General features: G+C 42.7%; 5 protein-coding genes, 4 non-coding genes and 1 pseudogene across 15 annotated transcripts; 1 reads left to right on the top strand and 9 right to left on the bottom strand.

Moving 5' to 3' along the window:
- Window positions 1-21,226: 21,226 nt before the first annotated feature.
- Window positions 21,227-38,490, top strand: RFC4 (replication factor C subunit 4). 2 transcript variants are annotated; one of them, XM_030329284.2, is made up of 11 exons: window positions 21,227-21,283; window positions 23,345-23,481; window positions 25,049-25,127; window positions 30,161-30,240; window positions 32,494-32,613; window positions 35,274-35,417; window positions 35,609-35,729; window positions 36,415-36,540; window positions 37,768-37,848; window positions 37,929-38,045; window positions 38,126-38,490. In XM_030329284.2, exons 2-11 carry the CDS (start codon window positions 23,357-23,359, stop codon window positions 38,219-38,221), a joined length of 1,089 nt encoding a protein of 362 aa, XP_030185144.1. In that variant the 5' UTR covers window positions 21,227-21,283; window positions 23,345-23,356; the 3' UTR covers window positions 38,222-38,490. The 2 variants fall into 2 exon arrangements, with proteins under 2 accessions (XP_030185144.1, XP_030185143.1); XM_030329283.2 differs by lacking the exon at window positions 21,227-21,283 and adding an exon at window positions 21,688-21,760.
- On the bottom strand, window positions 38,399-44,510 carry EIF4A2 (eukaryotic translation initiation factor 4A2). Of its 3 annotated transcripts, none has more exons than XR_003971710.2 (12): window positions 44,405-44,510; window positions 43,557-43,602; window positions 43,337-43,469; window positions 42,917-43,056; window positions 41,952-42,120; window positions 41,732-41,841; window positions 41,387-41,530; window positions 40,952-41,089; window positions 40,616-40,705; window positions 40,315-40,394; window positions 39,772-39,878; window positions 38,399-39,065 (listed from the first exon to the last, which is right to left on the bottom strand). XR_003971710.2 is itself a non-coding variant. In XM_030329282.1 (11 exons), exons 1-11 carry the CDS (start codon window positions 44,431-44,433, stop codon window positions 38,921-38,923), a joined length of 1,224 nt encoding a protein of 407 aa, XP_030185142.1. In that variant the 5' UTR covers window positions 44,434-44,509; the 3' UTR covers window positions 38,399-38,920. The 3 variants fall into 3 exon arrangements, 1 of the variants encoding a protein (XP_030185142.1); XR_003971709.1 differs by having other exon boundaries at window positions 38,978-39,065; window positions 39,768-39,878; XM_030329282.1 differs by lacking the exon at window positions 39,772-39,878 and having other exon boundaries at window positions 44,405-44,509.
- On the bottom strand, window positions 40,450-40,589 carry LOC115524366. The gene has a single exon (XR_003972068.1). It is a non-coding gene; the product is annotated as a small nucleolar RNA SNORA4 (small nucleolar RNA).
- Window positions 40,768-40,899, bottom strand: LOC115524357. Its single transcript, XR_003972060.1, has one exon. It is a non-coding gene; the product is annotated as a small nucleolar RNA SNORA63 (small nucleolar RNA).
- LOC115524386 lies at window positions 41,165-41,340 on the bottom strand. Its single transcript, XR_003972088.1, has one exon. It is a non-coding gene; the product is annotated as a small nucleolar RNA SNORA81 (small nucleolar RNA).
- On the bottom strand, window positions 43,158-43,226 carry LOC115524393. Its single transcript, XR_003972095.1, has one exon. It is a non-coding gene; the product is annotated as a small nucleolar RNA SNORD2 (small nucleolar RNA).
- A 5,118-nt stretch (window positions 44,511-49,628) lies between the features above and the next one.
- On the bottom strand, window positions 49,629-50,227 carry LOC115522869 (annotated as a pseudogene).
- Window positions 50,228-82,697: 32,470 nt separating this feature from the next.
- On the bottom strand, window positions 82,698-111,362 carry KNG1 (kininogen 1). 4 transcript variants are annotated; one of them, XM_030329643.1, is made up of 11 exons: window positions 110,952-111,356; window positions 106,032-106,142; window positions 104,714-104,798; window positions 100,881-101,053; window positions 99,890-99,997; window positions 92,670-92,754; window positions 91,633-91,805; window positions 86,733-86,840; window positions 86,529-86,615; window positions 85,016-85,093; window positions 82,698-82,935 (listed from the first exon to the last, which is right to left on the bottom strand). In XM_030329643.1, exons 1-11 carry the CDS (start codon window positions 111,144-111,146, stop codon window positions 82,855-82,857), a joined length of 1,284 nt encoding a protein of 427 aa, XP_030185503.1. In that variant the 5' UTR covers window positions 111,147-111,356; the 3' UTR covers window positions 82,698-82,854. The 4 variants fall into 4 exon arrangements, with proteins under 4 accessions (XP_030185503.1, XP_030185504.1, XP_030185502.1 ...); XM_030329642.1 differs by lacking the exon at window positions 82,698-82,935 and adding an exon at window positions 83,387-84,753 and having other exon boundaries at window positions 84,784-85,093; window positions 110,952-111,362; XM_030329644.1 differs by lacking the exon at window positions 85,016-85,093.
- Window positions 111,363-114,279: 2,917 nt separating this feature from the next.
- HRG (histidine rich glycoprotein) lies at window positions 114,280-124,516 on the bottom strand. The gene is made up of 7 exons (XM_030329978.1): window positions 124,177-124,516; window positions 122,159-122,275; window positions 121,223-121,310; window positions 120,177-120,343; window positions 118,943-119,026; window positions 116,836-116,937; window positions 114,280-115,264 (listed from the first exon to the last, which is right to left on the bottom strand). Exons 1-7 carry the CDS (start codon window positions 124,450-124,452, stop codon window positions 114,326-114,328), a joined length of 1,773 nt encoding a protein of 590 aa, XP_030185838.1. The 5' UTR covers window positions 124,453-124,516; the 3' UTR covers window positions 114,280-114,325.
- Window positions 124,517-127,746: 3,230 nt separating this feature from the next.
- On the bottom strand, window positions 127,747-139,194 carry FETUB (fetuin B). Its single transcript, XM_030329980.1, has 7 exons — window positions 138,917-139,194; window positions 138,467-138,580; window positions 136,599-136,686; window positions 134,264-134,427; window positions 133,411-133,512; window positions 129,345-129,428; window positions 127,747-128,226 (listed from the first exon to the last, which is right to left on the bottom strand). Exons 1-7 carry the CDS (start codon window positions 139,136-139,138, stop codon window positions 127,846-127,848), a joined length of 1,155 nt encoding a protein of 384 aa, XP_030185840.1. The 5' UTR covers window positions 139,139-139,194; the 3' UTR covers window positions 127,747-127,845.
- Between the last annotated feature and the right edge of the window lie 3,205 nt (window positions 139,195-142,399).

Genomic DNA, 142,399 nt, shown 5'->3' with positions numbered 1-142,399 from the left:
GCCTGTGACCCAGTTTCGACCATACAGACAAAAATGAAGTTGTAGGGGATGACGGGAAACTCACACGGAAGAAGCCTGGGAACCCTGAGGTACTGTGGAGCAGAACAGGCTTCCTACCTGTCCTGGACTATTCCATGAGACAGAAATTAACTCATCGTTTGCCTCACTGTATTGGTGGAGCTCTTTTGCAGCCGCTTACTAACCCACGTGGCATGTGGTATTCCATAAAGACAATAGTACCGCAGTCAAATAGTTTGGGAAATGAAGGGGAATAAAAGTATGCAGGTTCCCTTCCTATAGGGAGTGTCTGAACCTGGCTACATGCTTTCTTTGCTCCTCTATTGCAACTTGAAGGAGAAAATGGCTGACGTCTTGCATTCTCTTACTGGTTCTGAAAAAACACATCTGAAAGATGCTGATTTCGATGATTTCTATTTGCCCTAAATATTGCATAACGCACAGCAAAGTGTTTAGTGTGCATTCAGAACACCACCAAATTTCACAGAATCAAGGCTGCCTTTAGTCCACCCACTTCAGTCAGAGCATGTTATCTCTAGGGGACAACAGGCAATATTACAAAACCATCCAGAATAATTCTTCCAAAAGGTTCAGGAGGGTTTTTGTTTGTTTGTTTGTTTGTTTGTTTGTTTGTTTGTTTCCTTGCTCGTTTTTATCTCATTGTGCTGTATTCTTTCTCATCTAAACAAATGGAAAGGTGACACAAATGTTACCCAGAGAAGAGTCATCCTTTTTTGTGTCTTTTAAAAGGTCTTAAAAATGTACTTCAATCACAAGTCATTCAGCAGCTATTTCCTGAGTGACTACTGGGTGCACCACCACAGAGAAGAAAATGTGATGTCCAGATTGGAAGGCCAGGCCCTCCAGAAGCATCAGCAATGATGTCCAGTGCTGAAATGGCTCCTCTGTCACCCACCCGTGATGCAGGATTTGTGGAGAGGTTCCTCACGTGAGGCCTGGGAGGTCTGGGCATTTTGACCTCTGCCAGCACCAGCGAGGGTGGCTGATTTTGTAGATACAGAAAACGATTGGGGCCCAAAAGATTAGGAGAGCTTCAGGCTGTCTCTGCAGTGGGCTCGTCAACGGTCAAAGTGTTTAAGAGGATCCAGGTGATGCGTTTTCTGACTATTCTAATAGTCAGAATCCAGAAGATTCTTCCGTCCAGCCCCAGTACTTACATGTTCTCACGGAGAAACGGATATGGTGATGGGTAAGACAACCGGAGAGAGCGAAGCAGAGAAGTATGCTGAGAAACATATTCAAGACTGACTGAATGTGTTCTATAAAAAGTGTGAAAATACGCCATCATAGATCGCGAAGGACTATACTTTCTTTTGACCTGGTAGACATGTCCAGTGCTGTTAATGCAGCAAAGGGCTCTGTGTGCTTAAAAGCTCTCTATTATTCACAAGCTTGGGCTGGATCTGAAGCAGTTCCCCATTTGGGGAAGGCATCCCCACAAACTTTCAAGGGGTGCTGAATGCAGTTACAGGCTACGATTGGTTCGACAAGAGCTCAGTTCCCACGGTGCTGGTCTGCAGAACTCCCCTAAGAGACCCCGCGGGGGCTCTGCTCTGCTCTGCCTCCTCTGCAGGTGGAGTCACCTGCGCTTCACAGCTGGCTGGTCTCAACCCTCCTCCCTCCCCACGGATGTTTAAGAAGCAGGAATCAAACGATAGAAGAGGGAGGCACTCACCTCCAAGAGTGAGTGGGAAGGAGTGAATGGACCAAGGATAAAGCCAGGAATGAGATGAAGAATCCCAGGAATGACAAGTCAGAGGATCTTGTAAGCTGTGGTTGGAACCCTGAGATCAGGAAGAGCACTGACTCCTGATGTCGCTCCCTACTCTCTTGCAGACTGGCTGTGAGGACCAAATGAGGTCCTACCTGTCAAGCACCAGGGACTTTCTGAACCCTGTGGCCCAGTGGCCTCTGTCAATGCATTCTCTCTGCCATGCATCCCTCCTCCGTGCCTCCGTGCCTATGCATGACCAGGATATCCTTCTCCTTCTCCACTTGGAGAAAACGCTTGCTCCAGGAGACCAGCTCAGATGTCAGCCCATCCCTGACTACATCAGGAAGTCAGTGGCAGGGTTCCGTGACCCATAGTATTTGTCACACTGTGTTGCGATGATCTGTTTCCACATCTGTCTCCCTCAACTGCACTGAGAGTTTCTCACTCACCTTCACGCCTCCGTGGTCTCTTCTGATGCCAACACCTTCTTGAGGACAGGGGTGCTCAGGAAATAGGTGTTGATTGAAATGAACAAATACATACATAAATAAAGAAATGTTCTTATGGTCCATATGGAACAACGGGGGTTGGAAGACAATGCAGGGAGAAGGAAATAAGACTCCCTGTGGATTTGGAAAGATCTTTATTTTGTTGTGCAGATAAAAATCATTGTAGTCTACCAATTTGAAACATACTCTGTCTCCCAAGAAAGAGATTTTGTCATTTGGACAGGGAATGGACAAGGATAAGGTAGCCCCACAACATAGCTTAACCTTAACAGAGAGAGAGTCTGGCTCCATTTTTAATGTTTGACTACTGACAACTTTCAAACTCCACCTTTCTCTTTCCCTTTTGTTCCACATCTGAACAAGCTGATAAAGTGTGTACATCCCCTCCCTTGGTACCAGAAGGGACGTTCAAACCACACAAAACCCAGCCTGTGCCTGGTAACCTTTCTCTTGGCCCCACCCCACCCCAACCACAGTAAAAATCAAAGCTGTGGGACACCTGGCTGGCTCAGTCAGTTGAACATCCAACTCTTGATTTTGGCTCAGGTCATGATCCCATCATGGGATCAAGCCCCATGTCAGGCTCCACACTGAGAGTGGAGCCTGCTTGAGATTCTTTCTCTCCCTCTGCCCCTCTCCCCTGCTCACACACTGTCTAAAAATAAAGTTAAATAAGTAAATAAAACTAAAGCCACTCACTTCTCCCTTCACTCAAGTCATTTCAGACTAGCTTGGATATTTGCCTCTGCTCTGCCCACGAAGGCTTATCATTTGAGTAACAAACCTTTTCATGTGTGGCATCATCACCAGCCTGGACATCAGAGCCATTTTTTTTTTTTTTTTTTTTGCAGGGGGTGGGGGGAAAACCTCGATCCTGCTCTCCACAGGGCAACCACAGACAGTAACTTTCTGAAAATTTTTGAAATATACTCTGTATCTAAGAATAGAGCTATGTTGTCATTAGGGAAGGGGCTAGGAGAATGTGGCCCCATAACACAGTATAAATCTCTGAAACAGTTTGCTGGACAATTGTGCCAAAGGACCCCTTCCTGTCTGTTTTCTTAATTTCTGCCCCATTTTGGCCATGCAGTCAAAGGGCTTCTTTATGAACAAAGTGAGACATTCATTTTTGTTTTCTTGATTCTAAAGCGATTTTCTTTAGTTTTACGGGAGACACTCCTCAGGTGTTTGTTGACCCATTCCATTCCAGAAACAAATCAGAGGACTGAAGATTCAGCCAGATTCATCAGGTAAAAAGTTAAAACCAAGGAGCCCTAACAATTCCAAAATTAAATTCAGAACTAAAACTAAGTAACTCCAGAGCTCAATGTGCTGATTATTAGCCATGATTTCTCAGCTTTCAGCCCACCCTTCTAATCTCTGCTTTGTGGCCCCGGGGCCACTCACCTCCTTTGCCAGCTGCTCCCTATGAGGCTTGGCCAATAGGGCAGACTGATGGGAGGAGGGGAGAGGGACCCCCGTGTGCCTGACTTCCTCCCAGCCTCCCCGGCAACTGCTCTTCACACTGAGAGCAACAGCTCGTTCCAGTAGCTGCCCTTTGCCATTTTCCCAACACTTCCACAACCATCCTCATCACGCCCCCCCCCCCCCCCCCCCCCCGCCTTTCAGAGTTTCGCATCCAGCTCTCAACCAACTTCCCCCTCCTGGGACACCTGTCTCATGGGCCACCTCCAACCTCTCCCCTTTGCTCCCTCAGCCAGTGGGCTGGTAGCTGCTCCTTGTGGTTAACATCTCCATGATCTCATATTATCACATTTTTTTTTTCTATTTTAGTTCTCTGCTAGCTGAGTAACAATTCTTTATGTTGAATTCTTTCCATTATAATCTGTATGGTGTCTCCATCAGTGATTGGCCCCTGACAGAGATCTAAGACTAAGCAATTTTGTAAAGTTTATTTATTTTGAGAGAGAAGGAGAGAGAGAGAGAGAGTGAGCACATGGACACACGCAAGCAGGGGAGGGACAGAGAGAGGAGAGAATCCCAAGCAGACTCCACACTGTCAGTGCAGAACCCAAAGCCAGCTGAATCCCACAAACCCTGACATCATGACCTAAGTCTAAATCAGGAGTCAGCTGCTTACCAGACTGAACCACCCAGGAGCCCCTCCAAAACTAAGCAATATTTATTTATTTATTTATTTATTTATTTATACGTTTATTTATTTCTGAGACAGAGAGAGAGACAGAGCATGAGCAGGGGAGGGGCAGAGAGAGAGAGAGAGAGAGAGAGAGAGAGACACACAGAATCTGAAACAGGCTCCAGGCTCTGAGCTGTCTGCACAGAGCCCGACGCAGGGCTCAAACTCACAGACCGCAAGATCATGACCTGAGCTGAAGTCAGACACCTAACCGACTGAGCCACCCAGGTGCCCCAAGCAATTTTTAAAATAAATAAACTTTAAACAAGTAAAAATAAGGAACAGAAAAGCTTTTTTATTAAAAAAGGAAAGAAAACAACTGGCAATAGATAGCTCCGAAGATAATTCAAAACTACATAAGGTGAAAATTTATGACAAAAATTTCAGGAAAAAAAAAACCTAAAAATTAAATAGGTCTGAAAATAATTCAAAAAAAGTAACTAAAAACTAATTCAAAAACTAAATAAATGTAAAAATATAGAGCTAAAAACTACAAAAAAAGTTACACTGAAAAAACTAAAAAAGCTCACAATTACAATAACTGAAAAGAGAAACTATGAAGAACTAAACACTGAGTCTAAAACTAAATATTAAGTAAATAATTCTAAAAGCTAATTCAAAAATACCTGAAGATAAGTAACTGGAAGCAAGCTTCGAAAACAAACTGAAAACTACAAAATTAAATAACTGGAAAACTAGCTCAACATAAATGAAAATTACAGTAACTGCTAAAACGAAGAAGCAAATAACTCTAAAATTAATTCTAAAACTAAAAAGTCTACACGTAAATCTCCGTCTACACGGAAGTCAACATGGACCAAACCCTCCCTGAAAGTAAACGGCCTCGGCGATCAGGGACCAGCGCAGCACCAGACACTGGCACGGACTCCAGTAGAGACCCCGCGCACACGCGGGTGCACGAAGTTGGCTCGGATTCCTGCCGGGCCCCGCGGGCGTCAGTATCGAGTCCGGCGCTCGCGCAGGCGCGCGTGTGGAGCAGCCCCGAGATTCGCGGGCGTCTGCAGCGAGTCCCGGCGCCCGCGCAGGCGCGTGTGAATCAGCACCGAGGTTCGCGGGTGTCTGCACGGAGTCCCGCAGCTCGCGCAGGCGCCTGAACAGCCCGAAGGCTACTGCACCGAGTCCCGGCGCTCGCGCAGGCGCGTGTGGGGCAGCCCCGAGGTTCGCGGGCGTCTAAGCCGAGTCCCCAGGGCTAACGCTGAAGCGTGTGGAGCAGCTCCCAGGTTCTTAGCGGCCCTCGCCGGGAGGGTGGCCTCCGCGGGCAGGCCGTGGGCCCTTCCTCAGGCTTCTGGAAGGCGGTCTATCTCACCCCACCCCCAACCCGCAGCGACAGATCCGCAGGGTCCGAGGCGGCCCCTTGGCTGCTTTCCCGCTGAAGGGTGGGCCGGGCCCTCGGCGTCCGCAGCAGGCCGGGCCCGGAATGGAGGCGGCGTGGGGCGGCCCGGCCGAGCGGGGTAGCCGCGGTGTTCTAGAACCGGTGTCAGTTCTCGGGGGAGGGGGTGCGCAGGCATCCTTCCCTCGCCCGCTCTGCTTTCGCCCGGAAACTAGTCGCGTCCCCCGCAGGGCCGAGCAAGGCAGCGGGCACCGCAGCGCTCTCCTTAGTTGTGTTTGTTGGCCTAAAATTCCAAGAAGAAAGTCAGAGGAGCAACGGCTGACAGATTCGCTGTTCTCTTTCACACCCAAACGTTGTCACTGCCGCCTGTGAACGAAAGGGCTGCGTCTCCAGGGGCCGTGGCCTCAGTGCCCCAGACAAAGCCGGACTGGCGGTGATGGGAGGTTGGGGGAGTTGGTTAGGGGTAGTGGCCGGGGACCCCAGAGCCACCCTCTGGGAGGTCGGGGGTGAGGCCGGGCTCTGAGGCCTCCGGCAGCCATGGAGCACCCAGGGCCTGGGGCTGGCAGGGCTGGGGGACAACGCAGGAACTGGGAGACCAGCCAGTTCCAGCCGCTCCACAGGTAAGTGGCACCTGGGGTAAAATGATGACCAGGCACTGGTGCCTGCTTTCCTCTCCCTTCTGGGGGCCCTGGGCCGGGGGGAAAGGGACGCTCAGACTGGCACGGAAGATCTCTCACACACTTGGCCACATGTTGACTGCATTATTTCAGGGCCACCTGGGCCATTCCCTGCCTCCAGGAAGGATCTGCCGGAGCCTGGAAGGAGAAAGGATCTTCCCAGCGCTTCAGGACCCAGGTAGCACCTCCCTGCTGGGGACTGTCCATGTGGCCTTCTTGCTGGCAATTCCACAGGTAAGGGATGGGGTCCCCACTCTAGGGCAGTGTTTTCCTAATGTCTTAAGATACAAAGTTTACATCTTGACAGTGTATTCACAAACACAGATACACCTATTAAAACAAGTTTTACATCAGACATTACCTTCAGATTAGGAGTATGCTTGTCTTGATGAGCACTGAATAATGTATGGAACTGTTGGATCACTATATTGTACACCTTAAACTAATAAAGCACTGTATGTCGACTACACTGGCATTAAAATTAAAAAAATGAATAATTAAATTTAAATGAAAAAACACATTACCCTCAGCATGAGTGATGCCCTTTAATAGTTTGAATTGTGTAATTTCATTTTTTTTAAGGCTGGTCTACGCCCACTGAACGGATATTTTTACCTACTAATGGATTAAAACCCACAGTTAGAAAAGCACCATTATAGGGCATGGCAGAGGAAGAAAGAAAAGAATAAGCAGAAGGAGAACGGTAGGGGCATGGGAAAGGTAGAACAGAGAAAGAAGGCAAGGACAGAGTGCAAAAAGGTGTTTTGTGGGAGGTCACACAGATGTGCCTGCCATCATGTCCCTTCCAGGGCATCTGTTCTAAGATACACTACCACCCCACCCTGTGCGTGCCCTTAGGCATCCTTTTCCATGAGACCCCGGCCTACCTGGTGGCAAGGACAAAATCTTTTTCGCTTTGGAAGCCCCACACCTCCCAGCAGAGGGAGGCACAGTCTTAGAAAACAGGCCATAGTCAAAGCTTTCCATTTTCCGGGGGAGGAAAATGCCTTGGAGGGTCAGCCAGTCAGTGATTATATAGCACAGTCAAGATTTGCCCAGTGGGTCACAAGTATCAGTTTGTCATCTAAACTGAAGATAATACCCATTTTGGAGAGTTAGAGGATTAGCATTATGTGCATCAGGAACATATACGTGTCTGGTACATCATGGAAGCTCAAATAGCACCTGCTATTATTATTTTTTATATGTTCATTTTGAGAGAGAGAGAGAGAGAAAAAGAGCGAGTGGGGGAGGGGCAGAGAGAGAGGAAGACAGAGAATCCCAAGCAGGCTCTGCAGCTGTCAGTGCAGAGCATGACTCAGGGCGCAAACTCACAACCATGAGTAGGGCGCTTAACTGACTGAGCCACCCAGGCGCCCCAGCACCTGCTGTTATTATCGTTAGTGGTGACAAGAGTAAAGAAACGCCACCTCAGGTATGCTCTGTCACTATCGTTTTGGGGCAGGTTGGCTGCCAATGTCTTCATCCTAGATAAAAATGGAAATCCTCATAGACACATAAGGAAATGACCTTAGAAATAAAACCAGAGGAAATATGTGCATGCATAAATTAGCAAAAGACTAATTTAAGCATGTAGACTTTAACAGATGTTCAGCTTGGCTATATCAGCATTTTAAGTTGCTGTACATTCTTGAAAAATTAATGGAATGACTTATTTCCCCACTGATTTCAGTCAGTATTGGGGGGAAGACAACCCTCACAGGCTCTAGCTACTCCTAGTCTGTGTGACAAAATAAATGCAAAGAGTACTGTATAGAAATGGATAATATAAATGGGAAAGATGGACCAGAAAAAAATCATGGTGGTAGGAACTCAAGATCATTCTCCCAGTCTTCACAACTTAGTTTGTAAATAAAAATGCTTTAGCGAACTTAGTTTTAGTGTTTAATGTTTAAAATACTGAGTTGTTTTACTTTTAAAAAAGTTAAGTTCATCTATTAATAAGCAAATTCAGTACAGAGTTTATACTAATTAGAAAACACTTTTTTGGTTAAGTACAGACATTGACAAAATCCTCGGTTCAATTATTTTGCTCTAAATTTCTCCTTTCCCTTCTTGTCCACTAGATGGCGGATCGGAACCACTCTGGATCCTGCCAATGCCCTGGCAGCTCTTTTCTGCACCGATTTTAAGTGGCCAAACTCTATTTTTGTTTTGTTCCTTCCAGATTTTGCTCTCATCCCAATCGAAAGAAACACAAACTTTGTGAACATTTTAGGACAGTCTGTGGCATACAAACAGAGTTATTTTAACTGGGGAGCTGGAGCTGCCTTAAAAAAGCTTCTTGTTCCTTGCCTGAAGGCCTGAGCCAAGGGGATTTGTCCTGTTCCTTTGGAGGAACATTGGATAGTACCGTTGTGGTAACATGAGTGAAAGTATCCAAGCCAGGCACTGGGCTAGGAGTTCCATCTCATTCATTCTTCACAGAGAGACTGTAAGGTGTCACCTCTGTGTTATAAAAGACAACATTAAGAACTTAAGCCACGTTGAGGGTAAGTAACTTTGTCCAGAGCTGAGTTTGAGTCTGGAACTCTGGGACGTCAAATATTTTCGCTTAACCACAGTGCTATGCCACCTTCCTGGTGCTGTTACCTGGTGGGTGTTTAACCACGGGCTGATTTCTGCCTCATCTGCCCCACTAGCCACCTAGGTCTCAAAAGAGTCATCTCAGGATTAGTCTAGGTTGTCAGGCTGAATCAGGACCTTTTGCAGAGTTTTTCTCTGTGAACTAGAGTTTAAACTTGCACACTTAGACTAGTATATCTCTGAAGTGTGTATTTCCTTCCCAAACCAATCTAAGACCAAGAGGAATCAGAGTTACTAATAAGCACCAAGAGAGAACTGGTATCTTTCTTATAAAAACTAAAAAGCTAAGAAAAACAATAATCAGTGCGAAGTCTCAAAATGGTTAATATTTCTTTCAAAGAAAAAATAATATTTACCCGAGCATGCAATTTTTGCATGTTTCGTGACAAAGCTTGTTTCACGCTGAAAGAAAAAAAAATCACTCAGAATGAAGCCAATTTTAATTTACACGCACACAAATTTAAGTAAGCAAGTATTAAAGGAATAAGGCCACCACACACATAAAGCACTGTATTTATGTGTATATAAATGTTTGTTGTGATCTTTTTTTTCCTCTCATATATCCAGAAAATGTTTCTGTAGTTCTGACTCATTTGGCCCTGGCATCCTCTCCCACTTATCCACCTACCATGCTATGTTCCCTGTGTGCCTTGATTCTGGGTCCACCCAGCTAGCTCTGTTCCTACGGAAGTAAGGAATGGCAGTGAGCCCACCATTCTCCATTCTTCCCCGTGTGCACCAAAAGAGAATGGAAATGAGCCCAGACTATAGAAGCTGGTGGGGAAACACACGTCTTGTTCAGGTGTTGTCCCAGCTACGAGACCAACACCAGGTCTCGGCCTCCAGTGGCTCCCCACTGCCTGCACCTGCAGAAAAGCCCAACTCCTCAGCCTAATTTTTTTTTCAATGTATGAAGTTTATTGTCACATTGGTTTCCATACAACACCCAGTGCTCATCCCAAAAGGTGCCCTCCTCAATACCCATCACCCACCCTCCCCTCCCTCCCACCCCCCATCAATCCTCAGTTCTCAGTTTTTAAGAGTCTCTTATGCTTTGTCCTCAGCCTAATATTTGAGGATACCTCCCTCCTCCTTCTCGTGTCCTTCCACTCCATCCATGAATCTTTCAAGCAGGGCTCCAAATCACCACTGAACTTGCTCATTTAGAGGAAGCTCAATGATTTTCAGAGGTTCCTGGGTCCACTCTTCATTCCCCATGCAGCTGGCACAGCTTACTCAGCTGCTGCAGTGGGCCTGTGGCCTTCACTTTCTGGCCTCATGCTCAGACTGTGTCAGAACTGGCTCCCTGCCTCCTATCCTGCACACCGTGCTGCCCCTACTAAGCTGTCTGCCGCCATAGCCCTTCCTTGGTGGGCCTAAGCTTTCCCCCAGTTTCTTGAGACCTCCCAAGTCGTAGGTGGTCAGGCCACAAGTGAAGAGTTATCCCAAACCACAGTGCCTGCCTCCTTCCTTGATTTGTCATGCTGCCGTGTCCCACCCATCAAGCTACACTGCGCTTCCCCACCCAAGCCCCATCTGCGTCCATAACTCCCTCTGGGCCCAAGGCGCCTTCCTCCTGGCTGTCTCCAGAGGCCCTGTCTCCACATCCCTCAGCGGCTGCCAGTGTCCTTGTCACTGGGTGTCCCTGTGTGCCTTGCCCAGAGTGTACAAAGTTACGCCCAGCAATCCCGGGGGTTAACAGTGGTATAGGAATGAACTGGGGTGATAATGTCGCATGTGTCAGAGCTTTCTAAAGTGCTAGGCAGACATAAGATCCTGGTATTCCTGATCCTGGAACCTCCCTCTCCCTCCCCCATTGCCTGATGCCCCTGAGTCTGCGTTCTGTCCAGGAGTCTGCTGTCCTCTCAAGGACCAGCCCACAGCCCAGCTCCCACTCCTGCACACAGTGCACCGAAGCCCCTCTGAGTTCCTAGAGCCCTCACTGTTGGCGTCATTCTCAGTGGCATTTCATCAGACCCTGTTTGATGAGCCACACTCAGGACATCTGGCTCTGCTGCGAAAGAGTTGGGTGAAACTGACCCCTTGTTTGCCAGACTGTAAAAGAAGGGGCCAGACAATACCTCTGGACCTGTCTTTCGGTTCTGATGTTTTATGTGTGTAGACTTTTTCCTTCTCTAAACTTTATGCTTTTAATCCCCATCACAACCTAGAGCACAGTGCCAGGCTCACAGACACCCTATAAATGTATTTCTGGGTTGGTAACTGAATAACGGGTTTGACCTACTGATGAGTTTATTGTCAAATTTTCACTTTGTGCTTTTTCACTTTGTGCTTTTTTTTAATTAAAAAAATTTTAATTTCTTTATTGTTTTCATCATGATAACTGTAGTCGTTAATCCCTATCAACTATTTCACCCATCCCCCCACCAGCCTCCCCTCTGGTAAACCATAGGTTTGTTAAAGAATCTGTTTCTTGGTTGTCTCTCTCTCTCTCTCTCTCTCTCTTTTCTTTAATTTCTTAAATTCCACATATGAATGAGATCATATGGTATTTGTCTTTTTCTGACTTGCCTCACTTAGCATTATACTCTGTAGCTCTATCCATGTTGTCGTAAATGGCAAGATTTCATTCTTTTTTTAAAAAATGTTTATTTATTTTTGAGAGAGAGAGACAGAGCATGAGTGGGGGAGGGCAGAGAGAGAGGGAGACACAGAATCTGAAGCAGGCTCCAGGCTCCAAGCCGTCAGCACAGAGCCTGATGTGGGGCTCAAACTCATGAACCTTGATCGTGACCTGAGCCAAAGTTGGATGCTTAACTGACTGAGCCACCCAGATGCCCCTAGATTTCATTCTTTTTTATAGCTGAATAATATTCCACTGTATACACATAAACCACCTCTTCTTTATCCATTCATCTATTGATGGACACTTGGACTGCTTCCATAGTTTGGCTATTTGTAAATAATGCTGCAAGAAACGTAGGGATGCACGTATCCCTTTGAATTAGCGATTTTGCATTTGGGGGGCAAATACCCAGCAGTGCAATTACTGGATTGTGGGGTCCTTCTATTTTTAATTTTTTGAGGAACTTCCATCCTGTTTTATATAGTGGCCACACCAGTTTGCATTCCCACCAACAGTGCACAAGGGTTCCTTTCTCTCCACGTCCTTGCCAACACTTGTTTCTTGTGTTTCTGATTTGAGCCATTCTGACAGATGTGAAGTGATCTCTCATTGTAGTTTTGATTTACTTTTCCCTAATGATGAGTGATGTTGGGCATCCTTTCCTATGTCCATTGGCCATCTGTATGTCTTCTGTGGAGAAACGTCTGTTAATGTCTTCTGCCCAGTTTTTTTATTGGATTATTTGTGTTTTGGGTGCTGAGTTGTATCAGTTCCATATATGTTTCACTTTGGACACCCCTAAGTTTATATTTTCTTTCCCCTTCCCGTAACTGGAAGAAATGTAGTTAGAATATTGAAGTGTAGTCAAAGGCCAGTTAGAATATTGAAGTGTAGTCAAAGGCCATATTCTACAAATACAGATTCTTGGGCACCAAATTAGAGATTCTGACTCACTAGGTTGGGTGGAAATCTGCGCTTGCGACAAGCCCCTCAAGTGATTCTGAAGCTATAGCCTCTGAGAAATATTACTCTAAGAAGTAAGGATTTTTAGGACAATGCGAAGAGTAGAAATTTCTTCTTTTTGGTGGCAGCAAGTGATGTTTTCTTTCTTTGTGGGAAGAAGGTTGGGAAGTCGTCTTGAAAGATGGAGCCTCGAAGGGAGAGGAGTGCCCACCACTGGCCTGTCTGTGGCAGTTTGAACTTTCAGCAGTGTAGTAGCTAGAACAGCCCCTGTGGCCGCCATCTCTGCCACCATGGCTACTCGTTTCATGACTTTATTGTGCCAACACTAGACGAGCTGAGGGAAGAGGGTGGCTGAGGACAACTGGAAGAGTCATTCTGTTTGGTTGATTCGTGCCTGTCCTATGGGAGATGCTTTCTGCTGGGCATTAACGTAGGTTATGAAGATGTTCACACTCCATGCCCACTCCATGCTCTTGGTCCACTAACCACATGCCTCTTTCCCATGCACCTTCATCCCCAATCTTCCAATGTTTTCTCTTTTCAAGTCCCTGACCAACTGGCCAAGCTATTCACCGCTACCCACAAGCCTCTGTGCATCCTTGCCTCAGGCCATTTCTCTCTCTTCACAAAGCAGATGCCTTGATGCACTGCCTGATACCAGCGTGAGGAGGGGATTTTCACTGCAGTCCCTGAGGTTCTTCTAAGTGAGGATGCATTACAGTAGCTGCCCATTTTTCTCTTGCACCCACATACCAACTGACCTGTCCATGAACCAAGCTTAGCCTTTTCCCTCCTCTGTCAGCTAGAAATAGGAGCCTTCCAGGTAGTCTGTAGAGGGCTGATGCTAAGATGGCCTCCAGGGGTTCACTGTCTTGGGTAATCCCCTTCCCTTCAGTGTAGGCAAGTCCAGCGACTTGCTTCTAATCAATGGGAATATGGCAAAGATGATGGGAAGTACATGAGCATGTGTACTTAATACACTGTAGAAGGTTGTAACACCCATCTTGCAAGGACACTCCCTGTGCCTTGTTTGCTGTGAAGAAGCAAGTGGTCATGTTATGAGCTGCCACATGGGAAGGAACATGTGACAGGGCGCTGAAGGGGGCCTCTGGGTAACAGCCAATTAGAAGCTAAACCCCTGAGTGTGGCAGTCTGCAAGGACTCTGACAATAACCATACGGGGTTGGAAGCGAATCTCTCCTCAGTTGGTGCTCAGGTAATGATCACAGCCCCAGATAATGCCTTGATTGCAGCTTTGTGAAAACCTGAAGAATAGGACCCAGGTAAGTCATGCCCCAAATGCTGAGCCACAAAAACTGAAATAATAAATATGTATTGTCTTAAGCTGCTAAGTTTGTGGTAATACTGTTAACGCAGCAATAGAAAACTAATACACAGCCGGCAATGTGAGCTGAGAGGCACTGGTACAGAATGGTAGGTGACATGGGAGCCTGGGTCACTTGCTCATGCAGGCTTCCTGTATTGTCTGGTGCCGCACATGGCTGTTCCCAGACTTAACCACTTCCAGCTTGTGATGGAACGCTGCTGGTTCCTCCCAACCTCAGTGAATTTGACAGAATGCAGCTCCTGATAGATAAATCTGGATACTTGGTCATTTCATGTCCCATGGTTAGGTGCTTAATCTATACCAGGGCTCACTAGCACATGGGAATCTCTTTTCCAAACGATTGTCTGCTGCAGATGGCGCAGGCTTGTATCAGGACCCTGGGCTTTATGTTGTCATTCTGCTCTTCTCCACATGACCTGTTTTCTCACCACAGATAATTCGGACACCACGGGGTCTATGTGGCTTATAGCCCACTGATTGTACTGCCCCGGCGGCAGGGATGCTTGCACCTCAGCCTGGATCTGCTGCAAAACCCTTTCCTGCTGGCAAGTTCCCTTGTCACTGAGTAAATGAGAGCAGTTATTTCTAAATATGGAATATGCTGCCTCCAGAAACCAAGAGGACTGCCAGGCATTGTGCTTTCTTTTTAGTTGCATGAGATGTGAGGTACTAATTTGTCCTAATTTGATGGGGATGGGAGAATATGGCCCAGCTTGCACCAAACCACTGGATCCCTAAGAACTTCGCCGATGGGGTGATCCCCTGAATCTTCATTTAGCTTTTTTTTCTGTCCTCTGGCTTGCATAGGTCTTACCCCGTCCTCCAGTATATTGGCCACTTCTTGCTCATCTGATCATTAATATAATAGATGAATGTGGTCTTTGCAGAATGTCCAGGTGGTCCAGGTCCTTAAGGCTATATTATGCGAGAGGGCAGACTTAACATACATCAAAGGCAACACTGTGAATTTATACCATGTCCTGTGCCATGTGAATGTGAACTGCTCTGATCATCCTTCTTAATGAGGATTGAAAAGAATACATGTATGAGATTGATGGCTGTTTACTATGTATCCAAGGCCATTTGAATCTGATCTAGCAAAGATACCCTATCTGGCTCAAAGCTGCAATGGGAGGCTACTACTTGGTTGAGTTTATGGTAACCCACCGTTATCCTCCAGGATACATTTAGTGTTTGTGGGGGACATACTCATGAATGGAAAAGGCCTATGATAAGGACCATTCCTGCCTACTTCATGTATTTAAGGGTAGCACTAGTATTTGCTGTATCCCTTCATATGGTATGGGTTTTGATTTACTGTCTTGGCTGGGAAGGGTGCACTTGTCTCCTGGGGTTCTACTTGGCATTCTTCACTATGATAGCCCTTACATCACAGTCCAAGGAGCCAGTGTGGGTTCTGCCAATTCCTAAGCATGGCCATTCCATTGTTTGGGGAACCAGGGAAATTACCAGCAGATGAGTGTGTGGAGTGGGTGGACCTACCATGAACCAGACCTGGGTAAGAACTCCATTTATTACGCTACCCCTTATGCACCCTACTCCAACAGGGGAATTACAAGGATGGTTTGGGTTCCTGGATCTCTCAACTCAGACCGTGCATCCAGTAGACCTGAAAGGTTTTGTATTCCTATGTCTTTCAGGGTAGTTATATGAGTAAATGGGTTTGGAGAAGGGCTAAGGAAATAATTATATTTTTGCCATGGTGTTTGCAGGGTCCTCTTTTGTGAGCTTCTGTCAGTTAGTGGGATTTAGGTTGGAAAACTGGTCAGGTCTGGAAACAGAGAAAGTGACCAAGACTTTTGATGGTCATGACTGTGGTTCGCCTCCTGATCATACGTTGGATTTATTTTGGTTCTATAGGTTGAGCAATACTCTCATTTGCTATTCATCTATCACGTCTCTCAGGATGCTATGCTGTGTTAACCACCTCCCCAGCTCTCTGTGACTCAGACCTCTCTGACTGCCTCTGACATTGTCACTCATGATAACTTGCTTTTGAGAGTTAAGTATTGCCATCTGGCTTCTATTTTGGAATTCTGTTGTCCCCATTGCTATCAGAAAACCCTGTTCTGTCCCCACATTTCCTACCAGTGGTCTTGGCCTACAGGGGACAGTCCACCATCAAGCTTCTTAACAACACTGAAGCCCCCTCAATCAGCACATCCCTTGTCACTTTGAAGAACACTTTATCCTAAGAACAGAGGAGGCTAATCGCTTTTTGGCCTTACATAGTATATCCCAATCAAGTGTCTTGACTTCTTTCCCCACTGCTTGCCACTGCAGGCCAGCATTCCTACTTAGTGTGAGTGATTGCTTTTTCCAAGTTTCCAAGGGACAACCAAATGCTGTCACCTGGATTCTTTGCCTAGCTATTAAATACTATGCCACAGGTTTTTCTCCCTTTTCCATCCAGTGCAGCCCCATATATTCTCTCCTGCTTGCTCAGCTGGATTGTGTCACCCATCCAGCCAGCTTTTTCAGTAGGTAGTCCTTTTCTACCATTAGCTGACCCAGCATTCTTCATCCTGGCTATAGCTCTGGTGGTCAGGAGTGGAGAGTGGGGTAGACCATTGAGGGGTAAGGGAAGATATGTGTTGTGTTACAAGGCAGAAACCTCTATGTCATCAAGCTTCAGCCTTTAACTGAAGAATGCGCTACCTCTGTTATCAACAGCATTCAAGGGAATATGGAAATTTAAGACTTTCAAATGCATCAACCCAGATGACCCCATTTCAAGTCTCAGCATCCCATTTTTTCCCAATCAGGACCTTGACCTTGATGTGGGAGACTAGATGGAGTTGAAAACTTAAACTCCTCTGGAACTCCTATTCCTATAATTTAGTTTTGGGGTCTGGCCCACAGAACTTTTGTGTGTGTGTGTGAGAGAGCCCAAGTGAGTGGGGGAGGGGCAGAGAGAGAGAATCCCCAGCAGGCTCTGCGTTGTAAGTATAGAGCCCATCTCAGGGTTCCACCTCACAAATCATGAGATCATGGCCTGAGCTGAAATCAAGATTCAGACACTTAACCCCTTAACCACCTGAGCCACCCAGATACCCCGCCACAGATTTTTAATTTTATTTTTTGCCCTCTGGCTGTAGGATATGTGATCGCTTTATGTTGCGGATTAGACCCTCTGGCTTTCACACCTGGTCTGGTACTAGCAATGAATCACCCTCAGCCTTTGTCTTGTTTTAATTAATAAGCCCTCCCTTCCCCAAATGGCCATCCAATTCCAAAATTCATATAATTACTATTTCCTAAAATCCCTAAGATATTGCATCTGTCGGTGTACTCGTTTCCAAAGGCATCCCATTCCAGTTTGCCACCGGTGAAAGTTTTAACAATTGCCATAGCATTCCAGGGGCTATCGGTGCTCCATTATCACCAAGGATGGGTTCTCATTACCAGCAGGCTGGCAGGTGACCCAACTACAAAATTACATCTTAAGAGTTTTTTGTAGGACTACTTCTTATACGCGCCATCATGAGTTGAATTTATAGGAAACAGATTCTGAGATCTGAATGGAGGTTTTTTATTGGTTGGTACTCTTGGGACAATACCTGAGAGGGCTCAGGGAAGCAGGACTGGGCAAAAATACTGTGGTGCAAGTGCAATAGAGATCTGGAGCTGGGACAGCCCGTGAGCTGTGCCATCCCAAGGCAAAGAGGTTAAGTTTCTCTCCTCCTCCTAGACTAGTCCCTGAAGGTGGGCTACCCCCAAGGAAATGTGATTTTGGCCGCAGTGGCTCTGGTGGCTGAGCACAATTTCTAGAAAGGACTCAGCTGAGAGCTGTCAGCTCTCGACAGTCCCAACAGCTGGGGAAGTGAGTGTCTCAGCCCTAAAAGGTAGCACACCAGAGCACCCACTACACCTACATTTCCTGTTTTCAAAATTGACACTGTCACTCACTATTTAATCCTTCCCACTCTTAACAGCAATCTTCTTTTATTTTCCACCCCAGTCATCTTTTTCTAGAGGGCCCATAAAACATAATCCTTGTCTGTTTCAAAAGGCAACACACTAAGTAGAGTTGTACTCAACTTTTAAAAGCCCTCTTTTGGGGAGCCTGAGTGGCTCAGACGGTTGAGCCTCCGACTTTGGCTCAAGTCATGATCTCATGGCTCATTAGTTCAAGCCCCACGTTGGGCTCTGTGCTGACAGCTCAGAACCCGGAGCCCGCTTTGGATTCTGTGTCTCTCTCTTTCTCTCTGCCCTCCCCCGTTTGCACTGTCTATCTCAAACATAACTAAACATTTTTTAAAAAGCCCTCCTTTAACATTAAAAACTTCACAAATCTCCACATAATACCATAATGGTAAATGAATGGCTATTTTTAAAAAAGCAAAAGCTATTATAAATTTATTAACTGGTTTAATCACATGAACACCCATGTATACTACAAAGTAGTATGTAATTATATAAAGACTTTTCTTGTTCTGGTGACAGAGACTGTGCATCGCGGCCACATAAAATTATGAAATGCTAGGGACACCTGGGTGGCTCAGTCAGTTAAGCGTCTGACTCGGTTTTGGCTCAGGTCATGATTTCACAGTTGGTGGGTTCAAGCCCCATGTTGGACTCTGCACTGACAGTGTAGAGCCTGCTTGGGATTCTCTTTCTCCCCCTCCCTCTCTGCCCCTCCTGAACATACTCTCTCTAAATATAAATAAATAAATAAACTTGAAAAAATCCGTCTATTCTTAAAAGAAAAAAAAAAGATTATGAAATACCTAGGTTAGGATGCTACCTATAGCTGTGTTCAGGAATGAAATGGTTGCTTAAGAAGGCAAGTGAGGTTGAAATCTGGCCCAGCCTCTAATCACCAAGTTTTTCACTCCATTAAGGGCTGAATATACCAGAGGAATGTGGCACAGTTTTTAAAACCAGCTGCCCAAGCATGCTATCATTCAGGTCTTTTTTCTACTTATGATAATGGCATCTCTGTGCCAGCCCTGACCCTGCCCAGTAACTAATTATAAGTCTTAACTCTGGAGTCAGTCCTAGATGTGGATTCTGGCTTTCTTGCTTATTTGCTGTTAACCTTATCCGTCTAAGCCTTGGTTTTCTTATCTATAAAATGGGGGTATATCTCCCTCTGTGTGGTTGTGGTGTTTGTTCAGGTAGCAACTGAATACCACCTACCTTTAGAGATCTTTAGCAACTTTATTATAGAGGCATAATTTACATACAGTAAAATGCACATACATTAAGTATACATTTTCATGGGTCCTGACATTGTAAACCAGTGACCAGAGAGGTAACCTGTGTGTTTTTTATACTCTCCAGGAAGTGTACCAGGCCCTGTGAGAGTTAGAAAGTAGTATAAAGGATAGTTAATCTGGTTAGCCCCTTGATTAGGTTAGGCTTGGGATATATGTACTCAGAGCCCCATACTTCCTCTTCCTAACACACATCATACTGTCACCCTCCTAGGCTGTAAAGCTACTTGAAGGCAAAGACCTTCTACCTTGTTTCCTGATGCACCCCCACCACCTAGAAGTGTCTAGGCACTTTGTAAGCACTAGTTAAAATACAAATGAATAAACGCGTAAAATTAACAATGAATATCATGTTGAGCTTGTATCAAACAAAATTTATACTCATTTATTTAGAGAAGACCCAGATCAACCTTATGAGTTAGGGGAAAGCCCTGCAGCAAAGGTTGCATTTAAAAGGGGTCAGAATGGGGCGCCTGGGTGGCGCAGTCGGTTAAGCGTCCGACTTCAGCCAGGTCACGATCTCGCGGTCCACGAGTTCGAGCCCCGCGTCAGGCTCTGGGCTGATGGCTCAGAGCCTGGAGCCTGTTTCCGATTCTGTGTCTCCCTCTCTCTCTGCCCCTCCCCCGTTCATGCTCTGTCTCTCTCTGTCCCAAAAATAAATAAATGTTGAAAAAAAAAATTTAAAAAAAAAAATAAATAAAAGGGGTCAGATTTCAGTAAGATGTAGGAAAAATTCAGAGCTAAGAAATGAGTAAAGATAAAGACTTGCCTAGGGCCCATAGGGCATGTGTCATGGTAGGGTTAAACATTATTATCAATCTTCTGATTTTCATTGAGCATCTGCACCACCAGATTTCTGGGCAGGGCTCTGGGATTAGAAGATGACCACAGCAGCTGCATGGAAAAGCGCTCCCTCTCACCAACAGCCAGTTACTAATAGAGGTATAAGCCACATGCATTCAAAAGGGCAAAGACCTCGACTTCAGACTACTTATGTATCTCCCTTTAATTTTTTTTTTCTTTTTAATGTTTATTTTTGAGAGAGAGAGAGAGACAGAGTGCAAGCTGGGAAGGGGCAGAGAGAGAGGGACACACGGAAACTGAAGCAGGCTCCAGGCTCTGAGCTGTCAGCATAGAGACCCACTCTGGGTCCGAACCCACGAATGGTGAGATCATGACCTGAATCTAAGTACATGCTTAACCGACTGAGCCACCCAGGCGCCCCTCTCCCTTTTTTTTTTTTTTAAAGTTTATTTATTTTGAGAGAGAGAGCGCTCAAATAGGGGAGGAGCAGAGAGGGGAGAGAGAAAATCCCAAGCAGGCTACACACTCAGCTTGCAGCCCACTGTGGGGCTCGACAGTTCTCACGAACTGAGATCATGATTTGAGCTGAAACCAAGAGTCCCGGAGGCTTAACGGACTGAGCCGCCCAGGCGTCCCGCTGTCTCCCTTTTAAGCACAAAGTTTGCCAGGCAACCACCAAGGTGGAATTACAGGGCAGGATAATCAGGGTGCCCTCTTCTGGCCAGGGACCGACTCCACCCTCAACAACCCCCCTCTTTCCTTGGGGTGAAGTAGGTTGCAGGCCAAATTGTGTCCAGGCAGAAACGTCAGTGAGACGCCCCAGGACTACCGATCAAGTCCACGGTGCGGTAGAGGAAAACGGGACTCCCGAGGCCCTCCGCGGACCGCAGGCTCCGGACAGACCCACGCCCCGTCCGGCCCCTCGTGGGAGCCGTCGCAGACCCCTCCCCGCCCACGTTCGCAGAGCATGCCGGGGCCGCAGTGCCCGCGGCTCCTCCCCCTGGGTCGCTGTGAGTGTCCCTTGCCCTGCAGCCTCCAGTCCGAGGAATGCACGGGGACGGCGTGGAACTTTACCTACACCTCTTTGTCACTCTTGCCCCAGTCTGTGCGACCCCCAAAGCTTGTCACCTGTGCAAATAAAACGGGGTAGAAGTTAAGGGGCCCGTGGGCGCGGAGCGCGCGCGGCGAGCCGGAAGTGACGCGCTCCGTGCCCGCGTATTCCCGCCCTGCCCTTCGCCGGCTGTTCCGTGGCGGGAACCCGGGCGACCGTGCTGACGGCGGCTACTGTAAGTGTCACCCGGTCTGGCGGCTCCGGGCCTCTGAGGCCTGATGGTCTCACATTGGGGAACGGAGCTAGAATTTCGCGGCCACCTCGCCCCTTCCCTATCCCCGGGAGCCCCGGGGATGACCCTGCGGCATCCTCGCTCCGGAGACGAGCGGCTGAGAGGCCCAGGCAGTGCCCAGGAGCAGGCGAGCCAGGGATAACGGGCGACCGGCCGGAGAAATTGCAAGGGTGGCCTTCGCTCCCCTCACCTCCTGCGCCCTTGATGCCCCTGTGATGTCTTCCCCCTTCGCTCCCGTTCGCAGAATGGTAGCTCAGTACAGCATCTTTCAGAGCCCTGCTTTGGCTTGTAGTACAGTTTAGTAATTGCTGCAACCTGTGGCAGGGATGGAGGGAATAATCCAGTAACGCTAAAAAGCTAGGCTGTTTACAGGTTTCAACCATTTTTTACCGAGTATTTACTCATATGCCAAGCATAGAGGTATGTGTACACAGAAGTAAGCTTTTTCTGTGTATTTCTTTAAAAAAAAAAAAAGATTAAATTGACATACGATATTAGTTTCAGGTGTACCACAGTGCTTAAACGTTTGTATACATTGCGAAACTATTGACTACATTCCCTGTGCTGTAGGTTACATCCCGTGGTTCAATTTATTTTATAACTGGAAGTTTGTGCTTCTTAATCCCCTTCATTCATTCTGCCCTCTCCCTTCTGACAAGCACCAGTCTGTTCGCTGAGTCTGGGTTTTGTTTTGTTTTGTTTTGTTTAGATTCCTCATGTAAGTGAAATCATGCAGTATTTGGCTTTCTTTTGTCTTTGGTTAGTAGAACATCCGCAAGGTCTGTCCGTGTTGCCACAAATGGCAAGATTTTTTTTCTTGTTTATGGCTGAGTAACATCATGTGTGTGTATCACATCATCTTTATCCATTTATCCACTGATGAACACTTGAATTGTTTCCATATCTTGGCTGTTAGAAATAATGCTGCATTGAACATAGGGGCGCATAGATCTTTTTGAATACCCAATAGTGGAATTGCTGGATCATATGATACCTCTGTTTTCTAATACTTTGAGGAAACCCCATACTGGTTTTCATAGTGTCTGCACCAATTTAATTCCCACCAACAGGGCATGAGGGCTGGCACAATTCTTTTATTTACCTTTTATTCTATTATTAACTGCCTTATGGAGTCGGCCTTAGCTCCTTTTACAGAAGGGGAAGCTGAGTCACATAAATGGTAATTCAGTCACCAAATACTATGGAGCATCTATCATGTACTAGTTACTGCTCTAGGCCCTGAGCGAGAGCAGTGAAAAAACCAGAATTTTCGGGCAAGCTAACAATGCTCTCTTATCCCTAAAACAGCCTTCTGCTGCCTGTAAGAAAGTATATCTGAATGTTAATAGTGGTTATCTTCTGGGTGAGATTTTTGCATGACTTTTTAGAACAATTCATGCTTTCCCACTTTGTTTTGATTTCTTCAGATGAGCATGTTACTAAGCAAAAGAACTGTTTCCATTTTAACAACAAATTCCCAGACCCGACCCTCCCCACAAAACAGCCTGTTCAGAGTCAGCGGTAGTCGTTGGCTCTGCCACTAGAACAGATCTTTGAGTAGAGCTCTAGGCGCAAGAAAAGAAATGAAAGTTCTCATTTGTGGTCCCAACTCCTCATTGCTAAGTCCGTCCCTGGGTCTGAGCTAAAGCTAGGCCCCTGACTGAAATGGAAGAGACTGTAGAGGCCCATGCATAGTTTGGCCATTAATGACATCATATTTGTCAAAAAGTGTGGAATTCAGAATTTTTCATTCATAAATTTATCTTTGTTCTGTAACTCTCTCAGTATAAATAAATTCTAAGTGTCCTAAGCACTTCGGCCAGTTTTATGGTCCCTTTAGTTCTCAGCACAGTACATTTAGAGGATGCTAGGTCATGAGGTGATGTCCTTTATTTGGTAAGTAATTATTGGAATATTTTGCACAAGGTTAAGCGTGCTTTCACGCCGTATGTCCTCCTAATGATTTCAAAAGAGCTTTTCCTTTTCTGTCTTGCACCTGGTCAGGGTGAAGTAACCATGCAGGCTTTTCTAAAAGGCACATCTGTCAGTACTAAACCACCACTGAAGGATCGAGTAGCTGCCACAGCTGGAAGCAGTGGAGAGAACAAGAAAGCCAAACCTGTTCCGTGGGTGGAAAAATAGTAAGAATGCTTGTGGTTTTGTTGAAATAGTTAATATATTACGTCTCTAACCAGTTTTGATCACTTTTTTTTTTTTTTTTTTTAACTTACGGGGAGAGGGATGATTTGCTTTGTTTAGATGTCCTTAAGAATCACCCAATTAGGTAAGTCATAGAGCCTTGCAGCTGAAACTACTGTAGAATGATCTAGTTTAATTACTTTATAGATGAACTAAGGTCTTGTGTATAACTCAGGTCTGTGGTTTAGGGATTGAGATACAGCAGAAGAAAACAGTTTCTAGAAGGTGACCATAAGGTCTTGTCAGGAGTTCCATTTAAATCCAAATAATCTGTTCCCCCTTTCATTGCTGATAGGTGGACATTGTTGAGTTTTTGCTTATGCATTTTGGCAAAAACGCTTGAGGTGGCGCTTAAATTTAAATCAGCTAAGCGATATTATGACAAGTTGTTATAACCCTTGGTGTTATAATAATATAGCCTCAATTATTACCAAAAGTTTGTGGATTACTTATAGGTCAAATAAGATCCTCCCGTGTTTTATTTGCTACCAACGATGGTTTTTAAAATGGGAGATTTCACATTCGAATCTAGATTTTTAATTTAAAAAATATACCGGAGGGGGGGAAACCTAGGTTTTCAGCTTCTCAGGGGATTAGACAGCACTAGATGCAGATTCTCACTTGACACCATGAGACCTGAGTACTGCTTCTCGTTCTGGCAAGGTCATATGTTCTTCAATTCGCCATCGTTCTTCTGTTTTCTCTTGCCTTACACTCTGCCTTCTTTACTCTTGCTTTCTCCCTGGCCCCTGCAGGTATTTGCATATGAAACCCTGGTGTATAACATACACTGGTTTCCCTAGAAAGCATTATCTGACATAAAATTCCCACCCAGCATTGACCTGATTAATTAGAAATGTATAAATCAAGGAAGAGCTTTTAGCCAACTAAGTACAGTACCTAATCTTAGGGTTAGGAGTATAACTTTGTTCCAGTTTCTCTTAAAATCACTACTGATGTAAGATGAAAATTATATGTTGTTATACTTCATTTTGGTTAAACTTGTTATTTTGTTAGCCCTCAGTCAATTGAATAGGTATGTATTTTCTGCACAGTTAGGTGATGGATGAAATTGGTATTAACCAATTAACTATGTTAACTGTGTATTAACTATATTAACCAAAATAGTTGCTTATTCTGGGTTGCTGAGTAGGTCTTTCTTTTCAGCTTAAGTGCATGATCTTATCAAAATACATTATGTTCTAGGCCATTGTTTACTTTAAATTTTTAACCAGTGGACATTTGTGGTGTAATAAAGCAAAATATTTTTACTTAATTGTTGTAAGTACTCTAGATGAAAGCAATGCATGTAAAAGGAAAAGTGATTTCACTCCTTCAGTATATATTAGCTTAAGGTAAATACAAATGGGGCTTCCACCTACTTCCAATTATGAAAGTTTCCCATTTTATCACCAATATATAAGAATTATCATTGGTATTTTAGCAAAAGGAACACTTAAGACATTACTGTGGCTATTATACTAAATAATCTCTGGGGTTTTTTTCCAGTCGCCCAAAATGTGTGGATGAAGTCGCTTTCCAGGAAGAAGTGGTTGCAGTACTGAAAAAGTCTTTAGAAGGAGCTGATGTGAGTAGCAAATGATGTGTCACGTCATTGGGAGATTGAAGATTTAATTTACTTACCCTCTTCCTTCCTTTTATAATTGCCTGCTCCCCTAAAATACTAGCTGTACATACAGTATGCCCTTGATAACTATTTGTACAGTGGATGATTGGTTCAAATATTGATTGAGCATCTCCCATTCTGTCCTGTGGCATTGTTATGTAATACTCAAGTGGAGACCATTGAACGAGGCACGCTAGGTTCTTTGGCTCATGAGCTTTTATTTTGGTGGAGAGTGACAGAGAATAAATCTGCAAGCCAAATAAATAAGAGAATTATAGATAATTGTGCTCTGAAGAAGAGTTAGAGATTCTTTGAAACTCTAATTGCTCACCTAATGTTAGGATTTGGTTTGAACTACAACATAAAAAACATGAGTATTTCTGCTTATAGCATTGTGTCTCCTGCTGTGATATGTGAGATTTAAAAAAACTCTTTATGGATGTGAGGGTGATCTGGCTGTAACATCTGTCACCCCATTGATGGCCAGGGTTGATTCGGCTGATCTGGCTGGCTAGGCGGGTGTCCCCTTCCTCCCTTACCGCTCCATGTGTGTCCCTCCCGAAGCTGCACACTCGGTTGAAGAGGACAACCTTCCCCGATAGAGGAGGACCGTTCTTTGGTCAAGGGTGTACGAGTAGCTGCGCTCCCCTGCCGAAACCTCCAAACAAGCTCTCAAGGTCCATTTGTAGGAGAATATAGGGTAGTCAAGTTTCCAAGACTCCAGACACATCCAAATGAGGTGCTGCATGTGGCAGTCTGCCTTTCTTAAAAAACAAAAAAACCCAAAAAACCTTTGAATGACTTGCATCTTAGGTTATTCAGGGGCAAGATAACTCCATAAGAAGAATTAGCAGTTTAAAGTTGTATTATGAAGTGCTTTAAGAACTCAGTAAAAGAAGGGGAAAAGTTGCAGATGAAAGTGGGATGTGGTTTTTACTTTTTTTCCCGAGGAAGAGTTGCTTCCTTCCTCTCTGCCTGACTACTTTGGATTAGAGGTTCTTTTGGCTTTTGCTGCCATTATTCTCTTCCTGGAATTATACTAGAGTAGTACATATTTTGAAAGAAGTTCTATTTCTCAAACTATTTAAAATCTTTGCCAGTTTTTGTTTTGATTTGATCTTGACACAAATGTCTTTACCTTTTAATTTTGGTGTATACAGTTTCTTTTTAATTAAAAAAATTTTTTTAATGTTTATTCATTTTTGAGAGACAGAGCGTGAGTGGGGGAGGGGCAGAGAGAGAGGGAGACACAGAATCCAAAGCAGGTCCCAGGCTCTGGGCTTGAACCTGCACACTGTGAGATCATGGCCTGAGCTGAAGTCGGATGCTGAACTGACTAAGCCACTCAGATGCCCCTGGTGTATACAATTTTAATTGTATAGTAATAACTACACAGACTGCAGGACAAGATATATTTTAATTGGTAGTATTCTCAACTCTTTAGGCATATGTAGTGGGATTATGATCCAGTTCTTGACTTTATACCATCTATCTTATAAGGCTGAATTAAGAAGTTTCTTTTTTAAACCCTTGTTTAATATTTTATGTTTGTTTTCAGACCAAGTTTTAGAAAATTTAAAGATGAAATATTTTTTTAATAAATGCTTTTATGTTTATTTATTTTTGAGAGAGAGTGCAAGTGGGAAGGGAAAGAGAGGGAGATACAGAATTCGAAGCAGTCTCCAGACTGAGCTATCAGCACAAGCCCAATGTGGGGCTCGAACTCACGGACCATGAGATTATGACCTGAACTCAAGCCAGACACTTAACACTGAACCACCCAGGTGTCCCAAGATGAAATAATTTTTAAATTCTATAGAGTAAAGAAAAACAATCCATACCTTCATTTACTTTAGTGTATGTGCTGCTGAAGTGAGTACTCGTTCCTTCATTTAGATTAAAAGTTATTAAAGTAGAATTATAATAGATGTTTTTCAGACTTTTTTTTTTCAGTTTATGTATTTATTTTGAGAAAGAGTACGCAGGAGAGGAGCAGAGAGATAGAGGGAGAGAGATAATCACAAGCAGGATCCACACCGTTAGCACAGAGCCCCATGTAAAGCTCAGACTCAGAAACTGTGAGATCGTGACCTGAGCCGAAATCAAGAGTCAGTTGCTTAACCGACTATGCCGCCCAGGCACCTCCAGAAATCAATTTTAAGCCCTAATATTCCACATACAGTTCTTGAACGCACCATATATATCACTGTTATGTAATGTAAGGCTTAATAACTTTGCCATGTTTCAAAGAATTTAAGTTATTGTATGTGATAGTTACATGGATGAATTACTATAAATATTGAAGCATGCATGAATCAAAATAATAGTAATGACCTTAAAGGGGCACCTGGGTGGCTCAGTTGGTTGAGCATCCAACTCTTGATTTCTGCTCAGGTCATGATCTCATGGTTCATAGGATTGAGTCTTGTGTCAGGCTCTGCACTGACAGCACGGAGTCTGCTTGAGATTCTCTTGCATGAGCGCATGCACTCTCTCTCAAAAATAAATAAACATTTAAAAAAATAGTTATAATCTTAAAGACGAAGCCCAGGAATATTTTTTTAATAAAATTGACCTATCCAAGTTGACTAGCCCAGAGCTACTAGAAGGAATGCAATAATAAGGATTAGAGTGGAAATAAGTAAAATAGAGACTAAAACAAACAAAAACAGTAGAAAAGATCAGTGAAACCAAGAGCTGGTTCTTTGAAAAGATAAACAAAATTGATAGACCTTTAGCCAGACTCCTCAAGAAAAAGACAAGACTCAAAATCAGAAATGAAAGAATAGAGATACCAAATGACACCACAGAAATACAAAGAATTATAAGAGAACATGATGGAAAAGTATATACCAACAGATTGGACAACCTAGAAGAAATAGATAAATTCTAAAAACATATAATCTTCCAAAACTGAATCAGGAAGAAATAGAAAATCTGAATAAACCAGTTACTAGTAATGAAGTTGAATTGGTAATTCCAAAACTCCCAGCAGACAAAAGTCCAGGACCAGATGACTTCATAGGTGAATTCAACTAAACATTTAAAGAAGAGGTAATACCTATTCTTCTCAAACTAATCAAAAAAGTAGAAGAGGAAGGAAAACTACCAAATTTGTTCTATGAGGCTAGTATTTTCCTGATTCCAAAACCGGTTAAAATGCTTAGAAGGTTTTTGGTGTTTGCGGGGCGCCTGGGTGGCGCAGTCGGTCCGACTTCAGCCAGGTCACGATCTCGCGGTCCGTGAGTTCGAGCCCCGCGTCAGGCTCTGGGCTGATGGCTCAGAGCCTGGAGCCTGTTTCCGATTCTGTGTCTCCCTCTCTCTCTGCCCCTCCCCCGTTCATGCTCTGTCTCTCTCTGTCCCAAAAATAAATAAACGTTGAAAAAAAAAATTAAAAAAAAAAAAGTTTTTGGTGTTTGTTTTTAAGTAGTGAAACTCATAGCTTGTGTCTTAAGCTATGTTACTAACATGACAGTAGCACTCTTCAGTCTGTACATTTGTACATCGGTTTATTTATTTGACACATGTTGAGTACAGTACAAGATGCTGAGAACACAGATATGAAGAGAACAAATAAAGTTCTTGACCTTCTTACGCTTACCATCTAGTGAGGTAGACCGGTATTTTACAATCAAACCCAATCACTAAGTAACAACTGTAAGTTACTGTATATAAATAAATAATTACAAAGTGTGTTAAGTGCAAAGACTGATGAGAGAGTAACACAAGAGTTCCACTTTAGACTGGGTGGTCAGGGAAGGCTTCTGACTTGTAATGCAGTAAGAGTTGGCTAAACAGAAAAAAACAGACCCTACCTAGTTCATGGGGGAAACGTAGGCCATAAAGTGCTTAGTTGTTAGAATTCACTGTAAGTTGGAGCCTAGAAGGTGAGAGAGTTGGTGAGCAGATCATGGATGTCCTTGTAGGTATAGGTTGATTTTTGTTTGTCTGGTTTTGTTTTTCTAAGTAGAGTGTGAAGTCAGTGAATAGTTTTTAAGTGGCAAGCAGAGTGGCATCTGATTTGGGTGAAGAATGGATGGGAAGGCCGAGGATTAGACAAGAGTGGAAACACATGAACTGTGCTGCCTAGTTTCCTATGTGCGGTGATTTCTGTATGTGAAAGGACGTACTGAAGAATGCAGTTTTGTAACAGCTCATTAGATTTTTGTAGATTTATCAGTCTGTACCACAGATTGTGTGCTTGATATGAGCCAAGCTAATGAGATTTAAGGTATACAAAAAGATAGTGATTTAGTTTAATCCTTTCTTCCTCTAATTAATTCTCCCTGATATATTGGGCATCCCTACACAGTATATAATCATGGTATAGAGTACTACCTAGCACTTAATAAATGGTTTGTTTTTTTTTTTTCTTCTCCTACTCTTGGAACATTATCGAGAGTCCTGATGAGTCTTTTTCATTCCTTTTTCCTCAGTATTAGCCAAATCCAGGTTCTCCTTTGGTCCGTTTCCTCTTTGAAGCAACTGACATGTTTATAAAATATAAAATCTTGCCCAGTCCTGAGCAAAGGGTGGGATAGGGCACTGAAAGAAGCCTGAGATTCCAGTTTTGGGGTGCCTAGCTGGCTCGGTTGGTGGAGTGTGAGACTCTTGATCTCAGGGTTGGTTGTGAGTTTAAGCCCCACGCTGAGTGTAGAGATTACTTAAGAAATTTAATCTTTAAAAAAAAAAAAAGTTCCTAATTCCAGCTTTGAAAGCTTCACTTAAGTATATTGGGAATAGAGCAGTCATAAATATGGATTCAGCTTAAGATATTAGACATTTTGGAAGAAAGTACAGTATTACCTGAAAAAAGGAAAAGCAGGATTTACAACTGCTAATACTGTGATACTGGTTATATGAAGAAATATTTGTATTCAGATATGTGCACTATTAGGGAAGTCATTGCACTGTTCCATAGACATTTTCAGTCATCATTTTCATCTGTTTGTGCCAGAATACAGTTTTTAAAAAAAAAAATTTAACTTCTACAGCTCCCTAATCTCTTGTTTTATGGGCCACCTGGAACTGGAAAAACATCCACTATTCTGGCAGCAGCTAGAGAGCTTTTTGGGTAAGTTCAAATCTCTTCTTTGAAAAGGCCTAGACACCAAAAATCTCTGCTTTTCTTTCTCTAAAAGTTTATATTTGGTTTCTCTGCATGGTGATTGGCTTTGTTTTTGTTTCTGTATTTTTTATTAATTCAGCGGGCCCATTTCAAGTTCTTCCCCTCCAATAAATAAGCTTGGCTACATCTTTTGTAATCTTCATTTTGAACCTTATTCAGATGCTGGAATGTACTACAACACAGTAGCGTCATGATTTTTCATCACTTGAACTTTTTCGTTATGATTTTTGGAGCCCAGAGGACCTATCCTATCTTTCTTCAATCATGCCAATACTCACCTCAGTCTGTTAATGGTGTGTTCGCATCTATGTCCTTGTGTGATAGAATCTGCTGTGTCTGATGCTGCTGACCCACACCAGCCCTTCCAGAGTTTCTTCTGGCTCGGGCCTTTCCAGCGTTGCCTCTGGAGTAACTAGGCCAGCTCCTTGCCCTCAAGTATCTTGAGTGAGCACAGTATGTGGTAGTTGATGCAGTAGGAGTCCAGGAACACCAAAAAATCCGTGAGCCAGTTTCTTAGATTCTTCTTTCTGGATTGACTGTCTTGGCTTAGCCAACCATTTTAGAGCAGCCCTTGGATTTCTCCACAATTTTTGTATCAAGCATAAGGTCAAAGGGTACATCTGAAATCCTACACGTAAAAATAATCAGATGCCTCTGAAAGCACCAAATATGTAGAGATAATTAGTTCTATGTGAACTAATGTGAAGGAACTATGTGAAATGTGAAGGAAGAAAAATGGGGAAGCTGCTGTGAACCTAATATTTTATTTATTTGACAGCAACTTTTGTTTCTCAAGGAAATTATAAAAGTTCTTTGGATTATTCCACAACTCCAGTCCAAACTGAACCGGCCTTAGCAATGTAGTCATAATGAACTTAAGTACTTTATTAGTTTTTTGAGAGGTCAATCCAAATTATATAACTTTTAAAATATCCTCTTAAAAATAATGTCCTTATAGAACTAAAAGAACTTTAATTATGAATTCCACATTTCATAGTATATGTAGTTTTAAAATAGAAAATATATACACAGAGCTTTGTGTGTTTATGCCCAAAGAAAAATGCCTAGGATCTCATGCTGTTTAGGAAAAATAAAGAGAAGACTAAATCCCAACTCTTTTTTAATTAAAAAATATGTGTATAATGAAAAAGGGGAACCCATTTTCAAAACACTGGTGTGGCAGGGTGTTTTAATTGTTCTTTTAATTTTCTTCTGATTTCTCAGATGGTCCTATGGTGAGCCACTTTTTTTTTTAATATTTATTTTCGAGAGAGAGAATTTGAGAGCGAGCACACGTGAGCAGGGGAGGGGCAGGGGACAGAGGATCTGAAGTGCACTTCTGTGCTGACAGCAGAAGCCCAATGCGGGGCTCAAACTCACGAACCAAACCATGAGATCATGACCTGAGCTGAAGTTGGACACTTAACCGACTAAGTCACCCAGGCACCCCTGGTGAACTACCTTTAAGAATTTTTTTAAAAACTCACTTAAGAAAAACTTCATGTATTAATTCAGTAATAGCCCTGATAGAAAGCCACCTTATGGAAATAATCGAAAATATGCTCTATTGCGGCAGTATTTAAAATTGGACATATTTAAAACTAGATGTCCAACAATAAGCAAATGGTACAGTCATAGGATAGAACATCATAAAGCTTTTAAAATGGTATTTATGGGGCGCCTGGGTGGCTCAGTCAGTTAAGCGTCCGACTTCCTCAGGTCATGATCTTGCGGTCAGTTAGTTCGAGCCCCACGTTGGGCTCTGTGCTGAGAGCTCAGAGCCTGGAGCCTGCTTTGAATTCTATCTCCCTCTCTCTCTGCCCCTCCCCAGCTCACGCTCTATTCTCTGTCTCAAAAGATGAATAAACGTTAAAAAAAAATTTTTTTAATGATATTTACGGTGGTTCTGATGACATGGCAAGATGTTCATGATATAATCCTAAGTGAAAAATTGATTTAAAATGTTATAAATTATGTGATACCATCTTTTTTTTTTTCCCATCTGCTTTTTAAACTGCATGGAAAAAAACCTATGTCTATGCAAAAGAAAAAATACAAAAGTGATTGTGTGCCTTCTATCTATAGTGTTTACTAGGTGGATTTTAAACTACTTCAAAATGTGCCATTTTTAAAATGTAGTTTAAACCTTGGTTATTTATATGCTGTATGATGTTTCATATTTGTTTCATTTTGACATAGGCCTGAGTTGTTTCGATTGAGAGTTCTTGAATTAAATGCATCTGATGAACGTGGAATACAGGTTGTTAGAGAAAAAGTGAAGAATTTTGCTCAATTAACTGTGTCAGGAAGTCGTTCAGAGTAAGTAAGCTCACTTTCCCTTCTTCATCCCATGTCATTGCATGTAAAATACTTCTCTGCCAAATGTCCAACTCCTTTTTCTTTTTTAATTTTTTTAAAAATTTTTCTTATGTTTATTTTTGAGACAGAACATGAAAGGGGAGGGTCAGAGAGAGGGAGACACAGAATCTGAAGCAGGCACCAGGCTCCGAGCTGTCAGCACAGAGCCCGACGTGGGGCTGGAACTCACGGACCGTGAGATCATGACCTGAGCTGAAGTCGGATGCCTAACCGACTGAGCCACCCAGGTGCCCCTTCTTTTTTAATTTTTTTTAATGTTTATTTTTGAGAGAGAGCACAAGTGGGGGAGGGGCAGAGAGAGAAGGAGACACAGAATCCGAAGTAGGCTCCAGGCTCTGAGCTGTCAGCACAAAGCCCAATGTGGGGCTCCAACTCAAGGACCGTGAGATCATGACCTGAGCTGAAGTCGGAAGCTTAACCGACTGAGCCACCCAGGCACCCCTGTCCAACTCCTTGGATCATATCTCTTTTTAAGATTTTATTTTTTTAAGTAATCTCTACACCCTGTAGGGCTCGAACTTGTAACTCCAAGATTGAGTTATATTCTCTGCTGACTGAGCCAGCCAGGTGCCCAATTATCTAAATTATTTAAACCCACCAAGTGACCTTTCTATTATAATAACTAATTTTAAATTGTTTACTGTCAAGAGTTTTTAACTGATGTTTTGTCTAAGGAGTATTAATCAAATTTGATAGTTTGGTGGTACACTCATAATAAAAAATCCAGATTTTTGTTATTGTGTTATTTGAAAAAAAATTCAGGTATCTTAAGCTTCAGTGTATATTTCATACTTAGGGTGACCATATAAGTTCTTGTCCAAACTCAGACACTTTTAGACTAAAAGAGGAGGTATTAGTAATTTAAATAGGACTTCCCTGAGTTAAACAGTGATGTTTAGTCAGCTACTTATACTGCTTAGATGGCAAAGTACCAAGATAAAATTTTTGGAAGCTGGCATATATTTAAATTTGTATCTGAGCATATTTAAGAATTTGTAGAAAGTGATTTTTGATATCTACCTTGGCCTGACAATGCATATAAATCCTGTATTTGATAAGGGACTTAGATCAAAAATATATAAAGAACTCTTAGGGGCGCCTGGGTGGCGCAGTCGGTTAAGCGTCCGACTTCAGCCAGGTCACGATCTCGCGGTCTGTGAGTTCGAGCCCCGCGTCAGGCTCTGGGCTGATGGCTCAGAGCCTGGAGCCTGTTTCCGATTCTGTGTCTCCCTCTCTCTCTGCCCCTCCCCCGTTCATGCTCTGTCTCTCTCTGTCCCAAAAATAAATAAAACGTTGAAAAAAAAAAAATTAAAAAAAAAAAAAAAAAAAAAGAACTCTTACATTTTAATGATAAAAAGAAAACCCAGTTTAAAAGGCAAAGGAACTGAATAGACCTTACACTAAAGAAGATACAGTAGTTCTCCCCCCGCACCCCCCATTATATATTGTTTCTGTGGTTTCAGTTGCCTGCACTCAGCTGAAGTACAGAAACAAATGATCTACCTTCTGACATAATCCTCAGAAGGTCATTAGTAGCCTGACATCACTTCATCTCATCACATAGGCATTTTACCATCTCACATGATCACAAGAAGGGTTAGTACAGTCTCATAAGATATTCTGAGACCATGTTCACATAAATTTTATTACACTATAGTTGTAATTGTTCTGTTTCGTTATTAATTACATTATTGTTCATCTTTTCCTATGCCTGATTTATAAATTGAACTTTTTCATAGGTAAGTATATAGGGGGTATGTGTGAATAGGAAAATACATGGTATATATATTTGTATGCCGTTTGGTGTACTATCCCGGGCTTCAGGCATCCAGCGGGGTCTTGGAATGTACTCCCTGTGGATAAGGGGGGACTACTATACAAATGGCCAGTAAGCATGTGGAAACATGCTCATCAACATCATTAGCCACAGAGAAATGCAAATGGAAACCATGATGAGATACCACTTTACACATACTTGCATGGTTGTTATCAAAAAGAAAATAATTCATATTGGTAAGAATGTTAAGAAATTGGAACCCTTATACTTTGCTGACTATAATGTAAAATGGTACAAACATTTTGAAAGTACTTTGGCGGGTCCTTTAAAAGTTAAACATAGAGTTACCAGATGACCCAGCAATTCCAATCCTAGGTATATACCCACAAGAAATGAAAAAATAGGTCTGTTCAAAACATGTACAAAAATGTTCATGGCGGTATTATTTATAATAGTCAAAACATGGAAAAATCCAAATATCCATTAACTTATGAATGACCGAATAAACTGTGGTATATCCCTTTGCCATATTATTTAGCCATAAAAAGGAATGAAGTAATGACGCAACAAAATGAATGAACCTTGAAAGCATACTAAGTGAAAGAAGCCAATCACAAAAGACAACATATTATTCCATTTATATGAAATGTCTAGAATATGCACATCTGTGGAGAAAGTAGAGATCCATGATTGCCTATGGCTGGGAGAGTTGGGAGAAGTGACTCCTAGTGGGCATGGGGTTTTTTTGGGGGACCATGAGAATATTCTAAAAGTAGATTGTGGTGGTGATATGTGAATTATAACTCCTGTTTCTCTGAATCAGTGGGAAGCCATGTCCACCTTTTAAGATTGTGATTCTGGATGAAGCAGATTCTATGACCTCGGCTGCTCAGGCAGCTTTACGACGTACTATGGAGAAGGAGTCTAAAACCACCCGATTCTGTCTCATCTGTAATTATGTCAGTCGGTATGTGTATTGCCCTGAAGATAGATGCTAGGCAGCCTTATTTTGATAACTCCAATTAGGGAGAAAAAAACTTTAAATGTTTCAAGGCTACAGTCATTTCTCCTCTATCACATCTTGATTTGTTCTTGATAAAAAGGTCTTTGGGGGGAAATTCTTTAGATACTGACTTTCTTTTCCCCAATATTTTACAGAATAATTGAACCTCTGACCTCTAGATGTTCTAAATTCCGCTTCAAACCACTGTCAGATAAAATTCAACAGCAGCGATTACTAGACATTGCTGATAAAGAACATGTCAAAATTAGCAATGAGGTAATTCCTAATTATTGCAATTACTAATTCCTTTGATGAATTCATGTAAAGAGGTCCTGAAAGCATCAAATGTGTTGCTTTAATTTCCGATACCTTTAGGCAAAGTTAAGCTAAAAGAGTGACAGTTGGAATGTTGAGGAATTATATAGCTTCAGCATTCTTGTTACTATTAGAAGTTTATTATATTTCAGAGACCCAGAACTGGGGCAGATTTCATACACCTGATACAAATTCTGCAAAAAATCTCTGCATAATGACAAGATTTTAGTGTCCTACCTAATGTTTCACTTCAGGAGAAATTTGGTGATGAAATTCAGGTACAGAAAGAGACTATAAAGGCCTAATTCATTTTAACAGAATTTAACCATAATTTGAATCGTTTTTGCTTCATGTATTAAATAGAAAGTAGGATTCGAAGTGTGGAACATCTCTGTCTCTGCAAATTTCTTTCAGAGGCAAAAGATCTATATCCTTTTATTGGACTGATGCTGTCTTCATGAATTCTGCCATTTTATAGGACTGATAATATTCCCCTAAAAATGAAAATACATTTTTTCCCCATTAACTCTAGGCTAAAACAAAGTGTTTTTCCACTTCCTTTATTAAAGCCAAAAGTCATAATTGGCTGTCCATCACTGGTAAAAAAAAAAAAAAAAAAAAAAAAAAAAAATTTTTTTTTTCCTAGGGAATAGCTTATCTTGTTAAAGTGTCAGAAGGAGACTTAAGAAAAGCTATTACATTTCTTCAAAGTGCTACTCGATTAACAGGTGGAAAGGAGATCACAGAGAAGGTGATCACAGACATTGCTGGGGTAAGATTGAAATTTTTAGTTGGCTTTGTGGCTTTTAGAAAATTTTCATCAAATATATACAGAATGCTTAATATGTGCTGGTTTATTCCATTTGGGCAGCTTTAACAAAATACCATAGGCTGAGTGGCTTATAAACAGAATTTCACAATTCTGGAGGCTGGGCAGTCTGAGGTCAAATGTATTGAGTATCTGGTGAGAACTAACTTCTTAGTGCCTAGACTCTAGTTTGTGGACTAGACTCACTGCATCCTCCCCTGGCAGAAAGGTCTTTTATAAGGGCACTAATCCCATTCATGGGGGTTTCACCCTCAGGACCTAATCAACCTCCCAACAGCCTCCTACCTTCTTAACATCACAATAGGGATTTTTAATAGGAGTCTTGGGGTTATTAGGTTATAGCATGTGCCAAGTACTGTGCTAGAAACCGTGTAATAAGGGAACAACCTGGAAGCATCACAACACTTCAGGGATGTGGCATTAAAATAGATTTAACAACTGTCCCTGTTCTGACAAATCTCTTCTGGCCAAAAGGTCATACATATATAAAGGGGCAATATCCTACTTACAGAAATCATTTGTCAGGGTTCATCTCTATTAGGATTACTACTGCTACTACTTTTAAAACTTAAGTTCCCAAAGGTATTTTTCAGTGCCGTAATGAAATTGATGGCATTAGTCGCCTTTAATTTTCTGGGTACTTTGGGCCTTCTGAGAGCAGTCTCTTCTTAGTGGCATCTTTGTTTGGAAAGGGGCGGGGGGCACTCTCCTTTAAAGTCCCTTTTTTAAAGTACTTGGCTCATTTGAGCCACTGGGGTATGACAGCAGCCAGTAGGGACAATTTTTAGCTGTTCACCCACTGCCCAGATCAGCTATTCTTGTTTCATCATGGGCTCAAACTTGAAGCTCTCAGGAGCAAAGGAAAGCAAAATGCATCTCCCTGGATATAGAATAGTGACTGGACTAATTTAAGGTGCTCCAACACAGGGTAAAAGGCCAGGGCCATATGGAAAACTCCGCTCCCTAGCTTTCTGGATCATATGTCTGGAGTTCGGGATAGAAGCCATAAAGGGGCTTTCCAGCTCTGCATGGGTTTAGTTAGGGTTAACAGCTCTACATCCCATGCCACAGGACGTCTTTTTGCATACAATGAACTACCCTACCCAGGCTGAGAGAAAAGTGGGTTCAGGCATGTTCAGACCCAGAAACCAAACCTTATAATCTTTTTAGGTAATACCAGCTGAGACCATCGATGGACTATTTGCTGCATGTCAGAGTGGCTCTTTTGACAAACTAGAAGGTGTAGTAAAAGTAAGTCATCACTTCACAGTAACTATGGGGAAGGGAAAACTTAAAAGAATCACCCCAAATGCTGTACTTTCCTGTTGCAGAATTTAATAGATGAGGGCCATGCAGCCACTCAGCTTGTAAATCAACTTCATGATGTGGTTGTAGAAAATGATAACCTTTCCGACAAACAGAAATCCATCATCACAGAAAAACTTGCTGTAAGTAAGCACCTGTTTGCACACTTCAGCAAAACGTAGAACTCCAAGGGAAATTTTACTAACCTTTAGTTTTCTTGTAGGAAGTAGACAAGTGCTTAGCGGATGGTGCTGATGAACATCTACAACTGATCAGCCTCTGTGCTACTGTGATGCAGCAGTTAACTCAGAATTGCTGAAATGTTCGTAAGATGTTTAAAACTTACACAAATAAAATAACCAAAACACCTTTAAAGTGAATATACAATTTATTTAACATTCAAACTTCATTAAGACATGTGCAATATGGCAATTTTAATTACTGGGGGTTTTAACCCTACCTAGGATATGATTGCTTGCTGGGGCTTAGCAACAGGGTCCAGTTCACACTTAGCACTAATTAAATACTTTATTGAATAAATACAATACCAAACAAAATGCATTCAAATGCTTTCTAAAAAAAAAAAAATTTTAAAGGCCTTTCTATTCAGGCTAATGACAAACACAATAAAGGCAGATATGCTAGTTTAACATAATTGGCTGATTTTATACAGCACTTATATCTTTTAGTCCACAAGTATATTATTAAATGATAGAGAACATCTAATACAACCATTTCTACAGAACTAGGAAATAAATTTCTAAGAAAGAAAGATTTTACAGACCCCATCTTTTATACCCAACCCCAACAGTCTAACTCTAAAGAGGATAAAGCCAATGCCTTTCTCCTCACAAGAGCTCACGACTAAAGTCGCTTTGCTATCAAAATCTGTATTTCTGATCCGTTATGAGCATTGAGACAAGATTCAAATATTCCCAAAGAAAGAAGCACAATGCACGTTGTGATCGCCAATTCAGCAACAGCGAGCACTGCATTCAAAACTATCTCATCCCAGGAATTAAATAAGGTCAGCCACATTCATTGGCATTTCCTCCACTGTAGTATTGTAGAAAGTCTCAATGTCACGAAGAATCCTCTTGTCTTCTTCAGTAACAAAGTTTATAGCCACACCTTTCCTCCCAAATCGACCCCCTCTGCCAATTCTGTGTAAGAAAAAAAAAAATCAGCAATTAGAATGTTTCTTCTCAAATTCAAATGAACTACTGAACATGATGATCCACTTGTTAACCATCAGCTGCTGTTTACTTAAGGTTATAGTTCGTGCTTCTAATTGGAGCACTAGCTGCTAATCAATATCTAGAGAAAAAAATCTTCCTTTGCAGTTAGTGCCAAAAGGATTCAAGGCTTGTCTGGCTGCAAAATGAGATTTTATCAGGTGTCTTGAGCACTACTTTTAAAGCAGATGACAGTATTGTGTTTGGGGTAGTGAAATTAAAGCCCATACCAAAGTGGGCCAGCCAAGAGCAGATGTCAGCCTGGGACAGATGTAAACACCAGGGATAAAACAAAAAGAACAGTTATGTAATCCATTTCGACGCACATCTGGAACTGTAAACTGTAAATACAAATGCTGCAAGGTTAACTACTACCTAAAACTCACAACTTTTTCCAGTGGGAAAACAAGTATTTGGTATGGTAACCCAAACTTATCACTGCTTTTTTGCTCAGTTTCACACGTTGTAACTCAAATTACTCAAAACGTGTTTACCTCCAAAACAGCTTTCTACCTTCCTGTTAGAAACCAGACAACACAAACCACCTACTAGACTAACATACAAAATGCCTTGGCTGGAGCAACTTAAAATATCAAATAATCATGACAAAAGAAAAACAAATATAAATACCGACTCGCTCTTTATTCAAACAGTGTGCTGTTTCGCTTATGATTCCACGTCCTAAATTACGTCAACGCCGTTTCTGAGCGCCATCTCGTCATCAACTGCTGCTATCGACTCCTGTATTTTTTAAAAAGTCTTTTTTTACATCATATAACAAAGTACAGTTCAATTTACTTAGGGATAAAGCCACTATAACTAAACCAGGGACTGCTCAAATTGCTACCAGACAACACCAAGAAACTCCCAACTACAGAGGAATCATCGAGAAAGCACATGGACACAGGAACTTCACTAAAAACTCAAAAATAAGCTAAGACCAACAGATCTAAACAACCAGATTTGTATGTATTAAGTCCACAATTTGGGCAACATTTACAACTGTTTTCCCACTGTAAGATGACCAATCTTCCCAAGTACAATTTTAGTTACACCTTACCAAGTTACTAAGTCTTTTTACTTCCCTGATTTGAAGTTACCTTTCAAATAAATCAGTCAGTAGAAAAGCCATACATGAGTTCCTTTTCCCAATGCAGTCAAGATGCCACCTACTCACCTGTGAATATAGTTTTCACGATTGGTAGGTAGATCATAGTTTATAACCAATGACACTTGTTGCACATCAATCCCACGAGCCTGAAATACAGTAATATAATGTTCAACTCCAAAAAAAAGCCCCACACAGCTATGTAATGTAGGCCACAAAATAGTAGTGAACTATGTTAAGTGGTATAGCCCACTGTGGAGTGTGGTCTGTTCTTTATTCTCCCAAAGAGCCCAAGTTGGTAAAGGTTATTAAAAAACCTTCCCCCCAAAACAAACTTTTGGTAGATTAAACAGAACAGTAAGAGACTTACCAACAAGTCAGTAGTGATCAGAACGCGGCTTGACCCTGATCGAAATTCCCTCATGATAACATCTCTTTCCTTCTGGTCCATGTCACCATGCTGCAAATTAACAAACCTTAATTCAAGAATCACCAGTCAGACCAATATTTAACTTTATTGACATGTATGAGACCAAGCGTCCCTGGCTGCTACAGGAGTATAGCAGACAGGTATAGTTAAGAAACAACTTTATTTTGAGCAGGGGGAACGACAACACAGCACTTAACAGCTATATTGTAGTCTAAATCCTGCTTTAATGAAAATACAACACTGTAATTACCACTGCTAGGTTACAACACCTCTTACCAGAGCAGAAACTGTGAAGTCCCTGGCGTGCATTTTCTCAGTGAGCCAGTCCACCTTGCGCCTTGTATTAAGAAAAATAACAGCCTGAGTAATCGTCAGGGTCTCGTACAAGTCACAAAGTGTATCCAACTTCCATTCCTACAATATTTCAAAGTTAACAGTCATTAAAATCTAGTTTCCAACTCCCATGAGAAATTCATTGTTAGGCCTAATACGTATAGCACCAAATCTTAAGACAAAGGACACTGGACATTAAGAAAGAGGTCCACCCCAGTCTTGACAATCTAGTGCAGTTATTTTTCTTCTTGTGTGTACTCTGCTAGCATTACTACAGAAACTAAGACAATCTTAGGTTCTGTAATTTTAGCACAGTGCTTATACAAGAAGGTTAAAAAAAAAAGCTACATCTTAATGTCTAGTAATTAGATACATTACCTCTCTTTCAACATTAATATAAAACTGTTTGATTCCTTCAAGGGTCAATTCTTCCTTTTTCACCAGAATTCGAATTGGATCTCTCATGAATTTTTTGGTCACTTCCAACACATCAGTTGGCATTGTGGCAGAAAGCAACACAACCTTAAAAAGACCATGCTTATGTTACTGCACAAATAACACACTTTCACAATACTCAAAAAACAGACCAGCCTCACTATGAAACCGTGTTACAGTTCTGCACCAATTGCTTTAAGGGAAAAAAACCAACATTTCAATTGTACTGCAACCTGCATTAACCAAAGTCCCAACTACTATAGGAGAGGGAGTAAAATTAAAGCTCACCTGAATACTCGTATTTAATTTTTGGAAAATCTCATAGATTTGATCCTTAAACCCTCGGCTCAACATTTCATCTGCCTCATCCAAAACAAACATTTTGATCCATTTTGGAGCTGACAAAGACAAAGCCATACATATTATCAGCTCTAGATCGGTAAGAATAGGATTGCAAATTTTAATTTGTAATAGCAAAAACAAATTATATTCAATCAACAATACTTACAAAGGTATCTTCTGTTTAACATATCAAACACTCTTCCTGGTGTACCAACAACAATGTGTGGTGCTTCAGCCTGCAGTTTTTGCATTTCATTCCGAACATTGGTTCCACCAATGCAGGCATGACAAGTTGCTCCCATATAGTCTCCAAGGGCCAGAATTACCTTTTGGATCTAAAAGCCAATACCCTTAGTTATTATGCAGCAGAACTATAGGCTGTGACTAAAATTCCAAAGCACAATGGCAAATATCTGGTCTGCAAATAGCTTCTATGCATGCACAGCACTTAACTACTTCCAAGCTTAAAATGCAGACTGCTCTAACAGCTTCCTGATAACATTCCCTTAAGGTGTCTTCCTTATGCCTTGTCAAACTTGGAATCTTGTTGCCCCAGATACCAGCTATGTTAATTAAAAGATCTGAGTTCAATCATTTCCTACATTGCTCTTCATTGTGTAGGAAGGGGTAAATGGTGGAACAGTGGAATGATCTCTGCAATTACATCTAGGACAACATGTGGATACTTAAGTTTTCCCCGAGTACTGGAATTTGTCATTTTGACCTTAATAAAGCCTAGTTTTATTAGCAAGGTTTTACTTCAAAGCCAATATAGCAGTGAGCTTTGAAAACATAGCATGCAACAGATGCATCACAAACTACTGAGACAGTCAAAGAACATGTCACTGCAGTTTTCATGTTGCACAACTGCATTCAAACTTCAAAATGGGAACAGACCTAGTCCACCCTGAAAAGAACACTTTGGTTTCTCAAACCTCTTACACAACCTTGCAAACCATACCTGCACACCCAGTTCCTATGTTGAACTTTCAACAACTCCCTGCATGCATGGACAATTAAAAGGAGGGCTCTAATAGGACCGATTTACACTAAGTTTTAAATTCTTCACAGTTGTGAAACCTGAAACCTATGCAACACGCAAGCAGTTTTTTTGAACTACACTATCAATACCTGTTGAGCCAGTTCTCTGGTGGGGGCCAATACTAGTGCTTGGGTCTCCTTGAACTCAATCTCCAACTGTTGCAGGATGGAAATAGCAAATGTGGCTGTCTTGCCAGTACCTGACTGAGCTTGAGCAATCACATCATACCCTAAAAAAAGTAGGATACATATTTACCGATCCCACATCAAACCGCCACTTCTAGTTCACACCATGTATTCCGTTTGGAACATTAATTATGCCCAAATCATCAAGTGATCAGCAATGAGCATTCTCTTCATTTCAGGTCAGTCCCGAAAGATGATTGCCATCATTTCACTTTAAGGAATACAAACAGGTGCTAGTCCCCCAGAAGTTATTTTCCCTTTTATGGTCCAGGTCTATGTAGAACAGTTAATTCATTTCTATCAAGTGCTAACTAGTTCTTTTACCTTTAATACAAGGAATAATAGCTCTCTGCTGAATAGCTGAAGGCTTCTCAAAACCGTAAGCATAGATGCCCCGAAGAAGAGACTCCTTTAAATTCATATCGTCAAAGTTATCAACAATCTCATTCCAGTTGCTCTGTAAGTTACATATAAAAAAGACCCGAGTAAGTGGGATGAACAAGCTCACCTTTCCACCGTTTCAAAATCCACACACATTCCTTACCTCGATGACACCATCGGGGTCCATTCCCTCTGGGCCTCCATGTTCTCTGCCGACGAGAATACTGCAGTTAGAGAACTTCCCTTTCCCACGTCTTCTCAGGGGCACACCAAGGGACAGCCCTATTCTCGGCGGCCTCCTCGGGCTACCCTCCCCTGCACGTGTACACTCTTTAAAGCACAAGAAGGCCCGTGCGCGCCTGTCCGAAGGCCGAGAATAGGGGACGCCCGGAAAGGCCCCACGGACGGCGGCCCTTCCCCCCCAGGCCCGACCGCCGGGCGCTGCCGTCTCGGCGGCAGACCGTCTCGCGAGAGCTCCACGCGCTGAGCTCCGCCCCTTACACTGCGCAAGCCGGGGTGATTGACGCGGGCCGAGGCCTGGCAAGAGCTGTGCCAACGGTTCGCAGGGACCCCGTTGCCGGCGCGGTCCCAGCCGCCTTGTGGTGGTGACGAGCGGGCGCCGCTGCCACCCTTCCCCCCACCCCACCCAAAGTCGAGCACTACAACTCGCGCCATCCGCCGCCAATAAAGCTTTCGGCCCGTTACAGTGTACCGACTGCGGACTGCGCCAACCCCTTTAAACGTGGCCCCGTGGCAGGGAAACCGGCCGCGGTTTCAAAGCGTCTTCGGGGGGAGAGAGGACACCCTCCAACACCACTCCGTTTTGGTACCCTAGTCACCCCACAACCCAGGCCCTACCCATCATGGAAGCTTCTCGAAGGGCAGGGGGGTACTGCACCCCAAGGAAACGCCCATGAACCCAGAGCTCCCTGCCCCACGCCGTCCATTACACTGTCCGCTCGCGTCATATGACCTTCACCACAAACTACCACCACCGAGAAAGCGCCATACCTGTTATAATCCGCAGAGCCACCAGACATGATCCGAAGAAACACTCAGCGCCCGACTGGAAAGACAGCGGTACCGCGCCACCCGTTTTTTATAGGCTCGCGGCCGGAACCCGTTTTCTGCGGAGGAATTTTCTTGTCGCTCTTCGGTCATCCACCAAATTGTGATCCTGGGGTCCTTACCTCAGAAAATATCCTAAGCAAGTGGGTGGGAAAATCCAAATTTAGTGATTTCTGGATCTTACAGGGCCGCTGGAAATCCCAGGACCTTGGAGGAAGGTCGGGACTCTTTGCCTTGCGGCGGAAGAATATTGCAGCAAGGGGTGGCCAAACCAAGCTCCCGGCCCGCCCCGCTCCTACGGGGTTTCCGCGTCCCTGAAGCAGAGACGGCCGGGGGAGCCGAGCGGGACCGGGAGACGGAAGCCTGGGGCGGTTGCGTGCTGGGCAGCCGGCGTTTCCCCGCGGGCCAGTGGGGCCGAGCTCGCCGTCCGCCGCCGGCGCTCGGGGCCCGCGACTGGGGCACGGCCCCGCTCTGCACCTGGGGGGGGGGGGGAGGAGGGGTTCGGGTTCTTCCGCCGCCTCCCGCCGCTGTTCAACTCGACCGTGAAGAGCCTTCTGGCCGCTAGCTGAGCGCTGAACATCTATTCAGATCTTAAAAGTGTGAAACTTCCTGCGAGGGAAGATGTCGGCCACCCAGCTCGTCCCAGAAAACCCGGTGCACCGGAGTACATTGTGCCAAGCAGGAAAAAACTGTTTAGTGTCATTTACAAATGTCTCTGGAGTAGGCAACTCTGTTCTCAAGTTGCCTCTAGTCTTCTCTCGTTCTCTTTTTAAAATAACAGTAATTTTAACGTGTGAGGAATGCCCGATAAAATCACTGAACTTTTGCAAATGCTTAACAGCTAAGGAACGAGTAATTTTCCTGTGATGCAGGAATGTAAATGGACGCTTCCGGCAGCTACAGCTCCGTGCCCCTTGGGGACTAGATAGATTTTTGATTCTAGTCTATGTTGGTCTTTTTGTTTTTGTTTTTTCAAAAGGCTTTGAACTCTAGTTGTTTAATACCTAATGCATGTTGATTTAATGGAAAGTGAGAGCAGTACAACCCTTGCTGCTTAAATAAACTGCTTGATTCTTTAAGCCCCAGAGATTTTCAACCGTAGCCCTAACCGAGGCCTGTTGAAAAAAAAAAAAAAATCAATGTATTTCGTCATTTAACTTTAAAATGCTACCCACACTGCAAAATATTGTCAAGGGAAACATTTCCTCATTAATTCAGACAACCACCTAAAGTCAGCTAACTAGAAAAACTGACTCTTAATTTTATATGTATATGATAGTTAATTCTAAATATATTTTTTTCCAAAAAATTTATTTGAAAAATCCTGGCGTGCCAGAAACTGACTAAAGCTAATACCAAGATGACAAAGTAGACTTGGGCCCCAGTTTAGGGCTGCTGCTCCTTACCCATCCCCCTGTAATACTGATCAAATTCAGATTTGAGGTGATGCCAGACATTTTCTGAGAATGGGTCAAAGATCCTTACTGTCTCATCTAAAACCTACTAAAACTCTCCGGGGATATAAGAAACCCAAGGAAATACTAAATCAGAAAAATGACCAACCATTTAGTCTCACTTGAGTCCTTAGGGTGAAACCAATGAATCACAGGGTGAAATCAATCAACAGTTAACACCTAATTGTTGAGTGTTTACTTTAGATTTAGCGCTACTGTTACATGCTGTGGAGGATTTCCAGAATCTCTTTTAAAAAAATAAATAAATAAAGGTTAGATTCTGGTTTAGATCACAAGTGCTAAAGAGGTTTCAAGGTAAAAAAAAAAAAAAAAAAAAAAAAAAGGGGGGGGTGGGGAAAGCGTCCCAATCAAAAATCCAGTAAAAATCCACAGTCAAAAGCCAAAGCCACAGTGCCTGCGGCGTTACAATGTATTTCTAATAAATGCTGTGCTTACGGAACATTTGCATGTGGTTACCAAATACCACCAAGTAATAAGTGAGTTAAAGATCCAAAATATACATATTAACAAAGTTTGTATACCAACAGAGAGCATATTCTTTTATGGTTATGATAAACTTTCTACTTACCTGAGATCTAAAATTAGATAGCCTTCTCAAAGTCAACTGCATCTGCTTATTTGCTACCCCGGATCGTGTGAGGCCATGTATACTCTTCAGTAGCCTCAACTGACCATTCTAAATCCAGCTAGCAGTTGTAAGCCACTGTTCACCAAAGGAAATCCAAGAATTAGTACGAATTTGTCAGTACAACGGAACCTTCGAAACAGTAGGCTTTCTGTTGATGGTGATGGCTCCTTACAGAAAGTACCAGGTATTCTTTTGAGGTTCCCACATTATTTCAAGTCCATCTGTTGATCTTAGGTGATAGTTACGCATTTAAAGCAGTGTCCTGACAAGCTATTGATATGCGTAAGTTTGTTAAGGCACGTGCTTTGGATCTTTCACCAGTTTATTACTTGTGAATGTCATTTATTATTTGGTAAACACACCACATAATACGTGCTGTGACTACATCGGTCATTTAAGTGTTGAAGAAGAATTGCCTTGAGCTGGATAGGGACAGTGGTGCTACTTACCTCTTTATTATTCAGTTGCTGGAGGAAATAAGAGGCTAGATTCTACCTGAATATAGGCGGTGTCCACTGCAGCAATTTAGAGGGCAGCACTCACTGACACAATCTTCACAATAACTTTGAAAACACTGTGCATAAAGATAAGTAAAGATTAAGAGAGTTGAAGGAGATGGAGAAAATTAAGAGGACCACAGAAGGGAATGTGGAAAAAGACTGGGTTTAAATCTGTTAACCCAACATCCTTAAATTCTATTGTGTAACCAAGATATGGAGGGTTGGGTTTTTTTGTTTGTTGTTTTTTTTTTTAGCTCTACCTTCATAAAGACTAAAATAAAAACACATTATTGTACTTCAAATCAGTACATCTAAAACTGCAGTATACATAAAAATCAATGGGAAGATCTACTTGAAATGCAGATACAAATGGGTGCTGTCCTCCCACCAAGATTCAGATCTGATCTGAGGTAGGGCCAGCTTTTTGTTTTGAAAATCTTGAAAACTAAAGAAGAGTTGCAAGATTACAGTAATGAACACCAAATGTTTCTCGCACTTAGCAACTGTTAACCGTTTACTATATCTGTTGTCTTTTGAGTTTTTTCTGAACTTTCTGAAGTTTTAGGCATAGTAGTGACACCTGACTCCTAATACTTCAGCACTACATCCTAAAAATATATTCTTCTTCTATAAAACTACAGAAATATTATATCCCCCAAGTTTGCTATTACAATAACACCTACGAAGCTATCAATATTCATCATTTCTCAAATGTCCCCATAATGTACTTTATAGCCTTAAAAATAAAATCTAGGACTCGATCAAGGGTTAACCATTATATTTAGTGACCCAGTCTCTTTAGTCTGTTTTCATCTAGAACAGTACCCCCCTTTGGAGAAGGGATTTTCTCGTCAGAAATTCTACCACAGGGGTGCCTGGGTGACTCAGTCGGTTAAGCATCTGACGCTTAATTTCGGCTCAGGTTATGATCTCGCGGTTCGTGAGTTCGAGCCCCAAGTCAGGCTCTGTGCTGACTGCATGGAGCCTGGATATTCTCTCTCTTTCTCTCTCTCTCTCTCTGCCCCTCCCCCGCTCTTGCACACCTGCACATGCACACACGTGAATACGCGCTGCCTCCCTTTCGAAATAAATAAACCTAAAAAAAGAAATTCTAATATATATTATATTATTATATTATATATTTTTATTATATATATTATAATATATTATAATATATAATATATTATTATATATTATATATACTATTATATATTATTATAATATATAATATATTATTATATATTATTATAATATATAATATATTATTATATATTATTATAATATATAATATTATTATATATTATTATAATATATAATATATTATTATATTATTATATATATTATTATTATATCTATTATATACATATACCATATATATATATATATATATATGGTATATGTGTATGTGGATTGGCTTGCATTTATTGTGACCTCATTAATCTAGTGTGGCTGTGTTTCCTGTCTTCTAGCACATTCAGTTTTTGAAGATTCCAGACCTGTTTGGTTTTGTTTCTTTGTTTTAGAATGTCTCACACTTTGAATGTGTCTGATTGTTCCCTCCTTACTAGATTCAGTGTCACCATTTTTTGGCAAGAATATTACATCTAGGTGGCAAAGCATCCTCTTGAGTCCATCGTAACAAGAGATGTGTGGTGTTAGGGTCCCCGTTACCCCCAAGTGATTCTGATTCAGGTTCATCTACAGACACTTTGAAAAACACCTGCTTGTAAAACCTGTTGAAATTTTGTGTGTTATTTGAAGTCATGAGACTTGGCCAGAATTCTGTATGACCAGCTCTAATCCTTTATTGGAAGTGCTAAAACTATTAACAGATAACTATTATGGTATGTAGCCTGGGGCCAGGTCCTTGCAGACAACAAGAAAATGAAAAAGGCACCCTTCTCACTTTGAGTCCTACCGAGAAAGGAAAATAAGCACACAAAAACAGCTTATGAGAACATTTCTCAATCAGGTGATCAAAGATTAGAAAATTTGACAATACTCAATAGAAAAACACATACCCTTCTGTTGGTGGGAGTTTAGTGAAACATTTTTTGAGGATATTTTGACAATATGGTGAATTAAAATGCACATGTCCCTTGACCCAACAATTCCCATTGGGAATTTTAGCCTCTGCGTATAACAGCACAAGAACCCAGAATCTGCCCTGCCCTCTCCCCATTTCCCGCTCCCCCCCCCACTGCAAAGAAGAACATCTATTCCTTTTCGTCATTATTTTAATAGCAAAAAACCTAGGAACGGTCTAAATGTCTATCAAAAGGAGACTGGTTAATGAGTTGCAGGCCATGCACATTACTTAGCCATTGAAAACCAATGAGGTCCACTTTTCTCTTCTAAGAATATGCAGTGGACACACTTTTCCCTATTTCTCCAGCAAAGCACAACTAAAACCCCCGGACGTTGTGGATAGAGCAGACACAAGAAGGCTGAGAGGGGCAGAAGAGGGCAGGCTGGCTGGAAACCTTGAGACCGACATGTGAGTTCCCAGGGTTTTTGCTCTTGCCTCCCATGTCTGGGTGGTCTGAAAGTGGCCGTGCATGGCGTCAGGCGGTGGCCGGATCGAGACCGGTCTCGCCCTGTGGGACGTGCTGCTCACGTGCTCTGAGCTGCTCGCCAGCACTGTGGGTGGGCTGCGTGGGCCTTGAGTCGGGTGCGGGACAAGCGCTCCCATAGGCACTGCCCGGGCTGCGGAATTGCCCGTGGCTCTGGGGTCCCTACAAAAGCAGCCGCTGAGCCCACGCGGCTCTGGGTGGTAAGTACTTGGGGTCCCAACACCTGTTTGGCGGTCGTCTGCCCTGAGGGCGCCTGGCTGGCTGTGTCTTCCCAGGCTGAGGAGGTGAGCTCTGGCCTGACCGTCCGGCTCTGCTCGTACACACCTGATGTAGTGGTCAGGGTGCTCTGCTCCCCGGGCCTCCCTGTTTCTCCCTCGTGGGAAAATTCCTTTTTCTTGAGCTGCAGAAAAAGCTGGTGCTTCTCTTCCTGGGGGGGGGGGGGCAAAGCTTCTCTGGCAACTTCAGAATCTGTTCCTGGGTCTCCTCGGGTGACATTCTCCCCTCCAGCTCCTTTTTTTCTTCCTTTTCTCCTTTTCTTCCTCCGTCTTCTGCCCCACCATCCTGCCCACCTCTTCCATTTCATGCTCCATGTGCTCCCACTGAAAGCCAGACCCAGGATGGGGCTGCAGGGAGGCAGGTGTTCAGGAAGGACCGTCCCTGGCCCAGGTGGAAGCCCGACCCCCCAGCTACTGGTCCCCGGTGCCCGGTAGACGGGCAGCCCAGTCTCGACCTCATGCAAGGAAAAAAAACCTTTGCTCCCTGAAATACTCTGTTAAAGGGATGAAAAGACAAGCTACAGCATGGGAGAAAATATTTGGAAACCACATATCTGACAAAGTACGGTTGACCCTTGAGCAACACGTGTCTGAACTGTCTGGATCCACTTACACACAGATATTTTTCAATAAATGCAGTACCATTCTGTACAATGTATTTTGACTTTCTTTTTTTTTAATTTTATTTTTTAGGTTTTAAAATGTACATCCAAATTAGTTGGCATATAGTGCAACAATCAGTTCAGGAGTAGATTCCTTAGTGCCCCTTCCCCATTTAGCCCCTCCCCCTCCCCCAGCCCCTCCAGTAACCCTCAGTTTGTTCTCCATATTTTTTTTAAATTTTTTTTTTCAACTTTTTTTTTTTTTTTTTTTTTTTGGGACAGAGAGAGACAGAGCATGAACGGGGGAGGGGCAGAGAGAGAGGGAGACACAGAATCGGAAACAGGCTCCAGGCTCTGAGCCATCAGCCCAGAGCCTGACGCGGGGCTCGAACTCACAGACCGCGAGATCGTGACCTGGCTGAAGTCAGACGCTTAAACGACTGCGCCACCCAGGCGCCCCAGTTCTCCATATTTTTGAGTCTCTTCTGTTTTGTCCCCCTCCCTGTTTTTGTATTATTTTTGTTTCCCTTCCCTTAGGCTCATCTGTTTCGTCTCTTAAAGTCTTCACATGAGTGAAGTCATATGATTTTTGTCTTTCCCTGATTAATTTCACTTAGCATAATACCCTGCAGTTCCATCCATGTAGTTGCAAATGGCAAGATTTCATTCATTTTGATTGCCGAGTAATACTCCATTGTATATATATATTCCACATCTTCTTTATCCATTCATCCATCGATGGACATTTGGGCTCTTTCCATACTTTGGCTACTGTTGATGGTGCTGCTATAAACACGGGGGTGCATGTGTCCCTTCGAAACAGCACACCTGTATCCCGAGGAGAAATGCCTAGTAGTGCAATTGCTGGGTCGTAGGGTAGTTCTATTTTTAGTTTTTTGAGGAACCTCCATACTGTTTTCCAGAGTGGCTGCACCAGCTTGCATTGCCACCAGCCATGCAAAAGAGATCCTCTTTCTCTGCATCCTCGCCAACATCTGTTGTTGCCTGAGTTGTTAATGTTAGCCATTCTGACAGGTGTAATAAGGTGGTATCTCATTGTGGTTTTGATTTGTATCTCCCTGATGATGAGTGATGTTGAGCATTTTTTCATGTGTCGGTTGGCCATCTGGATGTCTTCTTTGGGGAAGTGTCTATTCTAGCCTTTGCCCATTTCTTCACTGGATTATTTGTTTTTCGGGTGTGGTGTTTGATGAGTTCTTTGTAGATTTTGGATACTAACCCTTTACCTGATATGTCATTTGCAAATATCTTCTCCCATTCTGTCGGTTGCCTTTTAGTTTTGCTGATTGTTTCCTTCGCTGCGCAGAAGCTTTTTATTTTGATGAGGTCCCAGTAGTTCATTTTTGCTACCATTTGACTTTCTTAATAACATTTTTTCTAGCCTACCTTATAAGAGCACAGTATATTATATATATAACATACAAAATATGTGTTAATTGACTATTTTTAAAAATTTCTTTTTTAGTGAACTCTACACCTAATGTGGGGGTCAAACTCATGACCCTGAGATCAGAAGTCACATGCTCTTCCCACTGAGCCACCCAGTTAACTGACTATGTCCATATTGGTAAGGCTTCTGGTCAACACTAGTAATTAAGTTTTCGGGGGGGGGGGGAGTCAAAAGTTATGTATGGATTTTTGACTGCATGGGGGATCAGTGTCCCTAACTCCTGCATTGTTCAAGGGCCTACTATACTAGTGTCTAGATATAGTAAAACTCAAAAACTCAGGGCGCCTGGGTGACTCAGTCAATTAAGTGTCTGACTTCCATTCAGGTCATGATCTTGCGGTTCGTGGGTTCGAGTCCCGCATAGGGCTCTGTGCTGACAGCTCAGAGCCTAGAGCCTGCTTCGGATTCTGTGTCTCCCTCTCTCTCTCTATTCCTCCCTAGCACCCCCCCCCAATAAATAAACATTTTAAAAAACCTCAAAAACTCAATAGCAAAAAAATCAAACAATCCTATTGAAACATGAGAAATAGACATGAAAAGCCGTTACACGGAAGGGGATGTATAGATGGCAAATAAGCACGTGCAAAGATGGTAAACATGATTAGCCATTTCAAAAATGCAAATAGAAACCACAATGACTCCCCGCTATACATCTAATAGAATTGGCTAAAATAAAAACAGTGACAACACCAAATTCTGACAAGGATGCAGAGAAACCGTGTCTCTCATACATTGCTGGTGGGAACGTAAAATGGTACAGCTACTCTGGAAAACAATTTGGCAGTTTCCTACAAAACTAAAAGAGCATCTATCATATGACACAGCAAATGTTACTCCTAGACATTTACCAGAGAGAAATGAAGACTTATGTTCACACAAAGACTTGTACATGAATGATCGTAGCAACTTTATTTACAATAGTCAAAAGCTGGAAACAATTCAGGTATCTTTCAGCTGGTGAACAGTTAAGCTATACTACATCTAGCCATGGAATACTACTTAGTAGTAGAAAGGAAGAACTATTCATTGATACACACACAACCTGGATGAATCTCTAGACTATTAGACGGAGTAAAAAAACCCAACGTAAAAGGTTACCTACTGTATGATTCCATGTATATCACATTCTCGAAAAGACAAAATTATAGAAAGGGAGAGCAAGTTAATAGTTGCCAGGGTTAAGGAAGGGGCAGGAGAGAAGTGGGTGTGGCGATGAGAAAGCCACAAGAGAGATCCTTGTGGTGACAGAAGTGTTCATGTCTTGTCTGTATCACTGTCAATATCCTGGTTGTAATAATGTTGTGTAGTTTTCCAAGATGTTACTTACCATCGGAGGAAACTGAGGAAAGAGTACGTGTGTTATTTCTTGCAACTACATGTGAATCTACCATTACCTCAAAACAAAATTAAAACTAAAAAATAAAGAGAATCATCACTAAAGGTATCATGGTATTCCAGGTTGGATACTGGAATAATAAAACGACAGTGGAAAATAACAACAATGAGGTCACTAGATCTGTACTGGTATGGAAAGATTGTCAATATATGTTGTAAACGGAAAAATTTTGTTGAAGAACATTACGTTTAGCAAGATCCCATTTGTGTTTAAAAATGGATAGATATACGCATAGTTTTATGCAGAGAACGATGCTATCTTAGTCTGTTTGGGCTGCCATAACCAAGCACCATAGCCTGGTGGCTTAGACAACAAATTTATTTCTCACCGTTCTAGAGTCTAGAAGCCAAGATCAAGGTGCCAGCAAGGTCTGTGTCTAGTGAGAGTTCTCTCCTTGGGTGGCAGAGGGCAGCCTCCTCACTGTGTCTTCATATGGCCTTTCTTAAGTACATTTGGGCAGAGAAAGAGAGGGGAAGCAAGTTCTCCGGTGTCTTAGCTATAATTATTTCAATCAGACTTTTCCAGAAGGAAACTGATTTCCTCTAGAGGCAATGAGAGAGAAGAAATTTTTTTATTTTCTACTTGACATACTGTTGTTTGGTTTATATTTTTTGTACCATTGGTGTATCTCACATCTATAATTTTTAAAACAATAATTTTGTATGATACGGACTGAACTGTGTTCCCCTAAGTTCATAGAAAGGAGCCCAAACCCCTGGTGTGACTACATTAGGAGATAGGGCCTTTCAAGGGTGGTCAAGTTTAAGTGAGGTCATAAAGGTGGCGGTTCTAATCCAAAAGAACTGGTAAAGAACGGGTGGCTTTGTAGGTGGCTTTTTAAGAAGAGGAAGACACCAAGGGTGTGCACGCACACAGGAAAGGCCACGTGCACACGCAGTGAGAGGGTATCTGTCTGCAAGGCCAGGTGAGAGGTATCAGGAGAAAAACCGAACCTGGGGACACCTTGATCTTGTACGTCCAGCCTCCTGAACCGTGAGAAAATAAATTTCTGTTGTTGAAGCCATTCCGTCTGCGGCATCCTGTCATGGCAGCCCTAGAAGACCGATGGAAGTCATTCTTCAGGTTCAAAGATCCGACCACATCTGGTGTAACCTATGGGGCGCCTGGGTGGTGCAGTCGGTTAAGCGTCCAACTTCATTCCAGCTCATGATCGTGCAGTTCGTGGGTCTGAGCCTCACGTCAGGCTGTCTGCCGTCAGCACGGAGTCCACAGCCTGTTTCAGACCCTCTGTCCCTCCCCTCTCACACATGCTCACTGTCAAGAATCAATAAACAGCTTTTTAAAAAAAGATGAGTTAGGGCATGATTTTGTTTTTTAACACAGCAGTGTTTCCTTTATCAAAGGACTAACAATAGATTTAAAAAATAATTTATTATGTGATTTAATTTGTAAGAGTTATGCCACTTTCTCCATCCTTTTCATCTCTCTCTTTTTTTTTGTTTCTTTATTTTTAAGAGAAAGAGAGACAGAGCATGAGTGGGGGAGGGACAGGGAGAAAGGGAGATACAGAATCTGAAGCAGGATCCAGGCTCTGAGCTGTCAGCACGGAGCCCGACACGGGGCTCAAACCAAAAACCAGGAGATCCTGACCTGCGCCAAGGTCGGATGCTTAACTGACTGAGCCACCCAGGTGCTCCCTTTCCTTTTATCTCTTAAAATTTACTCATCCTCTTAGGGTCAGCCCAAAAGGCTTTTCTTCCACCACGCCCTTCCAAAATACCCTAAAAAAGAAGCGATTTCCTTCCTTGGACTCCCATAGCCGTTCTGTGGTACCTCTTTTACGATAGTCATCATGTTCTAGCTTAATAGTTTAGCTTAGGCATCTCATCTGTTCTAAACTATAAATAAGCATCTTTTTTTTTTTTTAATTTTTTTTTTCAACGTTTATTTATTTTTGGGACAGAGAGAGACAGAGCATGAACAGGGGAGGGGCAGAGAGAGAGGGAGACACAGAATCGGAAACAGGCTCCAGGCTCTGAGCCATCAGCCCAGAGCCTGACGCGGGGCTCGAACTCACATACCGCGAGATCGTGACCTGGCTGAAGTCGGACGCTTAACCGACTGCGCCACCCAGGCGCCCCTATAAATAAGCATCTTGAGAGGAGGGTTTCATCTTTGCATCTCCCACAACATGAGGCCCAATGCTTTGATGCTTACATTAGTTTCTATTGCGGTTGTCACTCATTACACAAACTTAATGGCTTAAAACAAAACAAAACAAAAAGCATCAGCTTTTAATTCTAGAGCTCAGAAAACTGCAATGTATCTTACGAGGTTAAAATCAAGAGGTCAGCAGAGCTGTGCTCCTCTTGACACTCTAGGGAAGAATCTGTTTCTTGTCTTTTCCAGCCTCTGGAGGCTGCCCACATTCCTTGGCCTCTGGCCACATCACTCTGGTTTGGGGGATTAGGATGTGGACATCTTTGTGGGGCGGGGGGGGGCATTATTTTGCCTATAACAACGACCAATCAACATGTTGAATAGTGTTTACAATAAATATTGAGGGGAGACAGTAAACAAACCATTAGAATAGAATAGAGGTGATCCAGAAGAGCTTCTAAGAAGTTGTGAATTTTGGTCCAAAAATGGCAAAATGACTTTTTTGCTTCTTCGATTTGTAGGTCAAAGGAACTGATTAGGAGAAGAATTTTTCATTGCTGGCAGTAATTCCTTACACATATAGTAAGCACTCAACTATTTTTTGAATGAATGAGTGAATAACTAGAAGAATGAATAGTAGGACTCACAGACGGAGGAACAGTATCTATTCTACACTATCTACAGTGATTTGCAATGTTGATATTCTGTTTAATTTCTTTTAGAGAATCCACATTCAAAAAGGACACATCCTCATGTTCCCTCCAGCTTCTATGCCAATTTCTATCCCCTGGAGTGGTGATAATTTACATAAACGTTTTTTTTTTTAATGTTTGTTTATTTTTGAGAGACAGAGAGAGAGAGAGAGAGAGAGCAGGGAAGGGCAGAGAGAGAGGGAGACACAGAATCCAAAGCAGTCTCCAGAGCCCCAAGCGGAGCTCAAACTCATGAACCAGGAGATCATGACTTGAGCCAAAGTCAGACGCTTAACCAGCGGAGTACCCAGGGGCCCCAACAAGGAGCTATTTAAAACTGTCTGGACTGTGAAACAAATTGTAATTCTACTTGCAATTTCTTAATCTTACTTTTCTAATGGTACAGATAATACTTTTTTTTAAGTTTATTTATTTGTTTGGGGGGGGGAGGTTGCAGAGAGAGAGGGAGAGAGTGATAATCCCAAGGAGGCTCTGTGCTGTCAGTGCAGAGACCGACCCGGGCTTGAACTCACCAACCGCGAGACCATGACCTGAGCTGAAATCGAGTCGGTTGCTTAACCGACTGAGCCACCCAGGCGCTCCAGTCCAGGCAATACCTTAAAAACAATAAAGGACATTTAAAAGGGGAAGTTTTTCCTAACCCTACTGCATGAAGAAACAAAGCTCAGTGCAGCAGAACATTTCCTCTTGTTCGCTGCCCCATTAGTTGCCTTGGTATTGTCACTTCTGCCAATGTTATTTGTGAATTCTGTAAGGGGAATCTGCCCAAAGTGCAGGCTGGATCTGAAGCACGGGCTGCTGGTGGTGGTCCTTAGATCCAGTCTTTACATCGGAATCCGTGGTGCAGTAGACATAGAAGTGAGGCAGGAGTTTACAGACCTTGTTGCCTTGGTACAAATCCGGCCATTCGATTCTTCAGGCTTCATGACTGTTGCCATGCTTGGGCACGATCTGAGCACCATTATTTACCTGATATTTTTACAAGTTGACTTGTATTTACTCCACTTGAGTGAATCATAGGTTTAATTTGTTGTATTTTTCTAATGCTGATCAAAGTAATGGCATAGCTGTCAAAATAAATACTGTATGTCAATATACTCCATCTGAAAATTCCTGACTCCCTGGGGATACACTGGAACAGACTGGGGGCCTCCCGAAATCCAGCCAGACTATGGCAGAGGCCAATTAGATCTTGGTTTCCAGTGCTGAATTCTGAATGAGAAGCCTGCTGAAGTCTGTGATTAGCCCGATAAACATTAATTGTCAGTTGTTTTTGGTGAAAACTATTTTCTATTTTATCAATAGAACTTGGGCAAAAAAAAAAAAAAAAGCAAAACAAAACCAAAACCTCCTAGAACTGCCATTCTGCTATCTTCCTGACCCCCGTTGAAAGGCTGAGGCGAAACATAACTTACCGGTGCTCTCTGAGACTGTTTCTGTTTAAGAAGGTTTCCTTTTTCCTTTAGGTAATCTCTACACCCAACATGGGGCTTAAACTCACAACTCTGAGATCAAGAGCCTCGTGCTCCACCAACTGAGCCAGCCAGGGACCCCTTAGGAAGGTCTTCTAGTCTTCCCTGAAGAGAGAAGAGTCAGGGGGTAGCGTCCCCTTGCTGGAAGCTTTTATTTTTATTTTCCTTTAAAATTCTTTTGAAAAGTAACTTTAAAATTTTACACTTACACTCGATCTCAATAAAAATACATTATATGGGTTCTAATGTCATTTAATGAACTTTGGGGCAGGGCACCTGGCTGGCTCAGTAGGAAGAGTGTGCAACTCTTGATCTCAGGGCTGTGAGTTCGAGCCCTACATAGGGTGTAGAGATTACTTAAATAAATAAAAAAAACTTAAAAAGAATAAGCTTTGGGGCAAGCAACCTATTATGACCACAACCTATTATGTCAAGTACTTGAAATTTTCAAAGTGCTAGGCTTATTATCCTCCACAGTAAATTAAGAAACTAGGGATCAAGAATATGTATAGAGGCGACTGGGTGGCTCAGTCCATTAAGCACCCAGATCTTAATTTTGGCTCAGGTCATGATCTCACAGTTTGTAGGTTCAAGCCCTGCATCAGAAAACACACATGTGCTTTCTCGAAAATAAATAAACATGAAAAAAAAAAATTAAAGTGTATGTACCATCTGGTAATCTCAGGAATAGGGGATCAGATAGGTGGAGAAAAGGACTTACTTAATTGTAATTTACAAGGCTCTATCTCTTGTGGTCAATAAAAAATACTAAAAATTTTCCTGAGATGTCCACTGCTATTCACTTGTGTTTCCTTCATTCATTCATCATTTCATCTCCCTACTATCGCAAAGCAAATACAACTTTGCCATGTTTCTTTAATCTACAGGATATGTTTGCAGTAGAAAATGGAATGTATTCACTTAAATTGGCGTTGAATTTTGATAGCCTTGATTTAATATGACCGATCTTTCTACATAACCAGACGTCTCTTGTGTTAGTTGATTAGGAAACCTCAGACCCCTGTGTCTAGCTGTCTTATGCTGGCTGTGCAAGTAAAATTAAATGTTGATTCTAATAAGCGTACATCTAAACACACCCTAAAACCTGGGCGCTTGGAGATGGGGCTGCGGTAAGCTCAGCCGGCAAACTGCCTCCAGAAGGCAAAGACCCTCCAGACAGAACTCCCTGACAATCCAGAGGAAGTGATCCTCTGTAGAGAGGGTGCCTGGGTGGCTCAGTCGGTTGAGCGTCAGACATCAGCTTAGGTCATGACCTCGTGGTTTGTGAGTTCAAGCCCTGCATTGGGCTCTGTGCTGACAGCTCAAAGACTGGAGCCTGCTTTAGATTCTGTGTCTCCCTCTCTCTCTTACCCTACCCCCACTCCCACTCTGTCTATCTCTCTAAAAAATATATAAACATTAAAAAAAAATTTTTTAAGTAGATCCAGGGAGTGCCTTTCTGTATGAGTTTAGATTAATCAGATCAAAGGCTGTCTGATAAGACAGAAGGATGCTTGTGGGACAGTGGGAGTCCCTGAGGACAGACTCTCAGAGGGGTACAGATTGAGGCATAATAACTAAATTTTCTTTTGGGGTGCCTCTTTTTCCAATTTGAGAGACCTTCCTTCTTTGCAGGGACCCTGGTTCCTAGAGGTAAAACTGTGGAGGGGGGTTGGATTGTACAGAGATTAAATGATTTATCTCAAAATGCTCGCATCTGAATGCTTTGATTGAGTGGAGAGAGATAAGAATTCCCATGGACAATCCCTTAGGCTAACAAGCATGAAGTGAGGTTTCAAAGCTTCCCAGGGAACTCTGAATAATTCAGTTTGTGGATCTGGGTAGATTCTTTAGGCCCCCAGGGGCATTAACAGCCCCACCTTTGTTCCATCCTGACCTCCTCCTTTAAGAGGAACTTTTAAAAAAATTATTTTAATGTTAATTTTTGAGAGAGAGAGAGGCCAAGGGGAGGGGCAGAGAGAGAGAGAGGGAGACACAGAATCTGAAGCAGGCTCCAGGCTCTGAGCTGTCAGCACTGAGCCCAATGCAGGGCTCAAACCGTGAGACCATGACCTGAGCTGAAGGTGGATGCTTAACCGACTGAGTCACCCATACGCCCCTTTAAGAACTTTTTGTCTCCATATATTAAAGTCTTGCTTTTGGGTTCAAGGAAGATGATAAGAGCTAATGAAAATAATGGTAAAAAGTCTGGCTAAAAACAAACACTCAAGAAAATTGGAACGGAGACCACAGCCCACAAGGCTTCTTAAATTGGAAAGCGAAAGGGGAAATGATGACAAAATTAGCAGATGAGAGAAAGCTTGGTCCTCAATGAGGTGTGGGGAAAGCCAACGGACAGCTCATTTATATTGTAGAACAACCAAAAGACTCAGAAATTGGAAGCTTCCTTTGGACATGGGATGCGAGACTAAAACATGAACACAAGTTGAAAATCCTTTGAAAAGGCAGAAACCTCCAGAACAGAGAGGAGCAAGCCCATTTCTGCACCAGAGCACCTCCAGACTCTGCTGAAATGCAACAGGGCCCAATAAGTGCCAGCTCTCTGCCAGCCCTGGATTAGAACCCTGTGGCTGCAGAGAAAACTCAGGAATAAAAATGGACCAAGTTGCACATCAGGCTGAAATCACCAGAAACTTCTAGGAAGTAAAGTAGGAAAAAGAAGCCCAAGGACCAGAAAATCCCATGGGCCCATTAATTAAACCTTAGAGTGACTAGGAAATCCAGAGTTTCCTACAAGAACGAGATCTCCTTGAATGTGAACGAGCGAGGAAGAAGAACCACATATGGTCAAAAGCATTTGGCCAGGGTCTCAGGGACAGGGGCCTGAAGAAAAATGGCAACAATGTCTCCAGATGCTCATAAATTTGCAGGACTTACTCTCTACCATTTGTGAGACCAACCAGAGGCTGAGGAGTGAACCTGGCCCTCTCTTTATGAAAAGGCCCTTCACAGCATCCTGGGGGTACAGATCAGAGGACAGTGGCTTCCCAGGTCCTTCCTTTGCACGTGTGGTTGACCTCCCACCTCCCAAGACCAGCCCTAGGCTCAGGCCATCCATATTCTACATGGTGATCTATCTGGAGGGTCCTCAGGAACCTGAATGGGAGCCCTGGGACCTGCGACTTTCAAAATCAAGTATATTCCTGTTTCCCGCCTTTCTCCCAACAGCCGTCAGCCTCCTCTGACTCTGATTCAGATCCTGAACTTAAAAGAAAATTAGAACCTGGATCCCAGTCCTGTCCGAAAGACAATGGAACAGAACAATTCTACGTGCTCACAACTCTTCCCCTTCCCAATGCAACGAGAACTCATTGAGTGAGGACAAAGGAAAAAAGAAAAAGCAGATTTCAGGAATTCCTTCCCTACTCCACGTAGTTGGGCAACTTTCCCTCCTTCATGCTGGCTAATTTAGAGGTTTGACTTCAAATATAATGAAGTAGTAGGTTTCTGAACCGAGGGTCCTCCTGAAGGTACACTAGAAATTTGGGGGTTAATGCAGAGAACCGTGGTTTTACGGTCTTACACTGTTAGGCTTGGGGAAGGGCCACGTTCACACTCAGAGGTCTACCTACTACCTGACAGACAGGGTTTTGCTGTGCCATAGGGGTTAATTTTTTGGTTCTCTTTGCTGCCACACATGACTACGCCTGGCCCAGGCTACCACAGGCATATGGTGGATGACCTATTCTGTGACTGTTGGCACCAAACCCAGAGTTCTGTCTGACATTCAAGTAGGGATGCTGGCTAGGCAGTTGCATCGTATACGTGAGTCCGGGGGGACCCAGGGGTGGGCGCACAAGAAATCAGGTCGGAAGATCTCAGTGTGAGAGTCACTGGCATATGTATGGCATTTAAAATCATTGAACTGAATAGAATCACCTAGGGAATGAGGTAAAATGATGAGAGACTGGGTGGCAGACTGAGTCCAGAGGCACTCAAGACTTAAGGTCGGCCAAGGAGCCAGAGTCCGGCAAGCAGTCTGAGGAGGCGCTGGCGAAGGAGGAGAAAAAAAGAGAGTGAGAAAAAAAAAGAGAGGAGAAAAAAAGAAAAAAAAAAACCAGAGGGTTTCAAGGAAGTCACGTACAACGGTTCAGACGCTGATGGAAGATGGAGTTCATGACTGAGAATCAACCACTTGTTTGCCAGATGGAACGCTGCTGGTAAGATTGACCAGAGCAGTTTCACGGGTAGGGATAAAAGCTTGACATGTGTGGATTAAAGAGAAACTAGGGAGTTAAGATTCCACACGTAGTGAGCTGATAGGGTCTCAATATCCACCTACGACAACTCCCAGAAATGCTAGATAAATGAAAGCAAAGATTATTTTGAGTTTAGAGCCGAGGGGCGCCTGGGTGGCTCAGTTGGTCGAGTGTTTGGCTCTTGATTTTGGCGCAGGTCATGATCTCGAGGTTCATGGGCTCGAGCCCCACATCTGTGTCATCTGTGCTGACGACACAGAGCCTGCTTGGGATTCTCTTTTCCTTTCTCTCTGCCCCATCCCTGCTTGTGCTCTCTCTCTCTCTCTTTCAAAATAAACAAATACACTTAAAAAAATAAATTCATAGCTGAACTTGGAAGGATAAAAGGATATTGCAGATACCCAAAAGGAAGAAGGAGGTAAAAATGGGACCAGGAAGCATACAAGCTGACTCTACAGCTACCTAAGTGTTTACCTGGGGGCTTCATTGTTTAAAAATTAACTTTTTAGGGGCACCCGGGTGGCCCAGTAAGTGTCTGACTTTCAGTTTTGGTTCTGGTCATTATCTCATGGATCATGAGTTCAAACCCCACCTCGGGTTCTGCACTGACAGTGTGGAGCTTGCTTGGGATTCTCTCTCTTCCTCTCTCTCTCTCTGCCCCTCCCACGTCTCTCTCTCTCTCTCTCTCTCTCTCTCAAAATAAATAAATAGACTTCAAAAAAACTTTTATGGGTGCCTGGGTGGCTCAGTCGGTTAAGCATCCGACTTCAGCTCAGGTCACGATCTCACGGTCCGTGAGTTTGAGCCCTGCATAGGGCTGTGGGCTGATGGCTCAGAGCCTGGAGCCTGCTTCCGATTCTGTGTCTCCCTCTCTCTCTGCCCCTCCCCCATTCATGCCCTGTCTCTCTCTGTCTCAAAAATAAATAAACATTAAAAAATTTTTTTTTAATTTTTTTAAATAAATAAAAAATAAAAATTATCTTTTGATTTTGGGCTAATTTTAGGTCAGCAGAGAAGTCTCAGAGCTAGCACACAGAGTTCCTGTGCGTACCCCTCGCCTGGATTCCCCCATTGTTAAATCTCAGAGTCGAGCTCCTCAGAGAGGTTTGGAGTTTGAATTTCTTTCAACAGTGAAGTCCCCCACACCCCAAATTGAGACTTGAACATAAGAACCCGTCAAATGCAGTGACATCACAAGACTCTTGGCAGAATCAACCGAGAATGGATCTGCCAGGACTCTTTTTCACCCCGGGGCACAATGGATTCTCTGGGGAAAAAGCAATCTCTGCTACAGATGAGCTTATAATCAAAACACGGACACACATGGAAACAATGTACCACACCCGAGAGTGTACTTAAAACGAGCAATTCAGTGGTCATGAACTTCAGATAATGGAAAGGCTATCTGAAAGAAAATGTGAAATAAGAACATGTAAAATGACTAATACATAGATGACTTGGGTCCCTAAGAAGACGAGACACTAGACAAGGGAGAACAATTCAGAAGGTGGGTGGAGAACAGGGCTCCTCTTTGCTCTTTGTCTCCCCTTCTCGCCCCCTCCCTTCCTTCCTTCTTTTAACCACCACAAATCCAGGAGGAGAGCCAAAAATCCTTTTCTAGCTTAATAATAAAAAAAAAATCACAAGTATTTATATCTTTCAGAAAAAAAAAGAGACAATAATTTAAATATTACAACCAGACTAGTAAGTTGCTAAGAATAACAACAAGGAAGAAATCCAACTTTAGAGGATATAAGCAGCTTATACGAGGGGCCCCTGGGTGGCTCAGTCGGTTGAGTGACCAGTTCTTGATATCAGCTCAGGTAGTGATCTCGAAGTCCTGGGATCAAGCGCCACATCGAGCTCTGCAAGGAGCCTGCTTGGGATTCTCTCTCTCTCCCAATCTCTCTGCCCTTCCCCCCTCAGAATACAAAAAATAAATAAACATTAAAAAGAGTAACTTACACAAGCCATGGCAATAGTCTCTGAACTATCATTTTCCAACTCATTATACAGTTTTTCAGCCCTAATTCCCTGGGTCTGCCAGGACATTTATACAGGTCCCAGCTCTCAGGGGAGTATTTAATTTGGCAGCTTACTTTTGCTTACAAGATTCCATCCTTCGTGCCTTTAGTGTTATAAAACACCCCGGAGGGTCCTCTGATGCGAAGGGACTGCAAGTCTCACTTTCACTGGGACATCTTCATCCCTCGTATCACACTGAGTTTTGTGTTTCTATCAGTGAGTTCCTCTTCACGAGATCCCCCTGGCTGTATACCTGGAGTCTGGAGACGGGCAGATTCATCAACATTCTCCCATCAGTAACTTCTTTTTTTTTTTTTTAACGTTTATTTTTTTTTGAGACAGAGAGAGAGAGAGCATGAACAGGGGAGGGCCAGAGAAAGAGGGAGACACAGAATCTGAAACAGGCTCCAGGCTCTGAGCTGTCAGCACAGAGCCCGACGCGGGGCTCGAACTCACGGACCACGAGATCATGACCTGAGCCAAAGTCGGACGCTTAACCGACTGAGCCACCCAGGCGCCCCAGCCCATCAGTAACTTCTAATCACACCCAATTTCTCTCCTAGTGACACCACTTTTCCTTTCTAAGCTGCCCTTTCGTCTGTGTTGGACAATTCTTTCTTTTCATCATCCATTTTTGTAAAACGTCATGTGGGTTTATCACTGGGAGACGCAGTGGCAACTGTGGTGTCTCCCAGTTGGATGGGAGGGGCCACCAAATGGGGGGCAATCCAATCCGGTGGAAGAAGGCAGCACGAGCAGTCAAAGAATTCACCCAAGACAGAACAAGGGAGATACAAGTTTCCTGAATACACCACACGGAAGCTGGGGGCGGGGAAGGGAGGAGGGGGCAGGGACAGCAAAGCACAGACTGTCTGCCGTGAGGTTGGGGGGAGCTGTGGTTAAGTGCGGAAGGTGAGGAGGTTTGGAAACCAATGGAATCTTCCTTTTTTGGAACCTGCATCCGGATGTAAGTAACCAATTGGTCAGCTAGGGCTTGTGGCTATATTGAGGCGGTCGCCTGATGGGCCTGTTTGTAATCAGCCCAGGGGTTGGGGGTCACTGTGTGTCCTTTGACCTTACTCAGGTTTCCATTGTTCAAGTTGGTGCCTACAAGCAGCCTCTACAGCAACCACACACCTTGGCAGACTGTGTGAACTGAATAACAGATGTGCTGTGTCGAACCATCAGCGGAGTCCACAGGAATCTATGAAATTGGCCACTAATCAGGATGGACGTCTGTTATTTCCCTGGTGTTTGCAGAACCATGAAATTTGTACTATGTAATTACTCACAGGTAATATACCGTGGTAACTGCAGTTTGCACCGTATTGTTGAGGGACTGGTCTTAATTTAACTCAACTGCTGCTGCTGAAATTTGTGCCAAGTAATGATTGCCAGTACTCATTTCGTGTCCAGAATAGGGTCGAATCGGTTTCTGGCAGAAGAGGTTATCGATACAGAAGTTCTAAGTTAATTACTTCGGAATTAGTTCACTCAGGTCAAAAGGTGGCTAGGGTCAAAGCCTGGTGCCTGGGGAAGTGTGTCAGTACTTAAGAGAAACCAAGTACACGGATGCTTGGCTGGCTCAGTCCATTAGAGCAATGGGACTCTTGATCTCAGGGTCATGAGTTTGAACCCCACATTGGGCATGGAGATTACTTAAAAAAAATTAAAATAAAATTTGACTTAAAAGAGAGACAGAGAGAGAGTACATACAATCTAATTTCTTAGAAAAAAAGTTTGAACAAAGACCTTTCTATGAACGAACAGACAGGTTAAATGTCCCAGTGGGAATTTCTGTTTTAGTTTCTTCTTTCCCTCCCTCTTCTCCCTTTAGTCATCAAAACAATTCTTTTCATCAGAGTCTTTTAAAGCTTAACCGTCAGAATCACTCAGGGCTTTCTAAAACACAGATTGCTGGAAATCGGCATTCCTAACAAGTTCCCAGGTGGTGCCGACCTTCTGGTCTTGGGACTACACTTTGAGAACCACTGCTTTTGATGGTAGACTGAGGAATGGAACTGAAATTTTTTTCAATTAACTGGATAATTAACAGAATTGTTGACTAGTGAAATGTGATCAAGCAATGAAACAGAGAAGCAGCTCCCTCCAGCCATAATTTAAGCACTCCCTGAAGGCAAATCCACAATTCTGTAGCATCCTGCTTTTTCTCATTACAAACACAAATGTGCCTTCTAGTACACACACGTGAAAATTTAAACATCTTCAGGATACAGTCTAGCTATTTTGAACGTTTGCAAAAATATCTGTGACAAAAAGTTAAGACCTGAGGACAAAAAAAAAAAAAAAAACCCAAAAACAAACAAAAAAAAACCCCCAAAACAAAAACAAAAACAAATTTTTGCTGTGAACGGAAAGAAACAATATGTTCGTGCTCCTACTAATGGCTTGCTTTTTGAATCAAGTAGGTTTTGAAACATCATTTAAAAGCTCACAGGAAATCAGAATAAAGTTATAGTGTGGTCAGTAGTCTTATAACTATGTATTATATTGTGTTATAGTGTATGATGTCTACTATTTTCTTATACTATACAGTGTTAATTTCCGAGGTTTGATAACTGCACTATGTAAGATGCTAACATTAGGGGAAACTGGGTGAAAGGTGGTATACGAGAGCTATCTTGTTATTTTTGCAACTCTTCTGTCAGTCTAAACTCATGTCACAATTTTAGAAGTTTGGAAAAGCTCATTGGAAGAAGAGCACTGTGATAGGTGGATATTCACACATTTGAAGAAGTATGTATCTATAAAAAACCACCTGAGTTTCCTCATTTACTGCTACAGAATAGCTCAATTCTTTCTACTTGGCACAATCTCAGGATCCATTCTGAGACAGTGTAGATGGACTTTATTGGGACACCAACTGAACTTTGGTGGAGTTGTAGAAATGCACACTGCTGAGCTTTTTTGAAATTGGTAACGTTTCACTATTATCTTCCTCTTCTAAAAATTTTGATTTTTATTTTGTGAATAGGTAATATATTTATGCGATTTACAGTTTATTTTTTATTTTTTTTTTAATGTTGATTCTCATGAGAGCGTGAGCAGGGGAGTGGCAGAGAGAGAAGGGGACAGAGGATCCGAAGCCGGCTCTGTGCTGACAGCACAGCAAGGCTGATGTGGGGCCCGAACTCAGGAACCGTGAGACCATGACCTGAGCCTCACGCTCAACCCGCTGAGCCACCCAGGTGCCCCAAGATTTACAGTGTCAAAGATATACAAGTATATACAGTGAAGAGTCACCCCCTCACTCTTGTCTCACTGCCACCTAATTATTCTCTTCAAATCCAACCAATTATATTAATTCCTTCTGTATCCTTTAGATATATTTGTTAACACACACGCAAGGAAATGCATATCTATTTTACAGAAAATGAGAGATACTTTACTTTTTTGCATCTCTCTCTCTCTATTACTTAATATATTTGGAGATACTATTTCCATATGAGTACATAATCTTGATCCTTCCTTCCGTCCGCATTCTACTGTATGGTCACACAGTTCATTTCACTGATCCCCTTCCGGGGACACGTACACATTTCGCACCTGTTGCTGTTACACACAACGCTGCCCGAACAGCCCCACACCATCATCATTTGCGCATGTGCAGATCTGTCCTTGAGAAGCCGGACTCAAGGGGCAGGTGTGTGAAATTGTCATTTAGAAGAGGGTTACTTTATTACATGCACTTCTGGATAAGTAATAATACACCTTGTACAAAATGTCCAAAGAAAGGGTGAGTGGTTACAAAGTAGTCTTTCTCATACTCCATTCCCTTCCAGCTGCCCTCCCCCGAGGTAACCATTGCGACTTACCTCTTTGCTATGGGGCGGTATTTCTGGCCATTTTAATCCCTTTTTTTTTTTTTTTTTTACAAGATCCTTGGCCAGTGGGACATCCTGTAAGTGCTCAGAGCTTCTGAGTTTGGGGTCAAATTGTAGAAATGGATGATATATGAAAAAATAGCCCTAAGGGGCTGCGCACTTGATAAAATAATAAAAAAGGTAACTGAAATTTTTGAATGGATATTTTATAACAGCCACTCGGAGGTGAATAGCAGACTTATAATCCTTTTAGCACAAGGGACTTGTGCTGTTTTCACACTCGTGTATGGTCATGAAGTACTGAAAAACATCGCAGGGATCAGGGTAAATACTGGCACACTTGTGAGAAGTGAGAGTATACACCCAGAGGTGTGAAAACTTTTGTTACCGTCGGAATACCGTTCAGGCAAAGAAGTTTCACCTGCTTCATGTTGACAGCAGATGACATACCCAGAGACCAGTTTCTTTTTCCAAACTGGAAGTCCTCTCTCCTCTTTTGTAAATAATTTTTAAAAATTCATTAACCTTGAGATAGCTCTGATATGTACACGTGCATACACTTAGATAGTCCTATCAATGTAAATGACAATACTTAAAGCTTTAAAACTCTAGTTTTTAAATTTTTTTTAACGTTTATTCATTTTTGAGACAGAGAGAGACAGAGCATGAATGGGGGAAGGTCAGAGAGAGAGGGAGACACAGAATCCGAAACAGGCTCCAGGCTCCGAGCTGTCAGCACAGAGCCCGACGCGGGGCTCGAACTCACGGACCGCGAGATCATGACCTGAGCCGAAGTTGGACGCCCAACCGACTGAGCCACCCAGGCGCCCCTAAAACTCTAGGTTTTAAAAAAACTTTATCAAATACATAATTTGATGTTTATTTTGTCTTAATTGGGGATTCTGAAGGAAAAAAAGTATTTATGCATAAATAAGAATACATCTATAAAAAACATGTTAGGTGTTATGTAGGAACTATACATTTTATATTTTATTTCTCTCTGTTCAGAGACAGGCCTCCCTGGGTTTCTCATAATTCTGCACATCTTAAGAGCGGAGGCAATGGCTAACTTAGGTCTGGAATATCTTTCAAGGATGTTTGTACAACGAATGGCCCTGGGAGTAGAGATTGTGTCTCCTTCCTGAGCAAAGGGCAATTTTATTTACTGGCCATTATAATAAAGATAATGTCTCCTTCTAGCACAAAGGTCAGGCGGGCTTACTGCTTATTATAAAATATTTGTCTTCTTAAAATTTGGGGGTCCTCTCCTGCTATGCAATCCACCGTGCGTGCAATGCGGCGATCAGCTGACCCCTTTTGTGTCACCCTGTGAACTGCAGGGATGGCTTTGTGTAATATTGTCTCTGATCCAGGTGTCCTATACCTTCTGTCAGGATCATGGAACTATGGGGGCTAACGTGTTAGCTTGAAACTGGAGTGAAATGTTAGATTATTCAGTTCTTGGCCCTCTGAACTCTAACATTTTTTAAAGTCTCCAGGTGAAATGTTGAGTATCAGCTAAGTATCTCAATAGTGTAGTAGTTCAAGGTTCTAAAGACAATTGTGGATTAGAAAAAAAATATTAAGTTGGCAGGAAAGTTCGCTATAATACTGTTTTTACACTTTTATCACAGAGATGTCATATCTTCTAAGTTTACACATGAAGGGTAAATAGAGGAACTCTGCAGTTCTCATAAATTGAAGTGTTGCCTGAGGTCTGTGAGACTGGTTTCTGATTATACCTGTTATTCAAATAAACACGGAGAAACCCAGTTGCGTGCCCATATTTATCTTTATACACTTTAAAATATTAGTGTAAGCATTATTTTATAAGCTGAGTGTTTGGAATCTTGAAACTTGCATTTAATTTACCATTTTGTAAAATGCTAAACTTTTCGCATGAAATTATATGTTACGTTTTTTAATTTTTCTTTCTCAAATGGCAAAACCAGGAGAAAATATGTAGCTATCACTCACATCCAGAACATATAAAAAGACAGGCGCACCTGGGTGGCTTAGTCAGTTAAGCATCTGACTCTCGATTTCTGCTCAGGTCATGATTTTGCAGTTCGTGAGATCAAGCCCTGTGTCAGCCGCAGAGTCTGCTTGGGTTCCTCCTTCTCGCTCTCTACCCCCCACCCCTGCTCTCTCTCTCAAAATAAATGAATATTTTATTTTTTTTTTTCAACGTTTATTTATTTTTGGGACAGAGAGAGACAGAGCATGAACGGGGGAGGGGCAGAGAGAGAGGGAGACACAGAATCGGAAACAGGCTCCAGGCTCTGAGCCATCAGCCCAGAGCCTGATGCGGGGCTCGAACTCACGCACCGCAAGATCGTGACCTGGCTGAAGTCGGACGCTTAACCGACTGCGCCACCCAGGCGCCCCTAAATGAATATTTTAAAACATGATTTATCCAAGTAGTTGAGTAGTATTACATAAACTTGGCTTATATTTACTTTTTATTCTTATACTTCATTTATTTAAAAAAATTTTTAACGTTTATTTATTTTGAGAGACAGAGAGAGACAGATCATGAGCAGGGGAGGGGCAGAGAAAGGGAGACACAAAATCTGCAGCAGACTCCAGGTTCTGAGCTCTCAGTACAGAGCCCAACGGGGGGCTCGAACCCACAAACCGTGAGATCATGACCTGAGCTGAAGTTGGACGCTTTACCGACTGAGCCACCCAGGCACCCCTATTCTTATATTTTAAAAGTAAAATGAAAACCCTATAAATCTTAGTCAAAAGGACTTCTTAGGGTCTTTTCAATTGGAAGCTGTGTCTATGATTAATATTTTACAAATGAAATGGGTCTCCTGAAAAGACAAATGAATTTGTTTTTTTCATTCCCTTTTCATAACTACCAATTGTTGGCTCAATGTAAATTTGCCTATCTCTATTTTTTATTTTATAATTGAAAGGGACACCAGGTCATTCAATGAAAGCTAAGTTTTCCTTTTTCTCATCTAAAAATGTTTTTGATTTTCATATTAGAAAACACTTGATATACTGTTTAAACTTTTATTAATACTTTAGTTATCTTAATACCATAATTTATGTTTTTTACCTTTATTTTAATCAGATATAATATTAATTCTCATCTAAACCTAAACTTATCCACTTGGAAGTCACCTTCTCCCAGAAAAAAAAAATCCGTTTTAACTTGCTGTCTTCTGAAGACTAACTTTAACTTACTCGATGCATTTGTACAAGCCACACAGTGTAATTTTACTGCCGGGCACTGACAGAGTCACAGAAAAGCATTTATTTGCCTTCCCTCCCAGCCAGGAGAATTTTGTTCCTTCAGACTTAATGGGTCACTTTTCTTGAGAAACTTTAGGATCCTTTCTGCTAGATTCGTGTAAAGTCTTAGCGGTTTTTTGAGACCAATTGCAGGCACCCCGTTGAATAAGAGATATTTTACTGGAAATTGTTTTCTAATTTCCTCCATGGTTGAGTTATCCTAGATAATTCTAAGGCTTCTGCCAATGGAGCCTCTTGTTCTCCGGTGTCTGTGGCATATCCACACCAGCCCTCCAGGAACGGATACCTTTTCCTGCCACAGGCTTCAGAAGGGCCTTGATGGCTCCTTGGCAGCTCAGTCAGTTAAGCTTCCGACTTTGACTCAAGGCATGATCTCCGAGTTGGTGGGTTCGAGCCCCATGTTGGGCGCTGTGCTGACGGCTCAGAGCTCAGAGCTTGGAGCCTGCTTCGGATTATGTGTGTGTGTCTCTCTCTGCCCCTCTCCCACTTGCGCTCTGTCTCTCTCAAAAATAAATAAACATTAAAAAAAAAAAAGGCTAGAGTCCCTTCCTGAGTCCCACATCCTCCTGGGTACATATGGACTTTCACATGGGGGACAATCATAGCCAGATAACAAAAGGAACTAGTAAACTCTCAGGCAAGTGGAAATTGTACAGCAACTCAGTAAGAACAAGGAAAAAAGGGATAGAAATGTACTCACTGAGAAAGCCGCCTCCCAGCGGCCTGGGGTTTCCTAGAAGGACCTTCAGCCACGTGTTTGTCCTCTGGGGGGCAGCAGTTCCCTGTAAAGCAAGAAACATAACCTTGGAAAAAAGAGCTTGGGCCGCAGCCCTTCTTTACTCCGCTTCTCATTTCACTAGTGAGGGAAAACCTGCTTCCTGCCGAGGTTGGAATCTCGCAAAGAATCCTCACTCACCAGAAAAAGCTGAATCACCTTTTAAGTGATCACCTTTTAAGCTGAATCGCCTCTCAAGGGTTCAAAAAGTGAAGACTGTTGGTTCTCCTTCTGAGTCAAGGGACTAACAGAAGGGTCTCCACCCATTTTACGGGTCCATCTTTTGTGCTATTATCCGCTGGTCAGTATGGTAACAGCAACAACAAATACCATACTTACTGGATGTTCTAACCCACTGCAAGTTTGGGGCAGTGTATCGCCATTAAAAGGTATTTGTGTATTTGGGGTGCCTGGCTGGCTGTTGTGTGTGGGGGGAAACATGTGACTCTTGATTTCTGGGTTGGGAGTTTGAGCCCCATGTGGGTGTAGAGATTGCTTAAAAATAAAAACATCTTTAAAAGATGTGGAGGTGGGGGGCGCCTGGGTGGCTCAGTCAGTTAAGTGTCTGACCTCCACTCTGGTCACGATCTCACAATTCATGAGTTCGAGCCCCATGTCAGGCTCTGTGCTGACAGCTCAGAGCCCGAAGCCTGATTCGGATTCTGTGTCTTCCTCTCTCTGTGCCCCTCCCCGACTCGTACTCTTTCTCTTAAAAATAAATATTAAAAGGGGAGCCTGGGTGGCTCAGTTGTTTAAACATCCGACTTCGGCTCAGGTCATGATCTCACCGTCCGTGGGTTCAAGCCCCGCATCGGGCCCTGTGCTGACAGCTCGGAGCCTGGAGCCCGCTTCGGATTCTGTGTTTCCCTCTCTCTCTGCCCCTCCCCTGTTCATGCTCTGCCTCTCTCTGTCTCAAAAATAAGTAAACACTAAAAAACAATTAAAAAAATAAAATAAACATTAAAAAAAATTTTTAATAAAAAATAAAAATAAAAGATATTCATATCTTTAGTATAATTAGGAAAGAATTTATGGGAATCAAATCTAATGACATAAAGAATGGTCATGATATATGTTGAGTAAAAAATAGAGATTATATACTACATTTACAGCATGATTCTGTTTTTGGAATACCCACACCTACAGACATTTGGAGAAAACATTTCTAGAGAGTTATAACCGAAATTTCTACAGCAGTTTCATCTGGCTGGTGAGATTACAATAGTTTGTATTTTCTGCCTTACATTATCCTGTATTTTCTTTTTTCTTTTTTTTAAAGTTTATTTATTTTTGAGAGAGAGAGAGAGAGAGAAAGACAATCCCAAGCAGGCTCTGCACTGTTAATGCAGAGCCGGGCACAAGGCTCAAATCCACCAACAGTGAGATTATCACCTGAGCTGAAATCAAGAGTCGGACGCTTAACCGACTGAGCCACCCAGGCGCCCCTTTCATTCTGTATTTTCTAAATTTCCTACATGAAACATTAAAGTACGATATACCACAAGATATATAAAAAGAAAGAACACACATACCTGAGAGAGACGTTAATCGGGGATTTCAACCTTTAAATGAATATTTAAATATGAATGGTCTCGATCTTAGTCCTACGTTTTCCTGTCATACGTCCTGGCTTTTACTTATTAATATTGATGTGGCACATATTTGGAGCATCAAGTTGTTTGGGCGTGGATATGGTTTCAGAACTGAGCAGTAGTAGCCGTTCAAACTAGAGAGACTAAATACAGGACAGAGGCATCTGCTAAATATTCTTTTAGGGCAACTCTGAGCAAATTGTCACCCATATCTTTCTCCTTCTCCTCTTGGTCCATCAGGTTCTAGACGGCTTCATCACATAACTCTATTTTTTTAAATATTTTTATCATTTTTGAGACCGAGAGAGGGCATGAGCAGGGGAGGGGCAGAGAGAGGGGCACACAGAATCCGAAGCAGGCTCCAGGCTCTGAGCTGTCAGCACAGAGCCCGATGCGGGGCTCGAACTCAAGAACCGTGAGATCATGACCTGGGCCGAAGTCGGACACTCAACCAACTAGCCACCCAGGCGCCCCCATCACATAACTCTAGACCCTTAGGGAGAATGGGCCACAGCTGTCATCTTGTCCCACCCTCCTGCCCGGCTAGAAATGCTTCTGGATACCTCTGACTTCCGGCCTCTACTTCAGCACTTCCAAAGATGTGGAGCTCAGTGCTCCTGCCTGAAATGCCCTTCCCCCTTTGTCTGCCTCAGAACTTCTACTCATCATCCAATATTCAAACCAGGTGCACTGTTTCTGTGAGGCTCGTGTGGCACGGTCATTGGTGGTTACGAGCGTGGACTCCGGGGTCAGAGAAACCTGGGTTCCGTCCTGCCTCCCCTCCTGACACTTGATCTGTGACCTTGGCCAGCATCATCTCTTTGAGACTTGGTTTACTTACCTGCAAAATAGGATTTATTGATGTGATCCTGTGTATGGATCTTCAGATGTTAGCCCATAGCAGGCAGGTAATAAATGGTAACTACTCCCATATGGCACATCAGTGGTTTCAACCCTGACCTACAGGTTAAAATCACCTGCAGAGCTCTTTTTCTTTAAAAATATTTATTTATTTTGAGAGAGGGAGCATGAATAGGGGAGAGGCAGAGAGAGAAAGGGAGAAAGAGGATCTCAAGCAGTCTCCATGCTCTCAGTGCAGAGCCCGATGCAGGGCTCGACCTCATGAGCCGTGAGATCATGACCTTGAGCTGAAATCAAGAGTCAACCGACTGAGCCACCCAGGAGCCCCACCTGCAGAGCTCTTAAAACTTGACTTAACAGGTCTGAGAGGATGCTTATAGCGAGGTATTTTTAAGAGTTGTCCAAGTGGTTCTAATGTGTAGCCCTGGAGCCCTAGTGTGGTCCCTGGACTCTTCCGGAACCTCTTAGAAACTCGGCTCCAGATCCCCGTCACAGACCTGTGGGGTGAGAAACTCTGAAAATGGGCCCTAGCGATCTGGGTTTTAACAAGCTTCCCAGGAGATTCAGTTGCATGCTTACATTTGTGAACCACGGCGTTAGACTGTGAGCTAAAGGCGTGAGCTGTGTTTGTCTTGTTCAGTGCCGTATTCCTGGGCTTAACGCTGTGCCGTATGCAAATTGAGTTCCGTGTAGTTCAAGTCAAATCAAGAGATGTTTCCTTTTTTTTGAAATTTTTAAAAAAGTTTATTTATTTGTTTTGAAAGAGAGACAGCGTGAGCAAGGAGGTGCAGAGAGAGAGAGAGAGAGAGAGAGAGAGAGAGAGGGAGAGGGAGAGAGAGAGAGAGAGAGAGAGAGAGAATCCCAAGCAGGCTCCACACTGCCAGCACTCAAACCCATGAAACCATGAGATCATGACCTGAGCCAAAACCGAGAGTTGGACGCTTAACCGACTGAGCCACCCAGGCGCCCCAAGAAATGTTTCTGGGGCCCTAATTTTCTGTTAAGGCACGATGCCTTGATCCTGGGAATATGATGCTGTACAAGATGGGACCTTGCCCTACGGCTTGCTTACGGTCTGGACTTGACTCTTCCTTCTGGATCTCACTCTCCCGAAAACACACCTCTACCTACCATTGTAATTTTTATGCTGATTGATATATATTCCTATATGTCTGTGTTCCGCCCCCCCCCCCATTAACCTGATCCCCTTAGGGCAGGAACAGCCTGTACTCCTTGTCTTAGCACATGCTCAAAAGCATTCACATTGCTGGGCCTGGATCTGCATTCGGAAGCAATGGAATGTGTTCCCCCAATGCACGATGATAGAAGATAAAAGGTGGGTTCGTCTGTCAAGGGTTGATCAGGGAAACAGAACCACCATGAGTATTTGGTACAAGGGTTTTATCTTAGGGATTAGACCTTACACCCTAGCGGGAGAGACTAGGGAAATGGGACCCAGGGAAAAGAAGCTGGAGGATGAGAGAAAAGTCACTGATCAGGCTTCCTCAGGCTCTGTGCTGTTGGACAAATCAGAGCTCTTAGGGAAAATCTGGACGAGCACCTCTAGCCGCAGAGGGCCTGTGAAGGGGAATCCGTGAAGAAATTTGGAGAAGGCCGTTGCTCTGCTGGCCTGATATGGCTGAAGGTCAACCTGGTCAGCAGTGGGAAGAGAGTTACAGGCAAAGCAGGGTGGGGGGGGGGGCGGTGAGGAGGAGGATGGATGGACCTCACAGCGCCCCTGTGTCCTCACTCATGCATCTTGCCCCATGGCGTCAGACAGACAGCTGTAGCTCACTCCACCTTCATCACAGGCCCATTGCTCTTTTGAGCAATTCTAACCTAGAACCATATAAGGAAGGGGTTTCTCGGCAGCATAATTCCTGCGTAGCCGAGTTGACACGGTACTAAACCACCCAGCTCGTCAATAGTCCCTCCCTAAAAAGCTGGCACTTGCATTTTTCCCCAAGGGCTGCTATTTCATCCATTTCCGCCCCCCCCAAACATTCAACTTTACTAATAATATTGTTCACCTCCGTGTCCCCACTACCCTAGCTACCAAATATCAGTTAATAGTTGTCGTCTGTTTAGAGTAATAACAATTTTTAAAAACTGTTCATGTAGGTGCCTTTCAGACAAAGATGGCCCATGCTAAACGCCTGGCAAGTTCCTTAAGGAAAAACAATGTGATGGGCATAAATCTGAACACAGTCCGAGGTTGAGGAGTCTTATAAATGTAAGAATGAAAGCAAGAAGGTATGACTCATTCTGGAAGGAGAGCAAAGCCATAAATACTAGAATAAAAATTCCTCGCTGTCTATGCTGGGAGGTTCTGCCAGTTAACTGTATGCTTCCATTTAGTGAGAATCCTAAGTGTCAGAGACTTGAAGTCAAAACACAAAGGAAGTTACCGATTGATACTTTTTGTATGGCCACTTGGTCTCTAACATTTCTGCAACAAACAAACAAAAACCCTCAGCTAGATCCCTCCCTGAACCCCCCCCCCCCCCACTAAAACATTATCTTGGGCAAGTTACACTCAGTTTCAGTGACCACACTGCTTCTACACTTGACTGCCACACCTTCTCCATATCTCCCATTAGGCATTACACGTATGCCCAGCTACTTACTAACAGTTCCGCCTGGTGTTTATAGGCATATCACAGATACAGGACCCAAGCCCTTAATCTACGGCATGGGCTGCTTTTCCTTCAGGGCTTCCAAACTTTTCCTTTGTGTCATTCAAGTCTACGCTTAAGTATCTTTTCTTTAGAAAACCCCATCCTACTCACCCAGTCGAACCTTCTCCCAACTGTACGTTCTCTAACTCTGCTACATTTCCCTTATTTGCCATCTCTCCTGCTAGAAAGTAAGGCTCATGAGGACATGCACTGCTATTGTTCTAGGACCTAGAGCAAAGCAACATAGCAGGCATTTGACATTTTTGAACAATAAAATCAATCAATCAATCAAACACTAACAGTTATTTGAAATAAAGACACAAAATCTTAACAGATAGTCCCAGATGCTCTGAAGGGAAAAATAGTGGGGGGTGTTGTGTTTAAAGACAAAATGAGTGTGGGGCTGGTGAATAGGACTGTCAGAGAAAAGTCTCTCTGAAATTATAACTAAGACTTAAAGCATGGGAAGGCAGCTGCCTTGCTTAGAGCGGGGGAAACTCATGAAGTCAAAAGGGACCAGGAAGTATAAAGGATCTAATGTGTGAAAGTGTGTTCAATTCTGAGAATTGTTGGAAGACCTTTGTCACTAGAGCACTGTGAATGAAGAAGGGAGTGGCTTGAGATATGAGAGGTGGTTACAGGGGTTCTTGGAGACAACGATATGGGGTTTTAGTATTATTTTTAGTAAACTAAAACCGGCGTAAAGTTTTAAGTGTGGGAGCGGCAGGATCTTGTTGTTGTTTTTTTTTAATTTAGTTTTATTTTTTTATTAAATTTTTATTTCTTTAATATTTTTACTTTTTAAAATTTTTTTTAGCTTTTTAAAAAATTATTTATTTTTGAGACAGAGAGAGACAGAGCAGGAGCAGGGGAGGGACAGAGAGAGAGGGAGACACAGAATCCGAAGCAGGCTCCAGGTTCTGAGCTGTCAGCACAGAGCCTGACGCAGGGCTCGCACTCACGAAACCATGAGATCATGACCTGAGCCGAAGTCAGATGCTTAACTGACTGAGCCACCCGGGAGCCCCTGTTTTTTTATTAAATTTTAATTCCAGGATAGTTAGCATACAGTGTTATATTAGTTTCAGGTATACAATCTGGTGATTCAACAATTCTACACCTTAGTGTTCATCATAAGTGTACCTATTTCATAAATTTTTTTGAAGTTTACTTATTTATTTTGAAAGAGAGAGAGAGTGCACACGCTTGAGCGGGGGGCGGGGGGTGGGGTGCAGAGAGGGAGACAGAATCCCAAGCAGGCTCCACACGGTCAGCGCTGAGCCCGACGCAGGGCTTGCTCCTACAAACCATGAAATCATGACCTGAGCCGAAATCAAGAGTCAGACGCTCAACCGACTGAGCCACCCAGGCGTCCCTTATCTATATTTTAATAGCCATGATAAAATAGTGTGATTTCCACACACTCAATATGATACCATCCGCACATGCCAGATAAAAGACAGGAAAGCTGTTGTATCAAAGGGCTTTTGCTAGATTTGGGCTTCCGGTTCACTAGTAGAAATAGAAGCTGAGATTGCTTTCAGAGAATAATTTCTTTCTTTTATTTCTTTTTGCTAGAAGGAGTCCTGTGATTACAGTCTCCACAAGCTTCGTCCAGGAGTAGCTCATGATACTCCCCTGTGTATATGGCAGGGGCCACAGATATCAGAGTAAATGAGGTAATCTGAGGTGGGACTTAGAAGTGCTCTACCCTCCACTTGTGTATTGATTTCATATCTTTTTTATTTTTTTATTTAAAAAAACTTTTTTTTAACATTTACTCATCTTTGAGAGACAGATAGAGACAGAGCATGAGTGGGGAAGGGGCAGAGAAAGGGAGACACAGAATCCGAAGCAGGCTCCAGGCTCCGAGCTGTCAGCACAGAGCCCGACGCGGGGCTTGAACTCACGAACGGTGCAATCATGACCTGAGCGGAAGTCAGACGCTCAACTGACTGAGCCACCCAGGCACCCCTTGATTTCATATCTTTATTCAGCTTTTGAAATATCTTAAATTATGTGCCTTTTGGGCCAGTCCATTTCTTTGTGAGTTACTGGAAACCACAGACCAGTTCCCCATTTCCTTACTTCTCTCAGTGACATTACCATCCCCTTAGGCATGCTACACTGGAAAACTTTTTGTCGTTTTTAGTTATTCTTGTCCTTCATTCTTCATACTTAGTAAGTAATTTGTTTGTCAGTTTTTGAAATGCCACTTATACCCATCTTGAACTGTCTGTTCTTATTGTGACAATCCTAGTGTATATAATACTTACAGTCATCTATCAGTCCATCCATCCATCCATCCATCCATCCCTTGTAGGTTTCATAACCCTCCTGTTTTCAAAAAGATTTAAAAGTCTTAATAAAGTAGAACAATGTAAAACTGGATAATTAAGATTAAAAAGAGAGCAGAGAGGGCCTGAATCAATTGTCCTTACCATTGGATGCATTACAATCAATGGAAAACTTATGAAAAATGGTGATACTCAGGAGATTTGGGCTTATATTGTCTAGAGCTCCCCAGGTGACTCTAACATGAAGCCGAGGTTCAGAACCTGGGGAATCTGACATGGAAGACTAGATATTACCAGCCACCTGATACGAGTCGATTACAACTTTGGCATCCTGGCTATGGCTGCAAAAGTAGAAAGGGATGTATGCTGTGTTCAACACCCCTCATTGTCTGACAAAACATTTTCCCCCATAGGGAAGCTCTAAAAATAATATATTGTGTATGCCCTAGTAATGCAATAATAGTTACCCTTTATTTTTTATTTTTTTTATTTAAAAAAAAATTTTTTTAATGTTTATTTATTTTTGAGACAGAGAGAGACAGAGCATGAACGGGGGAGGGTCAGAGAGAGAGGGAGACACAGAATCTGAAGCAGGCTCCAGGCTCTGAGCTGTCAGCACAGAGTGCGACGCGGGGCTCGAACTCACCGACCGTGAGATCATGACCTGAGCCGCAGTCGGACGCTTAACCTACTGAGCCACCCAGGCGCCCCAGTTACCCTTTATTTTTATGGTAATCTCTGTACCCAACGTGGGTTTCGAACTCACAACCCTGAGATCAAGAGCAGCAGGCTCTGCCGACTGAGCCAGCCAGGTGCCCCCAAGAGCTGCCCATTATTGAGTGCTTGCCAAGTGCTGAGCATTATGCCAATTAAAGGAATGAGCTGCTTTAAGTCTCACCACACATCTATGATGTGAGGGTATTATTAACATCATATTTCAGATAAGGAAACTGGGGTCTTGAGAAATTGAATACATTGCAGCTTTTGGACTTAGGCCGTCTAACTGCGTGACTCTGATTCTTTTTTTTTTTTTTTAATTTTTTTTCAACGTTTATTTATTTTTGGGACAGAGAGAGACAGAGCATGAACGGGGGAGGGGCAGAGAGAGAGGGAGACACAGAATTGGAAACAGGCTCCAGGCTCCGAGCCATCAGCCCAGAGCCCGACGCGGGGCTCGAACTCACGGACCGCGAGATCGTGACCTGGCTGAAGTCGGACGCTTAACCGACTGCGCCACCCAGGCGCCCCGTGACTCTGATTCTTAACCACTTTGCATACTGCCTCCCATGTGAATACACTGGGCAATCCCTCCAGTTAAAGTTTTGCAAAAGACACAATGGTGCTCAAATGGAGATTCTTGGAAAATGAAGGCTGAAGGAAAATAACCTAACAGAAGGTGTTGACATACTATTTTGCTTTTGGAGGGACTTACTCCAGGGAAAGACACCGGGACTTTTCAAAGGGTGGGTTGGCATCATGTCTACTGGATCCTCTCATGTTTCCTCGCAGGGGCCTTGGGGAGGTCTGGCCGTCCCCACGAGGCGAGGGCACAGAGCAGCAGCACAGGGGCTGGAGCATGTGTGCAGGACATCCCGGGATGAGACCAGCCAGCCTTAAGTCTTTTGGAACGAGGCTGAGAAGCAGGAAATGGACGATGGGGTAAAAAGCCAACAAGGGCATCCTGCCTGAGCTGCTAGGCCTAGACCACGTGCGGAAGGTGGACTGGGTGAGAGGAAGTTCCCACGCCAGAGTATGTGGTTCCAGAGCCGAAGTCAAAAACGTGGGTGTGCCTTTGGCTCAGGAGTGGGAGGAAGGCGCAGAAATTTCAAAAAGCGTAAAAGGTCGGTGCTGGGTCACAGGAAACTCATGAATATTTTATCTTTAAAAATGTCCAAAGTGGACCTACTTGATGTTGCTGAGTAAAGTGAGAACTGTAGGCGTTACGTGACAGCCCCGAGTGGTCATTCTTGCATTACCGCATGGCGGACTAGAGATGGCTGGGGGACTGCCTTGAGTCCAGTTGGTCTCGCTCTGATCTGTGCACTCCAGAATCTTCCGAATAATGGGTCTTAAACACTCTTCGGCCCATCTCAGTTCAAGAGATGTAAAAGGCACTCCATGGCTGACCTCACTGAAACTCCCACCCGGGCTTCATTTTCTCTGTCCACGTTGGCCTCTCCACCTCCGCATGGCTTCCTATCACATTAGTCAAGCTCCTGCCTTGCTCCCCAAGTAATCGTGGCTTGGATTAAATGTCTGTTCTATGTGCATTAGTCTTGACTTCCCAATGTGATTGTATGCTCTCTGAGGGAAAGGATTTGTCTTTTAAAACTTCTCTTCTTGGGGCCTCATGCTAAACATGTGGAAAACGGCCAAGGCCGGCCGCCCGACTCCAAACAGCACCTGCCAAGGTGAAGTAGTTAAAAAGGGGCTTGGAATTGAGATAATGATCATCCTGGAATCAGAAGTTATCTTCGTGTGGTTTTTTATAATGACAGTGTTGATAATAAGCCCTCCTGATAACATGGTGTAGCACAGTTCAAAAGCTCCGAGTTTGAATGCCAGTTCCGTCACACATTGACTGTGTGACCCTGGGCAGGGCACTGAGAGCTACAGTTTCCTCCTTGTGAAAGAAAGGTGATCACGGGGACCTCAGAGTGGTCATGAGGATTAAGTCACACACCAAAAGGAAATGGCCTAGCACAGTAAATGGCTATAACAGGCATTCGATCCATTCAGTACAGAAAATTTTAAATCTCTATTGCTTTTTAAAAAGATGTTTCTTTATTTTGAGAGAGAGAGAGAGCATGCGCACATGAGTGGGGGAGGGGCAGGAAAGGGAGGGGAGAGAGGGGAATCCCAAACAGGCTCCTCAACATCAGTACAGAGCCCGATGCAGGGCTCGATCCCACAAACCATGAGATCGTGACCCGAGCCAAAATCGAGTCAGACGCGTAACCGACTGAGCCACCCAGGTGCCCCTTTATCATTTTTTATTCTACTGGCTTCCTATTTTCTCCTTTCCTCAGACCAAAATGATAATTTTACCTTTTTTTCAAAAGGTGTTTGAAATGAGGTATTTTCTGACAAGAAGAAGTTGGTAGCATATTAACAAAAGATTTTCTTTCTTTTTTGATAATTATCTGGATCATAAAAACCAATAATAAAATGAAATTACCTTTAGGTTTAGGCTGGGAATCAGGAGGAGGAGGAAGGGGAGGCTGAGAGAGAGTCCTCAGATTGCTGGTAGAAACCTGACCCGCTAACCCTGTATTGAGCACCCATCAGGAGGTCTTGGTTAGCAAAGCTTCACTTAAAGGATTCCTGCCCCGGTTAGCAAGGACGCTCTAGAGTTGGGCTATGAGTTTCCATGGCAGACCCGTAGCACTGGCTCTCCCACCCACTGGGCTTTGCTGAGGATGGTGTGGCCAAAAGAAGACCACCAGGAACGAGAGCATCAAGACTGAACTTTATTTCACCCAGCAACAGAACAGTAAAATGGCATTCTTCTCTGTAAATTGTATCCCATCTTCTTGTCCTTCCACGCAGGGCTGGTGATAGGGGTTGCTGGGGCTACTGGGCCAGGCGTGAAGGTTCTGCCCACTGGTCAAGAGACCTCACTCCCAGCTGCTGGCTCGGCCCCTGCCTCCCGAGGTCGGCCCATGTATTCGCAGGGCCTTAGATGCCTCTGTAAGTATAGTAAAACTCTGTTAATCTGCTATCATTCGGTAAAAGAAAGGTGAAGCCACCAGTTGACAAGACGAGACTTTTTCCTGACATCATCGGTTCTTTATTTAAAAGTACAGATGATATTTGAAATGAAATAAAAACTCGGAGGTTCAAATGCATCCAATGAATCGAAGTAGCAGGGACACATTCACCCACAGTAAGCGCAGCCGTTTAAACCCCTATCTTGTCTCCCTAGGCAAAAGCATAGCAAGGCTTAGAAAATAAATGCCTCCTCGTGGTATAAGGCACTTGGAGACAATCACATGGATCATACTGTTCTCCTTTGCAAAAATCAGTACCTTCAATGTCACAGCAAAAAGATGATATGATCATAAAGGGAGGCCAGAGAGGAATTTCCTCATAAAATTTCTGAATGAAATTTGCATCACACCTTATGATATTCCCTTGTCAATGATTAAAAAAAGGTTTTCCTTGGCAAGCCTGCCTCTATATTACTTCTTCTGCTTTCCATCCTTATCATTAAACTCAGAGCTGCTAAAAACTAAGGATTACTCGATGTGGTCTGGACAACAAATACACAGGCAGAAAACTCCTATTTGAAAGCCTTGTTGCAAAGGCTCCTTAATGACTAAACGGAGATTATGGACTTACAGGAAACACTGTCACCCAGAAAGAGAATTATCAGGACAGCTTTTTCATGTGGGAGTAATGTAACTAGCCCTTTTGGAAACAGAAAGTCAGTTCATCTACTTCCGCCCTATCCTCTCTTTGGCCACGCTGGCTTTCTTTCTTGTTGTCCCTCTTTATAACCTCTGGAGGTTTTATTATTTTTATTTTTTTCCCATTAAGAAATTCAGCATTCAGTCTCTTGACTTCCCTTATTTGCACTTGTGCTCAGGGATCAGATGCCACACTTTATTCAGAATGTCACGAATCTTTGTATGAAAATCGATGGCATGCATTTTAAGGTACACATTCGTCATCAGAAAAGCAAATTGCCACAGGCCATAAGGCACATCAGTTTGTCCATTTTCTGTGCTAGTTAAGAAAACTTCTGAGGAAGTCCCAGAGAGGATTTAGGATTCTGCACACAGTTTTATGTCATCCAGAGATTGACGGTGTCCCCACTGGGAATCTCACCCCTTCTTTCTAGGCTGTTCTGAAGCTTCATGGCTCTCAGTGCATTGTATCAGGATATTTAGACAGTGGGGGGAAGGAATGCTGACATGCTAAAGAAAGACTCATGGCTGCATAAATTAATACAAAGCATCAGAGAGATCAAAATCATGAAATTCTTTGATTTCCACAGTTGGATTCATTCCATTAACTGGCTTCCAGGGGCGTCCGGGACATTTGGGGGAGGTTTTTTCTGGAAAGTCAGGTATCAGGTTAAATGAAAGGCTATTTTTTTCTATCTGGATGTCAGGGATCCAATCATCATCACTCTCTGTGGGAGTTGGTGGTGTGTTAGACATCACAGCTGCAATGAGATCTGAGTCCTGAAAGTCAGGCAAGGTAACTGCTATACCTGGCTGGGCTAGGGGAGGGAGGGGTGTTGGCCCTTCTGTCTTCTCTTGTGTCTGTGCAGAAGAGGTAGTACTATCTTCAGAAGAACTTGCCAAATGCTCTATTTTCCAACCATTGTCCTTTTCATTGTCTTTTCTTTTATTTTTATATTTTCCATGGCCATGACCATGCTCATGGGTACGTCCATGGGCTAGGCCACGTCCCCTTTGATGTCCATGGCCAAGGCCATGTCTCCCTTGGTGTTCAAGATCATAGTCAAGTTCCTGTTGATGTCCATGACCAAGGCCATGTTGCTGTTGATGTCCATGGCCAAAGCCATGTTGCTTTTGATGTCCATGGGCAAAGCCATGTTGTTTTTGATGTCCATGGCCAAGGCCACGTCCCCTATTGTGCCTATGGCCTTGGTCATGCTCATGTTTATGGCCATGGCCAAAGCCATGTTTTATTTGCTTTCCATGACCCCAGCCACGCCCACGAGTGGGTCCTTGTTCTTTTCCTGAATCCTGCTCTTCATCTTGTACAGATGCCATGGAAGTGTGGGGTGGACTTACAGTTGTTCCTTCTTTTGTTTTCTCCACTTGTACTGATCGGAAAGGTGAAAAACCTGGAGGCCTTTTCATCAATGTGGTCTAAACAGGAAATATTAAGATGAATGCATTACTGCGAAAACCATACTATCAACGAAGACAGAAGGGACTGAATCTTGGCAATGCTATCTTGGTTTACAATGGGGCAAGTCTACCAGACTTTAAACACTATATTAATATTGAAAAGAGGATGAAATGAATATTTTTTCCTCTTTTGATTGATTTTGTAATTTGTGGGTATTGTTCTTAATAATCTAAGCTGGAGAGTTTTTTCTTCATCCGGAAAAGTTGGGTGGTTGAACTACATGATCTCTAGCGTACCTTCTAAGTCTATGATTATATAAGCCACAACACATTATTTATTCATCAATACTGTTTCTTTCAGCACAATTACTGTCTTTATCCTAAAAGGTCCTATGTGGGCTTTTATGAGCTGAATATCTAGGGAGCGTATATCCACAATTACTTTGTTGGACTGAAACACATTAGGACATGTTCACAAGCTTGAAATGCAGTCTTTGTATAATGTTTGTGTTAGGCTATATACGTACATACACATGGCAAAAACCTAAGTCAGAAAAAAAGTGAGAAGAGGCCGAATGCATTGAAGATACGGATTTGTGGGTTATTTCTACCTACAATTTCACTACCTGTGAGAATGTGATGGTTGGAGGCAATGTCTGGCGGTGCAAAGAGCATGGTTTTGGGTGTCACACCAGTCAGACCCTACTAGTTATCAGCGTGACAGTGAATAGGGTGGGTTCTTATTTCATCTAGATTTGAATCCAAGCATCGCTGGCTTCACTTCTCCCATCTGTAAATAGGATGATAATAGCAGTTGCCTCATAGAGGTGTCAGGAGGAAAGTATGTGTGAAGCTCTCACTACAGAGCCTGGGACAGAGATGCACTTGATACTGTTATCATTCACCCTAGGACCTCAGCACCTTTGTAATATTTAGTATCATAACCTTGACATGGGGAAAGTCTCACTTACCTCCCAGGGATCTTCTACAAATTAAAAAAACGATGCAAACCAGTGCTTCCCAAACTTGAACATGGGTATGAATCCTATAGCGATCACGTTAAATGCAGATTTTGAGTCAGTAGATGTGGAGTGGGGCTGAGATCTGCATTTCTCCAGAGCTCCTTGGACATTAGCAGCGGGCACTGGAGAGCTGTGCCTCGTCTCAGGCATGCCTCGAAGGTACACAGCTTGTGTCAACTCTCCCAGCAGGGTGTGCACTTTGCCAAGAGAGTACGCACTGACAATGGGATGCTGACAATGCATGACAAGTAGTTAAGAGGGCTGCTGCTCTCATTTCTAGCCATAAAGAGATCAGCACAGAAATGTGAGAGTTCTCCCCATTTTAAGAAGATAGTCTCCCAATTCACTTAAATAATGGTTTATTTCCAACCCCCAAATAGGACTTCAGAATGAGCAACATTGACCCAAGCTGACTGTAATGAGAATCATACCTCTCCCCGTGATTGACAGTGGACAGTAGGGTAAATTTTCTTCTCCCAAGGTATTACATAAACTTCAGCTTTACAGTCTAGAATTTTCTATCCATGAAAACAGAAGTCAAAAGAGAGAACAGTGTTATTCATGAGATGCTTAAACAAGTATAACACATCAAAAAGGTTTCCAAGGAACAAGTATACAGTTGTGTTACTACTCACTCCAAATTTATTGGTATTGCAACTTTCTGTCAACTCTTCATTACTTTCCTTGGAGCACGTGGTTTCCCTGGCTATGAACTCAATAGAAAATTTCTTTCCAGCCACCACCTGGAAGATTAGCACAAAGGAGGAGCCTGATTAATATTGTATAATAAATCATATGTTTTTACCCTAAGGACTTTTAGGGAAGAATATTGCCATTTGAATTATATACTGACCAAATGAGAGTTACACAGAAAAGTACAAATGTTTGACAACAAAACTTTCAATCTGTATGCATGTGAAAAATATTTGGCTAATGGCTAGTCTCATTTCCTTTTCTAATGGGGGGTGGAAGCAAACTGTAATTTCTATTTTTATATTTTTCTGAGCTTTATTGTTCAACCGCTGCAAAATTCATGAATGACTCAAGGGTGCAAGTTGTAATGGAATCTAAGAAAAGTAGGAAGAAAAACTTAAACATTTTCTTTGAAAATCCTGAGAAATACTGAGTTAGTACCACCATAGAAATTATGGAATTAGAAAAATTATTTGCATTTTTGAGCTTCCTTCTCTTTCTTTTTGATATTAAGAATTTGGGTTTTTTTTGTGTGTGTATTTATTTATGTTGAGAGAGAGGCAGCGAGAGGGAGAGAGAGAATCCCAAGCAGGCTCCACGCTGTCAGTGTTGAGCCCAATGCAGGGCTTGAACCCACGAACCATGAGATCATGACCTGACCCAAACCCAAGAGACAGATGTTCAACCGCCTGAGGCCACCCAGGCACCCCCAAGAATTTGTTTTAATCTCTATCAACAGCATTAGTCATTACACAATGCTGTCTTCCATTAAGCAATTTATGGCCCCAATTTTTTTTCAGTCTAGGAGAGGCACAATTTATTTACAAAATAAAATCATGTTTTTAAACCACTCTGACTTTAACCAAGTCCCAAGTGTGGCTTTTTAAGTCATTTTAAAATGGCATATCCTATACTTATTCTACCCTTGAAAAATACATGGCATAAAAATGTTTTTATTAGGTATTGAAAAGTTGGTGTGGTTTCTAGACCAAGGTATTTGGTATTTAATTCTAGTATTTAAGTGTGTGTGTGTGTGTGTGTGTGTGTGTGTGTGTGTGTGAGAGAGAGAGAGAGAGAGAGAGAGAGAGAGAGAGAGAGAGATTATGTAGCCATCAAGAGAATACATCGTGCATATCTGTTGACCTGGAGGGATGACCCTTAGTGAAAAAAAATGAAGTTATGGACTGATAGTACAATCCAATTTTTATAAAAGCAAACGTCAACAGCTTCTCTGTCTCCTTATACTTTGTGAAAACATGGGGAAAGCATGATGGGAGGCAGGTGAGGAAAGCAGAATTGTAGGAAGAACTAAAGCTCCTCCTCCCTCTTTCCTGCCATGGTCTTGCTGGGTAAGCATGGTTAAAATCTTAAGATGAATATAATATTTAACTTCTAAAACTCCAAGTGTATGTGTAAGTGGTGAGGAAGGTTCTAAGAGAGTGTTAGAGTCTATGCTTTGGTGGTCATTAATTTTCTTGTTCATTTCAGAGTATACTTTGATCCAATTTTTTGGCCTTAGGGTTGATCAATGTGATGTTGCCTTAGAAAGTTGCAAACCACAGTTGTAGACCCAACTTTATTCAGAGTCCAGAGGGGAGGACCTTCTGTTTGAGGGCCTCAAGGTCACATCCATACTGCCATCATCATCAAGTATCATTCTTATCAGAAGTCTTCCTGCTTAAATCCATCCTGCCCAAGTTTTGCTCTTAAAGTGGAGAACGCTATATAGCAATATAAGTTCCATATGCATTTTAAAAATTAAATTAACAAGCTAGAAAGATATAAGTAAGTGTTCATCAGATCTCAGGATGAGGAAGGTCTTTCCTAGGTGAAAAGCAGAGGAAGGAAACCTAAAGGAAGGAAAAAACTGTCTAAATTTGACTATACAGAAATGAAAACTGATTCTCAAAAATCACCGTAAGCAAAGTAGCAAGGCAAACTGGGAAAAATATGATGTAGGATCAATATAAAGCCCAGCGCCAAAACCAATGTGCAAAGGACGTGAATAGATATTTCAGAAAAGAAGTTAAAATGGTCATTTGTCCTGGAAAAAAAACATTTACTTCATTAGTAACCAAGGATATGCACCTTAAAAAAGCAATGCAACATCGTTTTTAACCTCCCATGTTGGCAAAGATGAAAACCAGCGATGATGCCTGGTGTTGGCCAGGTGTGGGGAACATGCAGCCTCGATTACTGCTGGTAGGAGTAGAATTCAAGACCATTAATCAGTGTCTAAATACCCAGTTGACGCGAATGTAAATTGGCATAACTGCCAATGTTTTTGTAATTTGGCAATTTGCATCGTCTTAGACGTATACGTATCCCTTGACATTTCTAGGACTTTGTCAAAGGAGAAGTTCCTTAATGTGCAAACACAGATCCTTGACGTATATTCGTTTGAGCAGAGGCAGGGAGGAACACTGATGGCAGCAGCAGCAGGGGTGAGGCAGGAACAAACAGCACGTGACAGAAACCACAGCCATTCACGTGTGAAAAATAGAGGATTTAAGAAGTTCTCAGTTTCTGAAATATGACACCAGCTTGAAATGGACATGCATTCAAACAGGACTAAACATGCAAAGCCAAGGCAAGACTAAAACCGTAAAATAAATCTCTAGCAACTTGGCAGGTTGGTCATTTGGAGGTTGGCTCTTAGCAACGTCATCTTAATGATAAACTGGGTTTTAGTAAATTGGCTGCTTCCATCAAGGCTGTGCCTCAAAGATCTACAAGCAAATTCTTCTCTTTCAAGGCAAAAAGCAACAAAGATTAATTTCTTACAAGTAAGTTTGAAATTTTCACAACATTCCCGATTGATCTGGCAAAAGAAGGGATGTGGGATCCCTTCAATTCACAGCATTACCTGGTGGTGTTCCCTGGCATCCTTGCATACACCTAGCGCATACACACTAGAACGTTGATGTGCTAATTTACAGAGAGAATTGTAACAACTAAGACGGCTATATATTCGCGCTTGGGAATTAGTGGTTCTCTCCCTGACAGCAGACCTCTGGCATGTAATAAAGGGCAGAGGACGGTGCTACTACGGCAACATTACGAATAAGGGACATTCACAGGGAAGCAGAGATGCAAATTGCAAAGGAAAGGTGACAAACAGGAGTAGCACAGATTGATATCTTCCCCAAGTGAATCTGGTGTGGGTCACGTGCCAGCGAGACCAGGGAGAGGGTAATGACGTGGAGGGGGGTGGGGGGGCAGGAATAAGTGCCTGAGTAGGAGACAGATCAAAGGGTCAGGTTTGATTCACTTTAATACCATTCATTTAGGGGTTTTCTTCTGGTTATAAAAAAAAAAAAACTAAAACAGGAAATTAGAAGGATGGAAATAAATAGCCCATTGGGCTGTCGCCTAAAAACCACCACTGTGAATAGCGTGAGGCACCTGTTTCTTTTCAGCATTGTTTTCTGTACTTTAAAAAAAATTTTTTTTCAATGTTTATTTTTTGAGAGAGAGAGAGAGACAGAGACAGAGTGTGAGCAGGGGAGGAGCAGAGAGAGAGGGAGACACAGAATCCGAAGCAGGCTCCAGGCTCACGCTGTCAGCACAGAGCCTGATGCGGGGCTCAAACTCACAGACTGTGAGATCATGACCTGAGCCGAAGTCGGACGCATTATCAACTGAGCCACCCAGGTGCCCCTGTTTTCTGTACTTTTTCAAAGATGAATGTGTGTTCAGTTTTATGGCTTCTTGTTTTCCACTGCATATTTTAACACGGGTCATTGCCCACACGCCAAGAGCGCCTCAGAAAGATACTTTAAGCTGGTGCTTATTTGCTCCATTTGAAGGGCATGCCAGACGTATTTCATCACCTCTGTATTATTGATCATTTTGGCAGTTTACCTTTTCTTTTTGGCTTTTATTGTTAAAGCTGCAACGAATATCACTGTCCATAAAGACGACTTCTAGTTTCTATTTCTAGAAATTCAATTTAGTAATTGAATGAACTCGTCAAAAGTATGAACTCGTTTTTAGTGATATTTCTTTCACCAGATTATAAAGATCATGTTGGCTTGCTGTAACAGTTTGGTTTTATTTTGATGACTTTTCTTTAGCTGGTATTTACGGAAGCCAGTTTTGAGGTCTACTATAGGACTCTGTTCATGAATACATTGGTCATAGGTTGCTGGAGTGGAAGGAATTTGGGATCTATTAATCCAGCCACTCAATTTTCAGATGGGGCCACAAGGGCTGAGTGAGTCCGAGTGGCTGGCTGTGGGGTTGCTGAGGACATTGGTGGTGCTGTGGTAAAGCTGGGTCTCTTAACCCCTGGACCAGGACACTCCTTAGCCTCTATTGACAGGGCCTGGAAAGAGAGATGAATCCCCAGAGGGTACATTTGTAGGAGGGAAGCATCCCCCAGGTAGGGGAGAAACGACTTGGAGGTGAGAGGGTGAAGACAGTCTGGGCTGTGACAGATGATGGGGCTGAGCCCAAGGCACAAAGTGATGCCACAGTGAGAGATGAGTCCAGAAAGGCAAAGAATGACTCTTGCTTTTCCTAGCACTGAATTTTGTTAATTATAGAATAGTTGCTAGTATTTAGAGAGCGATTGAGAGTTTGAAAAGTGACTGACATATATGTTCTTATTTGATCTTCACCCCTATCGTTTACAGAGAGAAAATGGAGAAAATGTTTTAAGTGACTCTTCCAAGATCACTCACAAAGAATGCAGTGAAGTTGGGACTTGAAATTCAAATCTCCCAAATCCTGTTCACCGTGACACTGGTTCTCGATGCAGAGCCAAGGACAGTGGTAAAATTAGTAAGCAATTCACACATCGGCTATAAGATCACTATTTTTGTAGCATAATTTACAGACCTGTACTGTTGCACTTTTCACGTGGTCAATCTTGAAATAGAACGTTCCATTATTCTCTGCATTAAGCTTTGCAGTGGAATGATTCAGAGCCACCTCCAGCTCTGGGCTGTTGACAGGTATCTCTTTGGGACAGCCAGGGCAAATACTGGGAGGCGGTTCTATAAAATCCTCTCCTGAAAAAAATCAGCTTTTAAGTCAGCGTGTCACTGAAGGAGAAGTGTAGCCTACTATCTCCCCTGCACATGACCTGCAGGGTCATTTACAGAGGACCACATGACAGCCCGAGGCCCAGGAGTGAGTGGGTGGAGGTTGTCTGTCTGACCTTCACCTTACTGCCTCTCCTCTTTTCCTCTTCTCAGAGCCAAGTGTGTTTAGGGAAACATTCAATCAGGAGACACTAGTGGCTCAATTGATATGCTGTACTTTTCCTAAGTTTTTGCATTTGTCATTGAAACTGCAAAAAGCAATGCTTAACTTAAAGGAAAGATTCTCTAGTGGGAAAAATGTAAGTCCTATTTTTCCCGGGAGCAGCTAGCTTCAGTCATGCTTCTCATCAGGAAATGTATACAACTATCTTCCGAGGATGAGAAAAGCTGACTCTTGACATAAGAAATAAGGACTTGACCATAATCTTGCAGTATTTCCCTTTCCCTCCATTATAACATGTAGGGCGGAAACTCTTTAATTGAAAGGCTTATTTTTACTCTGAGTGGTCAAAAATGAGATGCAGCTTTCCCCATTTACAGCACCTGATTTTAGGGACATCTTGTACAAGGAAACTGGCTGGCGTTGTACCCAGAGGCCAGCAATTTCCCCTTTTGCCACGACATTCCCTTCCGGCTACTTCCAGAGCAGTCTCCCCTATGCCTACCACCATACCGCTGGGCAGAGATGGGCTAAGTTGTTCTCAGTAAACCTGCTCGTCATATAGACTTCGTGCCAAAGACAGACACCAGAGCACGAGTTCTGTGAAAAGACCTAGATAGTTGTCCACGACCAACATGCAGCATAGAGCACTAGCACGCATCAGCTCCTACCTGGATAGAGTTCACACTTCTGCGACAAAGAAGCAATTCTTAGCTGCAGATCCACGTGTGCGTGATCTGTACATTCACCGATATCCTGGTTTTTAAAAAGGACATAGGTACATAAAGTTAACACATGTTTAAGAAGCTTTAAATAAACAACTAGTATACTAAAAATAGTATATTGACTTTACAAATCATCACATAGAGAACCAAAAGGAAACACAGTCTGATCGCAAAGGGAGAATAAAAAACAATTAGTTAACAGCATCAACAATGAACAGTAGACACAAACCCACAGAAACATGAAACGAGATGATAGGAATACCTAGTATGGAAATAATAACCATATAAATGAATGGATAAAATTTTCTTTTAGAAAGGCAAAGGTTTTTAGATTAAGTTAAAAACAAAATTAATGTATTGCATCTTCAAGTATAATTTCTGATCATAAAAAAAGAAAGGTTAAATATGATGAATGAGCAAAGCTGTAGGAGGCAAGTATGACAAAAAAAGGAGCTAAAATATAATTAATGTTGGAAAAAGTAAAATTCAAGGTAACAAAAAACCTCACAAATGTAGTAAAAAAGACTATTTTATTTTTGTAAAAGATACAGTCTAGAAGCATGGGATCAAGAAACATAAAGCAGAAAATGTATAGGAATAGAAATGGATAAAAATCATTGTGGTGGGAAAATTTAATGTACAAGTATAAACCTAAGACAGGCCAAATGGAAAAAATAAATAAATAAGGTCACAGAAGACTTGAGTAACATAATAAAGATTTATTTAAATCATAATTTCATACAATACATATGATTTAAAGTGACACTTTCATAAGTATGATGCAAAATTTTTAATCGCTTCCATTCTAGGTCACAAAAATGGCTCAATAAATTTAGCAAATCAAAAACAATACAGGCCATGTTCTTTGGCCTCAGCACCAAAAAGAAAAAAAAAAAAAAAAACTCCCTGAAAATTAATGACGTAAATTTAAACAAATAAACAACTTGGAAATATAAACACATTTGCCTAAATAGGCAGGGTTCCTTGGATAAGGAAAAAAGTGAGAGACGAAAGAAGAAAAATGAGAATTCCACATCATATTGCCAGAGCACCATTTAGAATTAACTTGTGGCTTTATATGCTTTTGTAATTTAAAAAGGGAGATGAGAAACAAACAAAACAACTCCAAATGTAGGTGTTTCTCTCAAGAAATTCAAAAAGGAAACAGAATAATAAATAGGCTCAAGGAAAATAAGAAGGAGAAAACAAGATAAAGCCAGATTATAAACTTTTCAAAACTGATAAGTTAGAAAATAGAAAGCACTAGCATTAAAAAATAAATCCAGGGGCACCTAAGTGGCTCAGTCAGTTAAGCATCTGACTCTTGATTTTGGCTCAGGTCATGACCTCATGATTTGTGAGACTGAGCCCGCATAGGGCTCCCTGCTGATAACTAGGAAGCTGCTTAGGATTCTCTCTCTCTCTCTCTCTCTCTCTCTCTCTCTCTCTCTCTCTCTCTGTCACTCCCCTGCTCACTTGTTTGCTCTCTTTCCCTCTGTCTCTCAAAATAAATAAATAAACATTAAGGGGCGCCTGGGTGGCACAGTCGGTTAAGCGTCCGACTTCAGCCAGGTCACGATCTCGTGGTCCGTGAGTTCGAGCCCCGTGTCAGGCTCTGGGCTGATGGCTCAGAGCCTGGAGCCTGTTTCCGATTCTGTGTCTCCCTCTCTCTCTGCCCCTCCCCCGTTCATGCTCTGTCTCTCTCTGTCCCAAAAATAAATAAAAACGTTCAAAAAAAAAAAAAAAAGAAAAAAAATAAATAAACATTAAAAAAAAATCCAAAAGATCACTCTTGGGGTAAGGAAAAAAATCAAATGTATATGAAAGGCAACATAGCAAAGTATACAGAGAAGTATAAAAATATAAGAGAATATTATAAACAAGTATATGATCATTTAAATCCCAAAGAAATAGATACTTTCCTCAAAAACTATAAATAACCAATATTGACTTAAAAACAAGAAGAAAACTTGAATAGACCAATGACTGGAGAAGAAGGAGAGAATGCTATTCCTAGTCTAAACTTCCATTCTACTTTCCACCTCCAAATAACAGAGATGTTTTATGGATGAATAATTTCAAAAATTAAGGTATATATATTCCCATGTTATATAAACTGTCTCTGAATACAGAAAATAGTGGCAGAGGTGCTTGGCTGGCTCAGTTGGTGGAGCAGATGACTTTTTTTTTTTTTAATTTTTTTTTTTTCAACGTTTATTTATTTTTGGGACAGAGAGAGACAGAGCATGAACGGGCGAGGGGCAGAGAGAGAGGGAGACACAGAATCGGAAACAGGCTCCAGGCTCTGAGCCATCAGCCCAGAGCCCGACGCGGGGCTCGAACTCACAGACCGCGAGATCGTGACCTGGCTGAAGTCGGACGCTTAACCGACTGCGCCACCCAGGCGCCCCAGTGGAGCAGATGACTTTTGATCTCAGGGTCATAGGTTCAAGCCCCACAATGGGCATAGAGATTACTAGAATAACATAAATAAACTTAAAAAAAAGAAAAGAAAATAGTGGCAAACTATTTTCATTCTGTAAAACTGTAATCAAGATATTAAAACCTAAAAAAATAGAACACACATACAAACACACACCCAGAAACTGTTAAGCCACTTTCATTTGTAAATATAGATGTAGAATTTCTAAACTAGAAATAGGATCCAGAAGCATATTTAAATAATAATTAACACTAAACACATAGTGAGTTCAGTTTAAGAATCTAAAGATCGCTGTTAGGAAAGCTGTCAAAACAACATAACAGATTAAATTAGAAAAATTTAATATCATATTTTAACATCTATTCTAAAGCTAAATTCAATACCAATTCCTTATTTAAAACCAAACCAAAACAGAACAAAACTCTTTAAAGAACAGGAATGTAAGGATGCTTCCTTAACACGACAACGAATGTCTGCCTGGAACCCACAGCAAAATAATGACAAAATTCTAGAGGCTTTCCAAATAAAATCAGGCCTAAAACATGACAGTGTGTAATCACCATTTTTTCAAAAATTATCTCTGGCTAGTTGGGTCAATTCATTGAGACATAGAACAAAAAATAAGCATCAGAAAGAAGAAAATAAAGGTATTTTTTGCATAACACATTATTGTATGCCTGGATGAAAAGAATCAATGAGAAGCTGTTAGAGCTAATAAGAATTCAGTGAAGTTGCTGGATATAAGAAAAATAAATAAAAATTGATACAGTTGTATATATAATAACTTATTTAAAAGAGAAAAAATAAAAACATAAGGGTTTAATTCCTAATAGCAATAACCAACAACAAAAAACAAAATGAATCTAGGATTATCATTAGTGAGAAATATTCTAGATATATATACAGACAAAAAAATTACCAAAAATTATCCATATCCCCTACAAAAAAGACAAGAGGGAAATATACTAAGATATCTTTGGATGTTTGGGCATGTGTGATTCAGTGTTATTTTTTTTTTTATGTTTCTGCATTTCTTAAAGTTTCTATATATGTATATTCCAATAAAGGAACATATATATAATGTCATATTTTTTAAAGATACAGCGAACACCACATTTACGATATCTTAATTTTGGATGGGGTGAGGAAGCTGGAAGTAGCCCAAAGGTTCTCAATTCTATCGGCATATTTAGTTTACATGAGAAGATTTTAGATCATTCTGATTCCGGGGACACACCCAAGCCAATTACATCAGAACGTCTGGGGGAATGGCCTGGGAATAGGCATTTTTTAAAGCTAGCTGAGTGATTCTAATATGCAGCATGGCCTGCGAACTACTTATGAAACCTCTTATGTGGTGCTTTTCAAGCTTTAGTATGCAAAGAAATCACCTGAGGATCTTGTTAATATGCAGATTCTGATTTAGAAGGCATGGGGGCAGTTGAGATGCTACTTTTCTAACAGCTTCCCTGGTGATACTGATGCTGCTGGTCGTTGTAACACACTTTGAACAGCAAGGCCTTAAACTATACCAATGTGGGCAGAACACTTCATTTCTATTTCATGCCCTTGAGCTATACTAACACCTCTGTGAGACAGGTGTTGTTCTTCTTCACTCTTTTAAAAATTTTATTTTAATGTTTGTTTTTGAGAGACAGAGAAAGAGAGTGCAATGAGGGAGGGGCAGAGAGAGAGAGAGAGAGTGAGAGAAAGAGAGAGACAGAATCTGAATCAGGCTCCAGGCTCGAGCTGTCAGTACAGAACCTGACTTGGGGCTTGAACCCACAAACTGCGAGATTATGACCTGAGCCGAAGTTGGACGCTTAACCAACTGTGTTCTTCACGCTTTTATAAATGAGGAAGTGGAGGCCCAGAGAGTCTGAACCAAAAATCTGATTGGCTTTGTGGCTCCAACTGGCCTTTGAGTATCTCTCTTGTTGCAAACAGAAAACTAAATTGAGGCCTTACAAATAGATGCAGAAAGATTAAAGCTAGAAAGGATGTAGGCTTATGTAACCTCAAGCCTTTAGCTAAATGTAAAAGCAGGAGGTGTTAATGGTTGCTTGAACGTCAGACTTGAATCAAACTGGCAAAGTTAAATAGTAGTGAGAACATATCTTTTTAGAAGAGTCCTCTCTCTTTTTACTGTTTTTTTTTTTTTATGGTAAAATAGATACAATGTAAAATTAGCTATTTTAACCATTTAAAAATGTACAATTCAGGGGCGCCTGGGGGGCTCAGTCGGTTGAGCGTCCAACTTCGGCCTAGGTCATGATCCCGCGTTTTGTGCATTCGAGCCTCGCATCGGGCTCTGTGCTGACAGCTCAGAGCCTGGAGCCTGCTTTGGATTCTGTGTCTCCCGCTCTCTCTGCCCCTCCCCTACTCACGCTCCGTGTCTCTCTGTCTCTCAATAATGAATAAACGTTAAAAAAAATTTTTTTAATGTACAATTCAGTGGCATTAATTGCATTCAGTCGTGTGCTGCCATCACCACTGTTTCCAAAAATTTTCATCATCTCAATAAACAATTATTAAACAACAAATCCCCATTCTCCCTCCTCCAGCCTCTGATAAACTCTAATCTACTTTTTGTCTCTATGAATGTGCTTATGCTAGGTATTTCATATAAGTGGAATCATACATTTGTCCTTTTGTGTCTAGCTTATTTCACTTAGCATGATTTCAAGGTTCATCCACGTTGTAGCATGTATCAGATCTTCTTTCCTTTCTATGGCTAAACATTTTCCATTGTCTTATCCATATATGACATTTTGTTTATCCATTCATCTGTTGACGGACCTTTGGGTTATTTCCACCTTTTGGCTATTGGGAATAATGCTACAATGAATATTGACATCCAACTAACTGTTTGAGTCCCCGTTTTCAATTCTTTTGGGGTATACGCCTAGGCGTGCAGCTGCTGGGTCATATGGTAACTCTATGTTTTTCTTTTCGAGGGACTGCTAAACTGTTTTCCACAGTGGCTGCATCATTTTGCATTCCCAGCAGGAATATGCGAAAGTTCTAATTTCTCCACAGCTGCCTCGATACTTGCTATTTTCCAATGATTAAAAATTATAACCATCCTCTGGGCCTGAAGTGGCATCTCACTGTGGCTTGTATTCACATTCTTCTGATGGTGCTTATTGGCCATTTATAGTTTTTTTTTTAGAGAAATATCTTTAAAAAAATTTTTTTAATGTTTATTTATATTTGAGAGAGACAGAGACAGAATGCGAGTGGGTTAGGGGCAGAGAGAGAGGGAGACACAGAATCCGAAGCAGGCTTCAGTCTCCAAGCTGTCAGCACAGAGCCCGACGCGGGGCTTGAACCCACGAACTGTGAGATCGTGACCTGAGCCGAAGTCAGACACTCAATCGACTGAGCCACCCAGGCGCCCCGAGTAATATCTTTTTAATCCCTCTGCCTGTTTTTAAATTGGGTTGTCTTTTTGTTGTTACATTGTAGGGGTTTTTAATATAGTCTTCATCCTAACCCTTTATCAGATAAGTGATTTGCAAATTTTTTCTCCCACTCTGGGAATTTTCCAATTATGAAATTAGTATACGCTTCAACAGAAACATTGAGAAGGACTGAAGAGTTCCAAAAAGTATGAAGAATCAGAAAAAAACACCTATATTCCCACCTGAAGGTTAATGATATTTTATATTTTGGCATATTTGTTTCTCATCACTATTGATACTTATGTTTACACGTTTGAATGAATCTGTCTATATAGTTCTTTACCTTATTTTTTTTGCTTAACATATTATAGCCATTTCACTAAGTCACTAAAAACTTGAAACAGAATCTTAATGGCCACACATATTCTACTATATGGATATACTACTATAATTTACTTAACCATTCCCTACTGCTGAAGATATGTTACTTCCAATGTTTTTCTATTAATAATAAGACTGAAATTAACACCTTGCTGTCTGGATTCCTCATTTTCTTCCCATAGATTAGAATCCTAAAAGTCAAGTTACTGGATTTAAGTCATCCATTGCTTAAAGCAGTCTTTGGCTAAAATGCCAATATCCTTGGGGAGGTCTTCATGCCTTAGCTATCTCTTTTTTTAAAATATATATGTATTTTTAACGTTTATTTTTGAGACAGAGAGAGACAGAGCATGAACGGGGGAAGGGCAGAGAGAGAGGGAGACACAGAATCGGAAGCAGACTTAGCTATCTCAACATGTGCTAATGACGATTACCTTGAGATGCTCTCTTTTAACATAATTTTGGTTCAGACCAACAGATATCATCCCAGAAAGGGTCCGTAAGGGATGGAGACTCGGATGTGTTTGTTAGAGATCAAAGCAGGGGAGAAAGGGTGAGAAAACAAGCAGAGACAAGTTGAAAATGAGGGACTGCTCTGGGTAGAGCTTGGAGTCAGGACATTGAGCACATGGGGAAGAAGATAGGAAAGTGAAGGCGTGAAAAGACAAACTTGATCATGGCATTATTTTGTCTCAGGCTCTTCCTACTCCCCGCTTATATCTGTAAGGGCTATTGCTAGGTGTGCAGATTCTCTGACCGGGTAGGTAAGGCAGCCTGACCAGTGCCGAGAGCTTCGGAATCCCCAAGGGAATGTGAACCGGTGAAGGTCACCTAACATTTTAGTGACTGAGTCTTCCCACACAGCTGAGACTTTCCACGCTTGGAAAGACTGGACACAAAATGCTAAGAACTTTATAATTAGATGTTTGCCTACTTACACCATTCAAAAGGGACTTGCAGTCTGGAGTTAAGAACAGAAAATGTTCCTTGGAGCAATTCGTCTGCACAATTGAGTAAGTAATTTCATAATTCCATCCAGCCACCACCTGCAACAGTTTTGGACTGAATATTTACAAGGCACTTTAAACATCACTCACAGTGTTATGACGAGTGTAGGATGCTGCCTGGCTCAAAAATATGAACGATGATCATTACTAGGCAGAAGGCATTTCTGAATAAATATTGAGCGCTTTATGACTCTCACTCCCTCCCCACGTGCACGCACGCACATATGCACACGCACGCACCACACTCCTACACATCAAACAACCAAATGCAATCTACACGCGGAGGTACTGTATTACCTTAAGTAAGACCTAGCAGTATTTCCTCAGCTAGGCGGCAGGAAGAAAGTCTTCCACTGAATTTGTGAAATATGCATAATGCTGTTCTAGATGAATGAAGAAAACTCTGGAACTTGGGTGACTTTGACCAGTAGGTCCTCAGGTTCCCAGACTGCCAGGCAATGAGATCTCTCCTGCTTTATCTGGGCCCAGTTGCACCCTGATAGCTGGCTATGGACATAACTGAGCAAAGCACATGTCTTGCGTGAAAGCAAATTGGAAGGTCGATTAAAAGCAGGGAATGTTACCGACCAAAGTGAGTCCTTCGTAATTAGAGGCTGAAATGCAAGGGAGCCAGTCGACCGTCACTAAAGGCTTAACGAATGGAGGCAACGAAAAGACCAGAGTTACAAGTATTTACTTTTTTTCCTGATGGTACGGAACCTATGATTTAGAGGGTACCCAGAAAGCTGTGCCATCCTTTTAGATACAATTTAATTTTTGGAGCCAAGTCTGCCTCATGGTAGTGAGGTATTAATAAAGTTTTCTTAAGACCCTAAGGACAGAATGGCTTTTCCATTTCACTGTCTCTACAAAGAACATGTAATACTGACTACTGTGCGGAATGAAAAATTAAAGAACAAACCTGTCTGTGGGCCCTCTTGACTTCTCTAAGAGCAAAGAGGTGGGAACGACCGGTGTGGTTGTTAAAATGTTGAATGGCGTGTCTGAGAACGGGCTCCAGGTCAAGGCTCGCAGTCGATATGGGGTGCACACAGCCAAGGCAGTCATACTGGCTTGTCACCACAGGACCCTCGGCTTGACAAAGAGCAGGCAAAAGGGCAGCATTAATGAGTGAAACCTTCGTTCACATACGCTGCCCTAAATGAGATAACTTAGAAGGCCCTGGTAAACTTTCCAGTAAATCGTAGTATACATTAAAGAAAGAGAAGGCGAGGGGCGCCTGGGTGGCTCAGTCGGTTAAGCAACTGGTTTTCGATTTCAGCTCAGGTCACGATCTTATGGTTCGTAGGACTGAGCCTCGCGTTGGGCTCTGTGCTGGCAGCACAGGCCCTGTTTGGTATTCTTTCTCTCTGCCCTTCTCCTGCTCTCTCTTCCTCTCTCTCTCTCAAAATAAGTAAATAAAGTTAAAAAGAAAAGTGAGGGGCGCCTGGGTGGCTCAGTCAGTTAAGCATCTGACTTTGGCTCAGGTCATGATCTTACAGTTCGTGGGTTCAAGACCCGGGTCGGGCTCTGTGCTGACAGCTCAGAGCCTGGAGCCTGCTTCAGATTCTGTGTCTCTGTCTCTCTCTGTTCCTCCCTCACTCATGCTCTGCCTCTCTCTGTCTCTCAAAAAAAAAAAAATAAGTAAATGCTAAAAAAAAAAAAGTGAGAATGCAAGACCGCTTTTTAGCCAGAGAGATAAACCTATATTATTTACTTAGGAACATCTTGCATGCAGACTATTGTGCACTTATTTTAAATTTATTTAAAAGTAATTTTAAATCATAGAAGTAACATGAATTTAGTGGCGCCTGGATGGCTCAGTCATTTGAGCATCTGACTCTTAGTTAAGGGCTCAGATAATGATCTCAGTTTGTGGGTTTGAGCCCCACATCAGGCTTCTGCTTGTGCAGAGCCTGCTTGGGATTCTCCCTTGCTCTCTGCCCCTCCCCCTCTCCATCTCCATCTCTCTCTCCCTCTCTCTCTCTCTCTCTCAAAAATAAATAAATAAATAAACATTTTTTAAAAGAGTGACATGAGGGGCGCCTGGGTGGCTCAGTCGGTTAAGCGTCCGACTTCAGCTCAGGTCATGATCTCACGGTTTGTGAGTTCGAGCCCTGTGTCGGGCTCTGTGCTGACAGCTCGGAGCCTGGAGCCTGCTTCCGATTCTGTGTCTCCCTCTCTCTCTGCCCCTCCCCAACTTGTGCTCTGTCTCTCTATGTCTCTCAAAAAATACATAAATGTAAAAAAAATAATAATAAAATAAAAGAGTGACATGAATTTATACTCTTATAAAAAGTAAAACATTACAGATACATCTTATTTATTTATTTTTTTTAGAATTAATTACAACTCCTTGAAGCCTGGCTCAGGGTATATAATACATTTTGTATCAACTCAATGCTTTGCACCTGTTGTCAAGTGCCAGGTGAGGAGCTAGGCACCGTGAGTACGTTGATTCGTTAGTAATGGTCACTGCTGTGAAAGAGTTGGGCAAAGTTGAGTGAGAGAGTCAGAACTGCAGATGGGCCATGTCAATATAATTTGGCAACAACTTGGAAAGTCAGGAGCCCAGACTAAGCTCAAGTAAAACTTTCCTGAGGAGAACAGGCCCGAGCCAAGAGGGGCCAAGGTCAACCAGGTAGGGGCGCCTGGGCGGCTCAATCAGTTAAGCGTCCAACTCTCGATTTCAGCTCAGGTCATGATCTCGTGGTTTGTTGGATCGAGCCCCCACATTAGCCTCCACGCTGACAGTGCAGAGCCTCCTTGGGATTCTCTCTCCCTCTCTCCCTCTGCCCCTTCCCTGCTTGTGCACATTCTCTCTCTCAAAATAAATAAATAAACTTAAAAAAAAAAAAAAAAAAAGATCAACCAGGCAACATGAGCAATAAAGCCTGAGAAGGAAGGATAGCTCCCAAGAAAGCAAGTTGAGTCAGGGACAGCAGAGTGGGACGTGGTATGTATACATCTTGCAAGGGCTTAAAGCAGGAGGGCGGGGGAGTGGGGGCCGATGGAGGTCAGAACAGTCAGTGGAGAGTCCTCTGCTACTGGGCCCAAGCCCCACCTTGGAGGCCAAGGGTTACTAACCATATTCCCAGTCCCCTGGGCTCCCTCGTGAGCCTGATGAAAGCCCCAGCCCCTCCGCAGGAAAATGTGCGTACTCACAATGCTTTCCACGTAATTTCAGGGTATTCACAGACCCTCTGAATTTGGTTAAGAATGGTCTGCTGTGAGAATGGGGAACCACTGAGGGGATTGTAATAAACCAATGTAACATGTTAAAAAAGAAGTACATTTGTATTAAATTACAAAGTAATGTTCCTAACAGGTAGCCCTAACCCATGGGTCAGTAGAAGCTCCCACCGTAGAAAGGGGAAGAGCCATGGGGCTGTCCTAGGCCCCTTCGCCCAGTGGGCTCTCCCTGCCCAAGCGTGTGCCATCTGAACAGAATCAGGAGGCCGGGTGGGTGGTGTTCTACAGCCCGTCCTCCATTGTTAGCAGGTGGACACAACCGTCCCTGCAACTGTTTCTTGGTCTCTCTGGAAGTGTGTGTGTCCCAATAAAGACTTCCCCGCTGAGTAGTCATGGCGACCCCCAGTCACGGTGACAGTGGTGGGCAAGTTAGAAAACTGGAATACAGGGGAAAGGGGAGAGAACTACTGATGGAAGAAGAAAGAACAATGAACAAAAGGCAGAAGGAGATAGAGAAGAGAGGAGGTGGGTCGGCCTCCTCTGGGGCAGCTGTGACTGGGGGTGGGGAGGGGAGACTGATGGGGGGCTGGAGAGAGGTGGAGTCTCCTCTGTGTCCCAGTGATTTTCCACCCTGCCCCAACATTTCTAGAGAGAGGTTTTTAAAATTAAAAGAAAGATTGTGACTTTTGATTCTGAAATACATCTGGTTACAAAGGTTTCAGATGAGGGATGTGGACCTAGAAGTAAATTCTGAATGTTTGGCTAAGCTTTGTCGCTCACTATATACAATTGCCGTGTACTGGATGATAAAGTTTGCTTACAAGAGAAAGTGTTTTTTTGTTTTTTTGTTTTTTGTTTTTTGTTTTTGTTTTTTGAGAGAGTGAGAGGGAGAGCGAGAAAGAGCAGGGGAGGGCGAGAGACAGAGATAGAGAATTTTGAAACAGGTTCTCTGCTCAGTGCAGAGCCCAACAGGGGGCTCGATCTCACGACCCTGGGATCATGACCTGAGTCAAAATCAAGAATTGGCCGCTCAACTGACTGAGCCACCCAGATGCCCCGAGATAAAGTCCTTAAACTGCATAATCAAAACCTACTCCAAACAAACAAACAAAAAAAGTTTTTAATTACTTGTATGTTCTTTTCTGCTTTTGGACTGGTTTTCTTTGAAAGCAACTTCTTGTAAGAACTGGATATGGAAGAGGAAAGCCAAGAAGGTGAAGAACTCAGAAGGATTCCTGGCCAAGTTTGACCTCAAAGCCCGTGTTTTTCTCCCTCCTTCTTTGCCCACAATTGAAGGCAGCCCTTGTGCCTTCTCAGCCCTTCTCAGAGCCTTTGCACAAAGAGGATACAATGCTGCAGTCGGGAGGGGAGTCGGGATGTGCTGAGGGGATGACTGGCCTGATCCTGGCCCTGACCTTGGACTCTGCAGCTCCCTGGCCCCGCCCCACCCCCAAGGCTGCCACCACCCACCAGGAGGGGGCTTCTTCTAGGCTGTGCTCCTGGCACCACACTGACAGGGTTCATTTCCTCCCCGGCTAGCACCCCCCAGGGAGAGCCAGCTACCTGGAGTAATCTGGCAGGTCTGCGTAGCCACGGAGAATTTTGTATTCCCTCTCTTCCCGACGGTTGCGGAGCATTCTCCTGTGGCCTAAAAAGAAAAGAAAAAGAAAGAGAGAGAGAGAGAGACCATTTATCTTCATCTTTCAAATGGAGAAGTACACCTAGTACTATGGCTCAATATGACTTTCCCTTTTTTTTTTAAACTTGCCCCAAAAAATTTTCTAGCGAGTTTTGAGGCACCAGAAGGAGAGCTTTTGTAGCCTAACGGTTACTTATTTATTTATTTTTACAAGCCACTGAAATCATGAGACGTTGGAGGAGAGGCAGGATAAAGGCAAGGTTTTGAAGTACGCTTCCTTTTCACCAAAATGTATACAGTGCCTTAGAACCAACCTAAGCTCTCCTCTTGATTTCCCTTTCAATTTCAGCGTTGAAACGATGTGCAGGACGCCAGTGTTGTGACATGAAGGGGTGAATCCTGGGACTGTGGAGAGAACGGCTTGCTTCTGGGCACTGTCCGTACTCCCCCGTCATTAAGGTCAAACGATCAAGCCGTGCTGTCCCCGGCACTTCGGCATTTGGTGAAGATAGCCATGGCTATTAAAGAAGGTTCTTTGCATACTGTATCTCATTTCATGCTCCAACAACCTGATGCAGGCAATGCTAGCTGCCCTTTCCGAGGCAGCACACCAGTTCTGAGTAGTCAGCTAGTTGGACCCAGAGGAGGATTTACACTCAGGCAGATGCAAGTAAAGCACCCGTGATCTCCCCTCACCAGCCCTCGATCTTGGCCCAAATGTTGATCTGTTGTGTCTTTGGGGACTGGCCCGCTGTCCTAATTGGTCATTAGAGTGCCCTTCTCATGCAGGGCTTTCTCTTTGTTTAACTGCTGGCCTCTCCATGCTCTGATACAGAGAACGGGAACGCAGACACCAAGCATCTGACTTTTGTACACATTGGAGGGTTTACGAGCATTCCTTTTTTTTTTTTTTTTTTTTTTACGTTTATTTATTTTTGGGACAGAGAGAGACAGAGCATGAATGGGGGAGGGGCAGAGAGAGAGGGAGACACAGAATGGGAAACAGGCTCCAGGCCCTGAGCCATCAGCCCAGAGCCTGACGCGGGGCTCGAACTCACGGACCGCGAGATCGTGACCTGGCTGAAGTCGGACGCTTAACCGACTGCGCCACCCAGGCGCCCCACGTGCATTCCTTACAAAGAGGCTTAACAATACTAACATCTCTAGCTCTAAAAATAGAAAAATCGGACAGTCTTGGTGGAGAAAACTGGGGGCTCGGGAACCATCAACCAACCTACTTACAGCTTGTGTAGATTCTTTGTAGTCACAATCCTGCCATGTTTTGTCACTTTGAACAGAACAGTCTCCCTCCCTGATTTGGTACTTGAAGGAATAAAATGTCTCAGGGTCATCCTGAAAAAAAGCAACCAAAGACACATAGGGTTCATCCAAATGCTCCAGCAAATACTTTGTGTGGGACCCAATGCAGATATGAATATTCGATCTTGATTTAACTCTAGATTTATTAAAAACACTGAAAGTTATAAATATTTACTTGGAAGAATGTTCATAATATATTTACAAATATGTATTTGTAAGTTACAAGATTATCCATAGTATTAGCCCATTTTTGTGGAAACCAATTTATAGGTATACATAGGACTTTTAGAAGTCTGGAAAGTTATAAAGCAAAGCTGTTAAAATGCTTGTCTTTCAGTGGTGCAGGTACAGCTGTCTCACTTTGTTTTCTTTTTTTTTTTTTAACTTTTTTTAAACATTTATTTATTATTGAGAGACAGAGAGAGACAGAGCACAAGCATAGGAGGGACAGAGAGAGGAGTAGACACAGAATCTGAAGCAGGCTCCAGGCTCTGAGCTGTCAGCACAGAGCCCAATGCGGGGCTCAAACTCACAGACCAGGAGATCATGACCTGAGTTGAAGTCGGATGCTTAACCAACTGAGCCACCCAGGTACCCCTGTCTCACTTTGTTTTCTAAACAAACGTTTATGAGTTGTCTTGTTAAAAAGTAAACATATATTTCTTTTACACCAAGAAAACAAGAAGCCTTTTTTCATTTTCAAAAAAAAATGTTAATGGTTATCTCTGAATGGTGCGTTAATTTTTGGTAACTTTAGTATTTTTATTTGCTTTATTTTTTTTCTGGCATGTCATAGATAATAGATAAACCCTTTATTTATTTATTTATTTATTTATTTATTTATTTATTTTTAATGTTTATTTATTTTTGAGACAGAGAGAGACAGAGCATGAATAGGGGAGGGGCAGAGAGAGAGGGAGACACAGAATCTGAAGCAGGCTCCAGGCTCCGAGCTGTCAGCACAGAGCCTGACGCGGGGCTTGAACTCACGGACCGTGAGAACATGACATGAGCCCAAGTGGGACGCTTAATCGACTGAGCCACCCAGGCACCACAATAGATAAAACCTCTAAAGTGAAGGTGCTTTAAAGACCTGTGAGGCCTGAAAACATAAAACTCCTAGAAGAAAATATAGGCAGTAATTCCTCTGACATTGCCCTTTCTCTGACATTCTCAGGCAAGGGCAACAAAAGCAGAAGTAAACCGCTGGGGATACACCAAACTAAGAAGCTTCTGCACAGTGAAGGAAGTCATCATCAGAATGGAAAGGCAGCCTCCTGAATGGGAGAAGATATTTGCAAACGACATATCTGATAAAGGGTTAGTATACAAAATATATAAAGAACTGATACAACCCAACACCACAAGAAAAAAAAAAATAACCCAATTAAAAAATGAGCAGAGGACCTGAATAGACATTTTTCTGGAGACAATATAACGGATGGCCAAAAGACACATGAAAAGTTGCTCAACATCACTCATCATCAGGGAAATCCAAATCAAAACCACAATGAGATATATTGTTTTGCACCGGTCAGAATAGATAGAATAAAAAAGATAAGAAATCATAAGTGTTGATGAGAATGTAGAGAAAAAGGAATCCCTTGCACTGTCAGTGGGAATGTCGATTGGTGCAACCACTCTAGACAACAGTATGGAGTTTCCTTAAAAAAATAAAAATAGAAATACCATATGATCCAGCAATTCACTACCAGGTATTTACCCAAAAAATCCCAAAACACTAATGTGAAAAGATATACACATCTATACATTTCATACAGCATTATTTACAATAGCCAAGGTATGGAAACAACTCAAGCATCCATTGATAGATGACTGGATAAAGATTTGGCATATATATAATGGAATATTACTCAGCCATACAAAAGATTGAGATCATGGATGGAGCTAGAGGGTAATATGCTAAGTGAAATAAGTCAGATAGGGAAAGACAATACCATATGATTTCACTTAAATGTGGAATTTAAAAACTGAGACAAATAAACAAACATAAAGCAGAAACAGATCATAAATACAGAGAACAAACCAATGGTTGCTATAGGGGAGGAGCTGAGGAGGTTGTGCAATACAGGTGAACGGGATGGAAGATACGGGCTTCCCATTATGGAATGAATAAGTCACAGGGATGAAAGGCACAGCATAGGGAATACAGTCAATGATATTGTCATAGCGTTGTATGGTGACAGATGGTAGTCATACATAATAATGTGTAACATGGACGGCATAATGTGTAGACTTATCACTATATTGTACACCTGAAACTAGTGTAATGTTGTGTCAACTATACTTCAATAAAAAAGAAAAGAAAAAAAAAGAAGAGAAAAGAAAGAAAAGAAAAGAAAAAGAAAAGAAAAAGAAAAGAAAAGAAAAGAAAAGAAAAGAAAAGAAAAGAAAGAAAAGAAAAGAAAAGAAAAGAAAAGAAAAGAAAAAGTGCAAAGGTGTTGAGTTAGATGAGAGCTTTCCAGATGTAAAGTCCTGACATCTCAGGCGGCAAGGGACCGGAGAGGTGATTTTGTCTAACCCTACACTTTGCAGGTAAGAGAAAGGAGGCCCTGAGTAGATGGGCATGGCTGAGGCAGCCCCCACACCTTGGAAAGGCAGAGCCAGCCCCAGATCCCAAGTCTCCTGACTCTCAGAGCCTGCTGGAGTCATGTTAGGTGCATCTGGGATGATTGAGTCAAAGAGGATAGTCTCCAAAGTTCCTTCCAGGTCTCAGATTTTGATAAAGAAGTAGGCGGGGGGCGGCTGGGTGGCTCAGTTGGTTAAGTGACCGAGACTTAGGCTCAGGTCATGATCTTGTGGTTTGTGAGTTCGAGCCCCGCGTCGGGCTCTGTGTTGATAGCTCGGAGCCTGAAGCCTGCTTCAGATTCTGTGTCTCCCTCTCTCTCTGCACCTCTCTAGCTTGCACTCTCTCTCTCTCTCTCAAAAATAAATAAACATTAAGCAAATATTTAAAAAAAAAGATGTAGGTTGTTGTGGTATAGATAGTGCTCACATGGCAAAGTAAAGCAGGATTCTATAGGCTGCTTATTTATTTATTTATTTATTTATGCGAGAGAAGGGGGGAAGGGCAGAGGGAGACAGAATCTTAAGCAAGCTCCACACTCAGCACAGATCCCAATGCAGGGCTCAGTCACACCCTGGGATCATGACCTGAGCTGAAATCAAGAGTGGAAGTCTCAAGTGAATGAGCCACCCAGGTGTCCCTCTATGGACATTTTAGAACAAAAAACCCCACATTTGCCGTGGATGTCAGCCAATGAAGATAACACTAATCAACTGCTGCTTGAGAGTGCCAGGACCACATATCTACAGCATTACACTAGTTTGTGAACCAGAATGGCTCAAATTTACTTTCAGGAAAAAAAAGAAATTCTGTCCACTGGGCTTTTTTCTTTATCCTGATCATGTCAAATGACTAGCTTTCCCCCCTCTGCCAAAGTAAACAGTTACATAACTATCACAGGCACAGAGTTTTATAGTGAAATTCGTTTAGACAAATTATTGAAAGATCTGTATTTTTTTAAATCATAACACTGTCAAGATTCATCTTCAACCTGAGTGCACCAATGTGTTATAAAAAATATTAGAAAACACCTAGAACATTGCTGTTACTCTTGACGCATTCAGCCATACAGACTTCATGGTAGATATTTGGCCTAATGCATGTTAATCTCATTTCTGCCTCCTCTTAGGTATAACTCCCCTTCCCTCTAGCTTTATTGAGGTATAGTTGACAAATAAAAATTACATATATTTCAAGTGTGCAATGTGATTATATATGTATATATATATATATATATATATACACACATATACACACACACACACACACATATACACCCATGTTGTAAAGTGCTACAAACAAGCTGATTAACATATACATCATCTGATGTAGTTCACCTTTTGTGTGTATATACGTATGGTGAGAACACTTAAAATCTAGTCTTCTAGCAAATTTCAAGTATGCAATACAGTATTATTAACTATAAGCACCATGATGTACATTAGATCCCCAGGACTTGTTCATCTTATAACCAAAAACTTCTACCCTCTGACCTGCATCCTCCATTGTGCCCACCTCACAGCCTCTGGTAACCACCCTTCTGCTTTCTGCTTTGGTGAGTTAGACCTTTTTAGATTCCACGTATAATGAGATCATATGGTATTTGTTATACATCTCCCCTTATGCACCCCCTCCCCGCCTGAGGTCTGGAGGTCTTTATTTAAATCTTTAAAAAAATTTTTTTTTATGTTTATTATTTTTTTTTTGAGAGAGAGAAACAGAGTGTGAGAGGCAGAGAGGCAGAGAGGGGAGACACGGAATCCGAAGCAGGCTTCAGGCTCTGAGCTGTCGGCACAGAACCCAATGCGGGGCTCGAACCCACAAATGGTGAGATCATGACCTGAGCTGAAGTTGGACACTTAACGGACTGAGCCACCCCGGTGTCCCTGAAGTCTTTATATTTTAATCTAGAGCTAGTCGTTTAGGAAGTTCTTTTGCTGCAATCCGACTGAGTTCCTGGATTCTCCTAGTCTGCATAGTTTCTTTCAAATGACTCCATTTACCTTTGTTTCCTTTCACCTGAGGATGCTGCTTCCCTGATCACCCAGGAACCCAAGCTTGGTGGCCCAGGACGAGTCATACCCTGCCCTGCACTCCCGGGCCAAAAAGTCGTAAGCTTCTACCTCTGCTTGTCAGTTCTTTGGCGATTGTTGGTGTGTGTGTGTGTGTGTGTGTGTGGTGTGGGGGAAGGGGGCTGGGCTCCAAGTGACAGCACAAATCTCAAATGATCTCAAGGTAAGGCACAGCTTACTCACCGTCCTGGTGACCTCGGTTACACGGTACAACACAAACTGGTTGCCACTTTGGTTTCTACTGTTATATTTCTTCAGAGCAGTGTCCACAGCCTTGAATAGGTCTTCATCATTGCAATCGATTTCTTGTGAGAAGGACTCCTCGGTTAAGCTTGGTAGCAGCCTAGAGCAAAGGAAAAGCACAGCAATTAATTTCATGATTTAGCAGTCTCCCTCCAGGAGCTGAGGGATGGTTTCACCAAGATCCGGGCGCCAACTTGAATGGTGATTTTAGCTATTCTCAACCCTTTATCTCCCCTGTGCTTTCCTCTCTCTGCCTCAGCACTCTGGGTCCTGGTGAACTCCTGCTTTCCTATACTATCTGCCCTATTTCCAAAGGACAAATGGCTCTGTTGGGTTGGTTATCCAAGCAGATTTCAGGCTAAAACATTGCAACACTGAGGTTATTGGCCCGCTTGTTTGCATTCAGGAAGCACGTGGGAGCACAGAACACATTTCCAGGTGATTGCACAATGTTGTATTACAAAGCAGAACAGAAAGCAATGAAGGAGGAGGAGAAAACACCAACCACATCTGTTATTCCCTGCCCCAAATGACTTTCCCAAAGCTGTTTCTGAAGGTCACTACATGGAACAACAATGCAACAGTGAGTACAATGCACAGATACCTTTCAATAGTTTCTTTGCAAGATTTCTAGCTGCCAAAAAGCATGTTGCTACCAATCACATGGCATGTCTGAGGAGCCCATGCACATGGAGATAAGTCTCATACCAGCACACTGGCAAAACTTAAAAATAAAATATGTGCATCCTATCTGGTTTCTGGTCAGGTCTCCACTCAGTTGCATTGGTTTCAGAAAGAAGAATGCTCCCAAGGGTGGAGGAGACAGGAGAGAAGCACAAGAAGAGATGAATTGAGTGAAGCCCTGTGTCCCCTATCCTGGCTTGTTTTTTAATTTTTTTTTTCAACGTTTATTTATTTTTGGGACAGAGAGAGACAGAGCATGAACGGGGGAGGGGCAGAGAGAGAGGGAGACACAGAATCGGAAACAGGCTCCAGGCTCTGAGCCATCAGCCCAGAGCCTGACGCGGGGCTCGAACTCCCGGACCGTGAGATCGTGACCTGGCTGAAGTCGGACGCTTAACCGACTGCGCCACCCAGGCGCCCCCTGGCTTGTTTTTTAAAACATTTTTAATGTTTATTTTTGAGAGAGAGAGGGAGACAGAGTGTAAGCAGGGGAGGGGCAGAGAGAGAGGGAGACACAGGATCTGAAGCAGGCTCCAGGCTCTGAGCTGTGAGTGCGGAGCCCAACGTGGGGCTCGAACTCATGAACTGCAAGAGCATGACCCGAGCCAAAGTAGGACACACAACGGACCGTGCCACCCAGACGCCCCGCTATTTCTTTTTTTAAAGTTTATTTATTTTGAGAGAGAGCGAGTGCGTGGGCAGAAAAGGGGCAGAGAGAGGGAGGGAGAGAATCCCAAGCAGGCTCCACACTGGCAGAGCATAGCCCAACACACAGCTGGATAAGGGGACAACACGGGGCTCGATCCCACAAACTGTGAAATCATGACCTGAGCCAATATCAAGAGTTGGTCACTCAACTGACTGAGGCACCTGGGTGGCCACCTTGCTTCTTGTTTCTGATGTGGTGGATATGGGTGTCTACTCATCAAGCCTAAGGAAACTTTCCGATCAACTCCAAATTCCGATTCCAACTACTCCTGGATTGTGCACCATTAGAAATGTCCTCACTTTCCCAGCCTCAGCATCTTTGTGGGCCCCTCCTTCTTCTCAACCTAAGAACTTACCCATGTTTCTTTCAGCCTTAGTTTTTTGTTTTTTTACTATACACGACCTGCCCCAACACACACACACCAATCTACCTTCTGCCATTACTACACAGCTGAAACTGCTTCAGTAAGTCAGGAAGAGAGCCCTTTAAAAAAATATATGTTTATTTATTTTTTAAATGTTTATTTATTTATTTTAAGGGGGAGAGGGGCAAAGAGAGAGGGAGAAAGAGAATCCCAAGCAGGCTCCATGCTGTCAGCATAGAGCCAGATGCTGGCTGGATCTCACAAACCATGAGATCATGACCTGAGCTGAAATCAAGCGTTGGACGCTTAACCAACTGAGCCACCCAGGCGCCCCAAGCCTGAAGTCTTACTAGCCTGTGTCTAAATGCTTGAGCCCTGAGTTGGGAAGAAAGGAAAAGAAAGAGGACTTGAGTGCGGAAAACAAGAGTCCTCCGGCACCAAAATGAATAAAGAGAAGTTACCCGAAACTAGAGCCTCCCTAGCCCAGGGAGAAGATAGGAGAAAAACAGAGGGCCCTGGAATTCCTGAAGCAGAGAACACCTCTGTCCTGCTTTCTGAGCATGCAACCTGGAAGACAGCAAGATTCCAGGGAGAGAACAGCCATACAGTATCTCTTGGCAGTCATGTTCATTAGCAGTCTTGCAGAGACCCTTATATCCTCAGTTTGATACAGCAGTATGAGATAAACTAGACCCAGAGAGGGATGGGAACAGGCTAGGAGGAATTCCTCAGCAGGAGAGAACTGGTGAACCAATGATGAAGAATCAGACCTCCTTCTTGTGCCCACCACCCAAACACCTGGGCACTACATGAAATTCGAGAACTGTGGCACGACTTTGTGTGGAGAGTAGTGGGGTCAGGGGAGTCCAAGAAGGACTGAGGTTAAGTTTCCTATTAGCCTACTAGGATGGCAGACTGAAACGGAAATTAATTTTTTCTGAAAATAAGGTGATATTTTGGGGCGCCTGGGTGGCTTTGTTGGTTAAGTATCTGACTTCGGCTCAGGTCATGATCTCATGGTTTGTGAGTTCAAGCCCCGTGTCAGGCTCTCCACTGACAGCTCAGAGCCTGGAGCCTGTTTCAAATTCTGTATCTCCCTCTCTCTCCCCTCTGTGTTCTCTCTCTCTCTCTCTCTCTCTCTCTCTCCCTCCCTCCCCCACCCCTCTCAAAAGTAAATAAACATTTTTAAAAATTTCCTAATTAGCCTACTAGGATGGTGGCATGAAATGGAAATTACTTTGTTCTGAAAATAAAGTGATGTTTCTTGTGCACCTGAATTTATGGTAACGCCAGCTATAGCATAAGTACTCATAGAGGAAAGACTCTAGAATTAAAAGAATTAAGTCCAGGGAAGAAAGAGGATCGGAGATTTGCTACAAGGATTTGGGGGCCAGTGACTTGTAGCACTGAGATCTTTCCTCTCCATTTGTCTCTCTCTTCTCATGCTATCTCCTCCCCTACCCACATTTTGCCCCACCCTGAGTATGAAAGTGAGATTAAAATAACTTGAATTTCACATTCATTGTTGGTCATATTTTTTTTATTTATGGTTCTAATTCAGAACATTAATTTTTCCCCGTCGAGGAAATCAGATTTTGGAAGCGTATATGCAAAAAAATTCAAGACTTGTGAAAACTCACTCTCGAATACCCCTGGGCATGATTCAGAGGCTGACTGAGGGAAGGGCTGAATCTTTGGGTTTAGAGCATTGCTGTGGTCTGGCAATGAGAAGCTAGGAAAATTGGCTTCCGGAAGAGGAAGAACTTCACCTTTCTTTAGTGGAGAGAGTCGGTAAATATATCCAATTTGTCTCCAGTGGAAGTGAAAGTGTCTCTTACCTGGACTTCTTTGTTCTGAGTGCCTAATTGGTGGGCCATGACGGTGCTGATGGTGATCTTGGGGATCCTCACTATGCGGTGGTGGGTCACAAGGTCCATGGTCAAGGAAATCATGGCCATGGGGATGGTGTCCATGGGGATGGTGTCCATGGGGGTGATGTCTATGGGGGTGATGCCCATGAGGAGGGTGTCCGTGGGGATGGTGTCCATGGGGGTGATGTCTATGGGGGTGATGTCCATGAGGAGGGGGTCCATGCGGATGGTGTCCATGGGGGTGATGCCCATGAGGTGGGGGTCCATGGGGATGGTGTCCATGGGGGTGATGCCCATGAGGAGGGGGTCCATGGGGATGGTGCTTACTGGAACTATGATTATGAGGGTGTCCATGGGTCCTATTGGTGCCAAAATGGGGATGATGACATTTTAACTCTGGAACAGGCGAAACTTGGGGGGCTTCTGCCTGAAATGGTGGTCTGTCTGTTTGACTTTTGTCTTCTAGAGGAGGAAGACATCCAAGTTCATGTGGCTTGTGGGGATGGTGGTGATCTCTAAATTCATCAGGCTTAAATGGAGGCTTGCCAGCAAGAGAATGCTCATGCCCCCCAGGGTGGAGGGGATGGCCGAAATGCTGTTGTATGCCACTGATGTTTCTACCATTCTATTAAAGGATACAGAAAAGTGAATATTATTACGGAACACAAAAGAAGTTAGATGCACAACTTGATTTAGACCTAGGGCCTGCAGACTTTTGTATTCCACAATTCCACTTTTAAAAATAGGATAGCAAAACAGTATTCTCAAGCTTTTATCCCCCCAAGTTGACACTTGAAATACAAAGACTATCATCTACCGTCATCATTATTTCACAATAGTAATATTTTGATAACACAAGAGTCAGAAAGATAATCTCAGAGTAAAGAGTGGTTCTTCAGATGGAATAAATGTTGTATTAGGAAACAGTATTTATTATCCCCATTTTTCTCATTTCAGCATAAAATGGTGAAATTATATTCTAGATGGTATTCATCTGTAGATCAACATTTGGAAAACTAGTGCCTTATACTTAATAACCTCAACAGAGTTCTGAGGCTTTATGGTACAAGCATCTCTTAGTCTTAAAGGATGAGTACTTCACCTCTTCCCTCTCCTCCTTCTTCAGATTTTAATTTAAAAAAAATCTGTGGATGCGATGCCTGGATGGCTCAGTCAGTTAAGCATCTGACTTTAGCTCAGGTCATGATCTCACAGTTCATGAGGTCGAGCCCCACGTCAGGCTCTGTGCTGACAGCTCGGAGCCTGGAGCCTGCTTCAGATTCTGCGTCTCCCTCTCTCTTCCCCTCCCCTGCTCGTGATCTTTCTCTCAAAGAATAAACATTAAAAAAAATTGTTTTTAAAGCTGTGGAGCCATGTTCACGGTGACAAACCTGTCACGCCCCTCCCCCATTTTGTTTTTTGGTCTGGCATATGGACATTTGGATTATTTTCAGGTTTTTTGCTGACGTGAAAAGCACTGTAATGAATGCCTTGGTATAGAACAAAGCTTTCTGGCACAGATGTGAAATATTGCTTTGTGCCTCAGTTTATGTATCTTTATATAATATGTTTGAGGCTAATTCATTCCCCTTAGGCTCTATGCTTAATAATAAAAGTTAGAAATTATTTTTATTTATTTATTTTTTTAAGGTTTTTTTTTTTACGTTTATTTATTTTTGAGACAGAGAGAGACAGAGCATGAATGGGGGAGGGTCAGAGAGAAGGAGACACAGAATCTGAAACAGGGTCCAGGCTCTGAGCTGTCAGCACAGAGCCCGATGCGGGGCTTGAACTCACGGACCGCGAGATCATGACCTGAGCCGAAGTCAGCCGCTTAACCGACTGAGCCACCCAGGCGCCCCAAGAAATTATTGTCTCAGCACTGGTGCCTTAACTATAAGGGCCATTTTCATATTCATTAGAGGGTGACTGAATTGGTTATGATTTTTACTTTACGAATCTTACCTCTCCCCAGTTCTTGGAATTTTTTTATGCTTTTTGAGTCATACCAGCAATAGTACCCCTTCCCCAGGGACTATTCTCCCTGTATTTCTTTTCAGCCACCTCTTACCTCTCTGCCTCTCTCTTTCTCTTTCTCCCCTCCACCCCCAGAGCTATAACAACAAAATACACTCTGTGTCTGAAAATATTTCTTAGTCTGGCCTGCTTCTGATAAGGACTCCTTAGGCAACCCACCTCCAAGTTGAAGACTTCACAGTTTATGGCAATGTCATTTGGGGTTTCCAAGTCTGAGACTCCTACATCATAGGACAAATCTGCTCTGCAGAATCCAAAGGCCTATAAAGAAGAGATAAGCCTGTTAGGGTGTGCATGTGTGTATTCGTGTGAGCGTCTATTTCTGTGCAGCTGGTATGAAGGTTCCCAGCTATAGTTGTAAACTTTCAGACATTTGGGAAAGAAAAAGAGCTTTAGAACAATCAGGGTACTATTATCAAATTTCTCCACTAATTATTTAATAATCTTTCCTAGAAGAAAGTGCAGGTTCCAAAGTGTCTCACTTCAAGTTGCTGTGGTTTTCTTCCCTGAGTGGTGACCAGTGCTGAGCTTTCCCACGGGGGTCAGTGAGGAAACCACATCATTGATGCCCTGCCTTAGGCCAACCCTTCTGCACCGAAGACCCAAATTGCCTGTGCCTAGAGAGAATTAAGAGTGGTGTAGAAGAGGGATTTGTATACAACTTTATCCAGTCCCTTGAAGGAAAGTATTGGAAAGGAAGGAACCAGTATGAAAATGGCTTGCGGGACCCTGTCAAAGTAACCATCCGCGGGCCTTACTGGGAGTACAGAGGCTACCGCTGGCTTGCACCCCTATGCCCCAGAGTCTCCTAAACCCAGCTGTCAAAGGTAGACTAGGACAAGAAGAAATGCTTTTCTAGAAGAGACAGATAATCACTGAGGTCTGAGAATAGTTTTGCAGTCAGACAGACCTATGTTAATTCTGGCTTCACCATTTATTAGTTGTGTGAGTTCAGGCAAATTACTTAAAATTTCTAAAATCCAGTCTTTGTAAAATGGGCACAATACTAACTATCTTTGGGATGTGGGAGGGCTTAATTAAATGAGATTATGCTGCAAAACACTTAACATTGAGACCCCTCTTTTCCAGCTGCCATGTTTCTGCATGGCATCACCCACACCAAGATTATTAAGGATTTGTTGAAGAAGGGAGTGGGAGAGGGAGGTGTCTTTTCTGGTGGCCACTAAGCAAGATTCTAGAACTGCTTCAGGCAGGAATGTTGAACAGCCAGAAAAGGAACTAATGAATGAATGCTTCCTTGCTTTTGACCCTAGAGAGCCTGTTGTTAAACCTCAGGATTATCCTGGCCTTGAAATCAGAAGGCCATTGTTAAAATCCTATGTCCTAACATTTTCTAGCTAAGTGCCCTGAGGTTAAGTGGTTAACCTTCTAGGGGTGCCTGGGTGGCTCAGTCCATTGAGCGTCCGACTTCGGCTCAAGTCATGATCTCACGGTTCGTGAGTTTGAGCCCCGCATCAGGCTCTGTGCTGACAGCTCGGAGCCTGGAGCCTGCTTCCGATTCTGTGTCTCCCTCTCTCTCTGCCCCTCCCCCACTCATGCTCTGTCTCTCTCTCTCTGTCAAAAATAAATAAAAACTTTAAAAAAAAAATTTAAAAAAAAGTGGTTAAACTTCTAGGCTGTTCTGTCCTAGGGAAATGGAGGCAGGCGTTTGCTTCTCTTCAGCAGGGTTGTTACAGGGATCCAATGAAGCAATAGTATGCATGTAAACTACACACAAATGCTGAGTATTATTAATAAGATATTTCAGCAGATACAGGAGTATCCATTTATAAGTGATTAGGAGAAAAAAGCCCACTGCATGGAGCCTTAGGAGAACTGGATTCCAATCTCAGCTTGGTTATGAACACTGGGCAAGACACTTACTTTGCTGATCCTCAGCTCCACATTTGTCACATGGGGCCACTGTGAGGAATAAATGAGATGAAGAGAACACAGGCACCCACTGATGTGTAGGCTCTTAATATAAGCCTGTTATTAGTTTTAGCTAAGTCTTTAATCCTAACGGGTTAGAAAAAACCTCAGTGTTAAGTTTAAGTGTGGTGTATATTGTAAAATCACAGTCTCATGAGTCACTCGTCTGTGCCTCAGTTTCTCCATCTCTAAGTCAGAGATAAAAATAAGACCTACCTTATTGAGTGGTTGGGGGGTTAATAACATATGTGTAAAGCACTTGGACAGGTTCCTGGCATATAGTAGGTGGTCTCTAAATGTTACCTAGTATTTCACAGACATTTATTATACTCACATTATAGTGCCTGGGAAAATGGCGGCTACTGGAGCAGTTCCTCACAGAGAAATCCACGTAGTAATTGGTTCTTTCCCCTCCTCTCTAGAACAAATTGGATCAAAGCAGTTTCAGGAACATAAAAATTAAAAAAGAAAAAAAAAAGCAGTAGATACCTGCTATACAATATGCTATAAAGCACTGTGGGGGTTCAAAATCACCAACATGTGCTATTTTTCTTATGGCCACTGCCTTTAAAAAAAATGTATCACAAATAAAATATATTTTTATTTAAAAAAATTTTTTTTAATGTTTATTTATTTTTGAGACAGAGAGAGACACAGCATGAGCAGGGAAGGGGCAGAGAGAGAGGGAGACACAGAATGTGAAGCAGGCTCCAGGCTCCGAGCTGTCAGCACAGAGCCTGACGCGGGGCTCGAACTCACGAACTGTGAGATCATGACCTGAGCCGAAGTCAGACGCTTAACCGACTGAGCCACCCAGGCGCCTCAATAAAATATATTTTTAAAGGGGCACCTGAGTGGCTCAGTTGGTTGGGTGTCCAACTCTTGATTTCAGGCTCAGGTCATGATCTCATGAGATTGAGCTCCAAGCTGGGTGTGGAGCCTGCTTAAGATTCTCTCTCCCCCTCTCCCTCCGCCCCTTCCCTGCTAAAGTGTGAGCAAGCATGGGTTTGCTTTCTCTCTCTCTCTCTCTCTTTCTCTCAGTCTCTCTCTCTCTCTCAAAAAATACTGTTTCATTGAAAAGGACAAATAATATAGACATAATCAAGCATAGTGAAAAATCACCTTTCCTGTACCCGATCTCTTCTTCCCAAAGGTACCACTACCACCTACTTGAGGGGTTTCTCGTAGCCTTTTCCTAAATATGTCACACATGTACCCATATATCTAACATAAATGGGCTCAGAGTCTAAGTGTTGTCTCTAACTTGCTTTTCCCCTTAGAAACTCTTCCCAATGCATACAGATCCAAGACATTCCCTTTACTAATTGTGCTATATTCCTTCCATTCCATTCAGTAGCTATTCATACTCCCCACAACCCCAAAAATTAAAAAAAAACACAGGAAAGCAGTGTCTTTGGTATCTCTTGCCTACGGAGGCTGCCACAGGGACCTCAGTTTGAAAGTGGCGCGACACGTGAGGCCAGTGGAGAGGGCCAGGGCCGCTAGGTCTGCGCCTGCCAGGCCGGAGCTGGGCCCTCAGACGCTAGCTGACGTGAGGGGACACTCACCGCTCTGGCAACTCTCTCCACTCGGTCCACTCTGAAAAAGGCAAAATCTCCATTCTCTCTTTTGTACTTCTCCAAGGCTTTGTTGGCTTGGTCTCTATAAGGCTGAGTGTCCTCAAAGAAGTCAAAGAGTACAGGGCTGTCTTTGGTATTGGCCAGTGCCGAAGAGACTGGAGAAAGAAGATGGCAACCTTCCATTACCAGAGGGTTGGAAATAGCAATGTCAATACTGGGACTTCATATGTATAAGCACATTGGCAAGAAAAACAATAGCTTCCATTTTACAGATGGGTACATTGAGGGTTGGAGAAGCAAAGTAATTTGCTCAAGATCAAATCAGCCCATCAACAGCAGGACTGAACTTAAAACCAGATCCTTCTGATGCTTATGTCTCTGTTGTGACTCCATTCAGACACCTCTCCCATCACACACAAAGTGTTCATATTTCACTAAACTCCTCCTGTCTCGCCCAGGAGGGAGAGGCATCATTAACATAGTTTTTGCCCAGAGAGAGAAGATACAGATCACCCTTTCTTCAAGGTGACCTCTTAAAGGGGTTGCTTGACTGTTGAATTTTTGTATATTGAATCATGTTGAAAATCTTATCTATTGAATTTCTTTAAAGGAAGGTATACCAACAACAGAAGAAAACCCTCTGCTTTTCCTTCACAGAGAGCAAATAATAATTGATTTTCTTTTTTTAAATTTTTTTTTCAACGTTTATTTATTTTTGGGACAGAGAGAGACAGAGCATGAACGGGGGAGGGGCAAAGAGAGAGGGAGACACAGAATCGGAAGCAGGCTCCAGGCTCTGGGCCATCATCAGCCCAGAGCCCGACGCGGGGCTCGAACTCACGGACCGCGAGATCGTGACCTGGCTGAAGTCGGACGCTTAACCGACTGCGCCACCCAGGCGCCCCAATAATTGATTTTCTGAGGGCAGGGGCCATTCCTGATATGTGCATCTTAGTATTATATGGTGAATACCACAGTATGATTGAATTCTATATTAATTTAGAATTAATTAGCATTTGAACATATGACCATACCAGAACTTGTGGTGCAGTTAAAATCATTCAGTCTAAGATCCTGAGATTCATTCAAATATGTAGCTATTACCTTACACTGTCCGATCACCTGTAAGAAAGAGGGAATTATGTCATCGCACACTGCCTTTGTCGCGTTGAATGTGAGGGGACAAAAAGTGATGTCACATACTCCTACTATCCACTGAGAATCCACCTTGGTTTTCTCTCACCAAGTCCTCTCTCAAAACCTGTATTTTCTTAGTCTGTTTCTGTGGGCTGGGTGCTATATACATCCAAAACCCTCACGAGAGCCAGGGAGAAACTGTTTAAACAGATCATGGCCATATCCCAAACATTTTCAAGGGAAAACAGTGCTAAAACTCCTCGGTAGGTAAACGTCTTATTTTCTAGAACTGAAATTTGATATACGTGCTTATTCATCTTCTTGCTCTCTTCCTGTGGCGGAGAACCTGGCATCTGAGTACCCACGTGCAATATGGAGAACGAGACCCTGTTCCTCAAGGCAACTACTCTTAATCCCCTCGGCTATTCCTGCCAACGAGGCCAGTCTTCATAGGGCACAGTCACAGGTTCGTATGTTCTCAGACACACGGACTCTCAGGGCCTGAACCCTTAAAGTCCAGGTACCCCAAACCCCTCCTGTTATTTTACAGCTGAGGAGGCAAAAGTCTAGACACTTGAGGTGATTTTCCCAAGGTCTCACAGCTGGGCATGTTATCCCAAGGGACCACAATCCCCAGTGACTCAGCCTGAACTGGGAATCCCAGGAATGACTCTCAAGAGACTTTACTCAAGGTCAACATAGTCTTCACGAGTCAAGAGGCAGGATCTGCCCTTCCTTGTTCGCTCTGTTAGCACAGGCATGCTGCTGCCCTGAGTAAACAGAATAGACAGAAGTTTAGAATGATACAAGTTCAAAGTACCCTGTTTACTTACAATCTCAGATACACGCTTAGAAAGAGCTGGGTCACAGTCATCCCAGTGTTTCCTGGATAGGACTGGGCAGTCTGATTCTTTCACATCTAAGACTAAATAATAGACAGCTGCAGATTCCTGAGGAATACCAGAAGAACAACATGTGAGTAGCATGTGGGAGCCTAGTGCTTTTTCAATAAAAGCAATCTCTTTATTTCTTTTTATTTTTTAACATTTATTCATCTTTGAGAGACAGAGAGAGAGCATGAGCGGGGAAGGGGCAGAGAGAGAGGGAGACACAGAATCCGAAGCAGGTTCCAGGCTCTGAGCTGTCAGCACAGAGCCCGACGCGGGGCTCGAACTCACGAACCGCGAGATCATGACCTGAGCTGAAGTCGGACACTCAACCGACTGAGCCACCCAGGTGACCCGCAATCTCTTTATTTCTTAACGAGAATTCCTGCTTCTCTCCAAATCATCACAGATGTCCTACCTTTGTGTCATTTGATCTACTTCTTTTGAATAAATAGCTTCAAAGAGTTACTTCCAAATGTTCTTTTTCACTGGTCATGATGTTGCTTCTGCCCACGAGCTTTAAAAAGCAACCACTGAGCAGCAGTGTGGGTTTGGGTGGAGGTGTTGAAGGTGCAGGCCCAGAATTATAAGTGATGACAGCCTCCGATCTGTATGTGCAGTTGTGTCCTCTTGCCCAGCTCTATTCCTGAACTTGGATTGTTTTGCCTTGATTTCAACCTGCCCAAAGCTTAAACGCACTGTCTTCTCCTACAAGCTGTCTCTCTCTCTCAACTTCCCCTGCCTGTTGTCCGAGGCGTCATTAATGACTTATGGCCGTAGTCTCTGGCTTAGAAATGTGAGGGTGACCTTGATTTCTTTCCTTTGCTTTTACTTTCCAGGAGCCAGGTGTTCAACGGCCTTTCTTTGAAATGTCTCATGTCTTTCCTTCATTCTCCCTGCTCTGATTTCCATTGCCTGGGGCTGGTCCTCATTGCCTCTTTCCTGAGCACAAATGGCTTCCTAGTTCATGTCTCCTGTGTCCATCTCCCTAGGCACACTGCCCCCCCCTTCCTCACCCACCCACACACCCTCCTGCCGTCACTCAGAGGCAGCACTGTGCCAATTTGTCCTGTGCCTGCATGTGTCACAGAGAGCCTGGAATGGGACTCACGGTCACTAAATTGCCGGTTGGACCCTAAATTCCTGAAACTCCTCTTGTTCTCTGCAACCTGTGGTGCCTCTCATACCAGCAACAAGTGGAAATTTCTCTGCTTCTGTGGGGTCCCATAGTCTGTCCTCCTAGATTTCAGTGGTTTCACCAAAGGGTAGGTTTTTTGGCGGTGGGGTGGGGTGGGGAGAGAGCCCTCCTTCCGTTAATCTCTTTCAAGGCCTCAGATCCACTCCAAGCATATAATCTTTTTATTAAGTGAAAACAGTAGGCTCTCTTTGCTTCACGATAAGCCTACAGTCAGTCTTCCGACCTGCTAACTGCTCCAAAGCCCACAAAAAACTTCCAGAACACTCCATTCCCGCTGCATTCAATTATTCCCTGACACTCTCCTTCCTCATTCCCTGTCTACATCCTTCTCCCAACCAATTTTAAAAGCTCTCCTTCCATTAGGTTACTTCTGCGTCTATACCACTTGATTGCTAGAATGTGTCCCGTCTTAACGCAGTTTGCCTGTGTGTGTACGTGAGCTGATGATTATTTCCTTGAGGGTCCTGCCGACACCTTATTCTAATTCTTCTCTCCTGGTACTTACTGTTTGAGTTGGCTCAGCATACATGCTTATAAGTACCTACAGACTGATTCATAATTAAGGAGATATTAATAGCAAATGTTAGTTTGAAGGCACCCCCTCCCCCCAAAAAAACCCCAACAGTGTAGAGGAGCAGCAGAAACGAAACCAGAAACCCTACCCAGAGCCATTTCATTGTGCAAGGCAGTAAGCGTGGGGCCCGACAGCACATTTGCCCCTGGGGCCTGGTCTCCCAACTCAGCTCTACCACAGGCAGTTCCTCACCACTTTGTCCAAATGGGCATCAGCGACCCGCAGCAACTGGAAAAGGTAGCCTTTCCATCGTCCTTTATTGATCAGGTCTAGCACTTTCCTGGCCAAGGGCTCAGTAGCATCGCAGTCTGTGGGACGCAGAGCGCAGGAATTCTGCAGCGTGAAGAAGGGGATGAGAAGCAGGGTTGCGGTGAAGGCTCTCATCTTGTTAAAATGTGGAAACCATCCCTTGCTACAGTATGTCCCAGCAGAGAATTTTATACAGACTTTCTGAAGATACACACACATGCACACACAATTGATTAAACAAAGTGTTTATGTATTTCTGTTGTGTAACCGGGGAGAGTCACCTTGACCCCTGGTTAAAATACCTGCCAACAGGCTGTAAATGATTAGTGGGTCCTGGGGACAGAAAGTCGAGACACGCCACTGGTGGGTGGGTGGACTTGTGATCTGCACAAAATCTGGATTTTTCTAGTAGTAATGGAGGCAGAGTGTGTTTTGGTGCATAGGCACTGTTTACCTTGGTGTGTGGGTGGGATTGGAAGTAAAGCAGGTTTCCTTCCTCTGCCTGCCGATCGCCGCCAGAAATCTCCCCATCGCTCCCCTGTTCGGATTATGTCCCCAAGGTCCTCAGTAGAATGCAGCTGCATTATTTAAGGGAGGTAACACGTTAAACTCCTGATACCATAAAAGGAACTGAATTCTGAATAAGATGGAAGGATTAAACAGCTGTTACTTTGGAGTCAGATCTGAAGTTCAAACCTGCCCTGTTACTCTTAGTGTGTGATGCTGGGTAAGCTATAAAACCTCTCTGATTCTTAATTTTCTCATTTACGAAATGGGGATTCATCCCTTTTGGCTGGATCGTGTGATACTTAAATAGAAAACACACAGAAAGGAACCACGACAAGTCTTGGCACAGATTCAGGTACTAAATGCATGATGTTACGTGGTCTTGTTATTATTACCACCGGTGTGTCTGAGAAGAAGTTGGGGACGCCCTAACTTGTCATTCACGGTTCTCAGTGGCCCCCTAAGCGTGCTAAAGAGAACTGGTTCATGTGGAAGAGAATGGTCGTGAGGGTAGTAGTCAAGCAATTGGATGCCCATCTCTGAGAAGGGGTTGGGTGGGCTATACCTGGGAGGGACTCAGAATGGCCTTAAGCTGATATCGCACCCCCATCCCTCCAGAGAAACAATGTAGCTGTATGCACTCTTCTTACCAGCAGCTGACCAACATCAGAAAGGACCAGAGGGACTTAGCCGAGGTTCCCTCCTGAGACTAGTCCCTTAAACAGAAGCTCCCCACTCTCTGCTCCCTCTGCAGGGAATGTCCGTAAAGGCCATAGTAATAGTTCTCATACTAGAATCACCTGAGGGGCTTTTAAAAATCCTTGTGTTCAGGCCTCTCCCCGGAGCAATTAAATCAGGATCTCTTGGAACGGACCCAGGTACTGGTGCTTTGAAAACTTCCACGTGATTCCAATGTGCATTCACGGTTGAGAACCACTGGGCTCTAAACAGATCCTGAATAGAGAGAAAGAGTTGAAAGAGAGAGAGAGGGAAGGGAGAGGGTATGTGAAAAGCAAGGCCTCACTTCCCAGAGTCCCAGGTTGGTTCAGCAAGGTACTAAAAACACGTTGTGAGTTACGCTTGACATTGAACTTTTAATGTTAGCGACCCTAGCTTTTGAATACCGAAACAGGACCTCTTCAATGAAATGTAGAATGACAGAAATAGTCTGGAATCTGGCCAACGTGTTACTAAGGGGCTCTAACCTGTGGTGGGGCTGGGGGAAGTCTATCGATGAACACAAAAACGTATGTTTCAATGAGCCGAGCTCCTTCATTAAGGCTTCTATTCTTGCTGTACTGGCCACCCCCAGTATGGAGTGCCCTCAGGGAGCTAAATGCTGGTGGAGGGAAAGGCAGGACGTGGAAAGGCCCCCACAATGAGGATAAGCTTTTCCTACAGTAGTTTTGCTGAGATTAAGGCATGCTCACGAAAGCAGCGGACATCCTTTCCCCCCACCTTCACTGAACCTTAAAGAGTTATCCAATGCTAGTGATACATTGTATTTCTTGCTAGACCCTGATTGAGACAGGGTCTAAGACTCCAAATGATGCCTCTACTTAATCGTATTTCCTTCCTAAAGGATGCAGCTAGGAGCAACAGCATGTGAATATTGTCTACTGCTCTTAAACAAATGCTGTCAAGGCACAGAGGTGACTCTCCAAGAAACACCTGCTGGGATGGAAGACAACTGTTACTCTGCAAATTCTCTGTTGTGTTAGCTTTGCTAGAGCTTCCATTAAAAAGTACCGTAAACTGAGTGGTTTAAATGCCAGAAATTGATCTTCTCACAATCCTGGAGCCTAGAAGTCCAAGGTCAAGGTTAGTCTCTTCTGAGGCCTAGCTCTCCTTGGCCACGTTTTCTCTGTGTCCCCACATGGTTTTGCTTGTATGCTCATCTGTGTCCTGATCTCTTCCTACAAGGATACCTGTCATGTTGGACTGGGGCCTGCCCTAATGATTTCATTTTAACAAAGTTACCTTTTTAAAGATCTATATCCAAATATAATCACGTTCTGAGGTACTGGGGGTTAGGACTTCAGTATATGAATACTGGGGAAACAATTCAACCCATAACGCCTGTCAAACTTCAAAAGATATGTGTGTATATGTATATGCAGGTGTTACATGTATTTGTGTAAATGTATATACACACATAATATACATATATGTGTATATTTTATATACCTATTTATAAGTTTATTTATTTTGAGAGAGAGAGAATGAGCTGGGGAGGGGCAGACAGAGAGGGAGAGAGAGAATCCCAAGCAGGCTTGGTGCTGTCGGTGCAGAAACTGATGCAAGACTCGATCTCATCAACTGTGAGATCATGACCTGAGCTGAAGTCAAAAGTTGGACGCTTAACTGACTGAACCACCCAGGCACCCCTACCCTACATGTATTATTTTTTAAGTGAAAAAATTGAGAATGAATGTTGTTGGGCCCTTGATTTCCACTCTGAGCAAAACTATTAATGGAATCAGAAAGCTTCCCATCTTTGGAGCAGTGTTTGCTTCCCTCCAGGCTCAGCCATAGGCCACAGACTCTGTATTCCAACAGTGAAGGTAAGTGAGTCTATCAAGTTCTGGGGAGTGGAGACTATTCAAACAGGTAAGAAAGAAACAAGATTCCACCCTCAGGCCGAAGGCTGTGCAGACAATATCTGACCAATACTTGCTGCTGAAATAATTATGGAATAAAGGGAGAATGAAACTCTGATGAATCCCAGTTTCTTGATACCCTTCAATTTTTATCTCATTTTGATCAAAAGAATCAGTGTGCTCTTGCCCAGATGGAAGAGGGCATACCTAAGTATAGCAGGCCCTGTATCAGAGATTTAGGTAAAAGTCAGTAAGATTGCAGAAGGAGAGGCTGAAGACATGAGAGGCACAGTGGCATCTGAACATGATATGAGGCCTTGGATGGTTCAGAAGGGATGCAGCCCAGTGTACAAGTAGAGAGTGTAGCCTCATAATTCCCACTTCCAGATAACATTATGAAACCGAGAAGAGTCAAAAAGATATACTTTATGAGTCACTCTGTACATTTGACTTCTCCTACAGGGGACCATGCCTTCACCTGAGGCATGAGAACTCTACGTGGTTCTCAAGGTGGGAGAACAAGAGGGTTGGCCTGCTGGGCTGGTCCTGGGCACTCAGCAGAGCGTTGTTCCTTCTTGGGGAATGGCAGGACAACCACCTTCTTCTCCTCAGGGTCCAAGAAGAGGAAGGAAACATCCAGACTTTCTCCCAGGGGATCTGTGGTGAGCTCCAACTGCACAGGGAAGGCCTCAACAGGGCTGTTTTCCTGAGCATCCTCAGGCTTCTTCTCATCATCCAAGTCGGGGAGGTACTGGACAGATCCTTTAGGCACGGCTTTGGAGGGCGAGTTAGTAGGGGCTATGATTTTCTGCTGGGACTCTTCCACTGTGGGGAGGTCTGCAGGTCCCTGGTTAGCTGCAGGGTTTTCTCCTCCAGGGGCGGGAACCTGAAATAAGAACACTTTCAAATAAGGGAACATTCCCTGGAAAACCTCCTGCCATACCTGGTACGGAACTAAGCTGTTCTGGGACTTTCTGATGGAACGTTTCAAAGAGATACTGGCTAGGGGTGCCTGGGTGGCTCAGTTGGTTGAGTGTCAAACTCTTGATTTCGGCTCAGGTCATGATCCCAGGGTCATGGAATCAGCCCTGCATTGGGCTCACTGCTGAGAGTGGAGCCTGCTTGAAATTCTCTTTCTCTGTCTCTGTCTCTCTCCCTTGGCCCCTCCCTCACCTACTCCCCACAGCTCTCTAAAATAAAATAAAAAATTAAGAAAAACAAAAACAAAGGGAGACCAGCTAGAGAGATGAACTTCAGGATTAAAAAGCAAAACCAGACAACAGAAGCTTGACTGCAAGCCTCACAAATTCCGAGCTGAACAGTGGTTCAGGGAGGTTAAATGGTCTCTTCCAAGTCCCTGGTGAGCCATCACTCTGCTCTCAGTAGTAAGTACAGCCCCAGCCATCTTATTGATTGCTTATTCATTGCCAGGCCAGGTACATGGCCGTTCCTCCAATTCCTCTTAGGGTTTCCCACAGGGATCTGAATGAGGTGGGTGTTGCAACCCCATTCTAACACACAAGGCAACCAAGACTCAGACAGGTAAGAACTTGCCCAGGGTCACACAGCTCGCAGGTGGCAGAAAGGACAGGGACCAGGTGTCCTGTGTCAATCATCTTCTCAACTACAGCTGGCTGCCTTATAGTAAACATTCAATAAATACTTTTGGAAAGGGACTGGATATTTCCAGTGAAACAACTTCTACCTGCAGTTCAGGGTAAGGCTCTTCAGGACACTGGATTTCAGCGTTCAGAAGCCTGAGCCATCTGAGCTGGGATGTTCCTGTTTCTGAAGGAGTCTTACTTATTGTATAGGACCTCATTGTGACTAAAAAAATAGTGTGATAGGTCTTTAGCCACCCTCAGGGTGTGGCCTTGGGGCAGCCTGAATACAGTGGTGATCACAGATTTTAGGAAATGAAAAGGAGAGGGTGGGGTAGGGGCCCATAGGATTTAGATGATCTGCTCTCTTCACAGGAAGACAAACAATTAGACTGAAAAATACCTGTGGTTCAAAGAAGTCACAAGTCACGGAGACAAACTTTTGTAATTCTCTTTCAGTCAGTGTACCTTTGCAAAGACCAACAGGCTAAAGACAGAGAAAACACAATGTCCGGTGAGTATTATGATTATCAATGACTATAAATGGAAATCCATTAGCTTTCTGCTTGTGTAGACACACAGGCAATCAACAGTTTTATGTTCTTATCATGTTATGGGCAGACTCTGAGCCAGTTCTCACTAGATCATTTTTACCAATAATCACCCAAACTAGGCTAAATCGCCTCCAGTGATGTGAAACTAAGGATTTCATGAGGAACAAACCCAATTAGAAAATTCTTTGTATTGAGCAGAAATCTGTGTCTATAGAACATCTACCTCTTGGCCTTACTTCTACCCTTGGGTCATTTTGAAAACCTGTTTTCATCTCTCACGTAATGGTAGCCTTTTATGTATGTTCCACCCGAGTTTTCTCTTCTCACACAAACTTCCTCTCAGTTCCTTTGACTTTTTTAAAATTTAGAAATAAAATAATTTCATTTCCTTAATATAAATGTAATAATAGTTATTTAGAATATGGATAAACAAAAAGAAAATTAAAGGACCTGTGACTGCATGGAAGTTAACTGTTTCCTACAATGATTTGGTTTCTTCTCACCTTTTTTCCTTTGCATACATATTTTCTTCTAGATAAACAGGATTATGTTATATATTTTATTTTATAACTCTCTTTTGTCATTTAATAATATATTGTGAAAATCCTTTCATGGCACTGAATAGTCTTCTGTGATTTTCTTTATAATCGCTACCTAATATTCCTCTGCATTACTTAACAAATTCTTAGTTACTCCCTTTGGGTAAATTCCTAGAAGAGGAATTTTAGAGTCATACAGTGTACATATATTCGAGCACAAATAGAATATTTTAATAAAACGTTGCCTCGATTTCTAAAGAACTTTTAAGAATATTCACATGGAATTTACTAAAATGTGTCTAAATGGCTTGCCTGAATATTACTCTATCACTCATTTCCAGAGTACGCAAAGAGAAGATTTGAAATTCCTTAAGATGGGAAAATTTATTAATGTAGGAAGTCCTTGGAGAATGGTACTTCAGCTTCTTCCTTCTCCAATTCATCACCAAATCATATAGGGGATGCACTCTATGAGAACCTTCTGGAGAGACTGCAGTTACCTGTACCAAGCAGAGCCTGGTCACTCCCACTCTAAGATTTGCTGAGTTACTCTAATTCATAGGCCTACCTGGTGCTCTAACTAGAGTGGACCACTAAGAGGGAGTTTGTGGGCATGCTTAACCTGTGAACCCTAGAGTTTGGGGACATATGGGCTATGAATATTGGTATCTGCTTCTCTCTCAGAGCATTCTGAAGGCAGGATCTTGGCTAAAGCAAGATCCTACTATCGTAGGGTAAGGAGACAGAGAGAAAAGAGAAGGATGTTCGCACTGTTTGGAACAGTAAAAATGTGTGAGGGTTCCATGGGCTAAGCAAATGTCATAGGTAGGGCTCTTTTGAAAGTACCTACTCAAGGGACAATCTTCCAGAGAAGGGGCATTTAATAGTAAAAACCTGTGGGGGCTGAATCTGAGAAGGTGTGGTTCCAAGGGGTCAGCTAGAGAATACATCATCCTGCCAAGAAAGGACCTCTGTACAAACCCACACCTGTATCGCCTGAGAGAAGCAGGTCTGGAACTTGCTTTATGGAGATCAAGAGAAAAAACTACAACTTCAGCTATATAAAAAAGACTTTATACTTTTTTCTCTTATTGTCTCTCATTCTTCTTGGAACTTAGATGAGCCAGAATTAAACAAAAGATTATAAAAAGGGAAGAAAAGTTGAGAGAATAGACCTGACCCCTTTCTCATATCAGGTCCTAAGCTCTAAGTCAGGCTGAAGCTACAGAGAGAGAAAAAAAGCTTTGCATTGGGTAGAAGATAGAAGTTTTAGTTCAGAACTGATTGAACAGATTTTATTCATACCCCAGAGTGAATCTCAATTACCTAAGTGAAAGTGTTCTTATTACAGAAAATGAACAGAAAATTATGCGATCTGCCCCAGATGTTATTGACAAGTGAGAAAGACAGACCCTACAGAATAGGATGAAGATGTTTTCCCAATTATTCCTTGAGAAAATTCACCTGGCTGATTACATGAGGCTTTTGAGACATACACTTTAGATTCAAAGACACACATAGGTTGAAAGTTAAAAGATGGAAAAAAATAAAAATAATGCAAACAATAACCAAAAGAGAGCTGGGATGGCTATACAAATATCAGACAAAATTGATTTTAAGACAAAAATTGTTAGTAGAGACAAAGAAAAACACTTTATAATGCTAAAAAGTTCAATTTATTAGGAAGACACAACAACTATAAATATTTATATACCTAACAACAAAGCCCCAAAGAACATAAGCAAAAACTGACAGAATTTGAGGGAGATAAAGACAAGTCAACAATAATGGCTGGAAACCTCACTTTCAATAATGGATAGAACAACTATGCAGACCATCAATGAGGAAATAGAAGACTTGAAAAACACTATAAACCAACCATTACAGAATGCTCCACCTAATAACAAGCACAAAGTATACACTCTCCTCAAGTGTGCAAGGAACATTTTCCAGGATATACCTTATGTTAAATTATAAAACAAACTTCGATAAGCTTAAAAGAATTGAAATCAAATCAAGTATATTCTCAAAATACAATGGAATAAAATTAGAAGTAGATAACAGAAAAAACTGAGGAGTTTTGCAAATATTAGATAACATACTCCTATATAACCAATTGGTCAAAGAAGAGATCACAAAGAAAATTAGAAAATACTTTAAGATGAATGGAAACCAAAACAAAACATACGCAACTTAGATGCAGCTAAAACATTGCGTAGAAGAAAATTTGCAGATGTAAATGTCATTTAAAAAAAAAAAAATGAGGGGCACCTGGTTGGTTCAGTTAGGCATCCGACTTCTGCTTAGGTCATGATCTCATGGTTTGTGGGTTCAAGCCCCACGTCGGGCTCTGTGCCAACAGCTCAGGGTCTGGAACCCGCTTCCAATTCTGTGTCTCCCTCTCTCTCTGCCCCTCCCCTGTTCATGTTCTCTCTCTCTCTCTCTCTCTCTCAAAAATGAATAAACATGAAAAAAAATTTTTTTAAAGAAAAAAATTGATAGCAACTCATTTACATAACTTTCCATCTTAAGAAACTAGAAAAAAAAAAAAGAACTAATCTCAAAGTAAGCATTAAGAAGGCCATAATAAAGAGCAGGAAGGAAATAAATGAACTAGATGATTAAAAAAAAACAAAACAAACTGAAAGTTGATCCTTTGAAAAGATAAACGAAATTGACAAAACTTTAGCTAGACTGACCAAGAAAAATAATGACTCAAATTACTAAAATTGGGATTAAATAGGGGATATTAAATCTAATATTTCAGAAATAAGAAGCAAATACTATGAACATCTTCCTGTATGCTGAGAAAGTAGGTAACATAGAGGAAATGTACAAATTCCTAGGAAGACACAGACTACCAAAACTTACTCAAGAAGAAACAGAAAATCTGAATAGACCTATAACAAGTAAAGAGACTGAGTTATTAATCAAACAAAAACAAGAAGTTCTCACAGAGAAAAGCTCAGGCCCAGATGGCTTCACTGGTGAATTCTAATGAACGTTTAAAGAAGAATGAACACCAATCCTTCACAAACTGTTCCAAAATAAAATCAAAGAGGAGGGAAAATTGCCCAACTCATTCTATGAAGCCAATATTAAACTCTTAGGAAATCAGGTAGAGACAATACAAGAAAACTATAAATTACTGTCTCTTATGATTATAAAAGGACAATCCTGTAATAAACACTGGTAAACTGAATTCAGCAACATATAAGAAGAATTAAACAGCATTATCAATTGTTCCTTGAGGGGAAGAAAAGCATCTTATGCATTGTAACACCTCATGCAATAATTTATGCTCAATAAGTACATATAGAGATGACTTGTGAATGCAAATCCTAAATCATTTCTGAAGATGTTCAGGAATACTTACCACAGAGTCAGGGGGCTGAAGTGCACAGCTGCTGGCCTGGTGTTTGGTACACGGTGACTCTTTGATTAAGTACTCCACAAAGAAGGCAAAGCCAAACACCCACTGGTATGAGACAAGAGTTGGGAAATAAAAATCAAATCTTACCACATGGAGAAATGGTTTGGGTTTGGCAGCATTTTATTTATGGGAACTGTACATCCTCAGCGTCATTGTCAACACAGGCCTCCTGTTGACCCTGTATCCCCATCAAGATCAAAGCAAGTACTGCGATTTTGTTCCTTAAAGAACATAACATACCTTTCTTCCCTTCTTAAGGATTTGAAAGGGCTCTAAAAACCTTCCCTTAGGTGAGCTTATTTTTCCTCACTGGAGATTTGTTTTTAGTTTTTTGTCTATATAATTCATTCAACATGATCCAAATACAAATGAGCCGCCATTTTCCCTACTCTGTGAAGCTCATAATCCACTCCGGGCCTTAAGATGCAGCACAAACTGACTTGCTAAATGGTCCGTGGTCAATCAAATATGCGCACGTAGCAGTCAATCAAATATGCGCACGTAGCAGCCAATAGTGAGCCTAAGGAGAATTGCCAAGGAGACTAGGAGTCCATTTCCCTTCTAGCCTTAAGGCGAATGAGGTGACATGCAGTCCCACGACTCTGGTGGAAATCCCATGGCAGTTTCAGAAACTGACACATGATTGAATTGTGCATCAGGCCTGCTGAGGTAGAGAATGAAGAAAAGGCTTTCCAGTGCAAACTAAAAGGAGTGCCTTGATATCCACATCTCAGCTTAAGCATGGACAGCAAGTGTTATGAGACACATTGCTGGCATAATAGCTCTTCAACCTCACCTGGCCAGAAGCCCGCGTGACTTGGAAGAGAGAGTATTGCTTTGACGCGCTCTCTTTGTTGTATTTTGCAAGGGACTCGGCAGCAGTTTCCAGAACCTTGGGATTTGACAACTTAAAGGGGCTGGGGCAGTCAGGGCACATCGTGTGAATACTTCTTCGAGAAACTGTTGACGCCAAAGAGAGAAGTTGAAAAAAAAATTTCTTAGTGAGTTTTAATCCCACAAATCGTACGACCGCAAGAGGCAGAGATTGAAAAAAAACAAAACAAAAACAAAAAGATAATCGTTTTGACAAGGATGGACTAGAAAAGGCATTATCTGGAAAGAAAGCTGTCAACTGTGGGTTTTCTGCCATGAGTGTGTATTACTTTCATTATTCACAAAAAATTAAAGCAAGATTTTTTTTTCACCTCACACAAAGGTTTTTACCCTAGGAATTTTGTTCAAAAAGACATAATATATGTGTTTATTTTGATGTAAAACCTTTTTCCCAGTTAGTTTAGTATCTTCCACCATCGTTGCCTCTGTCAGGCAGACTGAGTGTCTTAAAATGTTGGGATTTCATCACTGTCACATCTAATCCACCTTTAAGTCCCCAACACCCAACACAAGGTCTACTGCATTGTAAGTGTTTATTACCAAATGCTTGTTGAATGAATGGATGAGTGAATGACATATGGAAGGTGGAAGCACACCCTCCCAGATGAGAAAATACAAGTGATGGGGAGTCTGGGTGGCTCAGTCAGTTAAGCGTCCGGCTGCAGCTCAGGTCATGGTCTCACAGTCTGTGAGTTCAAGCCCCATGTCGGGGTCTGTGCTAACGGCTCAGAGCCTGGGATCTGCTTTGGATTATGTGTCTCCCTCCCTCTCTCTCTCTCTCTGCCCCTTCCCCACTCATGCTCTGTCTTTCTCAAAAATAAATAAGAACATTAAAAAATTTTTAAAAAATACAAATGAGCCAGAAACAAATATTGGTCAAATCACTGTGTGGACTGGATAGAATAATCAGGCTAAAGGTGTAGCCAGAATTTCTGATTGGGAGGACCTGGAGGTGGCAAAACTCATATGAATGAATGTCAGGTAAGAGAACTTTTCTGGGAGTTATTTTTGTAGAGCAAACGCATTGTTTTGATCAATTGCGTGTTCATTTGCATGCATCTGGGCATATTGTGAGGCGGTTTCCTCAGCTTGTCGCTCCTGGCACCACCCCCATGTGTCACTTCCTGACCTCCCATACCTCTGGCACCTATGACTTCCATTTTCAGTTCCCATCTGCCTTGTTAGCTGTTCTCTAATTTACGTAAGACTCATCTTCACAACCAGGAAGCTTAAACTGTGGCTAAGAAACTATTTGTTCTGTTGTCTTATCTCCCAAAGGAACCAGCAACATTGTTATCTCCCAGAGCTTGTTAGAAATGCAAACTTTCAGGCCATACCCCAGATCTATAGAATCTGAATCTGCACTTGAACAAGACCCACCCCGGGAGTCACAGGCCATAGTGGTTTGACAAGTAGCCGTATCCTATTTTCCCATACCTTGGATGCTTGCTTTCCAAAGAAGGATCCAGAATAAATGCATACGCGTATTTGAAATGTCATTAGTTTCAGCCCCATTCTCAGTTCATTTATTCAACAATACTATGGACTTCTTACACCTGATAGGAACCCAGGGAGGGCTTTGGCAGGAAGCAAGAAGGAATACCTGTTCTATGTGATGTAAGATAGGAGACTCAAATCAAGGCAGTATGTTGTGTTCCAGGAGCGCTTAGGCTCAAGTTTTATAGGAATGAGAACAGGAGAGAAGCTTTCTTTTCTTGAATAGAGAACATGGCAGAATAAGTGGCATTGGCAGGGGTCCGCAAAGAATGGGTGTAAGTTCTAAGGGCAGAAGGTATCAGGCAAGGGCATCCTCCGCGGAGGAGGAGGGACAGGCAGATGTGGAGATTGGAGAGTGCAATGTGTGTTCAGAAAATAGTGAAGGATCCAGCTACAAGAAGTGCAGAGTGGGTGTGGTCAGGGAAATAATAGCAGAGAGAGCTAGAGAGGGAGCCTGGGGACCTGCATAGAGATTATGCCATTTACATCAGACTGAAAATTCAGGGTTTAATGCAGTCCTCACTAATAAGTGATTGCAGGTGGTTTAAGAAGATTCATCGTGGGAAGAGGAGCAGTGCAAGTTGGACTTCACGGGAGAGGCAAATACTGGATAGAAGAACGGGGCCTTGGTATGAATAGGAAGTAAGGGTGGGAGAACCCTGTATACTCTAGGCATAGTCCTATTTCATGCTCTTTTTCCATATTTTATTAAAATGAACAAATTCAGAGGGCTCTCTTACCTGGGCGAAGAGTACAGTTGTAAGCAAGTACATAGAGAACTCTTCCTGGCCTGTTAACGTAAAATAATGCTTTGCATTGACCATAAACCTGGAACAGACAAACACATTTTATGACGTCGTAGAAAAAACTCTGACTTTTAAAAATATCCCCCAGAAGGGAAGGAAAAATAAGATCAAGACAGAGAGGGAGGCAAACAGTAAGAGACTCTTAAACACAGAGAACAAACTGAGGGTTGCTGGAGGCGGTGGGTGGCTTAAATGGGTGACAGACATTAAGGAGGGCACTTTTCGGGATGACCACTGGGTGTGATATGTAAGAGATGAATCACTGGGTTCTACTCCTGAAGTCAAGACCACACTGTGTGTTAACTAACTTGAAGATAAAAGTAAAATAAAATATATATAAATAAATAATAATAAAAACATAGCCCCCGAATTAGACTGGATGCTTTATTTTTCAATAATGAAAAACAAAGATCAATTTTGGCAGTTTTGAGTGTGAGAAATCACCAGCAAATCAACAAACAGTTTAACCTCCTTCTGAGACGCAGCTGGACCCCATCTCCCAGCCTCCTTCCAGCTTAGGTGTGACTGTGTATAATTGAGTTGCAACCACAGGAAGGTGAGAAGTGGCTGTACAATTTCCACGTGGCCCATGAAGCTCTGCTGTGCGTGGCCTGCCCACCATGCTCTCTTTCCATAGCCTTATCCAGATGACCATGGCAGTCACAGAAACCACAAGTTGAAGGTGGCAGAGTCTGGAGCCACAATGTGGAAGGAACTCGGGTGTCCTCTTCATCAGGAATTTCTATTTTGAACTTTACATGAGTGAGAAATAAACCGCTATCACGTTGGAATCGGTATATACTTTTTAGGGTATGTATTATAAAAAGTGTTTTTAACGTTTATTCATGTTTTTTGAGAGAGAGACAGAGCATGAGTGGGAGAGGGGCAGAGAGAGAGGGAGACACAGAATCAGAAGCAGGCTCCAGGCTCTGAGCAGTCAGCACAGAGCCCGAATGCGGGGCTCGAACCCACAAACTGTGAGATTGGAACCTGAGCTGAAGTCAGGTGCTTAACCGACTGAGCCACCCAGGTAACCCATTTTAGGGCATGTATTACAGCAGCTAGTGTCACCTTAACAAATATAATTCATAACAGGGTAAACACACTCTTTGCTTTTCAAAATCAGATAGGTGCAATTTGACAAATTTGGTTAAATGATTAGAAAAGTACTTTACTTCTAAACACAGTCCTGCCCTCAAAATATAGTTTCATATCGGTTAATGGAAATAACCTCAGGATAATTGAGAATCAAAAGAAAGCTGACTATGTTATTTTCAAGCCTCTTCAACAGTCGCCTTTGAAAGGATGGATTCTGAGGCCCTTTAGGTTCTAGGAATCCAGGAAATCCTTCCATGGCACCTCTGGGAGCTCTCATACTGTAAACCCTCCCTCTCCCCAGCCCCATGTCTCATATCAGTGTTCACTGAAACAAAAGCAAAATAAAACCAACAAAGAAGCTCTCCCTCCATTGCTTCTACAGTCTTCCTTAGATCCGCATCCACAGCACTGTATCTCTGATCTTTTTTCTCACAATTTGAACACTAGCTCAGAGACTACAGGAGGGTCTTGGAGGTAGGAAACAATTTGATGGCAACATCAATTCTGGGGCTATGGCTCCCACTGGGACTCACAGAAACTGCTTCAATTAGATGCTCTTTGATCTACAGCGCGGGAATAATGACATGGGCATTGTGCCCAAGAGATTATAATGAAGAACATTAAAGAGTGGCACATAGCGAGCAATCTTCATTCAGCTCAGAGGACACCTAGCTTCTCCAGAGCTCCTGGACACGAGCACTTACCGATTCATGAAGGGTCCTCACCCCACAGTCCTTCCATGCCTTCCTGCTGAGTACATGGCAGTCAGTCTCTAACACATCCAGTGTGAAATAGAACAGAGATCCCAGGCTGTTAACCTGTTGGAGGGGGTTGAGAAATGCATTGTGTCCCACGTGAAGCAGAAACCCCTAAAGACTGGCCAAAGAGTCTCTGTTATGGTACAGCCAAAGTCTGTGATGTTTGTGAAGATTTTTGACAACCCGTGGGACAGTAGAGAAGGGTCAGAGTGCTATAACTATTAGCACAATAACAATAGGGGTGTGGAGCATACCCTGGCAGAGGAGAGGGGAGCGTTCTTAGCAGGGCTTCCAATTCGGAAAGTACCTGGCAATATGTGTCCCTGGGTCCCCCCTCCCTGGTTGTTCTCCTCAGCCTGTGCAAGCACATGCCCTGGACAGGGGACTGTCACTTGCCTGTCTGTGTTCTCGGACATCGCTCACTCGGTTGAGGCTCAGCACGTAGCCATCCTTTCGGTCCCTGTTGATGTCCTGCAGGGCAAAGCCTGCCAATTCCAGAATACCTGAATCGTTGCAGCCACGGGCGATGGGCCAGAATCTGAGGGGTGGCAGGGGTGGAGATGTAGCCCCACAGCATGCAGCCAGTGCACAGAGCACCACCGGTAAGAGCAGACCCATTCTGTGGGGAACAAGGCCCAGTATGGGTAGAGCTACAGGGACGGGGCTGTTTATAGTGCTCTCTTTGTAATCACACTTTGAACCGGTAATCAGATTTGAAACACAGTGTCCCATTTTATCTCCTTGAATTCTAAGTGTGGACTTCCCTGAGTCAGTACTTTGCCTGGGATTTACCAACGTTTCTAACCTTGGACTCCTGAGCAATCTCACAGTCATGGGTCATGTAAACAAACTTGTTTCCTAACCTTTTCCTAAGAAGCCATAATAAATACTTGGGTCAAGGCTTGTAGGACGTCATGAATGAATTCTGGTTTGTGTCCAGGGTCCACCTGACTCAGAATATGTGGGCTGTCATCTTCCCCCTTCTCCCCTAGCACCTGCCCTCCAGCTGATGCTCTGGGCTACACTAATAGTTATCCCTGGTATGGAACCCGGGGTTTGATCTCAATGGTACTCAGTGAGTTCAGATTTCCTTCGTGACCTCCCATATTCACCATTCTTGTTAGATCACATCACCTACATGAAGCACCAGTGACATTCCTAAAGCAATTTGGGATGTGGCTAGAAAGTGTTCTATTTAACCTTATTTAAGTTTTCTAAAACAAATACTGCATTTAAGTAAAGAAAAAAAAAAAAGAAGTGAATGGTACATCAATAGTTCTTGCATCATATTTCAAACCCACCTCTCTGGATATGGATCTGTATGGAAGCAAACTCGTTACACACTGTGGTTAAGAAGAGATAGGTAATCATTCAGAATAGAAGGAGAGATAAAGAATTTCCCAAACTAAAACTAAAGGAGTTCATGACCATTAAACCATCCCTGCAAGAAATATTAAAGGGGACTCTTTGAGTAAAAAGGAGAAACCAAAAATGACAGTATAAACATAGGAAACATGGAAGCAGTAAAAATGAATATTCCTGCAAAAAAAAAAAAAAACCAGTCAAGAGACTCACACAAGAAAAAGGATATAAACTATAACAACATATACCTAAGACGTAAGGAGGAGAGAAGGGGTTCAAACCTGAATGACCAGCAATTGAATATAGACTGCTATTTGCAGAAGAGGTTATGTACAAAATAATGGTAACCATATACCAAAAACCACTAGTAAACATGCAAAGAATAAAGAGAATGAAATCCAAATATATTACTAGAGAAAATCAGCAAGACATGAGAAAAAGACAAGAAAGGATCAGAGAAACAACCACCGAACAAGTAATAAAATGGCAACAAATACATATCTATCAATAATAACTTTGAGTATAAATGGATTAAATGCTCCAGTCAAAAGACATGGGGTGACAGAATGGATATAAAAAAAATAACAAAACAGACCCATCTGTAAGCTGCCTACAAGAAACTTATTTTAGACCTAAAGACACCTGCAGACTCGAAGTGAGGGGATGGAGAAACATCTAACATGCAGATGGGTGTCAAAAGGAGGCCAGAGTGGCAATACTTACATCAGACAAAATAGACTTTAAAACAAAGAGACAAAGAAGGACACTATATAATAATAAAGGGGATAACCCAACAAGAAAATATAATAATTGTAAATATTTATGCATGTAACATGGGAGCACCCAAATATATAAAACAGTTAACAACAAATAGAAAGTAACTAATGAATAACAATGCAATAATAGTAGAAGGCTTTAATACCCCACTTACATCAATGGACAGATCATCTAAACAGAAGGAGACAATCAAGAAGGATTTTCTGACCACAACACTATAAAACTTCAATTCGACCACAAGAAAAAATCTGGAAAGACCACAAATACATGGAGGTTAAAGAACATGCTACTAAACAATGAGTGGGTCAACCAGGAAATAAAAGAAGAAATAAAAAGTATATGGAAACAAATGAAAATACAATGGTCCAAAGCCTCTGTGATGCAGCAAAAGTGGTCCTAAGAGGGAAGCATACAGCAATACAGGCTTACATCAAGAAGCAAGAAAAATCTCAAATAAAAAACCTAAACTTGCACCTAAAGGATGTAGAAAAGGAACAGCAAATAAAGCCTAAAGACAGCAGAAGGAAGGGAATATATAATAAAGAATTAGGGCAGAAATAAATGATGTGGAAACGAAAAAAAACAATAGAACAGACTGGGGCGCCTGGGTGGCTCAGTCGGTTAAGTATCAGACTTCATCTCAGGTCCTGATCTCATGGTTTGTGAGTTTGAGCCCCACATCAGGCTCTCTACTGTCAATTCAGAGCCCACTACAGATCCTCTGCCCTTCTCCTCTCTCTCTCTCTTAAAAATAAACATTTAAAAAAATTTTTTAAATAAACTTTTTAAAAAAAAAACACAGAAAACAATAGAAGAGATCAATGAAACCGGGAGCTGGTTCTTTGAAAAAATTAATAAAATTGATAAACCTCCAGCCAGGTTTATAAAAAAGAAAAGAGAAAGGACCCAAAGAAATAAAATCACAGATGAGAGTAAGAAGTAACAAGCAACATCAGAGAAATGCAAACAATTATAAGAGAATATTATGAAGAGTTGTATGCCAACAGATTTGACAACCTTACAGAAATAGATAAGTTCCTAGAAACATATAATCTACAAAAAGTGAAATAGGAAGAAATAGAAAATTTGAACAGACTGATTAGTAGCAAAGAAATTGAATCAACAACCAAAACTCAGCAAACAGAAGTCTAGGACCAGACAACTTCATAGGCAAATTCTACCACATATTTAAAGAAGAGTTAAAATCTATTCCCAAACTATTCCAAAAAATAGAAAAGGAAGGAAATCTTCCAAATTCATCCTATGAGGCCAGTATTACCCTGATACCAAAAAACAGATAAAAACACTACAAAAAAAGAGAACTACAGCCAATATCCCTGATGAACATAGATGCAAAAATCCTCAACAAAATGTTAGCAAACTAAATTCAACAATATATTTAAAAAAAATCATTCATCACAATCAAATGGGATTTTTCCCCCAAGTTGCAAAAGTGGTTCAGTATTCCCAAATGAATCAACATGATACATCACATTAAGAAGGGAAAGGAGAAGAACCATATGATCATTTCAATAGATCCAGAAAAAGCATTTGACAAAGTACAACATCCATTCATGATAAAAAAACAAAAACAAAAAAAAAAAAACCTCCTCAAGAAAGTAAGTTTCGAGGGAACATACTTCAACAAAATAAGGGTGATATACGAAAAACCCACAGCTAACATTATCCTCAATGGGGAAAACTAAGAACTCTTTCCCTAAGGTCAGGAACAAGACAAGG

The sequence above is a fragment of the Lynx canadensis genome, chromosome C2, assembly GCF_007474595.2.
Source record: "Lynx canadensis isolate LIC74 chromosome C2, mLynCan4.pri.v2, whole genome shotgun sequence".
NCBI classification, from domain to species: domain Eukaryota; kingdom Metazoa; phylum Chordata; class Mammalia; order Carnivora; family Felidae; genus Lynx; species Lynx canadensis.
This window is presented reverse-complemented; position numbering and strand designations above follow the sequence as displayed.

Excerpts from the sequence above, each read along its gene's own strand:
- RFC4 (XM_030329283.2), top strand. Across the intron at positions 25,128-30,160 it reads AGTCTTTAGAAGGAGCTGAT|CTCCCTAATCTCTTGTTTTA; the intron begins GTGAGTAGCAAA and ends TAACTTCTACAG. Across the intron at positions 35,418-35,608 it reads ATCTGTAATTATGTCAGTCG|AATAATTGAACCTCTGACCT; the intron begins GTATGTGTATTG and ends AATATTTTACAG.
- EIF4A2 (XM_030329282.1), bottom strand. The coding sequence starts at position 44,433 with ATGTCTGGTGGCTCTGCGGATTATAACAG. Across the intron at positions 43,603-44,404 it reads GGCTCTGCGGATTATAACAG|AGAACATGGAGGCCCAGAGG; the intron begins GTATGGCGCTTT and ends TCTCGTCGGCAG. Across the intron at positions 41,090-41,386 it reads ATATTAATGTTGAAAGAGAG|GAATGGAAGTTGGATACACT; the intron begins GTAATGTATCTA and ends GAAATATTGTAG.
- KNG1 (XM_030329641.1), bottom strand. The coding sequence starts at position 111,146 with ATGAAATTAATTGCTGTGCTTTTCCTTTGCTCTAGGCTGCTACCAAGC. Across the intron at positions 104,799-106,031 it reads ACAAAGAATCTACACAAGCT|GCCACAGGAGAATGCTCCGC; the intron begins GTAAGTAGGTTG and ends TTTTCTTTTTAG. Across the intron at positions 101,054-104,713 it reads GACCTGCCAGATTACTCCAG|CCGAGGGTCCTGTGGTGACA; the intron begins GTAGCTGGCTCT and ends CTCTTTGTCAAG.
- HRG (XM_030329978.1), bottom strand. The coding sequence starts at position 124,452 with ATGTGTGTGTATCTTCAGAAAGTCTGTATAAAATTCTCTGCTGGGACA. Across the intron at positions 121,311-122,158 it reads CTAAGCGTGTATCTGAGATT|GTGATCGGACAGTGTAAGGT; the intron begins GTAAGTAAACAG and ends TCTTTCTTACAG. Across the intron at positions 120,344-121,222 it reads TAACTGCACCACAAGTTCTG|TCTCTTCGGCACTGGCCAAT; the intron begins GTATGGTCATAT and ends TTCTTTCTCCAG.
- FETUB (XM_030329980.1), bottom strand. The coding sequence starts at position 139,138 with ATGGGTCTGCTCTTACCGGTGGTGCTCTGTGCACTGGCTGCATGCTGT. Across the intron at positions 136,687-138,466 it reads TGAGGACCCTTCATGAATCG|GTTTATGGTCAATGCAAAGC; the intron begins GTAAGTGCTCGT and ends TGTCTGTTCCAG. Across the intron at positions 129,429-133,410 it reads TTCAGCCCCCTGACTCTGTG|CCTGTTGGTCTTTGCAAAGG; the intron begins GTAAGTATTCCT and ends CTCTGTCTTTAG.